The sequence below is a fragment of the Curcuma longa genome, chromosome 2 (genome assembly GCF_044706935.1).
Source record: "Curcuma longa cultivar G26 ecotype Majalengka, Jawa Barat chromosome 2, ITB_CL_G26_1.1, whole genome shotgun sequence".
NCBI classification, from domain to species: Eukaryota; Viridiplantae; Streptophyta; class Magnoliopsida; order Zingiberales; family Zingiberaceae; genus Curcuma; species Curcuma longa.
This window is the reverse complement of record NC_133862.1, coordinates 4,770,944-4,913,304: the sequence shown is the minus strand read 5'-3', so window position 1 is coordinate 4,913,304 and position 142,361 is coordinate 4,770,944. Positions and strand designations below refer to the sequence as shown.

The 142,361-nt window shown below is 36.6% G+C and overlaps 14 protein-coding genes, 2 long non-coding RNA genes and 2 pseudogenes across 20 annotated transcripts in view; 10 read left to right on the top strand and 8 right to left on the bottom strand.

The window, feature by feature from the left end:
• Positions 1–4,216, top strand: part of LOC141816051 (uncharacterized) — a 4,534-nt gene extending 318 nt beyond the window's left edge. Inside the window, exons 2-3 of the mRNA XM_074703886.1 lie at positions 2,946–3,056; positions 3,242–4,216. Coding sequence (XP_074559987.1) covers positions 2,946–3,056; positions 3,242–4,216 — 1,086 coding nt within the window. The remainder of the gene's footprint in view (positions 1–2,945; positions 3,057–3,241) is intronic.
• A 3,143-nt stretch (positions 4,217–7,359) lies between these two features.
• Positions 7,360–8,137, bottom strand: LOC141822331 (putative WRKY transcription factor 43). Its single transcript, XM_074709773.1, has 2 exons — positions 7,758–8,137; positions 7,360–7,659 (listed from the first exon to the last, which is right to left on the bottom strand). The coding sequence occupies exons 1-2, from the start codon at positions 8,135–8,137 to the stop codon at positions 7,482–7,484; spliced, it is 558 nt and encodes a 185-aa protein (XP_074565874.1). The 3' UTR covers positions 7,360–7,481.
• Positions 8,138–10,311: 2,174 nt separating this feature from the next.
• Positions 10,312–17,947, top strand: LOC141820280 (UBP1-associated protein 2C-like). The gene is made up of 2 exons (XM_074707574.1): positions 10,312–11,687; positions 17,534–17,947. The coding sequence occupies exon 1, from the start codon at positions 10,376–10,378 to the stop codon at positions 11,684–11,686; it is 1,311 nt and encodes a 436-aa protein (XP_074563675.1). The 5' UTR covers positions 10,312–10,375; the 3' UTR covers position 11,687; positions 17,534–17,947.
• Positions 17,948–19,775: 1,828 nt separating this feature from the next.
• Positions 19,776–20,696, bottom strand: LOC141820271 (jacalin-related lectin 19). The gene is made up of 3 exons (XM_074707563.1): positions 20,658–20,696; positions 20,277–20,498; positions 19,776–20,177 (listed from the first exon to the last, which is right to left on the bottom strand). Exons 1-3 carry the CDS (start codon positions 20,658–20,660, stop codon positions 19,830–19,832), a joined length of 573 nt encoding a protein of 190 aa, XP_074563664.1. The 5' UTR covers positions 20,661–20,696; the 3' UTR covers positions 19,776–19,829.
• Positions 20,697–22,141: 1,445 nt separating this feature from the next.
• On the bottom strand, positions 22,142–30,856 carry LOC141822186 (ELF3-like protein 2). Of its 3 annotated transcripts, none has more exons than XM_074709615.1 (5): positions 30,663–30,856; positions 30,205–30,514; positions 25,317–26,281; positions 23,472–23,523; positions 22,142–23,399 (listed from the first exon to the last, which is right to left on the bottom strand). In XM_074709615.1, exons 2-5 carry the CDS (start codon positions 30,424–30,426, stop codon positions 22,386–22,388), a joined length of 2,253 nt encoding a protein of 750 aa, XP_074565716.1. In that variant the 5' UTR covers positions 30,427–30,514; positions 30,663–30,856; the 3' UTR covers positions 22,142–22,385. The 3 variants fall into 3 exon arrangements, with proteins under 3 accessions (XP_074565716.1, XP_074565715.1, XP_074565717.1); XM_074709614.1 differs by having other exon boundaries at positions 30,205–30,486; XM_074709616.1 differs by having other exon boundaries at positions 30,205–30,445.
• A 1,315-nt stretch (positions 30,857–32,171) lies between these two features.
• On the bottom strand, positions 32,172–43,517 carry LOC141821765 (casein kinase 1-like protein 2). Of its 2 annotated transcripts, XM_074709124.1 has the most exons (15): positions 43,340–43,517; positions 43,137–43,240; positions 42,995–43,035; positions 41,357–41,426; positions 41,116–41,264; positions 40,685–40,780; positions 40,529–40,599; positions 36,632–36,693; positions 36,403–36,466; positions 36,240–36,324; positions 36,030–36,156; positions 35,806–35,888; positions 35,662–35,722; positions 34,440–34,585; positions 32,172–32,842 (listed from the first exon to the last, which is right to left on the bottom strand). In XM_074709124.1, exons 2-15 carry the CDS (start codon positions 43,210–43,212, stop codon positions 32,552–32,554), a joined length of 1,422 nt encoding a protein of 473 aa, XP_074565225.1. In that variant the 5' UTR covers positions 43,213–43,240; positions 43,340–43,517; the 3' UTR covers positions 32,172–32,551. The 2 variants fall into 2 exon arrangements, with proteins under 2 accessions (XP_074565225.1, XP_074565226.1); XM_074709125.1 differs by lacking the exon at positions 40,685–40,780.
• A 17,393-nt stretch (positions 43,518–60,910) lies between these two features.
• LOC141822370 (putative transcription factor bHLH041) lies at positions 60,911–62,819 on the top strand. The gene is made up of 4 exons (XM_074709814.1): positions 60,911–61,056; positions 61,189–61,695; positions 61,774–62,136; positions 62,605–62,819. Exons 1-4 carry the CDS (start codon positions 60,943–60,945, stop codon positions 62,695–62,697), a joined length of 1,077 nt encoding a protein of 358 aa, XP_074565915.1. The 5' UTR covers positions 60,911–60,942; the 3' UTR covers positions 62,698–62,819.
• A 6,453-nt stretch (positions 62,820–69,272) lies between these two features.
• On the top strand, positions 69,273–93,112 carry LOC141816732 (beta-galactosidase 8). The gene is given in 20 exon segments (XM_074704479.1): positions 69,273–69,436; positions 69,586–69,693; positions 70,144–70,339; positions 72,846–72,934; positions 73,277–73,357; positions 73,513–73,607; positions 76,890–76,960; positions 78,639–78,729; positions 78,816–78,933; positions 79,017–79,112; positions 79,182–79,230; positions 80,094–80,284; positions 80,398–80,469; positions 80,612–80,761; positions 84,930–84,980; positions 87,096–87,225; positions 90,571–90,716; positions 90,821–90,886; positions 92,781–92,864; positions 92,866–93,112. Coding segments are annotated over 20 exon segments (2,046 nt in total). The 5' UTR covers positions 69,273–69,295; the 3' UTR covers positions 92,887–93,112.
• A 248-nt stretch (positions 93,113–93,360) lies between these two features.
• LOC141821456 (protein PLASTID MOVEMENT IMPAIRED 1-RELATED 1-like) lies at positions 93,361–96,328 on the bottom strand (annotated as a pseudogene).
• Positions 96,329–100,419: 4,091 nt separating this feature from the next.
• LOC141815817 (uncharacterized) lies at positions 100,420–102,164 on the bottom strand. Its single transcript, XR_012600614.1, has 5 exons — positions 101,681–102,164; positions 101,518–101,604; positions 100,987–101,124; positions 100,743–100,870; positions 100,420–100,509 (listed from the first exon to the last, which is right to left on the bottom strand). It is a non-coding gene; the product is annotated as an uncharacterized LOC141815817 (long non-coding RNA).
• A 2,414-nt stretch (positions 102,165–104,578) lies between these two features.
• On the bottom strand, positions 104,579–106,298 carry LOC141821094 (putative WRKY transcription factor 72). The gene is made up of 3 exons (XM_074708460.1): positions 106,247–106,298; positions 105,565–105,916; positions 104,579–105,471 (listed from the first exon to the last, which is right to left on the bottom strand). Exons 2-3 carry the CDS (start codon positions 105,910–105,912, stop codon positions 104,617–104,619), a joined length of 1,203 nt encoding a protein of 400 aa, XP_074564561.1. The 5' UTR covers positions 105,913–105,916; positions 106,247–106,298; the 3' UTR covers positions 104,579–104,616.
• A 2,633-nt stretch (positions 106,299–108,931) lies between these two features.
• Positions 108,932–111,906, top strand: LOC141821455 (putative sulfate transporter 3.5). Its single transcript, XM_074708885.1, has 12 exons — positions 108,932–109,250; positions 109,327–109,534; positions 109,619–109,790; positions 109,919–109,984; positions 110,078–110,191; positions 110,260–110,376; positions 110,463–110,589; positions 110,656–110,942; positions 111,053–111,246; positions 111,320–111,405; positions 111,485–111,561; positions 111,748–111,906. Exons 1-12 carry the CDS (start codon positions 108,932–108,934, stop codon positions 111,904–111,906), a joined length of 1,926 nt encoding a protein of 641 aa, XP_074564986.1.
• A 1,740-nt stretch (positions 111,907–113,646) lies between these two features.
• LOC141821097 (GTP-binding nuclear protein Ran-3-like) lies at positions 113,647–115,419 on the top strand. Its single transcript, XM_074708463.1, has 8 exons — positions 113,647–113,725; positions 113,839–113,908; positions 114,242–114,298; positions 114,380–114,497; positions 114,596–114,685; positions 114,771–114,950; positions 115,039–115,116; positions 115,211–115,419. The coding sequence occupies exons 1-8, from the start codon at positions 113,723–113,725 to the stop codon at positions 115,275–115,277; spliced, it is 663 nt and encodes a 220-aa protein (XP_074564564.1). The 5' UTR covers positions 113,647–113,722; the 3' UTR covers positions 115,278–115,419.
• A 1,583-nt stretch (positions 115,420–117,002) lies between these two features.
• LOC141821096 (F-box/kelch-repeat protein At5g15710-like) lies at positions 117,003–118,668 on the top strand. The gene has a single exon (XM_074708462.1). It carries the CDS (start codon positions 117,112–117,114, stop codon positions 118,174–118,176), a length of 1,065 nt encoding a protein of 354 aa, XP_074564563.1. The 5' UTR covers positions 117,003–117,111; the 3' UTR covers positions 118,177–118,668.
• Positions 118,669–121,234: 2,566 nt separating this feature from the next.
• LOC141816724 (endoglucanase 10-like) lies at positions 121,235–123,801 on the top strand. Its single transcript, XM_074704471.1, has 6 exons — positions 121,235–121,654; positions 121,742–122,049; positions 122,119–122,577; positions 122,646–122,781; positions 122,858–123,030; positions 123,116–123,801. The coding sequence occupies exons 1-6, from the start codon at positions 121,270–121,272 to the stop codon at positions 123,512–123,514; spliced, it is 1,860 nt and encodes a 619-aa protein (XP_074560572.1). The 5' UTR covers positions 121,235–121,269; the 3' UTR covers positions 123,515–123,801.
• Positions 123,802–126,815: 3,014 nt separating this feature from the next.
• LOC141821968 (uncharacterized) lies at positions 126,816–130,484 on the top strand. Of its 2 annotated transcripts, XM_074709369.1 has the most exons (3): positions 126,816–127,294; positions 129,134–129,332; positions 130,109–130,484. In XM_074709369.1, the coding sequence occupies exons 1-2, from the start codon at positions 126,827–126,829 to the stop codon at positions 129,302–129,304; spliced, it is 639 nt and encodes a 212-aa protein (XP_074565470.1). In that variant the 5' UTR covers positions 126,816–126,826; the 3' UTR covers positions 129,305–129,332; positions 130,109–130,484. The 2 variants fall into 2 exon arrangements, with proteins under 2 accessions (XP_074565470.1, XP_074565469.1); XM_074709368.1 differs by lacking the exon at positions 130,109–130,484 and having other exon boundaries at positions 129,134–129,521.
• A 3,396-nt stretch (positions 130,485–133,880) lies between these two features.
• On the bottom strand, positions 133,881–135,102 carry LOC141822486 (uncharacterized). Its single transcript, XR_012601264.1, has 3 exons — positions 135,028–135,102; positions 134,352–134,484; positions 133,881–134,256 (listed from the first exon to the last, which is right to left on the bottom strand). It is a non-coding gene; the product is annotated as an uncharacterized LOC141822486 (long non-coding RNA).
• A 3,774-nt stretch (positions 135,103–138,876) lies between these two features.
• On the top strand, positions 138,877–139,786 carry LOC141821454 (uncharacterized; annotated as a pseudogene).
• Positions 139,787–142,361: the final 2,575 nt, after the last annotated feature.

Here is a 142,361-nt window from a genome sequence, read left to right as displayed (position 1 = left end):
TGCGTTAGTACTTATTTTGATTCCTTGTTTACCTTCGGTTTCTTGAACAATGGCGGGTGCAAATTTTTGATGAAATAATGTGTTTTTATGCTGCCTTTCTTTGACTGAGCGAATGGACGAGAACTTTCTTTTGATCAACTAACATGGCCCTAATTTCTGCACGATCATCTACAAGTACTACTGAGATTGGTCCAAATACGATTAATGAATGATTCACTCAATCTAAACATCCTTTTTTTTCTTCTTCTTTGTGATATCTCCTAAGTTGTTTCTTACAATGTAGTGGGGATCGTTTGCTCTTTCTATGCTAAAAGTTGCAACATAAACATAGTTCTGTCCAATAACAAAGATCCTCCTACGCCCCAACATAAGGTGGTTATCAGAAACTTAAACTTTTAAAAGGTGGCAAATTTTAAGCTATATATGAAAAACTAAATCTGCCTCAATTCAGTACGAGGTGTATATTCACACCTTTTGATGGTAAACATGATAATTGATAACAATAGGAACAATGTTTCTCAATTATTGTAATGGTTTTTGTTACGGCATATATCCACGATGACGTCAGCATGAGCTCGAGTCTGATCCGGGTCTAACTTAAATCTCGCCCAGAGACCTGATAAACCCTGTACAAATCTCCCTTGGTCTGATAAGCCTTGGCCGAATCCCCCTTCGGCCGAATCCATCGCCGAATCCCCATTCGGCCGAATCCATCGCCGAATCCCCATTCGGCCGTAGCCTTAGCCGAATCCTCACTCGGCCATACCCATCGCCGAGTCCTCATTCGGCCGTAGCATTAGCCGAATACCCATTCGGCCCTATCCCTAAGCCGAGTCCCTCATTCGGTTCTACCCTTTACCGAATCCTCATTCGGCCGTAGCATTAGCCGAATACCCATTCGGCCCTATCCCTAAGCCGAGTCCCTCATTCGGCTCTACCCTTTACCGAATCTTCATTCGGCCGTAGCATTAGCCGAATACCCATTCGGCCCTATCCCTAAGTCGAGTCCCTCATTCGGCTCTACCCTTTACCGAATCCTCATTCGGCCGTAGCATTAGCCGAATACCCATTCCCTAAGCCGAGTCCCTCATTCGGCTCTACCCTTTACCGAATCCTCGTTCGACCACACCCTTGCCGAATCGCCCTGCGACACCCGGGCCCACCTCATTATGACTTCTGACAAGCCCACGCCCCATCTAATTAATGCTGCCTGTGTATAAATATCGACAAGGTGATACTTTTACGGCGATGAGACAGAGAACTCAATTGTTCCTGATATCTCATTAATCATGATAAGACATTCCTTAATGATGACGTGACACGTGCGCACGCTCATCTCTTCCTTTAAAAGACCACTCCGTCGGACAGGTATCGCTCTCCGAACTCTCTTACTCTCTTTACACGCTCAAGTTCCACTGTTCATCTTCTTCTCCCTCTTTCACCACCGTCCCTGACTTGAGCGTCGGAGTGGTCGCGCCGGAGCCACCTCCGGCCGTCCTACTGACGTTTGCTGTGCCTGCAGGTCCTGTGGCCCTCGAGCTTCTTCTTCTCCTGCTCTTCTTCCCCATCGGTTCCACCTCACGGCGAGCTAGGTCTGGTGACGTGTCTCGACGCACTTCTCAACCGGAACAGTTTTATTTGCTCTATATTGTGTCGTATTGATTGTTAGTTCAGAGCAATAATGGTTAACATGCTGCCATTTCTTAATGTAATATTTGTTGATACGGATGGTCAAGGTGACGTGACTCTCCTGTAGGCTAGGGTCAGGAGTCTTCTGATGGTTAAAGTCCAGGTTGAAGTGTCCACGTGAGTCAACATGACCTTGACCTCTATCTCGGCCGACTCCATCTCGGCCACCTCTCGTCTCGGCCAACGACTGCTCTTAGTCTTGGCCGACCTCGTCTCGGCCGACTCGGTCTCGGCCACTTCTCGTCTCGGCCAACGACTGCCCTTAGTCTCGGCCGACCTCGTCTCGGCCGACTCCGTTTCGGCCACCTCTCGTCTCGGCCAACGACTGCTCTCAGTCTCGGCCGACCTCATCTCGGCCGACTCCGTCTCGACCACCTCTCGTCTCAGCTGACTCCATCTCGGCCGTCTCCTGTCTCAGCTACCTTCGTCTCAGTCAATCTCACCTCAACAGGTCTACTGTCTCAGCCACTCCACCTCACTCAGGCTTGTCCCTAGCCTTAGCTGTGAATCCCTGACACACTAGCCCTGTGCGCCGCCGCTTAAAGAAGGACTTGCCTGCAAGTAACACAAGTTTGGTTCCCTCTGACACTTCTCCTTTCTGCGTCACCGTACAAAGGGTGTATCAAGCCGTTAGACATGGCCTCCCGCTAGTCTCTTAGCCCTGCACATAATGCCAAAAGGGAGATATCGGTGTCAGACCTGATCTCTTCCAATGCTTTTTCCCTGCATATGCGGCCAAAAGGGAAGGGGACAGAGGGGAGTTGCTTTCTATAGCAGGCGACCGCATGTGAAGTGGTTGATGTCATCCTACCTTGCAAACAAAACTCTAATACAGATTATAAAAAGGTCAGCTCACTATCATGTTGGAGGTCCCATTTCTGAAACTCTTACTGCTCTTATTGCTACTTGCTTCTCGTTCTCCTCATCCTCACCAGAACCCTAACTCGAGCGTTGGAGTGGCTTGCCGGGACTCCCCGGCGTTAACCTAACATCTTTTCTTCAAGTGTGTTTCAGGTTCGATTCCGGTTCCGCTCTCCGGCCCGACCTCTTCTTCGCGTCCGGTCCAAGGATCGTCCTCATCAGATAGTTCGTTAACTGGTGGCTTGACCATCTGCAGTATTTAGTCGGAACATTTGTTATATTAACATTTGAAATGTTCATAGCTTCATATACTAACTTTTTAGCTCGGAGTCTTCCAAACAAATGTTTTTTTACCCCATCCAATGTATATGGATCTCATCAAGCTTTTTTTTCAGATTGACGATATAATTGTTCAAGTCATTGAGAATAAAGGAAAAGGCATCAAGGCAAACCAAGATCTTGATTCCTTTACGGATTTGTTATCAGATATGCATTCATCTCTGACGGTAATTAGTTTTTTAAGCTACTAAGCATCTCTGGTATTACATTCATTGGTATTTTCTTTTGGTTTCAGCAAATTAATGTTTTGATAATGCCCACTCCAGTCACATGTTTATGATTGGATTGAGCGGGAGCTACGCTTGAATTGTAACATATGGTTTTTTTTTTTTATGTGTATAATCTTATTCAGCCATGGCTTATGAGACTACAAGAATCCCTTGACACTACTCCAACATCTACTAAAAATCAGTTTACTCAAGCTAAAGATGGAGCTCCCGTCGAAATCAACAAAAATGAACCTAAACCAGGACCTGAATCTCAACTTGCTCTTTCACCTTCACCGCTAGTCTCTTGGCGCGCTGGCACCTGTATGGTTGATTATGGAAAACAACTATTTCTGCTCACTCCGCTACCCAAAATCCGACCGTGCTCCTCGAAGTGCCCAGGGCCATCCAAATCTGCAGTAAAAATGTTCATGGATAAAGCCCATCCAAATTCTCATGAACAACCTCCACCATCATCTACTCCTGCTAATGTTCAACATTATCTCAGAAGGGTGGAAGAAAATCCTATAGCAATAAGTCGTATGGAAGAAAAACCAGCACCAATTGACTTAGCAGAGTCTTGTTGTTTTGGAGAAACAAATGGTCTTCAGCTTTTAACTCCATGCTTACCGAGGAGGTCTGGATTTCTTAATCCGATTGTAGAGTCACATCCTGATGAAGAGATTTCTGAGCTTGCTGAGAGCCACAATGTCACTGAGTTTTCTAATGACCTTAATGATGAGGATTCAGACAAATCCACTATAAAGAACCCAGATCTATTTGGTGTGCAGCTTATTCCTGGATTTACTAATAGAAGAAAAGAAGTTTGTGAAACACTTGATTGGTTCTTGTCGCCCCCAAAGACTTGTAAATTGCTGGAACCATCAGATGAAAAGCGGCTTCCAACGACACCCAATAATCTGCTCTCGCTTTCCACTCCTTTCTGGAAGGATTTGGAGAGTAGCCAAAAAGGGAAATTACCTGGTGAAACCACACTGAAGAGAGAGCTGTGGACCAAATTTGAGGCTGCTTCCTCAAATCATCTACTTTTCAATGTTTCCATCTTTCGACACGCAGAAAAAGAAGGATTTCTCAACTTGCTCGATGAAGTTGCTAAATGACAACGCTGAATACAGGTACTTGAAAAGAATTTTTGGTTGGTTCTCAGTCTCGATTGATTTTGATTCCCTTTAGCATCATGCAAAACATCGTAGCTGATTAGAAAAATACCAAGTGCATTCAATAATGTAAAGAACAACCTTGAGAACATTATCCAATTCATAACTATGAGAATTGGCTTTGTAGAAGTTCAAGTCCTTAGATGAGTAAGAGTGATTTTTCAGCTGATTAATTAACTTTTCAGTGCCATTGACAGACATGAATCACGAATCATTGTATCAGTCTTATACTGACTCAAATGATGCGAGTGATTATAACTCAACTAATATGGTATATTGTATAATCTTTTTTTGTGGATATCATTGTTAAAGCTTGAATTTGATACTTATGGATTTGTTTTATTTCTGAATTATATTAATTCATTTAGTTATTTACAGGTTTAATTTGTTAATAAAATTGAAGGTATCAAGATATGATAAATTTTCATGTTTGGATCTAGTTTGGTGGCATGGGTACGAATAGAAAACTATCCATCACAAGAATTGGATGAATAATTTTCATAATAATAAAATAGTTTTATGTAAAACTTTATATTTTATTCGACTTATTCTACTTTTCAGTATATTTTTGGCATATAAAAAAATATAGTGCATATATTAACCTTAACTAGTTAAAACACTGATATCCACAAAACTAAATTATTAATATCCTTTTGTCAAAGAAATGCAAATACCCTAAAAAGTTTTTATTGAGTGCAAATTAGACTTTGATTTTAAAGCATTGAAGATTTAATATGGATTTGACAATTTAGAAATATTGAATATAAATCTTAAAAAACATGGAACTGTCAAAGTTGATTAATATAATTTACCTATGGGTAATAATGATTAAAAAGATTAATTAGGAATTATATATCCTGGCGCCTAAAATTATGTGCATAGATCAAAAGTTAAAATAAAACTCATATAACTTGCTTAAAGCATTATTCTATACTTCCTATCTTAATACCAAAACTTTTGTATAAATGCTAGAGTTGTCTTTTAAAATATAAAAATATATGAATTAGTTTCTTTCCTATATAATATATATAATATTTATTATAAATTTGTTCTATGTGATATCAATATCATAGTAAAAATTAATAATTTTTCCTTGTAGAAGTCTCAAGTTGCAGTAGAATTTCAGAACTCACCGTGATATCATTTTCCGTTCTCTGCGACTTCATCCAGCTGCCCCGAAATTGTCCTCGCTATGAGCAAGCAGCCATACGACCTTCGATGCTCACCGGAGCCTCCCACGGCACTCTCGGCGCCACCTTCCACCGGATCAAGATCATCTTCTCCGTCGACGGCTGCCATGGCCGGAAGATCCGGAGCCTGATCTCTTTAAACAGAATACTGCCGTACGTGAAACCTCAGCGCCACCACAGGGAAAGTACAAAGAAATTGTGGCCGGACTCCTCTCTTCCGGCCATTGGCACCTCCAACAGAGGGCCCTTCACTGTCCAGAACTGTCATCAGAGGAGCACATGACTTGTCATGTTGGCTTTTTCCCCTGCTCTTCGGCTTGGTCAAATTTGTACCCGTTGACTTTCAGTTTATAGTACCATTATCAATTATTTATTTACTTCAGTTACCAGCTATTCTCTTAATTTCTCAGCGTTCTTGTATTGAACTTCAGGTGAGGCGGTATGTGTATAACGATGTGGTTCGATTGGAAGACCTTGAGAAGCTAGCTCATAGACTCTCGCACGTCCAGGTGATTAATTCGGATTAATGACTGTTATGGTAGTAAAGAACGGATCACAGAGAATCAAATCTGAGTGTAGTGCGTTGGGTGAGACTTGGAACTCAGTAGCCTACCGCACCCGATCGCCCTACACTTTCAAACTCGATTCGACTCAGACGGCCCGAGCCGAATCCTCATGAGCATTCGAGCTGAATCCCCGTAAACACTCGAGTTGAATCCTCATAAACACTCGAGCCGAATCCCTGTGAGCATTTGAGCTGAATCCCCTCCGACGTTCGAACCAAATCCCCTCGGATACTCAAGCTGAATCCCCTGTCCATATCGAATCTGAGACTGAATCGAACCCCTTCGCAGACCGAGTTCGAAGTCCTCAGGGATGTCGGTTCCTAAACCCGAACTGAGTCCTCAGGAGGACCTGATTCCCCCAATCGGCTCGATCACGTTATTCTTCTATGGACTCAGCCTCGACCCGGTTCAGCCGACCTTCAACCCTTGTTGCTCTTTGTTGACCTGCTTCATTAAATACCACTCCTCCCATTATACGGCTATGAGTGATGCCCTTCTGACATTTTTGCAACACATCATGATTATATTCTGACAGACGTACACAAAATGACCCGTCAGCCGCAAGTCAATGATAAGACACATGCTCTGACTATCCCATTCCTCCTGACAAGATCTCTACCGATGATGGGACATCTACCTTACTTAGGATGTGACATAATGCTCATTTCACAGTTATATTAAGTTTGTCTTTCGGAGGAGAACGGTGTGCGCTCTCACATTTCTAATTTTCTACTTTCCTTTTGCTTCGTCTTCTTCCATCTTCACTTGCTGACTTAAGCATCGGAGTGGTCAAACCAAGATAACCTCTGGCCTTCTTTCTCACGGTTGCTGTGCTTGCAGACGTACTCCTCTAGCCTCGTGGTCGTCTTCTCATGCGATCTCATTCGATCCTGGTGCTGAGAAGCAAGGGCGGAGCCATGAGGGGGGCAGGTAGGGGCCACCACCCCCTCCACAACTTTTTGATTTTTGAAATAAATTATTAATATTTTAATATATTTATTTTAAATTTAATAATTAATTATTAAATATTTAATGACTTTGCTTATTCATGTCCAAATGAGTTGCTTAACTAGTGATCAGTCCTCGTGTTGGTAGGCGTACACCATTAACAGTGCCAAAGCAGTGTTTTTGAAGGCCACAGGCCTCAGCCTCGGCCTCGGCCTTTCAAGGGCTCAGGTAACTTTGCATGCATGCTTCACGTGAACTTAACTGTCGTAACCGTATATATACATTGATCTTGTCTTCCTCCCCATTAGCATGGATAGATCCTGCTAAAATCTATCCCAAGTAGGAGTAGCTAGCACGGGTAGTAGACGATAACTTTCACGGATGAAGGACATCTTTTTAATTTTTATCCTTTTCATCCAAAGAACACAGAGATTAATTCACTCTTATATATGATCTGCTATTTCTAAATGTTAATTATTGGGGATGCATGGCTAGCTAGCTATCTCAGAGGCCAGTAAGGAATTGTATCTGCTTGAGGAGAGGAGCAAAAGCCTCCATCAACTTCTCGCATGGATGGTTGTGTATTCCCTCGTACGTGGTCACGACGACGCTTGTGTCTTTGGATTGCCGCTGGACTTGTTTCTTCACGTTGCATGTGTGGTGAGTACATCGATAGTAGCTCCTTCATCATGCAATAAATATAATTAAACATATATAACAAAAATATATATTTAACTTGATTAATTTGTTAATTAATAGAGCATTAAACTAATTACGTACCTAGGATAAGGGCTGTTCTTGACAGCCTTCTGCCCATACTTGCGCCATCGATAGCCATCGTCGAGGATGTCAGTGCTGGGGCTCTTGGTCCTGAACGCAAACCTTGGACTCGTCACCTTCTTTCCCTTCGTCGTCGCCGACTTCTCCTTCGACCGGCCGCCGCCGCCGCCTCCATTACCTTCGCCTACTTCTCCCTCAGCCGCCGTCGTCAGTTGCTGTCCTGGCGCGTTCGGAAGGAGCAGCGAGGCCAACCCCACCTCCGACATGAGAAGCGCCGGCGCCAGAGAATTGTGATACATGCTCTGCTGCTGAGCTGTGAGACTGGGCGAGCAGCCGCCGGTTGGTGCTTCCGACATCCCTCCGGCCATTAGAGTCTCCATATCGATCGATCGATCGATCCGATGCGAAAACCGCATTTATATGGAGGGAATATGGAGACAGATTTGGGGGTTGGGGGAGGTTGGGAAGCGTCAACTGCATGTGAATTAAAAGGATGCAGAGAGAGAGAGAGAATTAAATTAAGAGAAGGGAAGGAAGACAACTAACCAACAACATCCCAACTAACTTATCGGCTCAACTGCCCTGCCAATCTCGCTACGCTGCATCAAGAGCTTCACAGTCACTACACTACCATTTTATATATATATATATATATATATATATATATATATATATATATATATATATATATATATATTTGTTTTTAGTTTTCGAAGCAAATTAACGATTATTCAGAAAATAATGAGTGAAAATACTGCATAAAGGGTTGCAATTTTATAATATATATGAGCCATTATATTGCATGTGCATGGCCAAAAATCCCAGGGTTGACGTTGAAGCTACCAGAAAAATATTGCTGAAGGCCGTCGACGTCTGATAATTTAACAAGATGTGATGTGTTTGTTATACAGGAAGCTCACACGTAACGATGAGCAAAGAGATTAATCAATTAATTGATCGACAGAAGACTTGATGGCACTTCATCATTATCCAAATTGATATTTGACTTAATTTACTCGGTCGATCATAACTTCAATCGACTTAATATGAATTCAATCGCTTGATTAATGTATTTCATATAAATTTAAAGTTTTAGTTCTATTTCATTTTGACCATTCATTAAAATCAAGTATTATAATTTGGTATTCTAATTCAGGTGACTATACCAATTTTTATATATACCTTCAAGAGAATTCATAAATATAAGGCAATTGCATTAACTGAGATTAATCATAAGCAAGTAAATGTGGGAAATAGAGGGAAGAAGGTTGCTACGAAGGTGTATAGAATATTATGTCTTATTTATTGTTCTGGTTCAAGATCGCCTCCAGATGAATCATTAGACACGACTGACTTTAAAGAGAAAGACGTCAGGATCTGACATGCCGTCAGCGTCAAATTGCAAGGGAGAAGGAAGAGAGTGAGGACGGAGAACAGGGATGCCCTACCTCAACCACTCCTACACTCAAGTTAGAGAATCACCTGAAGAAGGTTTAGGAAAGAAGAAAGGAGTATGTATTTGTATTCACATGTACTTGCATCGGTGTCCCAAAGAGTCATTATATAAGGTTACCAGGGAAGGAGATGTCTCATCTGTGATAAAGAGAATGTCACATTAGTAGAGATGTTCTATTAGAGGTAAGGAGAATATTCCATTGCCATTGTCGTAATGAAAGATCTTATCGCCCATGCCTGGTATGATATCAAACTCTGTCATCATAAATTATACTGTCTCCATGGGCAGAGATTATACCATAGTACGTGTCATTTTAGCAGCGGTCTAATAAGTTGAATGATGGAGTGACAGGAGCTAGCAGAGTCAGTCAGGCATTGAGTAGGTGGAGCTTAGGCGACAAAGAGAGTCCAGGCCGAAGCTACTCGAGATGCAAAGTCGAGACGAGGTCTGAGATGGAGTTCAAGGTCGAGTGGAGACTCGATCGGGGGGCTCGGACTTAGAAATTGGCACTGAACCCGAGTGAAGTAGTTGGGTGTTACATTTCGAGTCGAGTTGAAGAGTCAGAGTCAAGTTGATTGTTGAGTCGGAGAGTCAAAATCGAGCTAGTTGCCGAGTCAGAGCTCGACTACCTGACTAGACTAGGATAGGGAATGTCAATATAGAATTCAGATGTGGAGTCAGGATATGGGATTAAGCTAGTCAGTCTTAGATCGGTGTCAAACTTTCTATTCAACTTTTTGTTCGACGTGTTATCCCTAATCAGTAGATTTTGACTTTTTAGAACAAGTTATACCAATCCATAATATTTATCTTTATTTTAATGCACTTTTCCTAGTGTGGCTCTGGTAATTGGCATGATCAATCCTGAAGAACAACATGTAATATACGGTAGGTAGCCATTTTAGTGAGGCGTCCTCGCTGTTCAATCCGAACTTCTTAAAAAAAAAAAATCAAATTGAGATGTTACAATAATCGTAACTATAATATTTTTTTATTAAAATATAATCGACAAAGCTATTTTAATGATACATTATTTAAAGCATGAGTATATATATATAATACGCAACGTGGTAGGGCCCCGTGTGTACGCTCGTATTCCTTAACTCGGCCCTTCCTTCGAGCGCCGCTCCACTTTTCTAGGGTTTCGGATTTTGCGGCTCCCATGGATCCCGCCTCCAAGAAGCGGAAGGCCGACGAGAACGGCAACATCGCCACTTCCATTCCGGCGGCGGAACTCACTCCCGCCGACGGGCGCAAGATTATTGACGCCTTCTCCCTGGACCAGTTACGCGACATCGTCGCCGCGGCTATCTGCCGCGGTGAACCCGGGGTCCTCGCCGATGTCCGCTCCGTTGCCGATCTCGACCAGATCCAGCGAAAGCTTTTCATCCGCGGCCTCGGGATGGACACTACCACGGACGCTGTCCGTTCCCTCTTCTCCATCTACGGAGAGGTCGAGGAGGCTGCTGTTATTGTCGATAGGGTCACGGGGAAGAGCAGAGGCTATGGATTCATCACCTTCCGCCACGTCGACGGCGCTCTTCTCGCTCTTAAGGAGCCCTCGAAGAAGATTGATGGTCGAATGACCGTCACCCAGCTCGCTGCTGCCGGCTCCTCGGGAACTGGTGCTGGTCAATTCGTGGATGTCGCCCATCGCAAGATCTATGTGGCGAATGTCCCTGCTGAAATGCCTTCAGACCGCTTGCTCGCTCATTTTTCCTCGTATGGGGAGATTGAGGAGGGGCCTTTAGGATTTGACAAACAGACTGGGAAATTCCGTGGATTTGCACTTTTTGTCTACAAAACGGCTGAAGGGGCCAGGTATTCTCTTATGGAACCTAACAAAAACATCGATGGGTACAACTTGGTTTGCAAACTAGCCATTGAAGGAAAGAAGGGCAAGCCAGGTGCCCAGGTCCCAGGCGCTGCTCCTGTGGGAGGGATTCCAAGCCAACCTTTGGGTAATGGCGCTGATATGGGTCCTGATGGGCTTGGATTAGGTGTGCAGAGCTCTGTCTCAAGCCAGTATGGCGGACCAGGTGGCAGTTTCAGTTCGTATGGTGGGTACTCCGGTAATGCTCTCCCTACCGCTGCTGCTGGACTGAGTCACCATCCTAATATACGCTCATCCTTCCCGTCCTCAGTTGGTGCAGTCACTCCAGCTCTGTCAGTTGGTAGTCAAATGCCTTCAGGTGGAAGTTATGGTGTAGGTTCGGGTAGTTATGGTGCTGCTCTCGGGTCTTCTTCTCAGTATGGTGGCTCTCACTCCGGTGGATACGGAGGTTATGGTATGAGTTCATATGGAATGCCTCCGAACCCTGGTGGAATGCCTTCAGGTGGTTTTCATGACAGCGGGCATTATCCTCTATCTTCGTCTGTGTATCAAAATCAGCATCACCAGCCAGCGGGTTCCTCTCCTGGACAGAAGGCTCCAATTGGAGGTGTGTATCCGAATGTGCCACATTACTACTAAGGTAATAGATTGCCTCTAACAGTATCTTTTACTTTACTTGCCTCTTTTAATTTTACTTAGGTTTTAGCTTGTATTGTTTGCTCAATTTAGTAGTTTTTTTCTCTCAGGGTTTTCTCTTCTCTTATCACCCCTGGTATTTAGGTTTTCAAAATTGTTAATCTTCACTTATCACAAAACAGAAAACTAGGTAGTGTACAAAGATTCTATATCATATTGAAGGAGGTAGGTGTGATATTCAAAGGTTTGTTGGTTAAGTTGTTGGTAAGGCAGCGAGAAGGAATACAGGAAAGATGAAGTAAAGGGAAATGAAAGGTAAAAGTTTCCTTATATAATCTTGCTTTTGCCTGCGTCTCTGATGAGTTCTTGGAAATAAACATCACAAACTAGCAAAGACAATTCTATCCTTTACCTTCCAAACCTAATAGAGGTGATTAGGTTTAAGCATTTTGTTTTGTGTCCTATTTTCGATTCTTATGCATCATACTTGGACAGTAAGTTTAGTTTTTAAGTGAGACATACTGTTTCTTGATTATTAGTCTCGTGTTGGTTTGGTTGTTATTGTTTGCTGACCCAATTGTTGGGGCTTACAACTTATTGTTACAGTTCTGATTGACATTGTTGAATTTATAATAATTCTAATTTTAATTTTGCATAACTGTACCAATGTAATTTTATTTTATTCTATGATGTTTTTTGATTGTATAGTCACTGACTATGTTTGTGTTACATCCTTGGAAATGATTTCCTTTTGCTGGTTGCATAATTTAATTCAACTAAACGATATATTTAGTCCATTTTCTTCTTTGCTTTTCCAAATGTCACGACTTTATTCTTAATCAAGAACTGCTCTAATGCTTTTTAATTCTTGAATTAGTTTCATATAAGTAGACCAATACAATTCCTCTCACAAATGGTCTTGATGTATTGTATTTTCGTTTTGATTGTGACCTCACACATTTTTTTTAAATTAAAATTTTCTAGGTTCTTTTTTTGTTCTAATATTTGTTATTTGGATTCTATATCTGGTATGGTTATTGGACATGTATTTTTGGTGTATGTAGATTTCTTTCATGATGCTTAATTATAAACCTTTTTATAGTGGCTGAATTTTTTACATGTAGATGTCGCTCTTAAGTTTTCCATCCAAACTGAGAGTTTTGGCTATTAGAGGTTGAAATCTCAAGTTGACTATACAATATGTTTTGATTAGATTTGACTTATTTTCACCTTGGAACACTACTAGCTTTGAGCATAATGGGTTCGTTTTTAATTAACTCTTGGCCCTCAAATCCAAAATGATTATGCTGGCTATTAGAGTGGAATCACATGCACCATCATGATTTTTTTAGACGTGACCAATTTTAACCTTGAAATGTGTAGGCTTAAGTCTAGAAGCTTACTAGACATGGCAAGGATGGATACTGTTCTTATTCTTGAGACCCTGAACTAGCCCATGCTATTCTTTACTTCAAATCATACCACGGGAGATGCATTGCTTAAAGAGAACAAGGGTTGTTGTAATGAGGGACTCTTAAAACTTGAAGTTGCAACAATCATAAATGTTTAGGATGAAACTCATGACATTATTGCTAACAACAAATATCACTTTTCACATCCTGTCCCAATTGTATACTCGATCAACTCAAACCAATGCATGTGAAACTTCCATAGACCAAATCAACCAAGCTAAAACAACATATTCCTAGTTCCTACCTCTAAGGATCTTTATGATCCACTCTTGTGATATCATGCAACTTGTCCATGTTGCATAATATAATATAACTAATTAAGCTTTCACAAATTGAGTACGTAATAAAAATCAACTAGACTAAACAACCATATCCCTAGTTCCTGTCTCTATGGATCATTATGATCCACTCATGTGATACCATGCAATTTGTTCAAGTTGCACAATATAATATAACTAATCAATGCTTCAACAAGTCACAACAAATCAAAAATTAACCCACTTGGAATTTCCCATTAAGGACTTGTATGCTTACCATCTACCAACCCCATTTAATCCCTTATTGCCACTTGCTGCCCTCACCCTCCTCTCCTGAATTGGATGTTGACACTATTGGAAGGCTACTTCACATGACAACAATCTCCGCTTTTACCAAAGGGTGCACCTAGTTTTCGGAATTTTCCAAAGGGTGCACCACACCATGCAACTTTTCCTGCTCAAAGCACTATTCTAGTGGTATAGCAACCAAAAAAAAAGTGGAAGTTCTTGTTTCTACAAAAAAGACGATTTAGGGTTTACTCTACAGCTCGATGCAGATCATTACTTGACATATAATTTACGTTCTCATTTATTCTTTTCAAGGCTTTCTCATGTATGTTTTCTAACTTTTCTATGAGCCATAGTCAACGGTTTATTTATATTCTGAATGTATATTATGTTAAACTACAATGTATACCATTGTTGTTTCTATATTGTTAGAAATATTATTTGAAGATGATATTTAGCGATTATAATGTACATTTCGGAATATCTGATAATTTATATATATGGATTTAGGGTTTACTATCCATTGTTGCCTAGTTCTAGGGTTTAGAAATACAAGTTGATTGTGTATTGAACATTGAATATCTGATAACTGATACATGGAGTTAGTATTAGTGTCCAAAGAATTTAAGGTTCTTTTTATTCATTATATTGACATTGTAATTGCTATGTAATTCCCTAAAAGAATAAGAAATGGTCATTGCCCTATCAGAAAAAAATTATTATTTTAAAATGGTTTCTTCAACGTAGCACCATCGTGGTGCTGGTCTCTCCAATGTAGTTCTGCAGTGGTGTCCATCTCTCGAACACAGCACCACAATGGTGTCGGTCTCTCAAATGCAGCACCACAGTTGTGCTAGTATCCTTAACGCAACACCATCGTGGTGTTGCTTTCTCCAACACAACACCACCGTGGTACTGATTTTGTCAACACAACACCACTGTGTTCCTAGTTTTTCAACAATGTCAATCGTAAGTGTTTTTGCTTTGTTCGATGCAACTCCACCATTGTGCTATTTGAACAAAGCGTTATCGACACATATGTGTCAATTGGTACAAAGTCCTATCTTCATATAGGAGCCTCAGATCTACTCTTGCACGACAAGACTAACTTCCCTACACTCTCCTCTTCCTCTCCATTGCCAAGTTTCAGCACTCCTGAATGCCTAGGTTCATTAATGAGTTTTGGTCAAAATCCAATGATATCCCTAGGCATCTTTGATTGGACTCAATCCAAGTGCATTAGGTTTCTGCCTTTTCACTGTGTCACCAAGCCCTAAACCCACAACCTCATGGCCTTGTTTCTTATGAAGAACTTGTTTATTAAAAAATTAGCTTATGTGTCAATTGACACACAATCATATCTTCATCTAGGAGCCTTAGAACCATTCATGCACAACAACACTAGCTTCTCTACACTCCTCTCTTCCTCTTCATGCGCAAGTTTCATCAAACCTTAATGGTTAGGTCTATTAATGAGTTTTGGTCAAAACCCATTGATGGCCCTATGCATCTTTGATTGGACCCAATCCAAGCGCATTAGATTCCTGCCTTTCCACTGAGTTCACCAAGCCATAAACCCACAACCTAATGAACCTGGGCACTGCAGAGAACCTGGTTATCAAAAACCAATCTATGGAGAGACCAACACTATTATGATGCTGCATTGATGAGACCAGCACCACTATAGTGTTGTATTGGAGAGATTAACACTATTGTGGTGCTGCGTTGGAGAAACCAACACTACTATGATGCTACGTTGGAGAAATTAGTACCACGGTTATGCTGCGTTGAAGACAGCATCACGTTGGTGCTGTGTTAAAGAAAGCATAACCATGTTGGTGTTGTGCTGAAGAAACAAGCTCCATGGTGGTGCCGTGTTGAAGAAACCATTTTAAAATAATAGTTTTTTCTAATATTGGGTGGGCAGAGACCATTTCTCTCTTAGGGAATTACAGAGCAATTACAATGTTAATATAATGAATAAAAAGAACTCTAAATTCTTGGACAGTAATACTAACTCCTTGTATTAGTTATCAGATGTTCAATGTTTAATGATGTACATTATTATGGTTGTAAATACACAATTAACCTGTATTTCTAAACCCTATAACTAGACAACAATGGACAATAAACCCTAAATCCATATATTAGTTATTGAATATTTCAAGATCTACATTATAATCGCTAAAAACCATCCTAAAATAATATTTCTAAACAATATAGAAACAATGATGGTATACATTGTATTTTTTTATAATATACATTCAGAATATAAATAAATCGTAGACTGTGGCTTGTAGAAAAGTTAGAAAACACACATAGAAAGCCTTTAAGAGAATAAATGAGAAGAACGTAGATTATATGTCAAGTAACAATTTGCATCGAGATGTAGAGTAACCCCGAACAGTCTTCTTTGTAGAAACAATAGTCTTCCACTTTTTTTGTGTTGCTATATTGTCGGAACAATGCTTTGAGTGGTAAAAGTTGTGTAAAACAGGACTTGACAAGCACAAACCTCTAGGCCACGTTTGGGGCTTGGATAGTCTTCAGGTCGGATGCTTTGAAAGTTGGGTTGGAATTACAACTATTTGGGAGAGGGGTATTTTGGGAATTAAGTGCACCCTTGGGTAAAATCAAATTGTGGTGTGCTCTTTGGGAAATTCTGACCCGAAACTCTTTGGGAGAGGGGTATTGGATTCCTAAAGTGTGGTACGAGAACCCAAAACTATTACTTATTTGAGTTTTTTTATTCCTAAAATTGCTACATTTTTGAGGATTTTACAGGATTACGTCTATCTAGCATTGTCTAAAACTACTAGACGGTCCTCTAGGGCTTTAACAAGACTACACGTTCTTCAATGAACGTATACCTTAAAATTTAAACAAAGCATTCTAGATATTTAGCAAAATATTAAAACTTCTCATGAAAAAATAAAATTCTAAAACTAGAAACCATAAAAATGTCTGAGCATTATGTACCAATCTTTGATTGATTGTTCACCGTGTCAAAGTGATTTCCTTGCAGCTTGTCCACTTAGTCTTGTAGAGAGGCTGTGAGAATTTCATTGGACAGTGATGGGAAAGGAAAGAGATGAGCCAGAGAAATGTAATAATAAAAGGGAAGGTAAGCACGAGAGAAGGGCTACATATTGCAAGTTCAGTTGAAACGGTTGTTGGTTGACTTTCGGTTTGGGTTTTTTGGGCGGGCAAGTTAAGAGTGCAATGGTTTGAGCAAGCAGGTTCAAAGGGACATTTCCTCTGGCAGGTTAAAGCAAGTGGGTTGCCATTTCAAAATGGCATCTCTTTGACAATTTGGTAAAAAAGTGCGCCCAAATGATTTTTTTTCCTATGCCGATGCCTATCCGATATGACCCATACTTTTAGTTTTTTTAATTTCTAATTTGGATATTGATACTGTCACACATTGTTCAAATTTAACTTGTTTGTTTAGTTTGCGAATTGACTCATTTTGTTTTTGCATCACATTCTTCTTTAGTGATGCTTGCTTATTCAATATATCTAGTGGTTTTCCCCCTTGTATTTTAATACCACATGTTAACAGAAAAGGCCAATAAATTTGTTTGTGTATTGTTTACACGTGGCTTAGGTAGGATATTTAGTTGTTTTTGTAATTGTTGTATTCCTCACATTCTGTCATTAATTTGTACGATTAATATACATGCTGTGCTTTTATAATTATATCTCAATAATCGTGGTTTAGCATTTTGGTCATTTGTAGCGTTCTACAAAGCAAATAATTGTGCTACTTTATTTTAAGGAGGCAATTTGTTTTGTGATATTGTTTTGATATATTTTGATGGTTGTGTCGTCAGGTGTTTGGGAACATGGGAGCAATGATTTGAATGATTGTGCTGAATTCAGATTTGTTGTCTGCTTTATGAATGGTTTGCAAAGTTTTGTGGCTTCTCTGCTCTGGAATGCACTTTTCTTTCAGAATGTTAGCCGTAGAGATATAATTGATCTAAGGTTTTAGTACTTCAGTAACTCTCTGATTGTTGATGTTCAATAATTAACTTTGTATGCTGACTATGTTACCCTTAGAATGCAACTGGTTGCTCGTCTCTACTTGAATTGTTATCTTGTATGAGTTGCTTACCTTCTGTAGCTTTATGCTGGCAAATTGCTCAGGTGGATTACCATTAGAATTTCACGGTAAGACTGAGCAATAGTACAATTTGATTTGCTTGTTTAAATTTTATGAATGTTAAGATTTGCATGCTGCTCTCTATGCTTGATTTTGTTTTTAAATGTCCGTTGTTGTAGCCTCATCATATGGCATAGTCGTGACGTGTGTTTCTTGAAATTTTGTGGCTGTGTTGCATTTATTTTGTTTCTATTATTCAAATATTAAATATATTTGTTTTGTTCGGATTGTGGTTGTTCCTTCAATGGTTGGACTTGCATTATCAATTATGTGTTTTTTTTCATCTTAGCTACTCAATGTATTATTGAAATTCAATATTTTGCATGATTTAGTTTGTAATTTCAAATAATATATCATGGTTTTCACCTGATTGTTGGAGTGCAAAGTATCTCTCCTTTTAATTTGCTGTGGATTTTTCTTTATCAACTTTGCATATTCTGTGAATGAACAAAAACTGAATGCCACTGTGACTTTTGCTGATTGTTTTTTATTCTACTGATTGTAATGATCATCGTTAAAATTTGTAGTGCCTTGCAAGGCTGTTAGTGACCCTGGTAATGTGTTGCTAGTGAATGCATTTCTTTGACTGACAATGTGGTGTTTATGGTGAGAACGTTAACAGCATTTAGGTTTGGAGTTCAGGGATTCTGGAATGATCACGATTCTTCCAGTAATTTCTTTGACTAGAAGCATTCTCCTGGGGCAAGGTTGAGTTGACTGTTGGGGGTAGATATTACTATGAAGTTGAAAAAAATATTCATAGGGGTTAATTATAATTTTTTGATTTATTTCTTTATAGATGATCATGGGATCTATTGTGTGGGGCTATTGTATAATAAATTTCATTTTTTTTTTTACAATGAGTGCAAACTAAGATTTTTGGAGTAATGGTTTAGTGGTAGGGTGCTTTTTAAATTTCTTAGACATTCAAGTCTTAGCTTCCATAAATTAATGGATGAATTTTCTTTAATGGATGATTGATTTAAGAATGTTGGGTTGATGAATTATCCCTGGCAAGTGTTTTTCGATTTACCTTGATGTTTGATGAAAAATTTTCATAGAATCGATCACTTTTAGAATTAATCAGCGTAAGTTAGATATTTAATGTCAATTAAAAAAAATAAGTGCAAAATATGAAGGTACTAACTATTTTTATGTACGGTGATGATTGCCTTTTATTTTAGATGTGTTTTAGTTAGCTGTACAAAACCATTTTGAATCCAACTACAGAAAAAGTTAGAAAACTGATGGGCACATCTTCACGACGCCAACAACACATGGGACATACTGAAGCTGAGAAAAGATCAGCTCATGTCTGCACCACAACACCAGGCTCTGACATCTCTGCATGGTGTAGAAACACTCTAAATCTACAGCAATATCAGGTTTTTGAAGCAACTGTGCAGAAAAGAGATGCACTCATCAGACCCTAAGTGAGACTTCTTGATGCCAAGCACCTACAAACCATAAAAATTTGTAAGCCACAACTATCGCACGTTGAGTACTTGTCTAGCCTTGAAGATGCCAACTTCAACTCGCAGAACCATCTCCAGGTCTTGTAGTTTTTTGTCAATGTATTTTTTGTCACTTGTGTTCAGCTACAGTTATCGTAAGCAATTTTTGTTCCGAATACCCTTTTTTTTTGTCCTTGTTTGGATTTTTCGTAAGAAGTGACAAATTTGCAGTGCTCCATACGAAGTCAGCCCAGGTTCATGTAGAGCAACAGTGTGTCAGCCTATGTGCCAGGCTCAGCTCAAATCCAGGCAAATTAGGCAGAACTTATAGTTTGACCAATGTGTTGGGCATGATCGAGTGTGTGTGGCAGTTTAGGTCAATAGCTTTTCCATGTAAAATTTTCAATTTATCCCTTTTATATTAGAAAAACTACATAATACTACATATCCCTCATGCTATAAATAATTACTGCATCGCTCATATTTCAGAGGCATTTAAAGAACCATCCCTTATGCATTTATGTTTCGGGATTTAGCAGTGGCAAAGGGTTTGGTTGCCATGGTACCAAACTTTACGAGCTTCTGCTGCAATGTCTCGTACATCTTCGCACTGCGGGTTGCTGAGATGCGGCAGCCAATTGAATCGAGGTACCACCCACTTTTCCCGTTGAACCCGACGATCATTCCTCCAGTCGTCGGCAATGAAAATGGGGTTCCGTCTTCAACCCCAAACGGTCCAAAAGTCCTCAGATTGCTCTTGAATGCAAGTGACCTTATAACCGGAGAACCACCATATACAACTGGGCAGGAGTGCCCGCTCACTGTAGTCAGGTATTCATCAGGATACAAAAGCTTAATCTGTGCATGAAAAAGAAACATTCATTCGGTTAACAACTCGAAAGGAGTTTTAGTCACTGATATTGAAATTGTGCTAACTAATTCTAAATGCATGCTTACTTTTGTGGTGACGCTGCCACCAAGCCCTCCATGCTTTTCTCCCAGAAAAGGCTTTTCATTCTGATCATACTCGACCTGAATTGAATCTATGCATCGATCGTGGATCAGTGTGATCCCCCTGATTCCTGTATGGATTCCATCGTCCCATTCACTTCCACCATGGCCTCCCCAAGGGCCTACCTTCACAGTCTTGCTTGATCCAACCAACTTCTTTTGTACTTGCTACACATAATTATTGAGCCATAGATATCAGCCAGAAGCTACAAGATTATGTAAACTTTTAACACTGATTATGTAAATGTGATTCTATTGGTTTAAAATACTTGTTACAATTCTACAATTTAGAACTAATGCCAAAATTACAAAATAAAAAAAAAATACCATGATGGCTCCAGAGTCTTTGGTAGGAAAGGATAGAACTTCTATGAGAAACAGATTAAGGGCGAGAAGAAGAAGCATTATATAGTGCGATGAAAGTGCAATAGGAATCCAATACTTGCCCTTTTTTTTTTTGTTGGCGGCAGCATCCTTATTATTCGAATGTTGTCTTTTAAAATTGTATATAGAGTGTGAAAGAGAGGTGGAAATTCGTCTTCTTGTTCTTTTTTTCTTCTTCTATTGTTCAAGAACATGGACGTTGCTTATTAAACATCTGCTCGGTTTACTATTTTCTTTAAATAGGAACCTTTGCTTTTGGGAATTCTTATACGGACACAGCTAACGATTCTTGCTCCTTGAAAGGTTCCTTCCTCAGAGGACTTTTAAAATTTTAAACTAGTTATTCATTTCGACGACCGAAAAATTGTGTAATTTGTGATGATCACTGTTGATGCAGTCGCTAAATACTCATGATTTTTTTTGCAATGATAAATGACTGAAACCGAGCCGGCCAAATAGATATCTTACATATCTAATTATGAATGTATTTGCATATGGATACATACAACAAGAATAGAATCCAAATAGATGTTTTAATATCCCAAACTATCAATATAAATGTCCAATCTAGATCAAATATAACGCATATAACCAAAAGGCATCCGACTCATGACCGGACTCAATAGCAATCTATTTTAACGATTTTTGCCCGAATGATCACAAGGTTTTAGCATGACATTTCTCTCCAAGTTACAACCGTGATGGTTGCAAAGCACAAAGATCACATGTAAGAATATACATTCACTACACTAAGCTAGTATTTCGCGTTGGCCAAGGTGAAGTTTAAAACCACTACCAAAACATAAATCAAAGAACCCCTGACATACCTGTAGCTCAGTGACGATATGTTCCCATGTAATGGCAGAGAACAGCATACAAGGATGATTGTTCAAAATGTCAAAAGGAACAATGAAGAAGAGGGTGTAAAAGATAGAAAACTGTCCAATAACCACCATTTCTAGTTCACCTATAATAGAGTAACAGATGAATTCAGCCAGTGATACTTCTCTATAGTGGTAGGAGTACTGAACTTCTTGATTTGGAAAATTGAGTTGCATCTGATAAGAAAGAAGACATGCTTGAGATCTAGTGCACCAGTTAAACAAGAGTCCAAACAATGCCAATGCATAAGATTGAGGGACTACAAATCAAAGGAGAATCAATGTCCCACTACTATATCACTTTCACTACAAGGTGTTAGAAATTCACTGAGCCTCAGCCATACCATATATCACTAGGTAAAGTAAAAGAAGGATTGGATTCTCTGTTTATAATACTTTCACACAATTCCATGAGATTTAACTTGACATGAAAGTGCACGGCCGAGATATCTCCACCACTATAAAAGTTTAAATAGATGCGGCCAGGTCAAAATGAAACGGTTGAATTTCTATTAGACAAAATTTGACAGCATAACTATTGAGACAAATGCTTATATAGGAATTTTGTACTTTCTTACATGTACAAGCAATTCTACAACTATAATACCTATAAGATGAAAGCTAAAGATCATTACATTACAGATGTTATATTCATGCATAACTTTGGAAGTTTCTATATCATATTGCTAAAAAAAAGATCAAGAACATAACTAGGTGGTAGGAGAAAAATATTAGCAAGTTACCAGAGACATTCATGAAGAAATTGAACTCAGTTCAGCAAGTATATTAATCAAGAGTCATGGAGCTGCCTCTCTTGCTGTATCGATTGGAAAATCCTTGCAGCGGACTCTGTGGCAGACCTAGCATTGTGAGGCACAACCTTAATGACCCGAGTTTGGCTATCCCTTCCACTGGACTGTGATAGGCAATTAAGGCTGTTTGCTACTGGAGATGTAGGAAGAGGGATTTGCAATCTTCCATCTGGATGTGCCTCCGTGGGACTGCTTGCAGTACTTCCTTGCAATTCACTGTTCTTTGATACCTGAAACTTTCCAAGATTGCCAGAAAATGCTTCATTCCGTGGAGGATGGAACATGTTGCAAGAACCCCTGGAGTACTGAAGAGTTTGCCCATTGGCTTGTGAACCAGCTAGATTACTGACCTGTTCAACAGCAGAAATTGACATGATTTGGTTCGAAGGTCGGAGGCTGTAAGGCATAGAATAATAGTGGGGTGGGATTGCAGGCGGGCCAGACAAACCCATGTTTGGTGGCTGATGAGAAGCTGGAACACCATAGGCTGGGTTCACAAAGTCCCCAGGGAGAGGAGATACTCCAAGAGGAGTGCAGCCTCCATAAAGAGGGGCCATGAAGGCACCAGGTGGTGGACAAGGTCCAGAATATGGCTTGTAAACAAGCCCCTCTGATGGTGACATAACTGGAACTAACCATTGATTTGCCAAGGGAGGAAAACACCACCGACTTTCCTTGTCATCAGGTGCCATTGGCACTGTTGAAGGAATGACAGAGTTTTCCCCAACTTTTGGGATTGGAACTTGAGTACTCATTTTGGATCCATCCTTGCATGCAGGGAGAGCTGGGACTCCAGCAATGGCATCCTTTATTGGCTGCTCCAAATTATGTTTTGTCTTATGAAAATCATCTTGTCTCTTTAATTCCATTAGCTGAGAGTTAGTGTTGCACTGAGGTAATGTGGTATTCTTTGGAATCTTTACTGAAGGTTTGTTTAAATAAGTATTTCCTTCAATAAGAAAATGAGGTGATGCAGCTATCAACTTCTGGACCTGTTTCAGGTAGAATGTTATAGACACTGCAAGAAGACAAAGGGCTGAACATAACTATACGTGGAAACCAACCTTTATCAACCTGTGAAGCTCAAACACTTGCATTCCAAAAACCCTTTGCTGACTATAAAAATAGAACAAAACCATTACTTGAAAGCAATTCAAGAAGAAATCACCAAAACAATAAAAAAATACCATTAATACCACAATTGCAGTGTAATGACAGATGTAATATGTAAAAACAAAGTGGTTAACATTTTGTACAACATATGAGCACTTTCTATTGGGTAAAATAAGTCAAGGAGTTACTATTTGTGCACAACAAAAAGACTAACTTCCCTGATTTCACACAGTGAACCTCACCTAATGGAACAAGGTTGTGAAAGCTTGTGTAGAAAAAAGATACTAGGGTTCAGCTTAAACAACAAAAAGAATCAGTAGAGGAACGGGCTGTTGGAGTCAAATAAAGTTCCAAGAATGCTCAAAAGAAAAAAAGAAAGAGAGAAACAGAAGAAACTAAAAATGAGAAAGTAGTATATACCCTTTCAAGCTGCAACTAATAGAGCAAGCTAATAAAAGTTTGAGCGAGGTTAGGCTTGTAAACCCTTTCAAGTTGCAACTAGCTCAAAATGCCCAGTCAATTAATAACTAGTCACTAATCTTAAGCTAATAAACCCCCCTTTATTAGCTGTGACTAAATTGATGTGTCATGTTCTCTGCCACTTAAGGTGCCTTACTAACGCTGCCCTCTAGTTTGACATTATTTGCAGTCGGATGCTTACACTGTTGGGCTTCTTTCTGACTTTTTTTACTCTTAAATATGGCCTCACTCAACTCTGAGCCCTAGACATCATCTTACATATTGGCTTAGTTTATCTGGACTTTAGTATCATCTTGTAACCTGCAAACATGCTGCATGCAAAGGAATAGAGATGGCAAGGATCATAAATTGTTGCTAGTCTTTCCCCAGTCACCTATAAAGATAATAGTCTAATTCATATCCAATCACTCCTAATCCGCGACCTTCAAGATCTGATAGTGCCTTCACATTAGTTTAGAAGCTTAGGACTAACATATTTCTTTCAGATTAGCTAGGTGATAAAGAAGCAAGGTTTTCTAAATAGACAAACTAGTTGGATGCATTAACTTCTCCCCAAGTTCATGATCCAATTCCTATAATGAACTTATCAGAATGAATGAGCATTTTGCTGCAACGTCCTATGAATTAACCATCAATTGTTTAAAGACAATTCTACCATACTTGTCCATATATCAGAGATTTCGATCTTTGTTTATCCTTCATAGTAATAATATCTTTTGGTTTACAATGATAACTTGGTATATCCACTATACCACTATTAACTAAAATATGTCTATGGTTAATTAATTGCTTGACTCCAAGAATCCTCGAAGCTATACCCAATCGGAAAAGGATATTATTCAAAAGCATCAAAAGTAATTGTAGTAAAACCTGACCAGTTGACCCTTTGAATTTTCTAGCGATATGCACATAACTAAGTAATTGTCACACTGTCAAACCATAATGAAACCACAATTTTTTTTTCTTCTAGATGAATATGATTCCATAGTTGATAGCTCGGATATAGGCTCATAAACAGTGGTCTCTACAAAACCAGCAAATTGACAGGTTGGCTCACTTGCATTGGAAGAGTCAAATCCCTTCTTCAAGCCCTTTAAAATGGTGCCACAAATATGTTTCCTTGGTCGCACATACTATCGGATATATATAAGGACGAAAGAGATAGGTTTCCTAATATAAGATGATAAATAGAAATAATGCTTATTAGTCATTTAAGTGACTGCCGCCTAAGTCATAAGGAACAACATATATTGTTAAGATCATTCTCACGAATGTGTTTATAGGAAATAGTAATTCTACAAAAATTTTATACATACTTGATAATAGCTCTTCGGGCCTTCCAAAAGTGCTTGGTACCAATTACTCCAACAATATCATCTGGGGATATTTCTAAGCTTGATAGTGTCCCAGCCATTGAGGGCTCATAGGCATCATCTTTCCTCTCCGCATCACCAAATTCCAATGACCCATTTCTCTTTGCATCCTCCTTATAGAAGTCCCTAGACAAGGTTGTGTTTTTTGGACTTCTATGTGACAACTTGGAATATAGCACAGTTTGGGCCTTTAGAGATTTCCTAACATCAGAAATAGCAATATCATTTGAGGTATTAAAACCACTAGGATCACCGTTTTCTTGGCCTGACACTGTTTCTCCATTCGCTGACTCAGTTAAATGAAAGTTATTTGTATCAGTCTCAACTAAATCTTTTGAACAGTTTGGTTGTTTAGCAATATTGTTGGACAGAGACTTTTCTTTGTTTTCCTTGATCTTATCAATCTCTGAAATTTTTTTAAGATCTTCAATACGAGTTCTATCGGAATTTTGTAATCTAGTTTTTGCAATATCGGTTTCTTCTAAGGATTGCACATCTGAATTTGGGCGTTCAAATAAAGAATTAGCAGCAGTAAGCCTCTTCTGCATTTTTTGTGAAATGAAGGTAGATAACTGTGCTGCATTTGTCATATCTGTATCCTTTTGCAATGATGTAACCATTTCTGACTGATCAAAGGTGGGAACCACTATCTCATCTGCATCATCCAAAACCTTCTTGCTAGAATTTATCGCACTAGAGTTGTCTTGTCTCTTTAAGCTACATTCAGCAGCTGATCTTGCACCAAACAAATTTCCAGAACTAACTTGCTTTGTGGGTTTTCTCTCTAATTCTATCCTTCTGGTAACTGGATTCATACCATCAGTAGTTCTAGAGATTTCTGTTGAACGAACGGACACTTGACGGTTGATACAAAAAGGAGAAAATATCTTCCTCTGCTGACCGCATCCCTAAAACACAAATGCTTGTCAACTCCTAAAAGAAATAGTTGAGAGCCAAAATACATAATAAGGATCATCTTTTGATGCATTGATCATAAAAATAGGAATAAGAGTAATCTAAGTACATCATGGTTTTAATACCAGACTGGAAACCAAATGCACATTATGCAAAAATAAGTTGAATAGGAAAAAAGATATTAAATCAATAAAATTTTTGTTGACTGTATGATGCAAGATAATATGCATTTTGAATCTTCTTTGAGGATTCAATGTGCATATTTTGAACTCTATAGTTAAGCCCTAGTGTAGGTCCACATAATTTCATTCTTCAAATTGAAGTCTGTTATGGTTGATTTATTCTGCAAAAAATAAGTTTGACATCCAATATACCAAAATTAGCCATATTACTGTAAAATGACAATAAAGGTAATATATAAAGGTGGACGACATTATCTTAGGGAACAACCCTAAGTAATGATTTTCCTAATCCGAACATAGTATCAGAGTTAATCCATCTTTTTTCTTGGTTCTTTCCTGTTTGAATCATGCAATCTCCTCTGTTTCTTCATTGTAAACCTCAGATCCTGTTCTTGGTTCTTTCCCATTTGAATCATGCCCGATTGAATCATGCAATCTCCTAGCACATGGTATCTATCATGTTCATCTCAGTGCACACATTTTTTGATTCCCAAGCAGCGTCCAATCATGGTTTCTTCATTGTGAACCTCAGATCCTCATTTCCTCCTCTACAGATGCTGGAGAATTCTTGTTTCGGCAGCCTTTTCTGCAAAATTATTCATTCCAGCAAACTGTTCTCCACAGCTCATCTGACAGTTGGATTCTGTTTTCCAAAGTTTTGTTTGTTGATTCCTACTGTTATTTATGTCTGGAAAAATTGTTGTTTTCTTCTCTTGAACCTCATGACTTGTGCTGCATATATGGCCTCCTAGGCAAAATTTTAAAGGAAACACACAAAAGACGCATGGCATATGTGATCCATACGTGCAATTTAAAAATCTTATAAGGCTTATTTAAACTAACTTAAACTAAATTGGATCAGCTTAAAACCCTAAGGCACTTATTTGCTAGTTGTAACTTGTAAGTGTCAATGTAAATTATCATTTCAAGAGCTAAACAATTTAGGAGTTGAATATATCATGCTCTCCATATATTTATTTTCTATTTTACATTGTTGTGTTATTTTTATATGAGGTAGACGGCCTTCTCCCCTAGTTCGCCTACCGGGTAAATATGAAGCAATAGGATTTGAACACTGGTCCTCTTAGTTGTTCCTCTAAGTGTTTTATCACTGCACCACACTCGTGAGGGCACATTGTTGGTTAATATTGATTTATTCCTATGCGGAAGTATGAATTAGAGGGATTGATTAATATTCTTTAACATATGTATGAAGTTTTAAGACTTTATGCTCGACTACATATGCTAACCACTCACCCCCTCCTCCCCCAACCCAACATTAAAGGTGTCAAATAGATCGAACGACCCACAAGTTGACACGACATGACCCAACCCATATCTAAACAAGTCAGTTCATGTCAGGCCTGATAGCTTGCGAGGATCCTTGTTGATGGTGGTGTGCATCACAGCCCAAAATGTGATTATGCCGAGCAGAACACAAGCCCATGTTGGGCCAATCATGAGGCATGACCTATGTATTCATATAATTTCATATAATGCTTTACATATTACCCTTTTACTAAATTACTTTTAAAATATTTTTTTTTAATTGTGGCATAAATCCATCCTTGTTTTTAACATTCTAAAATTTTATTATTTTATTTTTTTTAATTTCCATTTTTATTCTTTTGGCCAAGTAGGTCAACCAAAGCACCAAATGACCCAGTCTGATCACATGCTGCTCTTCGAGCCAGGTTGTCACATGTCATGATCAACAAGGCTCATTTTGAGTTGTGTCTTGCCCCAACACAGTTTGAGACAAACCAGGTCATCCTGGGCCTGAGCAAGACCCATTCACATGCCTAGCTAGTATACCAAATATGTGTTATGCATTGGGTCGACCATATACTGCATACATATACTTTTTGAATCCCTACGATCTAACAACATGGATAGGATAATTTTTGGTATGAAGAAGCTAAAAAATGTACATAATTTAAGGTATGAAAGAGAAAACAATTATCCTATCTCATCCACGATCTAACAACATGGATAGGGGGTAGAGAGACGAAATGTGAAGGACGTGACACTAGTTATGGAAGGAGAAGAGATGCCTAGGTCCCATTCCAATCATTATTGATCATCTAAGATCATAATTTAAGGCATTCCTTTGGCCTTCAACAATGGGACCAAGATGCTAGGGAAAACTTTTTAATCACTTTTCTTCAAATTCTTTAGCCTCCTCAATTGGCATTCACCTATCTTACAAGGGGAAGGCCAACTACCTCAACACAAATTTCAAAGACCCTCAGACAATCATGAGGGAAGAGATTGGTCTCACAACCCACATCAGAGGAATATCAAAATTTCTCTTGGATAAGTGAAGTATCTCATTTAAGAAGGTGGAGGAACAGGTGTTTCAAGAGGCAAAATTTTGTGGTTGGATCCAAGGTTACTTCTGTACCATGTCATTCAAGATCAACTCCAATTAATTGTAATTCTATAATTCCTACCACTTACCTTACCTCTAATAAATCGTACAAAAAAAATATAAAGTCAATTAGGTGAAAAACTGAAAAAAAAATTAGAATAATCTTGACTAACAATTATACATTCCTAATACTAACTTAAGTATAATGAAAGCGTTGGTTCTTTTAGCATCCTACTAAGTGTAATCCAGTAAATTTTCAAGATCTATATAAAATAACGCTCCCGAGACATCTAATATTGTAATTAGTTTTTTTCATATGTCTACAAATATTTTTTCTTAACAGTTGGGAGTTGGACATGGCCAAACACATGAAGACTCAAACAAACATAGGTACAAGATAAATTCTAGCATCATTTCTCTTTGCTATTGATACTTCAGATAGAGCATCTCCTCTTCTCTTTCCAGTCTATTATTGTTTTCTCCTCCCGTGACCAACAAACTGAATCAAAGGATTGATAATGGGGAGTGAATCATCCTATTTTGGCCCGTATTATTTGTTAGCGCTTCTCCTCCTCCCCACCCATCCCCTCTTACTCTGTTAGCAAACAAAATCAAGGGATGAGATATGGAAAGAGAAAACAATTTTGAAAAGGATCAACTGATCCAGGTCCTATCTTGGTCAAGTACCATTGAAATAGCATGGCCCAGATGATATAGTGATATTTACTCGTACTCTCATGAACCTAAGCAAAACATTCAGATCTTGTCAATCAATATTGATCAATACTTGTTGCATGTTGATATTTGATAAGAGTGTTTATTGAGATGCAAAAGGGTGGAAGAGGAATTGAGGTAACAAAATTGAAAAAGTATATACAGAATCAACTCACCTAGGAAAGAGTTAATAAAATTCAGAAGCAAGAAGTGAGTAGCTAATCATGGAGAAGTCCAACTTTAGCAAAGCCCACTGTAGTTACACCAATTTATAAAGAGGATCAAGAGGGCATCTTAGTTGAACATGGCTTCTCATCTACCCTAGGGTAACATAAAAAGATGATGTTATTTCTGCCTATTGGAAGAAATGGTCCGAGTCTTGAGTTATGATAGCACATAATACACTGCTCTAAAATAACAATTAATCCATTGTAAATTGTGGTCTTGCCCATTACATCCGTTTTAATTTAAAGGGAAAGAAAATTGAATTAGTTTTCGGCATCAGAAAGATTGTCATGCCATCCCATATACAAATTGTTAGGAAAAATAAAAGATACTTCAGTGAAATACATTAGATGAATGATAACAGCAAGATAAGCAGTTCAACAAATTCAACCGAGCTAGAAAGTGGACAAAAGGCATCACCAACCTGACTCGACGAAAACGAAGGAACCAAATTGTTGGAGCCACGAGGAAGAAATGGCATGGCAGAGGAGGTCGAGTTGAACCTCTGCGAAGGGACGCTGAGCTGCTCGTACAACGCCATCTTGTTCCTCGGAGGCGCCCTCGGCCCCCCTTTATCGGTGTCATTCACGTGGAGCCTCGGAAAAAGAGGCCCCATGATCTTATCCTCCTCCCTCGCCCCTTTCATACCACTCGATTCCTCCGATCTGGAAACTCGACTCAACCGGGAAAAAACCTAATTAACCCACTGAAAAGAACACAATCTTCAACACAAACTGCAAACGAGAATGGATAAACACACAATCTCATCAAAGAAATCCTAATCAGTCTTGGACAACAACGACAACAATCGATCTGCCAATTTGGGTCAAAAAGATCCAAACTTTCCGGCAAAGTAAGTCAGGGAAGAACGGAAAACAGTACCTGGAGCACCAAATCCGGCATCAAACTTCCACCGCGGCAGCTGATCAGCAGTAATCTCGAGCCGGATCTCGTGACGAGGAAAATCTGTCAGCAGCAATTCACTAATTGGTGGAGAAGCAGCAGGAGCTACGATTCGGGATCGAACATACGAGACAGGGCCGGCGAAAGAGAGATTCGGGAAAGTGCAATCGAGAGTCGCTTTTGGATCCTCATCCCATTTCATCAATTTAAAGGTACCAACAATAAAATAAAATAACCGAATCGTGCCTCGTAACGTGGCGGTGACTGATTGGCCTCAAAAGCCCAGAGCGATCTATATAACTAAAAGTTAAAAAAGTATCCTTTGTTTTTATTATTATTAAAAAAACATTATATTTTTTAAAAATATCAACAAGATACTCTATAACTGCTAAAGATCTCTTAACGATAATAAAAATAAAAATTATGAGGGGCGGTTTAATTTTTACTATACCCTTTAGAGTTCTTTACAAAAAATAATTTTTGTCAATTTATTTTGTTAAATCTTTCCCCCTCCTCAAGATCTGACTGCAATCTAACTCTAAAAAGTATAAATTCTAATAATAGAAATGTAATGACCAACTAGAACATGTGGCCTAATGAGGCGTTTTGTTCGGGGACTCGATATCTAAACGCACGCATCGCACGTGTTTGAAGGATTGCGATTTGATTGCGTTTCTTTGCGATATTTGAGGGATTCTTTGAATTCTTAGAAGAATTTGTATTTAATAATTTTTTTGGTGGAGAAGAAAATGGTTTTCAACTTGGATGGCAACGTTTATACGGGTAGAAAATTATAAAATGAAAAATATAATCTTTATGTGATTTAATTCTCATGTGAAATCTTGATAATAAATGCGACTTAATGAGGCGTATCCAGGTAATAAATACGTGATCGAGTGAGACCCTTTGTTTGAGAATATTTAAACATGTACATGATCCATATTCTTTAAGGTCAAATAACAGGAAGCAGAGACAATATCCATATCCTGGATAATTCGTTATAATTTTTAATTTTTTAATTTATCTTCTCATAAATAATCATAAAATCATCGTATAAGATCACTGGATGATAAATTTCATTTTTTATTGAAGAAAAATGCAAACATGCCTCCGAAATATAATTGAGTTCATTACGATAGACAAATTTGTTGAAATGGACAAGAATCTTTTTCTTCATCGTGATGAACTGTAACTTTCTCAATTTATCTCATCGTAGATGATCGTGAGATTAATCATATGAAACCGCTCGAAGTGACATATTCCACCTTTATGCTGAAGAGGAAGGCCAAACAAAATTCAGACATTTGAATTATAGAAACAATAACAAGGCATTTATATCTAAATAATGCCAAGGTATTTATATAGAATAAAATATGAGTTCCTTAAAACTAGATTTACTTGTTGATTTCCAGGCTTCTATATAGAGTAGGAATTTGAGGGCCAGCACATTGCAATAATCTAGTTTGAATTTAATCATAACAGTTTCAGTTAATTGAGATATGATCGAGCAGTTAATTGTTGAAGCAACACAGTTGACCTCCTGTCCTAAAGAAATTACAGAAGCCACCATGAATATGTTCTTATCCAATAATACTGGAAGCCAACCGTTTACAGCAGATGCAAAACAAAGAAACAATACGATACAGTGTGCTAACGACAGTGACAAAGGCGAGGAGCAACGGCAAGTTCTGAATAAATTTACAATGCAACAGCTCCTCAAACCCACCATCAATCTACCGTCTGAAAGAAAATTTCTCAAATCCAAAGTTATATACCAACTCGTGGGGAGGGCGTGTATTCCTTGTCGTGCTCTAAAAAATTTACAGAGATAAGAGAAAGCAACACAAAGTATTGCTTTCTTGGCAAGGCTAATACTGAATCCTTTCCTCATCGTCAAAGCTAAGGCCCTCGATTCCTCTGAGAGTAGACTCGTAGTTCTTCAAATTTGGTTGGTTCCTTGCCTGGGAGGAGTGTCTAGGTTCTGCAGAACTAAGCAGGGAGTTTCTTTGGGAGCTTGAAATTTTACGAAAGGTCCCAGGACTGACTTCTGTAGTGCGAGTGCGTGTTTGATCGGCCTCAGAGATTATGTCTCGGCTGCTAGAAACAACAGCTCGCCTTGAAGATCCACTTGATTGGCCCAAAAAAGCTGAACTGGAAAACTACAAATGTGCTTTCAGTGTTAGAAGACATTGAATAGACATTAATAAATGCAGGATAACATGCCCTATGAACCACTCAGAAAATAGAGAATGTAATCTCTGATTAAAAAAAGAAGACAACCAAATGGTCTTAGAGGTTGTAAACTTTCCCATACAATGATAAACCAAGTAGAATGGTATAGACATACACATACAAGAACTTGAACAGGGAAAAACTCTAGCAAACTTACTATTGCAGCAGGACCAAAAATATTCACACAAGTCCAATTAGGCTTGTAATTTAAGGTTCTTGGAAACTATGGTCCAACAGAGCATTGGTTGTATTTGCTGAACAAAGTTCACTACCAGAAATTCCATGATACTAATAAAAAATCAAGGTCCGTTAAAAATTCACTAGTATGATGTCCAACTAAGTAGATGACATGACAAGACGTCCATTTAGAAATTGCAGGATAGGAAAGAGAAACGGAAGGACAAGCAGGAGCCTTTCCTAGCAACTTGTGTAACATACATATATGAACTTCAACAATGAGAAATATTCAACAATATGGTTTCACAAACATGTAGTTAAATAATCATGTCTCAACTAAAGAAACGTAAAGCCCTCAAATTTCTAAAAAGTCCAGGAATGAGGCAATTACTAAATGTCTCGCTATGTATATTCAAGATCCTATCAAAATTGCTGCTAGACGAGATGCAAAAAAGTAGTCTAGGAAGAGTAGTCATAAGAATCATGTGATTCAATAAATTATTAAAGTAGGGTGAATTACTAAGCAGGAAAACTTTAAAGATAATCACCACCATGCCCTCATTAATTTGCAAGACGTGTATATATACAAGAGACAATATATCTACATGACTTTTTTCACCACAGAAGATATAGGGTAAAACTCTAGAAACTTAAGGCAAATACAAATGAAACACAAAAACAAATAAGATATGTGTATAAACTTCATATCAATAGAGGACCATTCATATGGACAAAATTTCAAAAAGGATTTAAAAAAAAAACATAAGAGGGTTAGTAATTCATTCAAGGGAATAACAATAATTTTAAGCAACTCAAACATAGAAAAGTTGTAAATCTCGTCTCCTGAGTGGGTTTTGTGATGGAATGGGGTTCTGCCAAATTCTATTGAAGAAATCAAGCCATGTGATTCTTGTCAAATCCCATGTGTAGAACAGAAGACTCTTTTACCAAACAAGGCTTAAGTCAGAGATCAAGTGACCATGCATTGCAAAACACATCAAATCATATATTTATAGTTAAATCCAAAGGATGAAGATTTTTGTTAGATGTTATAATAGCCCAAACGTGATAAGTGAGACCTTTGCCTAGTCTAAGATTTAGCAACAAACTTCTAAGCATCCAACGGTGGCTTAGTTTGATGCATCTGAATTCATGTCTTTGTCAATGTTTAAATCAATAGACCACATTTATATCAAGTAACTAATTAATCTTAGTCCGTATTCAAAATAAATTATCACAACTATGAGATTCAACATTTATTAAGATGGCTTTTGAATATATATTCCAACAATCATAAATCCTTCTTGCTTCTTGCTACAGACAGGAAAAAAGAAGAATAAAACTCACAACAGCTTCTTTGTTTGAAGGTGAATCATGACCACTAGGAGCCTTCTGTTTGATCAAGCTCCCAGGATGTACAGCTGGAGGTGGAACTCTTGGGCGATAAGTGGGGTCCACTGTTGCCCAACCACTTGTCCTTCCATCATCACCACCTAATGGAAAAAAAAACTACGAATTACTAACAACCATTCATCAAATTAGGATAAATTGCTATAGGGATTTGGGCCACATAAGCACTAGTTTAGCAGGCTGTATCGTGAGTACTGGCCATTTGTCCAACCAATAAGCCCAAGCCAGTTGAAGTTGTGATCTGTAACCAGCTTCCACCAATTGGAACACGTATACTGTACTACTTTGAATGTTGCACCAACGAAAGAGCGTAAAGATTGATAGACTATCTGGTAACAAATTTATACGAAGATTCTTTTCTAAGTAATGATATTTCAAATGTTAGTGGAACTCTATAATTCTGAACTGGACTAGTCCTGTGTCCAGCCAATAAGCCCAAAGCTGGTTGGAGGAAGTTATTATATGTAACCTGCTTCCACCAATTGGAACACATATACTGCACTACTTTGAATGTTGTGTCAACTAAAAGAACATACAGATTCGGAGACTATCTGGCAAAAAAATTCATGTGAAGATTCTTTTCTATGTAATTATATTACAAGTATTAGTGAAACTCTATAATTCCAAACTGACTAGTTGTACTGATTTGCAACAGTGCAGAAGTTCTTGCTTATTATGCAACATCTCTGGGCAGATTATAAATTGGTAAAGGCATACCAGTAAAGTCTAAGAGACAAACCTACATATCTGTACTGAAATGCTAAAAGATCTAAATTACATGAAAATTAATCAGTTTTGCACAATATAATTAGACATGTAAGTGAAAGACCAGTAACTACTTTTAATGTAGTGTCAATTAGAAGCACATACGGCATAATAGACTATCTGGCAAACAAATTTATGTGGAGATTCTCTATAAGTAATGATATTTCAAATGTTAGTGAAACTCTAATTTGAACTTAGTTGTATTGATTCACAACAGTGCAGTTCTTGCTTATTGTGCACCATATCTGAGTAACTTCTAAGAGACCATCCAACATATCTGTACTTAAATCATGCTAAAAAAATCTAAATTGCATAAAAATCAGTAAGTTTTACACAATATAATTAGAATGCAAGCTAAAGACCAGTAACCATGGCACTAGGTGAACAGGAATACCAGGCTGTCTATCATTTATAGCAGCATGAGCCAAGCCAGAACTAGGTCCCACTCCTGATCCCTAAGAATTAAGAGATAACACATTTACTCATGGGAAATTATTTGAATTTATAACTTCATATGTTCTTCAAAGTTCAAACTAACAATAGCACGTGGAGGAGCATTAGCACTCTGTGACTGCTGATACTTCAAAATTGTCCAATCAAAAACATAATCAAACTGGAATCCTGCAACATATAGGAAGTGTTAAAAAGTGTTAAAACCATTAATATAAAATCAGAATGTCATCAGTTATCAGTTATGAGGTATTTGACACATGTTATATATATATATATATATATATATATATATATAAGAAGAAAATTAACCTTCTCGGATAAAGAGGTCCCTGAATAATCGCTTCAAGTATGCATAATCTGGCTTATCATCAAAACGTAGTGAACGGCAATAGTGGAAATATGATGCAAACTCTGAAGGATAACCCCGACATAAAGCCTGATTGTACCAAAGGCTCCCCATCCTCAAGTGAAAATGTTAAGGGATAAAGAATATCACTAGTGACAAGAATTAAAACTGACCTCAATGGATGTTGCAACTTTTCTTTCACTAATCTTTTCATACTTTTGTTTCTTGGTTCCAGCCTTTAGACCTTGCCATGGGAGGCTGAAATAAAAAATCAAGAAATTTACATTAGAACATTTAACAAACATAGGGAAAGAAGTTCAAGAAACCCAAGTGCACCTTCCCCTTAGGAAGTACATGAGAACATATCCAAGAGATTCCAAATCATCCCTCCTGCTTTGCTCTTTGCAGTCAAAACCAGAAACATAGAAGTCAGACTAAGGATTCATAATGAAGGGAAAAACTGAAAATAAATCAACCAAAGTTCAATTTAACAAGCATTTATAACAACAGATAGATCCAGATTAAACATATAAATATTAAGTGAAGTAAAAGTTAGGTTCCATACCTATGCCAAGATGTGTGTTAACACTTGCATACCTTGCTGTCCCAGTCAGGTTCTTATTCTCTCTGTGATGACAAGGGATGAACATGTGAAAAAGAGAATGAAGGACGAATATAAAGAGTCCACTAAAAACATCAAAAGAAACAATGTTAACAACTGAATCTACAAACTTAGTTGTCAAAAATTGGACAACCTCATTGCAACTATGGACCAATTGGTTAAGGACTTGAAGTAAACTAGCACCATCAAACTTTTTTTTTACTTGGAATATTTCTAAATGTCAAGATTCACATAATGTCGAATATGGATTTTGCCAACCAGTATTTGCTGCTATGGTGAACATCATACCATATGAAAGTAGAATGATCATTCCTGCTTTCATGTCATGTGTATCAAGCCAAGCATATGCCTCCTATAAACCAGCGAACTGGTCCTGCAGATCCTACAACTTTGTTCATATGTGGGAAACCTCATATTTATCATGATTCTAATAGAGGAAACGATAATTCTCCTTCTGATGAACAAAGTATATACTATAAATTCACATAATTAACCTCCTAAATTGTAAGTTCACTTAACTAAATTCGTTCTCACAGTGGGAAATATAATGTCAAGCAAAATTTTAAAGGACAGCAATCTTAATCCTTGCATATTGAGATTTTGGGATTATTAAAAGTATGAAGAGAAAACATTAGTTAAGAAGCTTTATAGGCCAAGTACATTCCTCAAATAGATTGATTGTAAAGCTGAGCTTTCTTGGAAGATTCATTTATAGTGTTCAGTTGCGATACATGTAAAATTTTTGGTCATAGAGATTGGTTAGATTGAATCATTCAAAAAATTATGCGGTAAATCTAATTATCTGGATTGGTTAAGTTAATTTTGTTATAAAAGATTAGAGTGCAAACTTAAATATTTAATTGCAGAAAGCACAGTATATATTTATCATACAATTAATTTAATTATTTTAATATGGACAACATATGCATATCATCATATGCTCTATGAAATGGCTCGGTGGCACCATGTATACAATTTAAAACTCAATCTGGATTGTTAATGTTCATTGAGAATGTTCCATTACCACATGTCCCTCCACCTCTTTCAATGTCACCTCCACAAGATATATCACCGATGTCTAAGATAGCATCTTCACCAGTGGAACTACTTCCACCATCGTTTCCTTTGCCTAAGGATCCTCCACCAAAGTCCACACCTAATAGACCTTCTAGTTTGGATCTTCTAGTTGCATTTTGCACAGATTGCCATAACTGTGTTTCCCTTTGTATCACATCATTTCTATCCAGCCACTCATCTTTTCAAGAGTTCACAATGTTTCTCACCTCAGTGTCCACAGCCATGATTCATCAACAACATCTGTTAGATCAGAGATAGAAACAAACAATGGACAGTGAAATGACTGCATTAATTGGCATACTTGGGACTTAGCCGCTGCAAGGGTAAGTCACCCATTTGCTTGTAAATGAGTTTAAGTACTTAAATTTAATCTCGATGATACAGTAAAAATTGGTGGCTAAAGGCTATGCCCAATTATCTGGCTTGGGTATCTTCAGAGCATTTTCATTGGCAACAAGATTCTTGGATGCAAATCAGACACTGTTATTGACTTGAATATTTCAAGATTGCAGAATTTAAGGATTGTGTTCAATATCAATGTGTGGTAGGAAAGTTCATTTGGCTTACTCTTAAAAGACCAACATCAGCAGAAAGTTGATAAGAATTGTTTGTTCCCTTAAAGGGACTCCTAGAAGATGGCTATTTCATAAACAGGCAAGAAATCTATGAACTGAAACCTATGCTAATGCAGACTATGTTGAATCTGTTAGTGATATATATATGGCTGTTACACTTTTGTTGGTAAAGACTTGGTTGCTTGGAAGATAAAAAGTGTTGTTACTTGCTCCAGTGATGAGGCTGACTACAGAATAATGGTTCATTGAGCCTGTAAATGTAAGATAATATGATAAAGGCTCTGATGGGAAAAAAAATTGGCATCAACTTTTTAGCCTATAATTCTGTATTGTGACAACAAAGCAATAACTTATACTGGTAGTAAGCTTGTCTTATATTAACCCACCAAACATACCAGGTCGATTCTCACTTTGTGTGAAACAATTTTTCCAAAGAGTGTGATTTCTCATATGTACTGAAAAGAAGTTGGCTAATAATTTTACTAAGCCTTTGAGTGTATCTCAAGTAATCAAGATGTAAAAAGATATATAATATTGTTATATATGATCTAGCTTGAGGGATTAGTTTTACCTCAATGTAAGAAAGGTCTTTTTGCTTAGAGCGCAGATATAAATCAGTAGAGAGGGGATTTGAAAGGGGAGTTGATTTACACAGTTTACTTTGAGCAGGATGGAAGGTGATGCATTTGGCAAGGGAACCCTTGGAATGATCTCATGCGTCCAATGCTTCCACACAAAATCATTTTTGCCTTTCTCATTTATCAAATTACAGCATTACACCATTACTATCCTGAGCTCCATCGTCATCTCCATTGATTTCAGTGTCACCGCCTCCAAAGTCTTTTTGTCTATTTCTTTTGATTCAATTATTTTCATCTTCACCACCTGCTTTGGATGATTCTGGCAGCTAAAACAAGGCCTTGTGTGATGACCACAGTGATGTCTTTGCCAATTGACATGGTTGTGGCCATGGTGGATGGCCGATGAGATATAAAGCCATTGTACCACCGACTAAGAGCTCTAATGGGGAGTGTGACAAGGGTGCTAAAAAAGCTCTAGCGACAAGCAAGGACCTCCTTCACACTGCCATCTTGATTGACTTAATCAAGCTCCACCACATACCCTCAAAGTGAGAGAGCTACAATGGTGGAACACACAAACAACAAGCAAACTTGGGTAGAGAAGTCAATGCCAATACTACTGGAGGAGGATGGCAGGTTCTTCGCCATTCTTCACCTCATTCTCTTCTCCTCCTTCCTCTCCCCCATATTCTCCTTCTTTAAGTGAATAAGATTTCACCACTCCTCTCCCGTCCCCTTTCTCCCCCTCTCCCTCCTCTCCTTTCTCTTCAACCTCTTTTCCAGCAAGTAAGCATAGTTTAAAGATAGGAAGGAATAGGCATTGTTCTATTTTGCATTTAAGGCCAAAATTAGCACTAGTATGGAAAGGCTACGACGAAGGGTTATCTGGGATTTTTCTCTAATGAAAAATATAAAGAACATGGGATTGGGGGGATTTTTCTCTAATGAAGAATATAAAGTAAATGGGATTGGGTGGAAATTTCTAAAGCCAAATTGTGCTAAAGTAAAAGGGAAATAACTGTTTATTGCAATAATAACTCTTGGTATGGCAAGAAACTAATTCTCCCATGATTTGGAAACACAAACCACAATTCTAATATCAACACCAAAGAAGCAGTCAAGGCATACACAGCTCATGCCAATTCAGATAGTGGGGACTGTCAAACTCAATTTTAACAGAGACAAGGGAGGATGCTTCTGTTAACATTCAGACGAAAGTACATAAGAACTAACAAAAAGAATACATCCAAGTTCCTACCTTCCATGATTGAGATTAGTTTCCAACAATTTCAACAAACTTGGTAGTTAACAAACACAATGCTAGCTAAAAATGTTAAGTTCAAATATTAACTCTGTCCTACCTTAAAAATGAAAACTCATAATAACGAAATACAGATTATTTGTTTTCAGAAACTGTTGTTGTAATAGCCTAAGGAATATACTCCGTGTCTTGAAGCACTAATTTCTGTAAGCCTTTACTTCAAGCTATACAAAGTACTTCACAATAGAACTATAGAAGTCTTGAATCTTCTAACATGTCAGATATCTGAAAATATTTGATGCAATAGTTTTGCACAGAACTACAAGAAAATGCCATAAAGCTTTACCTGTAAGGAATATGCTGATGAGTAGAACTATCTCTATACTTCTTGGCAAGTCCAAAATCAATAATATAAACCTAGATGAAAATTCAAAACAGCTTAACACAAAACATAATACACTTGTTCATTTTCTATAGCAGGAAGCTAAAGTCTCACTCTCACTTGATTAGCTCGTCTCCCAAGACCCATAAGAAAGTTATCTGGCTTGATATCTCGATGTAGAAAATATTTTGAATGAATAAACTCCACTCTATTTATCTGATAAAGCACAGATATAATGACTCAATTCTCTGGTAGCCATAATAGGGAAAATTAACCAGAAAGAAGTATTGAGGACTGGCATTTGCAAACTAAGATGTGGCTAGAAATGTAAGCCTAAAAATTTAGGATAAAAATTGCTATCAACTGCATTCCAAAGGGAGTTCCTAAGGTTGCAAGGAATAAAAAGTTTGGTTCAACGAGGATAAGACCTAAGTTGCAATATTGAATACTCTGCGAAAGATAAACAAGGTGACAGTCAAAATGACAGATATGGAGGGAAAATGGAAATTGTAGTCAATAATATATATATATATATATATGAATTTACATACCATCTGGTCTGCAAGCATTAACACTGTCTTTAATGAGAATTTTCTGTTGCAAAAGTTGAACAAGTCTTCAAGACTAGGTCCTAGTAAATCCATCACCAGAACATTGTAGTCACCCTCAACGCCATACCATCGAACATTTAGAATTCCAGCTGTCAGATCAAGGAAGGAAAAAAAGAATGAAGAAATGGCAAAAACATATTTCCAAAACTATCAAAAGCAAAAAAAAAAAACAATTTCATACTTCCTCCCTGTAGGATCTTGTATAGTTTTGATTCATATATCAACTGTGGATGCTTCGTCTTAACATTTTCCTACGAAAATAAATAGCAAGTGACCATCTTAGGGAAGGTAGGTAGTCCAAAACTTGCATTAACAGAAAGAAGCTCTTGTGATCCAAAGAAAAAAAAAAGCATATGTATTCTCTATGTAGCATGCTACATATACATTAGCAGAACATCAAATTACAGATAAGGTATTTGATTTTGAGGTATTTATTTCATTTAACTGGTGCATCCAACTGTAATAGTTATTTCGTGGACTATGGTTAATTTAAATTTTTATGTCTAAGTTATCGGCCAAAATGACATAAGAACAGAATATTAATAAGCAGTCTAGTTAGATTAACAAAAATATAATTAATAAGCAAATTTAATTAGTCTATAAAAATAGTCTCTATTATTATTACAAATGTTTCAAGACAATCATTGACTATTATGTTATAAATGCTTATATAATAAATATAATCATTAAATGCTCAATTCTAATATATTCTGTTAGTATTATGTTTTGAAAAAAAATATTGATTGAAAAGAAATCAAAACATCATTTATGTTTAAAGAAACTTTTTTATTATATAATCCAATCTAAATGGGTAATCATATTTATTCAGTAACTATTATTTGAATAAAAGTTTAAAATCTCAAATTGTGCCAGAATTTTAATTTATGACCAGAACAATATGATTTCGATACTCTATCATGTGTACAATTTTGATACTTGTTTAATTGAATTATTAATGATAATATTTTTCTTACTATAAATTGTAATTTTAACTATTATTTTATTATAATTAATTATTTAGTTAATAATTAATTAGATTGCTAATATATTTCAGGTTTTTTATTACTTTTTATTACTATTTTATTATAATTAATTATTAAAGTTGAATCAAAATAATATTTAAGTTTTCAGAGTCGATCAGAAGTCAATTTAGGGTTTGTTGGAGCTTATCAAGTAGACATAGTGATTAGGATCAGATGGATTCAAGCCAAGCTCCATTTAGTCTCATTTAAGTCAGTCTAATATTGAACCATGTTCATGGTTCAATCGTGCTACTGCATTTTCTCAAAAACAAGCACTCCAAAGCTAAGAGAGAACCTCCTCTCAGGGTGACTACACAAGGGTAAAAAACTGTAAGTCTGATTTTGTTTTCATATTTACAAATGAAAATTTAAAACCTTAATTTGAATAGTATGAACATTAACTAGCAATTATCTATTTAAATGGTGATTATAATAACAAAATATACTGACCACAAAAAATGAGCACGTCCAAGCAATTAATAAAATCAATAATAAAATATAATACTAACTACAAAAAAATGGGAATGTTCAAGAAATTAATAAAATCAATAACTTATCTTCAACAAAGTAACTTGAAGTAAGTGAAGATACAACAACCAAGTCCCAACCATTTTAAGTAAATAATATTACTAACAAATGAAAAAAAAAAAAACATTCTATTTCAGCTAACTGGTGTCATAGGCATCAAAGATACAGAAATAACCTGAACCCCATACTACTCAACACTCCAATTTTTTTTCACTTTTTGATTGATCGCTGAAGAAAGCAAACTGTCCTTGTTAAAAATCTGCACTTACAAGTTTAATGGCAACCTCTTCGTTCGTTTGGATATTTGTTCCTGTAGTCCAACAAGCGAAACCACCATAGAATCAGACTTCACAATTCCTTTCACAAAAAAATAGCAACAGATCTCGATTGCAAGTCCAATCAGAGACAAACCTAGATAAATCTCGCCAAAGGACCCGCTCCCTATCTTTCGACCAAGGCGGAATTTGTTTGCCACGCGAGGCTCCATCCGAGCGCGATCGGAAACAATATGTAACCTGGTTTCAAATCAGCCCCTAATTCAAACAACTGAACTGGAAAAAAAAAAAAGAAAAAAGGTACTGAACAACAATAGCGAAACCTCTGGTCCAACTTACCGCGGAAGAGGAACAAGAGAAATTTAGCAGCTCGACGGAGAAGAAGAACCGGAGAGATTAGATTGAGCGGAGACCTGTCTAGGTCAATTTGTCGCTCGCGAGCTAGAAAGGGGAAGAGCAGGCGGAAGTCGTGAAGCGGGGATCGATGGCGTATTCCCACCGGATTCTGAACGCCCGGTTCGAGCGAAGCGTAGGTTACTCGTTAGTTCACTGGACGCCGAGCGGATAAAACTTTGTCCGTACGCGTGCTCATTGATTATTTACGCGAAAATTATTTTTAAAATATTTAATTAATTTTATTACACATCTACTACAATTAAACAAAAATATATATGAAGTGCATATATTCTAATTAACTATTTGTTTATTTTTGAATATATTTGATAGTTATTTTCCAATTTGTGGGAAGATAATAAATACCATTTTTTTATTTGAATTTTTAAAAATAGAAAAAATATAACACAAAGTGTCGTTGAATTATCTAGTTCCTAATTCCTTTAACAGTGCATTTCGTTCATAGAAATATAGAATGGAGAAAAGGACACACATATATAAAAATAGCAAGGTCGAAGTTGCTTCATTGATTTAGCGATGAAAACAGTTGCATATATCAGAAGTTTTTATTAATGATAGTTGATCGGCTCAGTTCATTTGCCGCCCTTGTCGCCGTGATGGAGGCCCTGGAAGTAGCCTTGGGGGTTCCTCTCAAAGGCTTCCCTTGATATGTAGCCCTCTGCTCCTGGAGCTTTCATCGCCCCATCGCCTCCGATTGGCTTCACAGATGAAGGGGCTTCGCCTTGGCCCTTGGAAGAGTGACCTCCAGTGCTGCCGCCTCTTGCACCACCTTCAGCGGCGCCTGCAGGTTTGCCACCTTTGTGATCCATTCTAATAGAAGACAATTGTAGCTGATCGATCACCTTCTCTGACTGATTGTTGAGGTGAATGGCTTCTTCATTATATCTGGCACTGTATTTATAGAGCGATCAGTCTTCGCTCTACTGCGATAGTGTGGCTTTGGAAGTAGAAGGGTGTTAATGGCGGATTGGGAAGTGGAAGGGTCATGCATTGAGTAAACTTAAGCTTTGGTCAAAGTTCTGAGTTTTTCAAAGCATCCAACGACTACAATCTTTGAAAAACTCACACGTCGAAAAATAGCTGCTAAATTCTAAAGGAAAAGAAAAGGTATTGGAGCTATTTTCCTTGAGGAAAGAGTAAGTTTTTTTTAAGAGGCCTAATTGCAATTGCAAGATGATTCAAAGACTGGGTCAGAGTTTACTAATCACCACCGAGGCATGTTATAAATATAATTTAAAAAATAAATAAATTCTTTCACTGGTTTGATATTCGATGCTTTAATTGACTTTTTAACCTAGACAATCGATATATGCTTTAAGTAGGTGAGTAGCCCTAGGACATAACTGTGAAAGTTGTAGAAGAGAAAGATACTTAATCAGTAATAATAAATTAAAATTTTAATGGTTGTTGTTGTGACTCCTGAATTTGCACCCTTTGCAAGTGCAAGTGTAAGAGAAAAGTCTTATCTAATTACATTCATAATATTTTCAATTATGCAAAAGATGATTTTGCTAGTCTCAAGTGGTTCAGTATTGTCGGTCTCATAGCAAAATACAAATAGATGAAACCCTAAGGAATCGATCCTTATCCAATTCTACAAATTTACCTCATGTAAATCAACTACGCTTGAAACCTTGAGATCATGTTAAGTTGGTTATGATGTTGAGTTGGTTATGATAAAGTAGAGTTACAGAAGAGACCACGTTCATAATATTTTCAAATTGTCTTCTCGAGGAGGCTACAAAACTTGCGGCAACTTGCCCGTGAGAAGATCATCGCAAAACAATAGCTAGGAGCTAGCCACGAGCTCGTGACCAACAATCAATTGAAACCTAATTTTGATCTCTCAAAGCACCAACGACCCAATATTTTCTCGGCCCTTTATGAGGCTTTACATTTGTGCCAAAGTTTATCATTGTTCGTATTCCCACTTTTCCAAGTTGTTGCTGCCCCTGGATCAGTAATTACATTTTTAAAAATATCAAAAAAATACTCTTTAAATCTCATTTGGACAGTGAAAGAGTTACACTATGTTTTGATGGGATGAGAGAAAGTTCATTATTAACCAAAGAGAATAAAAGGAAAAAAAAAAAGAAAAGAAAAGTAAAATATTTATGTTTTTCTTATTTGAAAGGGATGGAAGGTTCATTAACGTAATATGTGTTACCTTGTTTATGAGGAAAGGAATGAGAGAATGAAGATTAAATATATAAAGTTACAAAAATACTTTCACTTTTTAAAAAAGATAACATATATAGAGGACGGATGGGAACTGTAAAATTCTGTCAATATTGCATATAAAAGTTAGGATATAGAAGGTCTTAAAATAAACAATGCATATTCTTTGGATAAGTCCCTGTCATTGGAGGAAAAGAAGAAGCATAATATTAGAGTTATATGTCTGTCTTTTTGATCTTTTTGAGAATGCAAGCGGTAGAGTGCAAGCACATTGGACAGTGCATTGTGTGAAGAGCAACGACGCAAAGATAAAATGTCTAAATAGATGAGTTAATTTGAGAATTAATATTTTAAAACAAAGATAAAATTAAAATAAAATATTTTTGTGTCTCTTTTCTTGCACTTCAAATTGGAATATAAATTTTTTTAACTATTCATGAACATAGAAAGTTAAAGTTTATCCTTCTCTTTCCTTTTCCTCCTTAACTCACTCAATTCCAAACAAAAATTAAATTCTCTTTCTCCTTATTTATTCTCCTCTAATTCGGTCGTTGAATACGTCGTTGTTTGGAAGTATCTTTGTAGTGGCACCATCAATTCCAAGGTAACAAAATCAATAAACAAACAATAATTTAAAATTTTTTTAGAGAGACTTACATTCACCATGAACTCTAGGAGATCTGGGTAATGTTTTTACATACATCTATTTTCATGAAGTAGGAAAGAATAAATGATCATAATTTACTAAAATAAGCAATTTGTTTATTTAGCTATCAAACAAAAATATTTTAACAAAGTACAACTAGTTGCCAAGCTTTGGGATATAAAAAATCTAATTACTAACCCCCGTGATAACATAAATGCAATAACCAAAACTATTCAATCAGCTAAGATGATTTCTCTTTTTCTCAATTCAACTTTCAGACATGTTGAAAATATGAAAAAGAAAACAAAAAAATTATAATCTATTTTAACCTGCCAACCTACAATCAAACCTTATTTCATGAGTTGAACAAAATCCAAATGCAAGAGAATTAAAAGATCAAATAAATGAATTCACCATATTTTTATCCAAAATATTTAATAGGAACAAAAAAAATAACGTGACTTACTTCCCTTGAAAAGTCTTAAAATTTGCTCAGTTTTCTCCTACCTTACAACATTTGGGTTGGTCTTGATTTGTTTAGACACCCATGTGATGCATATGTTATAGTTGTTATTAGATCTGAAAATTAACAAAGATTGAACTAAACTAGAAAATCATTAAAAATTATTTTTAAATGCTCACTCAAAGGTTAACAGTAGTTTAAAAATTACTCTGTAGTTGCATATACATATGCAATGAAGGACCACATTAATATCTTTTATGTCATCTAAATACTTGGTAATGCAGTTTAGGTTGTCCGCAATGTGATATAATAATATATGATCTAGGCAGACAAGGGACCATATGTGATTGAGTCATTAGATGAGTCCAAATTAAATTTCTTTGAATGAAATATAGACAAATAGGTATGATTTGATAAAACCAGCTTCATGCCTAATATATTGAAAAAATGAAGAGTAATACAATGATATATTTGGGTAGATAGTTTCTCTCTTATAAAGGATCCAAATTTGTGAAGCTTAAGGTTGTAGTTTGGTTATACATAATATTTATATGCATCTTGTTAATATTAGGTGTTAGATTAAAAATTGACTCATCCATAGAACATTAGTTTGAGCAATTTGATATCTTATAAGATGGATGTAATTATTTTTATTTATATAGATTTATTATGTTGAATCATTTGATATTGTTATGTGATAGATTTAAAGTTTTCTTATATATGAATTTCTTATTAATTATTTTTATATAAAATTATTGGTATCATTGTAAATTTAAAAATTTTCTAATATAGTGTTGTTTGCTTTTATCTATACAATTATTTTCATATATGGATTGTATATGTGTTATATAGTGATTCAACCACTCACTGTATGTGTTTTTTTTTATTTTTAATTAGATATTAAAAATAGAAAAAAATACTTTTATTTTTTTATTACTTTTCTTTTGTATTTTTAATTTTTTATCAAAATTTTAAAATTAAAATAAAAATGTATAAATTTAAAGAATTATTCTAAATTTAATTATTAATTTTTTTATAAAAAATAATTTTAGTATATTAAAGTTTAATAATATAATTAAATTTTTATGATTTTTTTAATCTTGATCAACACTACACTTAAAGAATTGAGAGAGAAAAGATAGACAGAACGTCAGTTTTTATAGTAAAATAAAAAAATTTGAAAAATGACTCAAAACATGAAACTTAAGTGCTCCGTAATGAAATTTTAAGTGCTCAATTTTTTAGGAAATCCTCTATTCCGTCATACACTTTTTTTCACACTCTTTTTTCTGCTAAAGAGTGAGAAAAGATAGAGGAAAACGAAGATACTTTGAAAAAAAAATATAGTAAGTCAGTTTTTATGGTAAAATAGAAAACTTTGAGAAATGAGTCAAAAGATGAAACTTAAGTGCTCCGTAATGAAACTTTAAGTGCTCAATTTTTTAAGAAATTCTTTATTCGACTGCACACTTTCTTTCACACACTCTTTTCTACTGAAGAATGAGAAAAGATAGAGGAGAACTAAGATACTTTGAAAAAATATATAATATGTAAATTTTTATGATAAAATAGAAAACTTTGGGAAATGACTCAAAAGATGAAATTTAAGTGCTCCGTAATGAAACTTTAAGTGCTCAATTTTTTAGGAAATCCTCTATTCGGCCGCACACTTTTTTTCACACTCTCTTTTCTGCTGAAAAGTGAGAAAAGATAGAGGAGAACGAAGATACTTTGAAAAAAATATATAATAGGTAAGTTTTTGTGGTAAAATAGAAAACTTTGGGAAATGACTCAAAAGATGAAACTTAAGTGCTTCGTAATGAAACTTTAAGTGCTCAGTTTTTTAGGAAATCCTCTATTCAGCCGCACACTTTTTTTTTACACTCTCTTTTCTGTTGAAGAGTGAGAAAAGATAGAGAAGAACGAAGATACTTTGAAAAAAATATATAATATGTCAATTTTTATGATAAAATATAAAACTTTAGAAAATGGCTCAAAAGATGAAACTTAAGTGCTCCGTAATGAAACTTTAAGTGCTCAGTTTTTTAGGAAATCCTCTATTCGATCACACACTTTTTTCACACTCTTTCCTGTCCCCCGTCCACCGTCCTGATGCTGAGACACCTCAGACTAGATTACGGACTCCAACTTCAGGATTACTCCCTCCGACTCCTACCCTCTCTTCTGACGCTAGTAGAATCATCTTTTCCTCAGGTAATCTCTTTCTGTACCGACGTTCCACTGCGTCCGTTGGCGCGATCGCCTCGCGAGGCCACTACCGCAGCCGATGGAGTGATTGCATCGAACAGCCACGCACGCAACCAACTCGTGCGACCGCTTGGCACGGCCGTGCGGCTCACGCAACCAACGCTACGAGCTTGGCACAACCGGTAGCACGACCATGTGCCTTGCACGTCTGTTCGCATGGTCATTTTTGTTAGCATTGAGTGTAATGTAGAATTTGGGATATGCTTGGAGATGATGCAATATGAAAGAGGATGATTCCCTTGCCAGAGTAAAGAAAACAAAACAAGAACAGGAGTGGGTGATGGCCTAAGTTGGAGAGGTGCGGTTTTTGTAGACTAATGCAAAATCTAGGAAGTTTTGTTGTTGCCCTTCAATAATTCATAACAAGAGGACAATAGCACAAGTATAGAAGCCAATCAAGTGGACTTGAGAACATTTTATTGGTAGACCAAATATAATCGCATACAAATTTAACAATAGAGAAGTGAAAGATGTGCAATCATGATTCTATCGCACACAGTTTTATATTACATTGTAAAAAACTATTTCCGCCACTCAAATCCTGACCACACGGTCACACGACAATAATTTTATTATTGCATCAAGGCTACCCTTTTAAAATAACTATAACTCTTGTCAATAAAAATTAACAAATGTTATAGTTGAAAGCAAAAAATCAAATAGTAAATGTTAAAATACAACTAATATTATTTTACCATTGTAGCATAACACAATTTTAGTTTTCAACAAAGATATGCATTAGATTAAATACCTTTATAACATCCCAATGACAAAAGGCTTTGTAAATTATAAATAAAAGCCACTAAGTAAATTTCTAAACAAATCTTTAGCAACAAAAGTTGTAGTCGCACCTACAACAAAAAAGAAAGTACAATAAAATGATAAATTAGGCAATAACCATATGAATACTAACAATAACTTGGTAACTTAGAATAAATATTGAGATTTCATCTAACAAAAAAATCAAAGAATACTTCCCATGCCACCAAAACTTATAATAGATTGCATGGGTAAATCATATACCTCAGTCAAGCCAATTACTCCCAATAGAATTAAACTTAAAGACAACAATTTATCAAATATCATCTATTTGTCTTCATGAACCTCCATCAAAGCATTTTTCAAGAAAAAATTAATTTTGCATCCGTAAAGAAACCAAATGATATAAAGCACAACTACTCCTCTCCATGATTGTGAAATATATTTTGTAATAACGATTGACAAAATCGCAATTGATACAATCAGAAGAATACCTTTGTATAGTAGCATGAAAAAAAATTACTAGAATATCTTTAAAGGAAAATGTATGAATTAAGAAGACATAATAAACTATGTTGATTTATTAAAATGACAATCAAAGAACCCTTTTGTCTACTTAATAGAATAAATCATACTTGCAACAATACTGAAAATAAATTTTTTTTTAGCACCAACACTCTTGAATTGTAAGCATATTCTGATAATCTAAACACATCTTTCTCATTCATTTAGTGGTGTTGTTTGTTCTCATTGATGTCTCTTAAGTTTATTAATCACCCAAAAAAATTGAATTCTTAACAAATTATAGGTTCGGTTGTGTTCCTTGTTAAAAAAACTAATTACTAACCCAATGATAACATAAATGTAATAGCCAAAATTATTCAATTGACTCATCCATAGAACATTAGTTTGAACAATTTGATATCTTACAGTATGGATGTAATTTTTTTGTTTATATAGATTTATTATGTTGAATCATTTGATATTGTTATGTGATAGATCTAAAGTTTTCTTATATATGAATTTTTGGTTAATTATTTTTATATAAAATTGTTGGTATAATTATAAATTTAAAATTTTTTAATATAGTGTTGTTTGCTTTTATCTATACAATTATTTTCTTATATGAATTGTATAAGTGTTATATAGTGATTCAACCATCAACCACTCACTGTATGTGTTGATTGGAGATCATAGAATGTCTATTAGATTTCCTCACTTCAACATAGATAGAATTGTTATATTTCTTCCTTTACATCATAGAATGTCTATGTTTAAAGTCCTGTTTGAAGCAGAAGTTATCCAGCAGGAGATCTAATTATAGTATCAAAATCTTGTCTAATTTCATTGAATACAACAAAAACATATCCAAACATTCAAAAATCTATCAAAAACAAACTAAATCTTCAAACGATTAAACAAATTCAGAAAGCACAGATCACAGTTACAATTCCAGATAACATAGATCACAGTTACAATTCTTTCAAGTTAGAGCACCATTCTGTTGCATAATCTCTATAGTTTCATCTTTCCTGAAATATGGACAAACTTATGGTGAATCGCACCTTCAATTTCAAGGTAACAAAATCAATAAACAAAAAATAATTCAAAATTTTTTTGGAGAGACTTACATTCATGATGAGCTCTGGGAGATCTGGGTAATGTTTTTACATACATCTATTTTTATGAAATAGGAAAGAATAAATAATGGTCACAATTTACCAAAATAAGCAAGGTGTTTGTTTAGCTATCAAACAAAAATATTTTAACAAAGTACAACTAGTCACTAAGCTTTGGGATATAAAAAAAATTAATTACTAAACTCAGTGATAACATAAATGCAATAACCAAAACTATTCAATCAGTTAAGATTGTTTTTCTTTTTTTTCAATTTAATTTTAAGCATGTTGCAAAATATGAAAAAGAAAATAAAAAAAATTGTAATCTATTTTAACATGACAACCTACAAAAAAAATGGCGTGACTTGCTTCCCTTGAAAAGTCTCAAAATTTACTAAGTTTTCTCCTAACTTGCAATATCTAGGTTGGTCTTGATTTGTTTATAGACACCCATGTGATGCATATGTTATAGTTGTTATTAGATCTGAAGATTAACAATAAGATTGAACTAAATCAGAAAATCATTGAAAATTATTTTTAAATGCTCACTCAAAGGGAAACAGTAATTTAAACATTACTTTGTGGTTACATAACGTATGTAATGAAGGACCACATTAATATCTTTTATGTCGTCTAAATACTTGGTAATGCAGTTTAGGTTGTCCGCAATGTGATATAATTATATATGATCTAGGCAGGCATTATGAGAGACCATATGTGATTGAGTCATTAGATGAGTCTAAATTAAATTTCTTTGAGTGAAATAGAGACAAATAGGTATTATTTGATAAAACCAGCTTCATGCCTAATATATTCAAAAAATGAAGAGTAAATATAATAATATATTTGGGTAGATAGTTTCTCTCTTATAAATGATCAATACTTGTGAGGCTTAAAGTTGTGGTTTGGTTATACATGATATTTATATGCATTTTGTTAATATTGGGTGTTAGATTAAAAATTGACTCATCCATAGATCATTAGTTTGAACAATTTGATATCTTATAGGACGGATGCAATTTTTTTTGTTTATATAGATTTATTATGTTGAATCATTTGATATTGTTATATGATAGATCTAAAGTTTTCTTATATATGAATTTCTTGTTCATTATTTTTATATAAAATTGTTGGTATAATTGTAAATTTAAAAATTTTCTAATATAGTATTGTTTGCTTTTATCTATATAATTATTTTCTTACATAGATTGTATATGTGTTATATAGTGATTTTATCACTCACTGTTATATGTGTTGATTGGAGTTCATAGAAAGTCTATTAGATTTTTTTAGTTCAACATAGATAGAATTGTCATATTTCTTCCTTTCCATCACATTTGACACATTACTTTGACTGACAAAAAAAATATATTAGAATCATATTTAATGATCTTGTCCCAAACAAGTTTTATCCCACTAAATGGAAGTGGCTATATAGATTCTACATCATTGGACGTTATTCCTTACTATATTATCATCTATATTTACATAAATTTTATTTATTATTGTTAATAAGCATTTTTAGTCTTTTTTTCCTTGTTTAATTTATATATTTCTCATAATTTTATATCGTTAACTAGAAGATTTATTAATCGTCAAAGTATAAGTACATGCACATACTATTTTAATTAAGGTGACGACTTCACCTTTTGTTGCAATGTATGTACCATTTTAAATGTGCCAAACAACCAACGACATTAAGCAGACACTAAATAAAAGACTACAAATATTATAACAAAATAAACTTTTCTTTCACAAAATAATATTATTGAAAATTTATAAAGCTAAAAAAGGTTTTGTCTGTTAATAATCTTATACCTTTTTAATGCATAATGTTATATGCAAAGGAAGCAAGAGCTTAAAACATGGAAACTTAAGAATCAACTTAAAATTAAAAATCAAACTCAATTAGAAATAGAAATTTTTTAGTGCTTAATGTTCTAGTATAATAATAATGAATTACTCACCTGATTTAAAAATAATGAGTTTAAAATTATGATAATGGATCCATTAGAATTGGCTGAGGATAAGGATATGCTAGTGATTCCCATTTTTATCACTTGACCTTTTGCTCTCCAAATCTGCATGTTCAAAAGCATTAATGATTAATATTTTGATTAATAAAGCAAATGTAAAAATTAAGAAATCTAAATACAAAAAGAAGATAAAAAACTTAATGTTATAGGATTTTATTAATTATTTTAAGATATATATATATATATAGTCAAGTTGAAAATGAAAAACCTAAAGACAATAAAAAACAGAGTTCAATGTATAAAACTTTCGCCAATGCGAGGTTCTAAGAAAGGGTTAGACTTACACTATGTCTATCATACACAATTTTTTCTTACATTGTAAAAATTTATTTTCGTGACTTAAACCACACGGTCACGTGATAATAATTTTCTTGTTGCATCAAGGTTACCCTTTTAAAATAACTATGACTCTATCAATAAAAATTAACAAATGTTATAGTTAAAAGAAGAAATCAAATAGTAAATGTTAAAATATAATAAATATTATTTTACCTTTGTAGCATAACACAATATTAGTTTTCAACAAAGATATGCATAGAATTAAATACCTTTATAACGTCTCCAATGTCAAAAGGCTTTGTAAATTGTAAATAAAAGCCAAAGAGTAAATTTCTAAATAAGTCTTTGGCAACAAAAGTTATAGCCGCACCTACAACAAAAAAGAAAATATAATAAAATGATAAATTAGGCAACAATGACCATATGAATACTAACAATAACTTGGTAATTTAGAATAAATATTGAGATTTCATCTAACAAAAAAAATCAAAGTATATCTCTCATTCCACCAAAAGTTATAATAAATCATATACCTTAGTCAAGCCTTATAACTCCCAATACGATTAAGCTTAAAGACAACAATTTATCAAAAACCATCGTATTGTTTTCGTGAACCTCCATGAAAGCCTTTTTTTTTAAAAAAAAAAGGGTTTTGCATCGGTAACGAAACCAAATGATATAAAGCACAATTGCTCATCTTTATGATTGTGAAATATATTTTGTAATAACGATTGACATAATTGTGGTTGATACAATCAGAAGAATATATATATCTGTATAGTAGCATGAAAAAAATCACTAGAATATCTTTAAAGGCAAATGTATGAATTAAAAAGATATAATAAATTGTACTAATTTATTAGAATGACAATCAAAGAACTTTTTTTATCTATTTAACAGGATAAATCATACTAGCAAAAATATTGGAATTAGAACCCTTTTTCTTATCACCAACTCTCTTTAATTGTAAGCATATTATCATTCATTTAGTGGTGTTGTTTATTCTCATTGATATCTCTTAAGTTTATTAATCACCAACAAAAATTGACTTCTTAACAAATTATAAGTTTTGTTGTGTTCCTTATTTTAAAAAAATGAATTACTAACCCCAGTGATAACATAAATGCAATAATCAAAACTATTCAATCAGTTAAGATTATTTTTCCTTTTCTCAATTCAACTTTCTGGCATGTTGCAAAATATGAAAAATAAAATTTAAAAAAACATTGTAATCTATTTTAACTCGACAACCTATAATCAAGCCTTGATTTTAAGAGTTGAACAAAATCCAAATGCAAGAGAATCAAAAGATCAAATCAATAAATTCACTATATTTTTATCCAAAATATTAATAGGAACAAAAAAATGACGTGACTTGCTTCCCTTAAAAAGTTTCAAAATTTGCTCAGTTTTCTCCTAACTTGCAACATCTAAGTTGGTCTTGATTTGTTTAGACACCCATGTAATGCATATGTTATAGTTGTTATTAGATCTGAAGATTAATAAAGATCATACTAAATCAAAAAAATCATTGAAAATTATTTTTAAATGCTCACTCAAAGGGAAGTAGTAGTTTAAAAATGACTCTGTGGTTGCATATACGTATGCAATGAAGAACCACACAGGGATGGATCCAGAAATTAGAAGTGGACTGTGCTGACTTTAGGTATGGAAAGGGTGAATTAAATATCAAAATACAATGAATAAAGAAAAAAATTCATTAATTTTTCTTTGATACCAAATGGTAGACTACAAATATCTATGTAATTTTTTTAAAGTTAGATTAGAGCCCAAAATAGCCCAACCTTATGTAATTTTTTAAAAATTAGATTAAAGTTGAAAATAACTTATATTATGTAATCTTCGTCACCAAGAGAACAAATAGAATGAGAGAGGCTCAAACCTATGCTGTCTGGAAACTTGGAGACGGGAAACAGGAAAAGCAGAAACGGAAACGGGAATAGTTGAAGTTTCTGGTTTTTTGAAACGTCGAAGACCTACAATGTCGAAGACCTAAAGTTAAATAGCTTTAACTTTAATTTAGGAGGGGTTAATTAAATAAACCTAGTGTGGATGGGGTTTGATCAATCAAATCCTAATTCATTTAGGGTTAAGAGGTTTAGTGGGGTTAATTGGCTAGTGGATGGATTAATGACTTAACGGTTTAAACCCAAACCCATTAAGGAATCAATAAAAGCTATAATAACCTAAATATTCGCCCGATTCTCGCAGCCAGCCTCCCCTGTTTCGCTGACGCCATATCTGCTTCCCTCTTCTCCTCTTCCTCATCTTCTGCCGCCGCTGTAAAATACCAGAAAACTAAGGGTTTAGTTAACCTTTATGTGAGGGAGTTTAATTAGAATTAAACTTAAGATTTATTTGGGTTATGGGTTAAACCTGTTAACCCGGTTGGGAATCCGGTATTAAACAGTAGCCGCGATTCCTCTTTTCTTCTCGAGTTCGCGATCGCCTCTCTTCTATTCGTTTTCTTCCGATTGGCAGATGCGACCTCTCCTTCGCCCGATCGCGCTCCGACTGCAAGCAAAGAGGAAAGGCCGAAGGTGAGTTGCCGGCGGTCAAGAGCTTCGGCCGACGCGCTTGTATCTTGCCGAGGTGGGCTAGAATCGATCGGGTGGCGGCGGCGATATCGCGACAAGGAAGCTTGCGATTGGAGGGGAAGATCGGTAAGTCGATTTCTAGATGGATTCCCGATTTCGTTAGGATTTCTTGGATCTGTGAGTTCTTCAGATTTCTGAAGTTAGATTGGGTTCTTACACCGATTTCATTAGGATTTCTTCAGATTTCTGTGAGTTCGCCGCGAGGTTGAAGTTTCCATCTGGTTTCCACGGATGGAAACGCTTCCCAATGTTTCAAAAACGGGGACGTCCGTCGTTTACACGTTTCCAGACAGCAGAGGCGCAAACTCTCGACCGCAGGATAACTCATCGAGCTATGAGACATACGCGCTAGCCAACTGCGCCACTACCCCGTTCAAAAATATTCAAAATAAGTTAATGATAAATTATTATAAGACTCATAGGACTGGGCTACAACCCAGGATAACCCCTACTTAAATCCGTCTCTGGCACCACATTGATATCTTTTATGTCATCTAAATACTTTGTAATGCAATTTAGGTTGTCCGCAATATGATATAAATAATATATGATCTAGGCAGGCATTATGAGTAGTCATATGTGATTGAGTCATTAGATGAGTCCAAATTAAATTTCTTTGAGTGAAATATAGACAAATAGGTATAATTTGATAAAACTAGCTTCATGCCTAATATATTAAAAAAATAAAGAGTAAATACAATGATATATTTGGGTAGATAGTTTCTCTCTTATAAATGTTCAATACTTGTGAAGTTTAAAGTTGTGGTTTGGTTATATATGATATTTATATGTGTCTTGTTATTATTAGTTGTTAGATTAAAAATTGACTCGTCCATAGAACATTAGTTTGAGCAATTTGATATCTTATAGGATGGATGTAATTATTTTTGTTTATATAGAGTTATTATGTTGAATCATTTGATATTGTTATGTGATAGATCGATCAAGTTTTCTTTTATATAAATTTTCTATTAATTATTTTTATATAAAATTATTGGTATAATTGTAAATTTAAAATTTTTTTAATATAGTGTTGTTTTCTTTTATCTATGCAATTATTTTCTTATATAGATTGTATATGTGTTATATAGTGATTCAACCACTCGTTGTATGTGTTGATTGAAGATTATATAATGTCTATTAGATTTTCTCACTTTAACATAGATAGAATTGTCATATTTCTTCATTTACATCACATTTAACATATTACTTTAATTGACAAAAAAATATTGGAATCCTATTTAATGATTTTGTCCCAACTATATTACAATAACAATTAAGTTTTATTCCACTAAGCCACATCATTGGTCATTATTCTTACTAGATTATCATTTATAATTAAATAAATTTTATTTTATTATTGTTAATAAAGTATATCTTTTGTCTTTCTTTTTGTTGTTTAATGTATTTATTTATCATAATTTTAATCGCTAACTAGAAAATTTATTGATCTTCTAAGTATAAATACATGTATATACCATTTTAGCTAAGGTAATGACTTTACATTTTGCTGCAATATATGTATCATTTTAAATGTGTCAAACAACCAATGACATTAAGTAGGCACTAAATAAAAGATTACAAATATTATAACAAAATAAACTTTACTTTCACAAAATAATATTATTGAAAATATATAAACCTAAAAAAGGTTTTGTCTGTTAATAATCTTATACCTTTTTAATGCATAATGCTATATGTAAGAGGAAGCAAGAGTTTAAAAATGGAAACTTAAGAATCAACTTAAAATTAAAAATCAAATTCAATTAGAAATAATGATTTTCTAGTGCTTAATGTTCTAGCATAGCAATAATGAATTACTCACTTGATTAAAAAATAATGAGTTTGAAATTATAACAATGGGCCCATTTGAAATGATAAGAATGTACTAGTGATTCCCATTTTCCTTTTATTTCTACTAGCCCAACATGTATGTTCAAAAGCATTAATCATTAACATTTTAATTGATAAAGCAAATGTGAAAATGAAGAAATATAAATACAAAAAGAAGATGAAAAAACTTAGTGGTTTAGGGTTTTATTAATTGTTTTAAGATATATATATATAGTCAAGCTGAAAATGAAAAACCTAAAGACAATAAAAACGACACAGTCCAATGTATAAAACTCTCATCAATGTGAGAGTTCGGAGAAAGGGTTAGACCACACTATGTCTATCATACATAATTTTATCTTACATTGTAAAAAATTATTTTTACAACTCAAATCCAGACCACACGATCAGACGATAACAATTTTATTGTTGCATCACAACTACCCTTTTAAAACAACTATGACTCTATCAATAAAAATTAACAAATATTATAATTGAAAGCAGAAATCAAATAGTAAATGTTAAAATACAACAAATATTATTTTACCATTGTAGCATAACACAATATTAGTTTTCAACAAAGATATACATAGAATTAAATACCTTTATAACATCTCCAATGTCAAAAGACTTTGTAAATTGTAAATAAAAGCCAAAAGTAAATTTCTAAACAAGTCTTTGACAATAAAAATTATAGCTGCACTTATAACAAAAAAAAGTACAATAAAATGATAAATTAGGCAACAATGATTATATGAATACTAATAATAACTTGGTAACTTAGAATAAATATTGAGATTTCATCTAACAAAAAAAATCAAAGTATACCTACCATGCCACCAAAGTTATAATAGATGACACTGGTAAATCATATACCTCAGCAAAGCCTATTACTCCCAATACAATTAAGATTAAAGACAATAATTTATCAAATATATCATCCATTTGTCTTCATGAATCTCCATCAAAGTCTTTTTAAAAAAAAATTGATTTTGCATCGATAAATAAACCAAATGATATAAAGCACAACTGCTTCTCTTCCATGATTGTGAAATATATTTTTTAATAGCTAGGGGTGAGCAAAAATTTGATTAAATCAAATAAACCGATCGAACCAATCAAATTTAAAAATTTGGTTCAGTTATTTCAAAATTTCAGTTATTTTTTCTAAAAAAATCGATTAATTCGATTCAATTTTGATTTTAAAATTTCTTATTCGGTTAAATCGAATAAACTAAATAAATCAAATTAATTAAAATAAAAAATAATTTATAAATTTTAAGTAAGTAAACTTATAAATCTCTAACTAATTGATAAATTTTTTATAATATTTAAAAAATTCAGTTATTTCGATTAATTCGATTGAAAACTAAATTAATCGATATTTTATCGATTCGATTTGTTTGATTTTTATTTAAAAATTTGATCGGTTCAGTTAATTAAAAAAAATCAGTTCGATTTAGGATTGAGTATTCAGTTAAAACCGAACCGAACCGAATTAACAAAATCGACCAAATTAAATTTTTTTGAACTAACCGAACCGACCGAATTTTCAAATAAAAATCGAATAAATCGAACTGATAAAATATCAATTAATTCAATTTTCAACCAAATTAACCAAATAACCAAATTTTTAAATATTAATTTATAATTTATTTATAAGTTTACTTACCTAGAATTTATTTATTTTTTTATTCAATTTAATCGAATAAGAAATTTTAAAATCTTAAATCGAACCGAATTAATCAATTTTTTAGAAAAAATAACTAAAAATTTAAAATAACCGAATTAAAATTTTAAATTTGGTTGGTTCGATCGATTTATTCAGTTTAACTGAATTTTTGCTCACCCCTACTCCTCTCTCTTTCTCTCCCTCCTCCTAGACAAAACGTTATGAATCTGCAATTGTCCTTGGGGCATAGCTGAGTTGGTTACGACGGAGCAGACTTGCTGAAGTGGATAATAATTCGAATCTCGACGAAGCCGAGGTAATGCCCTCCTCTGTCGTGGTCAACTGCAGCTTCTCGATTTACCTTCTCACAGATGATCATGAGATCAACCATGTGAAACTGCTAAAGTAATGGATTCCACCTTTTACTAAAATTACAGACTTAGTAATTGCCGAATTGGCTAAGGCCATGACCGCAGTCATTCAATAGACTAGCCAACAAAATGCCACCCATTAACACGAACACCACAAACTATTATGAGCAGCATCTTATAAATACTCGATATATATTTCAGTCGAGAATTAAATCGCGAGGCTCTCCAAAATCCATCAACAATCCTGCCATTAGAAACAATTAATTGTGCAAATATCAATTCATACTCCGAATTACTTGACGTTTCAAAACACACGAATGATTATTCAGTACGGAATATATATATCGCAGTTGAATTCTGTCCTTGCATTAACCAATAGAACGCCCGCAGTTATCTCGAACCACATGTTAGTAAGCTTGAATGGGTCCAATTTAGCCCACTCGCTCTGACAAACTATTCAAACGATCAGTCACGTACCAACACGGGCCATCCTCATTCATAGCAATAGATTTACATAAACTCTTTAAATATAACTAAATTTATTGTGATAATCGATTTTGACTGACTTACACATTACTGTTTTTTTTGTTCCCTTCGATGGAGTTGGTCAGTGGACGACTTTGTCTTCTCAATTTATTAATCGTCACAAAACAAAAGTGGGAAAAAAAAAGGTTAGTAAATTAATTATTCTGAGAACGATTACTTAAAACCAGCCAGAGCTGGAAGCCTTTGCTCCTGGCAGACAATATTTTACATCTCTAAATTGTATGCCTTGGTCGACCCTCCATGGATGGCTGGTGTCGCAATGTTGGCGGTGACCTCAGCTACTCCGCCAGTGCTCTTGGTTCATCTGCAGGACCATTCATCTACTCCCAAGAACCAGGGCAATTCATCTATCAGGCGAGTTCTTCAAATATTGCTTCTGATTAGATCTTATGAGAGAGATCTGTTGATACTCTTTACCATTTACAGTTGTGGATCTTGGTTACAGTTTGATGAATGATCAATTTTGTTTATCTGTTACTTCTGCAGATCTCACAGAAAATGGAGCACCCAGGCTGGGAGGGCATCTTCCCTTGCAAGCAGATGAAGAACCAGCAACAAGGCGTGAAATTTCCAGCCGACCGCGACGAGGCAGCGATCATGAAGGCCATGTTGGCCGTCATGTCTTCCACCACCACGACCCCGTCGTCGTCCGCCGTATCTTCGCCGTCGACGATGTCTCACCCGGCCGGAGAAGTTTTCGGCGAGCAGAACAATTCAAGTATGCGAGCGTTTACGCCTTACAACCCTGTTTTGGCTCCCAAGCTCGAACTCAAAGAGATTAGTTTGAGCGGGCAAAAGATGATAAAGGGCTCGATCTGCTTCCTGAGAAGAATAAAGTGTGATCGAGAGCGAGAAGAAGGGATGAAGACGACGACATGGCCAGCGCCGGCGACGAGCAACCAGTTGCACCATGTGATATCGGAACGGAGACGTCGTGAGAAGCTCAACGACAGCTTCCACAGGCTCAGCATGGTTCTTCCTCCGGATTCCAAGGTACGATTAATATTTATCTGGTAAAATATTGCGATTCCTTTTCCATGATCTTCACACTCGACATGCATCTTCTTACAGAGGGATAAAGCTTCAGTGCTGATCAGTGCGAGGAACTACATGAAGACCCTGAGAGCCCAAATTATGGATCTCCAGGAGAAGAACAGAAAACTGGAAGCACATCTACCAATGGATGAGATGATGGCAGAAGGCAATTTCCAAGTCGAAGTCATGAAATTAGGTTCAGACGAACCACGCTCGCAGTTGGAGCAGATCCACATCAAGATCACAGTGAGAGTGGAATGCGACATTGTGAATCTAATCCTGCATGTTCTGGAGTGTCTCAGAGGGATGAGGATCGTGAGCATAGTTTCAGTAGATGCTCGTGCATACTCCCCCCAGATGCGAATCTCTGCAAGAGCAAATCTGAAGCTACAGATCAAGGTACGTGTATGTAACTAGTTTTGAAATTTCTCACTTTTAAATTTCAGAAAGAAATGGTTGACCATGGAAGAAATGGACTGGGTCTTTAAGAAGGGCTGTAGGATTAGCTCAGCCATGGCAATTGGCAAGTAGTTTCCATGAAAGCAACCACCTTCTCTTTGGCTAGTTTATATTTTCCTCTCTGACGTCTGAATTATATTTTTGACTGAATCTTGTTGTCTGATAATTCGATCGAGTCAATGTCAAAAACTGCCAAATGCATGAACTATAGTACTGCAACTTGCATGGCTGATGTAATGGACCACTCAAGGCCAATTTGGACCTTCCAAGAAGCTGCAAATTTATATATATAATAAGACCAATTAACAGTGAAGTAAACGGCACATTTCTACGAATGAGCTTTTGGTAGTTTTCTTTGTTCTAAGAAAAACAACTGCTGATCAATATAATTGTCATTTGGTGGCGCAGAGTTGCGACTGGAACGAGGCATTATTCCAGGAAGCCATGAACAGGGCGATTAATGGCGTTGCACCACCTGCTGAAGTCCTTTTGGCAGTCTAGATTTGTAAGATTTGTTTGTTTTTAACTGGAATTTGGATTAGAAAGAGAGGAGGAGGTGAAGATCATGTACAATAAACGTAGAGTAGAAAGAAACAGAGCTTAAGCTTATGGTTACTGTAGTTCCTGGGATTACTTTTTATTTTTGTGTCGGAATATATATATATATATATATATAGGGTTGGGAGCTCGGATCACGTCTGAATGTCTCTGCATTAAGAACAGTATCATTTTATAATTTTATTATTTATTTACTTGTTTTTTATTTATGATTAAATCATTTAGAAATTAAACTTTAGAATATAATAGTTGAATTATAATATTAAATAAAAAAATTAAAATGAAATAAATTTAGTTACTTGGAATGGAATGTGCAAGATAAGAGTGTGAGATAACAATTTGATATATCCCGTGAGCATTTAAATTTTTTTTTTTTATACTTAAGACTGTAATCTCAAATCCCTAAATCTTAAAAGTAAAATCTTAAATAGTTTAATCGTAAGTAAAAAATAAATAAAAATTAAAAAATATTTATAAAATTATATTGTTTCTATTTAAATTCTAACGTACGTTTGAAATTGATCCGGGCTCTCAAAAACTTACAACATATTGAATATATATATATATATATATATATATATATATACATGATTGATATCATGCGCGATGAGTTTACGCGACTCTGTGCGCGATAACTGACGTGGCGAGGAGTTTCACTGTTCATCCTCCACCGTGGTCGAAACGAAATCCCGAAATAAAATCCCGCCTCTCCCAAAATCGCACGGCCGATTCTCAATTTGAGCTTCCGCTGTGGTTGAAAAGGAAGCAGAGAATGATGCGACTGCAGCGGAGGTGAAGAACGAGAAGGGTGGTCCGGTTATGGAGAAGGTCTCGTCCTTCATGGGGGAGAGCAACTTCTTGTCGGATCTCAAGGAATCCGAGAGGAAGGCGCTGGTGGAGCTCAGAGCCGCCGTCGAGGAGGTCATCCTCAAGAACAAGCTATTTAGAGACGAGTCAGATCCGTCGGAGGGGAAGGAGAAGGTCCATGGAGAAGGGGGAAAACTAGAGGTCGTCGCTGCGTTCAGGCTCGAGGTTAGGTTTTGCCTCCGCCATCACTTCTGCCGCCAGAGAGATCATCGAAGCACACCGCCTTCGAAGACCTCGATGGTGGTGGCTCCACGTTGGTGCTTCTGAAGGTATGACTCTCAGCCTTCTCACGGAGGAACATCAACCTGACAAAGCTGGAGGGGATCAGAAGTCAAAGGACATGGATTGTTAGCTACTCATGAGGTTCATGCAATGGATGAAGTTGACTATGTTGACAACCAAGAAATGAAGACCTTAATCACACAAATATTGGAGAAAGCAAGACAGGGAACACTTATTGTACAAGATGTTCAAAGAATGTTTTTTGACTTGAATGATTAAACTGAAAGAATGTTCCTGTACAGCTTGTTCTAATGTATTCTTAGTACAATTACCCTTTTGTGAGTAAATGTTAAATTGACATCAAACTTTTGAGTTCAAGTTTGGTTTATTTTCGATATTGTTCATTGAATGATCAACAAAAACCAATTCTTAAATTGGGTTAATCTCCACCTCACTTGCAGCATGCCCTTCACCTGCTTGTATAAATGCCTGAACCACATTCTCCCTGAGCACAAACCACTCCCAATGAGTTCCCTGCACTCCAGCATGAACTGCTCGATGTGAGTTCCAAATTTAATAATGTTAACACTTTAATGATAACAAAACAGTTGAAAAACACGAGATGAAAAATCTAATAATGGAAATATCTTTAGCACAACAGTTGAATGATCAAATCACAAACTATAAACATCATACCAGTAGGGGGTTAATTGGTAAGAAAATCTTAGAACAATCAAATTTGACAACAGAAATTAAATAAGAATAAATAAATCACAGTGTCCGAAGACACCAATGAGTTCCTTAGACTCCCTCACTCATGTGGATATAAATTTTTTATTTTTCTAATATCAATTAATTCATCAGCCGGTTTTGGATAAAATCGGCTGATGGACTTACACACCTCGGAATGACATGATTCAAAAACATTTTTTGCTCCTCTTGCACTCTATAATGCGTATGTAACCTCAGAATGTATTGCGATACATCGTGTTGGAAGTATGAATTTTTTTCGCTCATGCTCGGCATGTGGATTGAAGTGGAAATTTTATTTTTAATTATACATAGATGATACTTGGTGTTCAAAGACACCAATGAGTTCCTTGGACTCCCTCAATCATGTAGATATAAAATTTTGAATTTTTTATTATAGAAAAAGCCATCAGCCTGTTTTGTCCAAAAGTGGCTGATGGACTTTAAGACCTCTAATGCACATGATCCGAACACCTTTTTTGCTCCTCTTGCACTCTATAATGTGTACATCAACTCAGAATGCATTGCGATACATCGTGTTGGAAGCAGGAATTTTTTTCGCTCGTGCTCGGCATGTGGATTGGGGTGAAAATTTTATTTTTAATTCTACATATATGATTCTTGATGTCTAAAGACACCAATGAGTTCCTTGGACTCCCTCAATCATGTAGATATAAAATTTTGAATTTTTTATTATAAAAAAAGCCATCAGCCTGTTTTGTCCAAAAGTGGCTGATGGACTTTAAGACCTCTAATGCACATGATCCGAACACCTTTTTTGCTCCTCTTGCACTCTATAATGTGTATATCAACTCAGAATACATTGCGATACATCGTGTTGGAAGCAGGAATTTTTTTCGCTCGTGCTCGGCATGTGGATTGGGGTGGAAATTTTATTTTCAATTCTACATATATGATACTTGATGTCTAAAGACACCAATGAGTTCCTTGGACTCCCTCAATCATGTAGATATAAAATTTTGAATTTTTTATTATAAAAAAGTCATCAGCCGGTTTTGTCCAAAAGTGGCTGATGGACTTTTGGTGTCTTAAACCACTAATGCACATGATCTGAACAGCAAAAAAAATTTTGCTCCTCTTGCACTCTATAATGTGTAATGTAAATTTTTTACACATTATAGAGTGAAAGAGGAGCAAAAAAAATTGTTCGGATCATGTGCATTAGTGGTCTTAAAGTCCATCAGCCACTTTTGGACAAAACAGGCTGATGGCTTTTTTTATAATAAAAAATTTAAAATTTTATATCTACATGAATGAGGGAGTCCAAGGAACTCATTGGTGTCTTTAGACATCAAGTATCATCTATGTAGAATTAAAAATAAAATTTTCACCCCAATCCACATGCCGAGCACGAGCGAAAAAAATTCCTGCTTCCAACACGATGTATCGCAATGTATTCTGAGTTGATATACACATTATAGAGTGCAAGAGGAGCAAAAAAGGTGTTCGGATCATGTGCATTAGAGGTCTTAAAGTCCATCAGCCACTTTTGGACAAAACCGGCTGATGGCTTTTTTTATAATAAAAAATTCAAAATTTTATATCTACATGAATGAGGGAGTCCAAGGAACTCATTGGTGTCTTTAGACACCAAGTATCATCTATGTAGAATTAAAAATAAAATTTTCACCCCAATCCACATGCCGAGCACGAGCGAAAAAAATTCCTGCTTCCAACACGATGTATCGCAATGTATTCTGAGTTGATATACACATTATAGAGTGCAAGAGGAGCAAAAAAGGTGTTCGGATCATGTGCATTAGAGGTCTTAAAGTCCATCAGCCACTTTTGGACAAAACAGGCTGATGGCTTTTTTTATAATAAAAAATTCAAAATTTTATATCTACATGAATGAGGGAGTCCAAGGAACTCATTGGTGTCTTTAGACATCAAGTATCATCTATGTAGAATTGAAAATAAAATTTTCACCCCAATCCACATGCCGAGCACGAGCGAAAAAAATTCCTGCTTCCAACACGATGTATCGCAATGTATTCTGAGTTGATGTACACATTATAGAGTGCAAGAGGAGCAAAAAAGGTGTTCGGATCATGTGCATTAGAGGTCTTTAAGTCCATCAGCCACTTTTGGACAAAACCGGCTGATGGCTTTTTTGATAATAAAAAATTCAAAATTTTATATCTACATGATTGAGGGAGTCCAAGGAACTCATTGGTGTCTTTGAACACCAAGTATCATCTATGTATAATTAAAAATAAAATTTCCACTTCAATCCACATGCCGAGCACGAGCGAAAAAAATTCATGCTTCCAACACGATGTATCAAACCGGCTGATGGCTTAATTGATATTAGAAAAATAAAAAATTTATATCCACATGAGTGAGGGAGTCTAAGGAACTCATTGGTGTCTTCAGACACTATGATTTATTTATTCTTATTTAATTTCTGTTGTCAAATTTGATTGTTCTAAGATTTTCTTACCAATTAACCCCCTACTGGTATGATGTTTATAGTTTGTGATTTGATCATTCAACTGTTGTGCTAAAGATATTTCCATTATTAGATTTTTCATCTCGTGTTTTTCAACTGTTTTGTTATCATTAAAGTGCTAACATTATTAAATTTGGAACTCACATCGAGCAGTTCATGCTGGAGTGCAGGGAACTCATTGGGAGTGGTTTGTGCTCAGGGAGAATGTGGTTCAGGCATTTATACAAGCAGGTGAAGGGCATGCTGCAAGTGAGGTGGAGATTAACCCAATTTAAGAATTGGTTTTTGTTGGTCATTCAATGAACAATATCGAAAATAAACCAAACTTGAACTCAAAAGTTTGATGTCAATTTAACATTTACTCACAAAAGGGTAATTGTGCTAAGAATACATTAGAACAAGCTGTACAGGAACATTAAAGAATGGATTTAGCAAGTTGAAAAAATAAGTTAGATTGATGAGGATGGATGAGTCAAATAAAAAACTCAACCGTCAATCAATTTTTTCCTTCAGTTTAATCATTCAAGTCAAAAAACATTCTTTGAACATCTTGTACAATAAGTGTTCCCTGTCTTGCTTTCTCCAATATTTGTGTGATTAAGGTCTTCATTTCTTGGTTGTCAACATAGTCAACTTCATCCATTGCATGAACCTCATGAGTAGCTAACAATCCATGTCCTTTGACTTCTGATCCCCTCCAGCTTTGTCAGGTTGATGTTCCTCCGTGAGAAGGCTGAGAGTCGTACCTTCAGAAGCACCAACGTGGAGCCACCACCATCGAGGTCTTCGAAGGCGGTGTGCTTCGATGATCTCTCTGGCGGCGGAAGTGATGGCGGAGGCAAAACCTAACCTCGGGCCTGAACGCAGCGACGACCTCCAGTTTTCCCCCTTCTCCATGGACCTTCTCCTTCCCCTCCGACGGATCTGACTCGTCTCTAAATAGCTTGTTCTTGAGGATGACCTCCTCGACGGCGGCTCTGAGCTCCACCAGCGCCTTCCTCTCGGATTCCTTGAGATCCGACAAGAAGTTGCTCTCCCCCATGAAGGACGAGACCTTCTCCACAACCGGACCACCTTTCTCGTTCTTCACCTCCGCTGCAGTCGCATCCTCTCTGCTTCCTTTTCAACCACAGCGGAAGCTCAAATTGAGAATCGGCCGCGCGATTTTGGGAGAGGCGGGATTTTATTTCGGGATTTCGTTTCGACCACGGTGGAGGATGAACAGTGAAACTCCTCGCTACGTCAGCTATCGCGCACAGAGTCGCGTAAACTCATCGCGCAGGATATCAATCCTGTATATATATATATATATATATATATATATATATATATATATATATATATATATATATATATATATATATATATGAAAATAATAAAAAATATGTAAGCACACAGTTGTAATATCAAATATGAATTATATAGCTCTTGGGGCATAATTGAGTTGGTTTCGACGGAGTAGACTTGCAGAAGATGACAAGAGTTCGAATCTCAACGAAGTCAGATAATACCCTCTTCTGTCGTGATCAATTGTAATTTTTCGATTTATTTCCTTACAAATGGTAGTCATGGAGCCGCTAAAGTGACGTATTCCATATTTTACCGAAGAAAAGAATATGAATTATATAAAAAATGGATTAGATTAGAGTCAATTATTGTTCTGACTCTAATACAAATCTAAGATGTTGAGTTTAATTAATATTAATAGCTTTATCGTACATGGAGATATAAAAGGCGAATAATTATTAATGTATCATACAATTTTTTAACATAATAAATGTAAATTTTATATTTTTTTGGAAGCATTAAATTTAAATTCATAGTAAGATAAATAATTTTGTTTTTAAATTCACATCATTATTGTCAATCGTCAACAAATGTGATTGTCGATTAATATGCTGGATTTCCAATTAATTTTGTTCACTGATTTGGTCGCCCGTGAGGATTTTTTTTTTCAAACGCGACGCTGCGATTGACTGCAAATGTGGACTTTCACAATTTATCTCCTCAAGTCCTTTCCATTAAGACGGATTTTTTTTTTTACTAGAAAGTTTTGTTTCAAATTTAGATAATATTTTTATTTTTAATAAATAAATAAATTTATTTATTTATTTTCAAAGCAATTTGGGCAAATACAATTTTGCCTATTTATCGATATTAATTGTCGTTATATAATCGTGCCACTGTGAGTTGTCGAAGGGATCAGCACACAGCGGAGGCGTTAGGACGATGGTGGTGCCGAAGAGTAACATCGAGTTCCCACTCTTTATCTTCGTCGTCATCGTCACCGCCGGAATCGTCTCCTCCTCGTCCTCCTTCTCTGGCCTCTCCTCCTCCCATTGCGCTTCCCACAGTCGCTATGGCTCTTCGGTAACGCCTACCCTTAACTCTCTCATCTTGTTAGTATCAAAACCTCGGCGTAGGACTAGATCTTGACCCGGAACTGAAGCCCTAGTTCTACTTAGTTCATCTTAGCTTTTGAGGATGGTGAAAAGTGTGTTCTTCAATTGTTGGGGCAGGCAGCCTGCAATCGGAGGTTTTGGATTTCAGATGACATGTTTTGGAAGGATGACAGTCCTTTTAGGATCATAGGCGGCGATGTGCACTACTTCCGTATCCTGCCGCAGGTATTCCGTTGTGCATTTTTATCTTCTAACAAAAAAAACCTTTACTGTGCTATATTTTACTGGTTAAAATTAAAACACCCGACAGTGGTTGGCCGGCCATGCAAGAGAGTGCTTAATTTTGCCCGCGAAATGGAGTGGAAGTTGTTCAGATTAATTTCTGAGATCTAACTATTCCTGTCATAATCTGTTGGTTTAGTTCACAGTCCCTCCTTTTTCAAGCTTCCAAAACTAGATTGTGAATAATTGATTTATTTGATACGTTCATATATTTTTGTTTCCTTTGTTAAATGAAAAACAAGAAAAATATCTATAATTCTCAAAATTTATTGTTAGTAGCCAAATTGGAAGAATCATACTAGCTGTTTAAACATGCATTTTCTCAATCATGGCTGTGCAGCTTTGATATACAACAATTGTATTTTTAAGGCCTTGTGCAATGCGTTTATGCAGTATTGGAGAGATCGATTGTTGCGTGCTAAAGCCCTTGGCCTTAACACAATCCAGACTTATGTTCCGTGGAATTTGCATGAGCCAGAGCCAAAAAGATGGGTATTTGAAGGTATAGCAGACATTGAATCCTACTTGAAGCTTGCTCAGGAGCTAGGTTTTCTCGTTATGCTTCGACCTGGGCCATATATATGTGCAGGTAAGTGTCGTTAATTCATTAAAGTTTCTCAATCCATGCCGAGTTTGAGAAGAGGATGATGTTAACTGTCAAAATGATAGGTTTTATTTAACCTGAACTGTTTATTGTACAAGCTGGAATAAGTGAATGCATTGATAGTTCAGAATTTGCTTTGTTAGTATCAGGGCACAATATGTCTTTATTGTTGGAACATGGAACGGCGGGGAACAAAAATATAATTATTCTCCTATTCAGGTGGATAGTTGATTGAAGTTTTGCTTGACCACAGCATGAACTGGTGCCACTATATGCCTATTCAGAAATAAAATCTATACAAATATGTTGCTTTCTGGTTCAAGCCTTATTTTGTAGAACTTGGAGTTCACTTCATTTAAACAGTTATTTTTCATAAGTTTTGAAGGAATAAAAGTGTAATTCATTTGCTGCAAATAACATGCTAATCGTGAAGTCTACAAGATGACTCTTTAACTTTTCGCAGAGAAAAATGTTTTCTATATGAGAAAGGTAACATGCATTGAGTTTTTTCTGCCATTGTCCAATTAATTGCATGCATTTTCTTAGGTGTTTTAGACAAAGCACTGTATTGTTTATGTGATATGCTGCCTCTTTAGGTAGTTCAAATGCCTAGGTGGGCAATCTAGGTGCAAAAAATGGTTTAGTTCACCTGATGATCAATAATTTAATGAGGGAGTCTGGTGATGATTTTTCTCCACTAAAGAATAATTATTGTGAATGTGAAGAACTGAACTGCAGGGTTTTTTTTTATTTGGTAGCATGTAACTTATAAGTTTTAACACACACACACTTCTTTTGCAAGTAATAATACTTTAGATATTAATTATATTTTGTGTTTTAGATTATATGATTATCATGTTTTCTTTTTATATAGAATTGTGAATTGGATGCGTTGATTAGTATACCTTGTTGGATTATATTAATCATTTTATCAAAATAAATATTTTCAATGTTGACCTCATAATACCTCTTGCTTGCCTTGCATCGCATATGTGCTATGTAGTGTGTCAATTGCCCCTAAAATTGCTTTTAAAATCTTGAGAAATGATTCATGATTACTTTTATGTTTATGGAATTGCCAATATTTGTATTTGCCCTTTCAACTTATCCTAAAGATTAATGCAATTCAAAGGAATTAAAAAATGCCATATAAGTTACAAAACAAAGAAACTCATAGTTTGGTTATGCTGCATGAAAATTTTATGTCGATTAAGTTCTATAAATAAATTAAGAAAACCTTTCACTAAAGTGTTATGCACATAGATGAAATAGCTAAAAAACTAGCTACTTAGGGTTTATTTATTTTGCAGCAAATACATTTTTGGGAAATATATTTTGGGTTTTTCAAGGTTTGGAAGTTGGAATGTTGGAAAATCATAGTCAACAGATAAAGGTTGTGAGCATTTTGAGGAAAATGACTTCCACTCAATTGAGCAAAAGTTGTATCCCCGCCTATTAACAAGCCTTCCACCTTTTGCCTTGTCCCCAAACCCTCTTGGTTGTGAGCTCTCCTCTTTCTATTGATAGCGATGTCCTCTCTTCCCTTCATTATCAACCGTGATACCTCTATTCTCCCTTGTCAATCATGATCCTCCTTCGCCCTTCCATCCTCCACTGTTGACCACGATTCACCCGTTGCATTTTACATCAATTGTGAGCCCCCTCCTCTTTGCTATTGATAACGAGGCCACTTTTACGCTCTTTTGTTGATTTTGAGCCCGCCCATCCTCTACTGGCCCTCTTCCTCCTTTGCCATTAACTGTGAAATCCCTTGACCCTTTGGTCAATTGCAATTCTCTTCACCCTTTGCCCATTGATTGTGAGCAACCTTGCGTCATTGAGTGCAAGCCCCCTCCGCCTTTCACTCATTGACCTCAAGTTTTCCTTCGCCCATTCCTATGTGTCACCCTCCATCTTTCACTCATCGAATAGGAGTCACCTTATGCCCTCTGCCCTTTTGCCATTAATCACATGCCTCTTTTCATTGTCAAGTGTGAGCTTCCCTTCACTGAGAAGAGGTTGTGTTGGGGAAGAGGAAGTACATTCCCCCTTTGTGCATCAAACACAAATAATACCTTTCTCATAGTTTTGTTTTCTCTATAAAAACTTTCTTCGAAAATGTTTTACCCAAACAACAATTTATGCAAACCCCTTATTTGAACTTTATCTACTTCAACTATAGTATTTGTTTCTTATTTTGCCAACTAGCAGCTGAAAGTATTCTATTACGACTGTTAAGTCATCCTTCCTCAAATATTGGGTTACAAAAACACCTTAAATATGGTTGTTACCAGGAAGATTACGATAAAATAAATGCTATATTCCACCTGGCTAGAACCATATGGGTATTTTAAATACTAAATATCACCAAGAAGATACCACTCTAACAAATGCATTTTTTCTCATTCGAAATCATAAATTCTACTTCCAAATTTGTTCCTGTTTTCCTTGCTTGCATTATTCAAATTGTACCTCTACTTGTTGAATGCAGAGTGGGACTTTGGAGGTTTCCCTGCTTGGTTACTAGCAATAGAACCACCTCTTAAACTCAGATCATCAGATAAAACATTCCTTCACTATGTACGCCTTTTGTTTTAATTGTCTGTTATTCTAGTGGAAGTATTATATTTTTCGTTCTTGTTCATCTGCTGGAGAGAAAATTGTTTATTTGAGATGGATTTGCTAAAGTATGAAGAAACATCTATTTCAAGCAAGTTTCCAGAGAATTTATAGTGATATGGAACATGTAGAGTGTGTTGGTCTTCATTTCTAATTTCCTTCTGATGCTTCCAGAAATCATTCTGTTATTTAAATTTGTTTTAGTATAAGTTATAAGCATTCCATTAGTTCCAATTAGCTGACATTATTCTGTTATCTCTTCTCTTCTTTCTTTTTTCAGCATCTTTCATATTAATTTCTCAGGTACATAGATGGTGGGATGTTCTTTTTCCTAAAATAGCTCCCCTATTATATGAGAATGGAGGTCCCATCATTATGATTCAGGTATCCATTTGCTCCTACATGTTTAATAGATGACATTTGACAAATATATGGTGAGCGAGTTTATGCAAGAACATTTATGTAAAAGTTCATCTTGTTAAGGATATGAAATGAGAACCTCTGACACACTGCTGGTTTCATGCCTACAAATTTTCCAGATTGAAAACGAGTTTGGATCATACGGTTATGACAAGAAATATCTTCACTATTTAGTTGCTTTGGCTAGAAAGTACCTTGGGAATGAGACTATTCTGTATGTAGATTTTTTTTTTTTTTAAAATTCTTATGTTCATCTCCTTGATCACTTTTTTTAAATCTTATTCAGCAGTGTTACACCCAATTTTCTGTACTAGAACTGAAAATGGATTTTACTGTTTTTATTGGGTTGGTTTAAGTATCATAATTTAGTACAACTATCTTGTAAAATGCATTAGACTATTGGCCATAATTTTTCTCTTGATTCATAAAATCACTAGTCAATCCCTACATTGTTATTGCATCGGATACAGTATATTTTTAACTTTTTTCCTAATGCATACAGAATTTGCTAAACTTTCTAGGATTTTATATTAGAAAACAAGATCTAGAACTTGATTTCTTAAGCATATGCATTTTTGGTGAAAATGTGAATCCAAATTAAAGGGCTTCACTGATAAAAGACATCTTTGGTGAAAATAACTACATTTTTTCGTTGATCTTATCTGGTATATTTTGTAAATTCTTTTTCTGAGATTGCTTGCCAACTTATCTTGAAATAATGCAAGTATATAAACCATACTCAAACTCAGACTAGTGACTATACTGGATCAGATTGTGTAATGATCCTCTAATAAAAGAACTACTCTATTAACCTTGTCAGGTTCAATCATTTTCACCATCATGGCAGACATCATCTGCAACTAAAGCTTCATATTGTTCTACGTCTCCTTATCTACCATCATTGCCCCTGAAGCCACTTCAGAACTAATAGCAACTGGTTTATATGCAACTAGGGTATCCCTGCCTTTACTCCATTTCCTAGCTTAGTAGTAACCTATGCTAACTTATTTAAGAGTGATTCTAGTGAAGTTTACATTGGCTGCCTCTTTTCCTTTTCTCGTCCCTCTATGCTCATGGTCTTTCCACAAACAACACCAATTTGCTAAGTTCACAAAAGATACAAAAGTATGTTTGCCACCCAAGTGAGCTCAAACTTCAATCTGTGTTTGTCGATAGAATTCAAAATTGAGCTTGGCCGAGGTAAACCCAGGAGCCTCCTTGACTTTGACTTGGAGGGTGAACTATTGGATTAGATGACTCGAACAAAGCCGAGTGAATTGGATTGGATGGAAAGGGTTAAAGTGCGGAGAGCAAAGATGTGGTAGATTGATCCATGCTAGTGATAGTTGTTACCTAACAATCTTCTAGAGAACCACCCTTGTAACAATAATGTAGCAATTCAAGAGTGAAAATTCCCAACAATGTTGTACTTGTCTTTTCTATAAGCCTTTGAATTAGTGCTCATCCTCTAGGAGTAAGACATGACCCTCCACGTGGTGCTAACCTTTGGGTTCCATTGACTTTAACCATTCACCAACTTGAGTCAATATATGTTGTTTTCCCATTCATTGTTGATCACTCCTGTGAATTAAACTTTAAACCATTGGTAATTACTTATTTTGGCACGTTATCATCTTTACAACGGTTAAAATGAGTGACTAATTATATCCACATTATGTATACATTTGTAATGCACTGTTTCTTGGAAAATTTATGACAGAAAACTCTTACTCTCACAAATTGCCTACATGAGAATTGACGTATTAGCTTATTAGGTCAAACTACTAACCAAAAGCCTAGGCCATGTTAATATTCATAGATGCAAAATCAAGCAATCCCAACATAAATCGACCGAGTTAGAGTGGGATCATCTGATGCAAATTTGATTTCATCTCAGAAATCGGACACCCTTTGGAGACTAAATCTTTATTAATTATGGTCAAATTAATACTAAATTCGTCATTATTAATTGGTAATCGTTTGAGATTAGTGAAAAATCAACCGAATTAGAGTGATCTCTGGTCTATTGATTTCTCTAATTCCCACTTGGAAATCTTTATTGATAGATAAAGACGAAGTGGGGACGATCTGAAGTGTGTTTGAGGTCATTGTGTTGGTGATCTAAAGGATAGACGTAGATTTGGAGTAGCTTACTAGTTATATTGAGCATTTGAGAGAGAGATTTATCGGAATGATACGTTTTGACCATTTCGCTCAGCATGGTACGAGATCTTAAACCATGCATAACAAGGGTTATATATAAAGGTTCAAAGTAAGAATAAAATAAGAAGAACTCTACAAAAATGTATATCCCACTAAAACCAAAATGCAAATAATAAATGCACAACAAACTAACAGAAATCCAAAAATGTATTCAAATCTCGAACTCCACTCACCTCAAAATGACTTGGAAGGCAAGTATAAAGACATCTGCAAGAAAAATACTTCTAGAAGAGCCTTAAATATGAAATCGAAGTATAAGAAAAGGCAAATATCAAGTATGTTTGAATGCAATGTGTCAAACACAGTGATGTCTCAAGTTTACCCATTGTCTATCAGGATGCAGTGTTCTAAAATACTCAGCGTCATTTAACACGTATGACACAATGCAACTTTATGGCCATGTTTTCTATAGCAGAAGGAAAGTATGAGGGGGAAAATAAGTTTATGAGGAATGTGTAAGAAATTAATCCCTCATTTCTATTCCTTAGGGGGAAGGAAATTAGGTGGAAAACATCTTTCACACCATTTTCTTGTGAAATTGATTTTTAAAAACATGAAAAACATAAAATCAACTAAACAAAACTATTTAGTGGTCAAAATTGATGTCATTTTGGCTGAATTGGAGCTTCCCTCCTGATTTCCGCTGAAGCCAATTTGGCCAAAACTTTGAAAAATATTCCCTTGGCGCTTCCTCCTTTTCTATTTTTGCCCAGGAAATGAAGGAAAGGTTGGGTCCCACCACATGTTGCACCATTTGTTTCTTTCACCAAGTCTCACTGCTTGAAGAAGCTGGTCCATCTCTCGAAGTATGAGTATTTGGATATGTAACTCATTTTATATAAAATATACACACATGTACCCAAAACAACCTAAACGAACACTCCAACATAAGATCTAACTTGTATCTCCCACCAAAATTTACAAGGCATTACCAAAGAAAATTAATTTATTATCTCCTGCTAAAGGCCAATAGGGCATAGTAGTAACTTACTAAATCATATTTCTCAAGAATGACAACCCACAAATGCTACTTAGTCCCCATATTAGAGATATGCCCAAATGAACAACTTGAAGGACAACACAGCACATGACAGGTCACCTTATCGATTGGTCATTTAGATTAAATTTCAATTTTTTTCTATCAGTTTTACCCCTTAGTTAAACCAAATATTTCATCTATTTTGGTTTTTATGCCACTATAATACCAGCTAAAGGCTATTTATGGTGATACTTCAGACAACTATAACAATTTTACATCTGAACTTTCTTGTAGGTATACTACAGATGGTGGTTCTAGAGGCACTCTAGATAATGGAACAATCCCTGAGAAAGGTGTTTTTTCAGGTGAAGTTAGGAATAAAAGGACACATGCCTTCTCTCTCCACCAAACTCTTTTCTCTTAATGGAAATTTATATTCACAATCACATTGTCTAACTTTGATCTCTTTTGGAGACTCAGACTGCCATAAGATCATACTAATAGGTTGGTCTGATAGTGCCATCGGTGTTGCTATGGGAATTTTGTTTTATGTGGATCCATCTTTTATCTTGTGATGGAATATGTTATCTATCTTGATTATTCTTTAGAGAAGACTAAATAAGAATAAAATAAGATAAAACGAAATAAGAAAGAGCTTGTTGGAAATCCTATTCAAGGACATGTGAGCTGATTGGGGTTAAATTTCTTATAACTGAGGTATTTGAAGAGTCATAAACTTAAGATAAAGTCTTCTCTTCCTTTGAAATTTGTCAGCTATACACCGGTTGTCTTTGAGAAATCTTTGGCTCATAACCAGGTCCATGTGTGGGAGTTGGAGCAAGCCATGTAATTATAATCTCGCTCTTTTCTTTCCTCATCTACTAAAGAAATGGTAGAAAAATTCTTGAGATTTTCCTATTTTATTGAAGTAGATTGGCTACTGGAAAAGAAAAATTTTCTAGAACTGACTAAATGGTTGCTCTTATGGATGGAAATGGATTACCTAAGAACAAGCTGGGTCATCCCAACGAAGCACAATAATTATATTTTTTTTCTTTGTCCTTTAAGTGTAGGTTGAGTGTCTTGTAACTTGTCACTTTTGAGCTGCAAAAGGTTCTTGGCTTAGTTTCAACCAAATTCTGTCATTTCTTCTTGGAAGCCCATAAAGTCCACAGTCCAAAATACTATATTTTCAACATGCCAACCATAGAACTTGAACAATGGAGTAAGTTTGTCTTAAGGATGTTCATCTGCATAGAAATGTGACTAAGTGATGCAGGACGATCCAAAGATTTTTATTATTATTTTTGATAATTTTTATTTTTAGTAATTTTCAGAATTTTTAGTATTTAAAGTAGTTTTGGAAATTTTTATTTTTTTATATTTGAGGATTTTAAGTCCATTTAGAATTTTTAGGATTTCGAGTCTGTTAAGAATTTTTCCTTTCTATTAAGATTTCTTTCCTTTCTGTACAAGTTAGAGTTTTGGGTTTATATAAGCATTTTGTTAGTTGATGTTTAAGGAGAGGTTTTTAGTTTAATAATATTTTCTGCAGTGCCGTTTATTTCCCTATCTCCTAGTATTCTTTTGAATTAACAGGTTTTAGAAGATTGATTTTCAACATTCGTAGTCGATTAACAAAATCAATATTGCTCGCAGGATAATTGCTATCCCGTCCAGCGTCACTAAGCAAACTGAAAAAATAACCTGCCAGCAAAAATGATTTCAATTAAGATGATTGATTATATGAGATTCTTTGGATGAGAGGATAATCAATATTTATATCTTTTTCTTTAAACCTATTATACCTATCATCAGTTTGTAGCAGATTTTGTTAGTGATACAATTCCTTTCTTTTAGCCTTCAGTAGTGTTGGTCTAAGCATTAGCTTGATAATTAGTTTGCTTTAATAATTTTGCCTTGCTCTCTCCAGTGGCAATGTCAACGTGTGTGTATTAATGATAAAAACAATAAGTTTACGAAGTATAGCAAATACTTAATACCTTTTGTGTGTGTTAATATGATTTTCTTGGTTATGTGCAGCGGTCGATTTTTCAACTGGTGAGGATCCATGGCCTATATTTCAGTTGCAAAAGGAATATAATGCCCCTGGAAAATCACCTCCTCTCTCAGCGTTAGTATATGTTCAGTTGCTTACCTGTTTTTCCTCAAAATTATCCTGTTGTTTGGAGCTTTTTTTTTTTTTTTTTTTTTTTGCAGGGAATTCTATACAGGATGGCTCACCCACTGGGGAGAGAAGATTGCAGAAACCGATGCCAATTATACTGCTGCTGCTTTAGAGAAGATTTTATCTAGGAATGGTTCTGTTGTACTCTATGTATGTTTGCCGAAATTTCTGGATGAGCTAAACTAGCTTTCTCACACACTGCTCGAATAACATTGACTATCTCAATTTTTCAGATGGCTCATGGTGGAACCAATTTTGGATTTTACAATGGTGCAAACACTGGTCAGAATGAATCTGATTATAAGGCAGATCTTACGTCCTACGATTATGTATGTCAACTGGAAATTGCAACAATGTACTTGTATTCAGTTTGACTTAAATTTTTTTTGGTAATTCAGGATGCTCCAATCAAGGAGTCCGGTGACGTGGGCAATCCAAAATATCAAGGCATGTCCAGTTTATATAATCAATTGGTTATTGTTTCTTTGATGTTGCCTTGATTAGCAATTGGAATCACATTTATCATGTATTGGGACTTTTAGTTTATCTTCCAGTTAACTTTGCAGTCTACTTGGTGACATTATGCTCCTCAATGATGCGTGTAACTAAGTGTTGAAGAAGATGGGACTCAGTATTAAGTACTCTGTGAAATGGCTCTATTTTGACCTGTCAGGCTCTATTTTGACCTGTCAGACTTAGGGGTTTAGTTATCAAAACAGTGGTTTAATTATAGAAATAGTGCCTTTATTGTAGGGGGTAGTTCTCCATAACCTGCATCTTCTAGACTGTTCATATTCTATATTCTGTTACCTTTATTGTCCAAGCTCAGTTCTCCCTTCTAATTTTTGTTCAATCCTAGTCCATTTTATAAGAACTGGAAAATAGACTTGCTTATGTTTTTGTTCCTAGAGATAGGGATGGTCAAACGCCAGCCTAGAGATGGAAGGCAAGATTTGAACCCAAGGCCATCAACAAAATTCTAAGACCCTTACTAACTATGCTAGTTGCCACCTCTAACTATATTTTGAAAAGAAATGAAGGGATAAGTTAATTGGTAGCAGTTATAACTGTACATATTTTCTATAGTTGCCTGACAATCTAGTATAGTGTGCTTGTGAAAAAAGAAGGCAGCCCTTTTTCCAAGGTCTACAATCTCACTTGACTTCTGGTATATTGTTTCTGATGAATAAGTACATGTTCCACTATTATGAGATTTTCTTATTTATGAGTTTTCCCTTTTCCAAGTATAAGAATCACATTCCGTGGAACAATACATATGAAGTTTTAGGTTCAATGTTGTGTCATTGCAGCAATAAGGAGAGTTATTCAGAAGTACAGTGGAGTAGTTCTGCCTCGTGCCCCTCCTGATAATAAAAAATTAGGATATGGCCTAGTTGATCTCCGTAAGATTGCCTCTTTTAGTGAGGTCCTCAATGACATATATGATACAACCACAGTAGTCAAAAGTGAATATCCTTTGACGATGGAGACAGTTGGCCAGGTATGATCCACCTAAAATGTTGTTGCATATTTTGGTTTGTCCATTTGCTCTAGTTTTCAACTACTTTGAGTCAATATACCTTCTTAATTCTAATATTTTATTCTTGTCGTCAGATGTTTGGATTTCTGTTGTATGTGTCTAAATTACCTCCAAGGAAAAGAAGTAGCATCCTAAAAATTCAGAAGGTTGAAAACTCAAAATTTCTAGGTCTCATTTAGCTTCTTTATACTGCAGTTTTCATTCTAATCTATAATTTTTTTCCATTGTAAAATTCCAAACTTATCACTGCAAAATGAAGACATTTATATGCTGTAAAATTGCTGGCAGGTGCATGATAGAGCCCAAGTTTTTGTTTCATGTGGTTTGGACAAAGCTGGAGGCCATCCTATATACATTGGTGTAATTGAAAGATGGTCTAATAGGGAACTTCTGATTCCCAAAATCTCTTGTTCCTCAAATAGCAGCTTACTTATTCTGGTATGCATATCAGTCTTTGCTTCTAGGATGCACATTTTTACACCCTTAGCACACCATGCCAAAAGAACTTGAAACCTATATCTGTTTATAATGACACAAAGAACACTTCTTTTGACAATCTTATTAATTAAGAAAATGACTTCAAAAAGTTCTAATAAAAACACACACACAATCCAAAACTATACTAGTTTATATATATTTTTTCCCAGAACTTTTTTGGTGTCATAGCATCCACTATAAAATCAACATCAACTCTTAAAATGTTGTTTTGACATGCATACATGCATTACCTACTACTCTTACACTAGCACTCTCTTGAAAATATAAATGTTGCTAATGTCAACATGACACAACCACCACCGCCCTCCTTGATGATCACCTCTTGTACAATCCTCCTTGACAAGTAGCCCTCTTCATCAGGAGCCATCCACCAGAAGCAATTGGTGTCATCTTTATCACTCTTTCCATAACCACTTCTATCAGTAGATATTGTGTGTAGTAGATATTGCTACACGCAAGCTCCAGACCTTCATAAGTTGTGTCCCAAATTCCCAACACACATTTTCTCTGTTGACCACCACTTTTGCCTTAGCAAGGCACATCCTTATCACTCAGATAGCTTGAATGCTATTGGAAGATGACTCTAGCATTCTTTATTTTAAGCCAGATATCAAACTTATCCGCCCTTCTTTTTTATGCTGGAAACATGCCATGAATTGTGGATGCTATTTGAATAGGAAACCCTCCACAATTTCTCTTTCTCCCTTTCTGAGTTTTTCAAAGAAGCAGTCCTCTTGCAAGTGCCCAAATATGAAGCATCCTCATTCTTCCCCTAGTCATGGATAAGTATAAACCTCCCAGCTAGCCAATGCCATATCTCGTGTGCTTGAACTTACGTACTCTATATATCTTGATTGTACAAGACTAAGTCATCTCTTTATAAAACATCCCTGTCAATCAATTGCTCTCTTTTGATTCAGTCGGTTCAAGCCTTGTTTGATTTGGTAAAGACAAACTTGGCAAATTCTTGGCTCGAACCAAACCCTTGTTTCATAAGATCTGTATCACAATGTATCTCACACTCAAGCCTTGTTTAGATTATTTGCTTGAACCCTGCAGCTATTGAATAATGATTTCGCTCACAACTCAACATGATGACAAAACATAACTCAAAATTTCCACTGATCACCTAACTAATGTTACCATACCACTACACTGGCCTAGTTAATTCCTTGACTATTCAAACCTGCCTCAGTTCACTTGTTGATGCTTTGTTAGAGGAATGGAGCATCGATGATGTGCTAAGAAGAGATTTAAGGTTGTGCATTTGAGTTAGTTTATGGCTTTATGAATTTACCTAGTTGTCCGTCATTGAACATGGTGTGGTTGTGCCTTTGAGTTAGTTTATAGCTTTGTGAATTTATCTAGTGGTCCTTCATCAAACTTGGCGCTCAGCCAAACTTGTGCTCAACCAAATTGACCTAATCATTGGATGATCAGGTCTCCAAAAGTTGCAAGTTAATTTAGTATGGAATATGATTTCATATTGTCATGATCAATTCTTGTTATGTATGTACTCCGTATACTTCTAAATTCTAATGCTATGAAATGAACAATTAACTATCCCACGAAAAGGAGAAATGAGGTGATCTGATGGACATTTGATAACAAAAGAACAAGAATTCCCTTTGTGCAGCCAAGCAGCTGCAAAAATTAGTCATGAATATGTGAGAAATAGCCTTGTCTCTGGTTTGATATTATATTTCTTATTTCTTTGCACTTTCTTGCCTTCACATATTTCTCACTTTCACCGAGTAGAAACAGTTAGTTCTTATACCATGTTTTTTTTTTCAAAAAAAAAAAACTAGGTATACTTTAAATCTTCTCCCTCTCTCTCAATTTGATCCTCTTTCAATTGGAAAGAAATCAATTTCTCACTTCTCCTCTCTCAATTTGTAATGTACCAAGCAAAACATATGCAATGGGAGCATTTTGGCTATACCACTATATCTATATTTTCATGGTATTATTATCAATTGGTGTTGATAATGGTATGAGATTGTTGGGTCTTGTTAATGAAAACAGAAGTGGATACATGAATATTGAAAGGAGCATTTTGGCTATACCATTATATCTATATTTTCATGATATTATTATCAATTGGTGTTGATAATGGTTCTCTCTCACAACAGACATGTTTCTGTTACTTAAATAAGTTGATGATTTGGCTAAAGAACTTTGCCAGAGTTGAGAAAAAAAGTAGGATGATAATATTCCTTCATATGATATTTTGTGAGTTATACACCATGCAGAGAATCCAAATTTTATCGGAAATAGGAAGAATTCATCAAGTATCATTTTGTATGAGTATTGCTAGATGATAAGTGTTGATCATTTAATAAGATATATAGATCAAAACCTAGTGGACACACTGATCAAGACAGTCATCTAATGGTGGCTTTGCAATTTTAGCTGACCTTCATGTGTTATTGTTGAGAAGTTACCACACACTGTTAACTTACATAAACAAATATGAAAAGATGGTCCATAGTTTGAGAATCAATTTCCAAGTGGGAGGTTGCTACTGGATAATTAATACATCATGCAGGAGTTTGGGGGGCGAGTCTGTTAGTAGGTTTATGATTTTTTTGAACTGACTATATTTTTGCAAAACCAGCACCTATTGAACTTGGTTCTGGATGAATTGATTTGATCTTCATATGACCCAGTCTCCCTATGCTATGAATGTCTCAATTTTGGCATTCGATCTGGGACTAGGTGATCGAATCTTTATGATTTTGTTATGTATGTAAGCCTTAGAGTCCTTGTGCTATAACACAAAGCATTAACTATCTCATAGTAAAAGTCAAATCACGATGATATGATGTCAGCATAATAAAAAAATTGTCTTCATGTGATCATGGATATTGAAAAGCTTGCTAAAACATGTAAAAGGTTTCTCTCATATTTCTTATTTTGTGTTTTGTCCTCTTTTCATTGTCTGTTTTCCTTTTGCAACATTTCTTGCTTGCACAAATTGCAAATATAGTTATGTTTGTAGATCTTGATTTGAGAAGTCCTGTATTCCAGAAATTGGCATATAAATGGTACCATGATCCTAACAATGTCTTATCTATGACCCAAGTTGGCAGTGTGACTCAGCTTGACCCTACTGTCTTCTACTCATCTTAACTTTATTCAATTAAATCCTTCTTGATGTGAACTGACTAAATCTCCTTTGACTCCACTCAGTTCAATCCAAATCGTGAAGACAACATTGAATACGTATTTCATGCTAGCTTAGGGAGGGATCATAACTTTATATAAACTATTCTATTACATGGTCTATCATAAGAGGTTTATAGTAGACCAGCGTGTGCTTCTGAGCTTGTGAGACTTGATTTAGGTGCTCTACATAATTGTCTTTAATGACCAAGGTTTCGATGTTGTTTAAGTCTTTGATTGGAATGATACTGTTTCGATATTGTACTGATGTTTCAATACATGGTGTTAGTAATGGATGGTGCTAGTAATGGATTGGAGTTGAAGGAGCAATTATGCCGGGCCAAGCATGGTTTTAAATCTTGTAACATTGCTAGGTGAAATGGTCGAAACATATCATTCCGGTAAATTATCAAAATTTGATACCACTTAGCGTAGATAATGTTTCCTTTCTTTACTTCATCTCTTTCTTCAATCTCCAATTTGTTATCGACACCATGCATCAGATCGTCGACATGATACTCGAGCAATATTGTTCTATTCAAAGACCGAAAATATAGTATGACTCGGGATTTGAACCTTTGTACCGAGTAATATCGAGTTTCGGCGATTTACTAGAACAATATATTTCGATCATTTCACCTGACATGGTACGAGATTTGAAACTATGTTAATGGCATTTGCTGAATCATTGCTTTTCTGTGCATGCTGGAAGTGCTCTACAATATTCTCATCATTTCAGATGTATTTTGGCTTAATCTTTGGAATTCATACTTGTATGGTAACTAGAGTCTAGATTCACAGAGAAGTAGATATTCATGAAGTGGTCAAGCCAAACAAAAAGGAATTGCCACTTACATTAGTTGTCTTTGTTTCACATCTTGCAAGAGTTTGTTTAAATTGTGTTATTAATTATTTTAACTTTGAATTTTGATCTTAAATGCAGGTGGAAAACTTGGGTCGTCTAAATTATGGTCAATACATCTCTGATAAGAAGGTAATTCAATAAATAAAATACAGAATTTTGTTAAATATTGAACTTGCAAATTTTCAAGTTGTGTAATATGTGCATCTAAGTGCTGAAGATAGGCCTAAGAATCATTGCTTCGCATATCAACCTATGTGTTAGATGCTATTCTCTTAGGCCCTGACTTGAGCTGTTGCTATAAAAGCAAGTCTTGTTTTTGTTTGCATATGATTGGACTGTATATGCTCCTAGTTCTTTGAGCCCTACAGATTATATTTAGGCACGCTAGATATGCCTGCTGATGTTCTTGATTACATTATTTGTTTTTATTGGCTTTTGTCAATAATCATGCACAGTCCGTCAAACTCTAGAGAACTTGGCTGCACTAGCCAATAGACTAAATATTAGAGTAAAAAAAGATTGGCATCTAATCAAGTCACAAGGAGCAACCATCAAAGGGAACGAGAATATGGTGGCTAGTGGCCCTATTACCTTGACGAAGCAACACCCTTTTTCATGCTTCCTGTTATGGTTACCTACTGTCTTCTACCTCATGACAAAAGCAGATACAGGAAGGAAATGAAACAAACATGGTTCTTGCCCTTTCAAGGGATTTGGGAAATGTGTTTTAGATTAATTTATCATTCTATGAGCAGTATATGTAGCTGGCTCCAATTAGTGTGGACTGACATAGCTTGATGATAATGAACTATTCTCTTTAGCATTATTATAAATGTTATCGCTATATTGATCAAAATTAAATCAAGAATTCATACCAGTTGGAACGGAAGGATTGGAATCAAGATAACATGTGTGATTATTATTTAGTTTCATTTATCTAACTTGACTACCAAAAAAAATTTTAGTTATTGGGTGGTGCTCAATCTTAATATTTAATCACCTGTCATGTCCAATTGTTCTACAAAATTTATACAACTTGAATTATTTGAGTATCAATTTACAAATCCTTTAAAGAATTTATCCATCAATTTGAAGGTAAAGATGTGACTTGTGGCCATGGTTTAAAATTTCGTTCCGTGCTAGGCGAAACGGAGGAAATTTACTGTTCCCTCCGTTGCCCGACATTTACCCGACACCGGCACCGTGGGTTGCCACGGGAATTCCACGGGATTGAGGAGGCCACCATGACCTCTGAGAGTTGAGCGGGGATGCCCATGGGCTGCGCGGGTCAGGACGCCCACGAGCGAAGGTGGGATGCGCCCATTATTAAAACTTAGGTTAATAATTTCAATCAACTCTTATAACTCCTAACTATAGGATAATTTAAATAGATTTAATCAAATCTTAATAAAACTATCTCATTAATTTAATATATATAATTTATTTTAATTCTAAAAATATATAATAAATTATTTATTTATTTACCATATGGAGGTGCCACGATTCTATATTTTTTAATATTTAGATTAATTTTTTATTTTAAATTAATATATTTTATATTTAAAAAATATTGAAATCATATCGGCACGATACGATATTGAAACTATATCGTTCCAATCATAAATCGAAACTCCGATACAAGTCAAGATTTTAAACCATGCTCATGACAACATCTATAATTATTATTTGGTTTCCCTTATCCATCCTGGCTAGTAGAATAATGGGATCATGCTGAATCTTAATTACATATTTAATCACCTTGTCATTCTTTGGGTAATCTTTTAATAGTTTGAGTTAGATTATTTGAAATCTCTTGATTCATCTGCAATATTCTTCTACTGTAATCTAAATAATCTAGCCATCAGTTATCCATGTTGTTCCATGACACAGTTGGAATTTCTCTCTTCTGTTTTGCTTCTGTTGAAGTGCTGAGAATGCTTTCATTTATTTTTGGCATCCGTTGGTCAAATAGATTATCACTTTTCCCAATGGTCCCATATTTTCTTAATTTGGATATCAATATATTGTTGCAGTGACTAAAGGAAATGTTTTCACAAAAAATTTTCCTTCTTTTCATTCTTATGTAGTTAGTAATTGAAATGCTAATCTTTGAGATTGTGAACTGCTGCAGTATATGGAGTATTGCTTTTTTCAAAGTTAAGCTTTGTTGATTCATTGAGTTCTCATCATACTATAGGTCCAAATTCTTGAACGGAGATTTTAATTAACATCCTTTTGAATCAGGGAATACTGTCTAATGTTTTCATAGATGGCACTGCCCTTCATGGATGGCAGATGTCTCCAATTCCACTAGATAGATTTAGCAATTTTGCCACTCTCAACCTGATCAAGCAAGTTTCTGATTTGATGACAGGTAATATTTCTATTGAGAAGATTCAAATTGTTAGTCAAAAGCTATATAGCTATATCTAACCCACACACAAATTCTTATTTAACATTTCTATTACTTGCTTTTAATTATAAATGAAATACATTTGTTGATATTGAGATATCAATATTTACTAATATCAGATGACACTAATCCCCTGACACAAGTAACCATTGTTTAAAATTTTGAGCCATGTCGGAGTTTCGGTTTACATTCAGAATAGTACGGTTTTAGTACTATATCATTGTCATGCTGAAACGGTTTCGGTAATTTTTTAAATATAAAATATATTAATTTAAAAATATTTTTATTAGTATTTGATTGTTATAGACGTTTACTATTGAATTGTATTTGCGATGTTAAATGTTGAGTTTAAGTTTTGATATTATCTCTTTAAATGTTTGATGCTTATTGAGTAAAAGTCGATTTAGGATTAACTGAAGTCAACCAAGTGGACATTGCACAAGTAGGTTTAAACTAGATTTAATTTGGATTTATTTTGATCGATTTAAAATTAAATCAAATTTATATATAGAATAACTTATTTCATTAGGAGTAATATATTTTATAAAGTTAGAAATTATATTATATATATATTATCTTTCTTAATAATCTGTCTTCTATATCCTTAAATATTTTTTCTTTTTATGTTTATCCCGTGGATGTATGAAGAAGGGAAAAAGATAATTACCCTTAAAAGATTTTTTTCCCTTATGAAGCGATTAAGGAGAGGAAAAAAAACATTCTTAAAGAGGTTAAAGAGGTTTTTTTTTCTCTATGTTTACTTTTGCGGATCGACGGAGGGGGAAAAATTAATGAATAAAGGAGGGAAAAAATTAACCAAGAGGAAAATAAAATAGTGAATGAACAAGGGAAAGGAATTACCCTTTAAAAAATAAAATTTTTTATCTAAAATTAGAAAAGGAAATAATAAAAAAAACCACGAGGTTGCAATAGCCACTGCGATCTCGCGGAGGCGGCCTCGCTAGGTTGTGGTGTTGCAGAATGATAAATTTTACCTGTGCTAAACGACATAGGTCAATACTTAATCCATGCAAGTAACTAGTTGCTTTTAGTAACTTTAACACTCCACCTCAAGTAATCATTTATATCCAACTTGTCAAATCTACTTAAAATCATAGAGAGAGGATTTGAGTAAGAGTTGACTATGATGAAAAACAAATGAATACTCAATAATTGTTTGTAGGTGCTAATTCCTTCAACTTTAGATCAATGTGTCGATAGAGAGAGGATGGCTTGAGATTCATGTTTACTTGCTGGTGGAGGAGGAGAGGAGACGGTGGAGGGAGGGAGAGAGAGTAGTAGCTAGGTGGAGAAGGTGAAGGATTCTACATGTTATGTTTACCTATAGTGTGTTATCTTTGTCTTCTCCGAGCCCAATATCACTTATCGTTATATTTATCATTGCATCTGTTGCGTCTTGCTGCCGTGCATGTCGTAGCGTTTGTTGACCTTTGTCACTACGCTTGCTGTCATGTCCGTTGCGCTTTGCGCTCTTCGTCTCACGCCCAGGGTTGTGTTCTTTCGTTATGCTCGTCGATCCTCATGACTCACCAATTGTGACGCCCGTTGCTAGTTGCGTTTGCTGCATTCACTGTTGTGCCCAATGAGCTCCCTATCATGTCCACTATTGTCGTTGTTGGGTTTGTGCTCGACTTGGACATTATAACTTGCCTCACCTCTAAGTTACATGTTTGTCATTCGTCATTTGTTGTAGATTTAAAGTATAGTTTTTAGAATGTGGGATTCTATGGTCCACCTTGTTTAAGGTGGATGCCATTTTTAGGAAAAGTCACTCCATGGAGAAGGATTAGAACCTCATCTCTATTTGATTTTCATGCAAGTTGAGTAGTCTATGGAATCAGATGTTGAGCGTTTTGCTCACTGATCAGCACGAACACAAGGCTCAGAGCCGCGAGACGACAAAGGTGTGGCGGCCTCGCGGAGGCCTCTGTGAGGTCGCAAGGCTGCCTTAATCTCGCGGTGGTCTTGCCTAGCCATGAGGCTGACCAGTAACATCGATTTTTTTCTATCATTTTTTTCGTTCCTTTCCCCCCTTATTTTTATTGTTTTTACACTTAATTCCTTTCCCTCCTCTTCCTCTTCCTGTTAAATTTGTTTCCCCTCTTGTAAACACAGTAAGTACCTCTTCAAAGATGTAGGAGACAGATTGTTAAGAAAAATAGAAAAAAATTAATATATTTTATATTTAAAAAAGTATCAAAGTCTTATCGGTACAATATGATACTGTACGGAAATTGTATCACAAACTCTGGTATAACTCAGAATTTTAAACCTTGGTAGAGTCCTTGAAATCAAAGCTCTTCTTTGCTACCTTATGGATTAAACGACATCAATCAGCCTTTGTTTGCAGATCTTAAAATATTTTTTGAGTAGGATAAAAGTTTTCATAGAAATTAGTAGTTTTTATAAAAGTGCTATTAGATAATAAGTTTATAAGAAATTGTGGAACATAATGAACCTTGTCCAAGAATAATAAAGAAATATGTAAAGAACCTTGTCCTTTACTAGGGATATGAATCATTACTAATGGTCACAAATGGTATTAGAGAAGGATGAATAGTGACAAATAACCCATTTTTCTGTGGTATTAGACAACAAAATCAATCACCGCAGTAGTACCAGTGAAGAAAGTATGGCAATGAATAAGAATATTGATTATAATGAGATTAAAACTCACATTTAGTTGTGCTTCTCCATATGCAACAACAATTTGCAAATAACAGCCCTTGTCATTGTCAAACTGTGTTGATCATAGCTATCTGGAATTGGATGATATTAGCAAATAAAAATGTGAGCTAAATCCATTTTTTCTAACTAAAGTTTTGCAACAATAAATTTTTTATCAATTGATATTATATGCTTAATATGTTCACTGTTATAAACTTCTTGACAACTTCAGAAAGCAAGAAATTTCAAATAATGAAAAGTTTCTAGAAGGTATCTAAAACCTAGAAAAGAAAAACAAATCTGTAAAACATGAAGGGGTGATGAGATTTGACATTTCCTTTGTCTGCAAGCCGGTTCCTGATTTTTAAAAAATAGAATTCATTTAGTATTATTTGCTTCTCATAATCTTTTATTCTAAGTGAACTTTATGTTTCTTGATTATTCATCAAGGAAATCCAGAGTCATGACAATTCCGAGAATATAAACACTTTTCTATCATGTATTTAACGTAGCTGTTATATTATTGCAACATTAAGTGTGTTTTTCTCATTTGGGATTATCGTCATTTTAACTGCATAGGCATTTAGCTGATAGTGAGATGTTTATTTTTCTGCACAGAGAACATTTCCACTGGACCAGCAATTTATGAAGGCCATTTCACCATCAATTCAGTGAAACAAATCAAAGATACATTTATTTCTTTCCGTGGTTGGAACAAAGGAATTGCTTTTGTGAATGAATTCAATATTGGAAGATTCTGGCCTGTATGATGCTGAGCCTGAGACTGCTCACTCCTTTGTTCTTTTTCTGAAATGATATATTATAATTTCTTTCTCATACAACATTCAATGTGACAATATAAATGCAGTCACTTGGACCCCAATGCGCCCTTTATGTTCCTGCACCATTACTTCGAGAAGGAGAAAATGTTGTGGTACGTGCTACACTTCTATTCACAATTGGATTTGTTTATATGCACTTTCACCAATTTTTGTACTAAGATGAACAATTCTGCAATTGCCTCAAGCTTCTAATATACATAAACGTTCAAGTAAAAGTATTTGTAAACTTATAACCATAGCTGGAATGTGTAGTCTTGGATTAGACTGCATGGGCACATAACCTGTGCTTGCCAACGAGCCATGCCAAGTATGAGTTCATGCTGGGTTGCGTATGGATCCTAGTAAGCACAACCCACTTGCCTCCTCTATTTAAGAATGAGTGCAGAGACAAAGATGGGTTGCAGAGGTAGGGAGACCAATCACTACTTTAAATTCACCTCTCCACATGGATGTAAAGTTGTTAGGATCAAGATCCTCCCTAGGAATCACAAGAAGTTTATAGATTTGGATTGTAAGACCCTACAATTTAATTGCAATATTTTAGAACTTCTTTTTTCATTTATAATTTTTTTAGATTTGTTAACTTTTAGCATCTAGTATTATAGTAAATATTTTACAACATTCTAATATAATGAAGCTTTATATAAAATTATTCATATAGTAAATAGATGAAATATATGAAGCAATTCATATAGTGTTCCATAGTGTTTCTTTTCCTAGCAAGTAGTAAATTTTGGATAATTACAAGATGGATAAATAATGATAAAAATTTAAAAAAGAATCTTATACAATTAATTTTTTCTCAAATGATACAACTGTTTCTCGAATAGCATAGAAGCTTCGCTTTTACATAAATTTTTTCTTTTCATAGGGTGACTCATACTGAGCTAGATGATAGCAAATTATACTTCCTTTGGTCCTAGTTTACTATTATTTTATTTAAGAGGGAATTCTTCTGTTGCAGTGGAAGGTAGTCCTGACCAAGGGGCCATACATATTGTTGGGTATACTAAGTAATGAAAGCAGAGTTGATTTCAATCATTTTAATGGCCTAAAGCTTCTTACTAATTAGCTGTTAACTGCTAGATTGTATTTGGTATGCATGAATGGAATAAAATGAAATCAGAATGAGATTATAAATGAAATGTAATAGAACTTAGATTAGAATGACCTATTGCTTTCTTTATTTAGCTATAATTTAATGATATAACTAATGGAATTTATTTTTGACATTTTTATTCATTTAATTTTTCAATCAATTTTACTGACTCATCTTATTTATTTTGGAGTGACAAATCTATCTCATTAGTTCAAGACACTTAATTTGGTCGATCTACACAATTCAACTTGGTTGGTTTAGTCAACACCTGTAGCACATTGGATTCACTTACTCTATTTTACCTTATCAGTTCGATTGATTTGACTAACCTATCCACCTAGCTTGTCATGTTTAACCAACACAACTGGTCCACTAAGCATGACTAGCCTGATTGTCTGCTTGGCCTGCCGAGCCCGATGGATCGCTCAGCTAGTTTCTGATCTACTAGACCTCAGCCTGACCAACCCTAATGACTTGCCTCAACTAACTGTTTCTCTTGGCCCGACCAGATCACTTGCCTGCTTGATGCGTTCAGTTTGGTAGATTTGAGTTGTTCGCTTGGCCTAATCAGCCTGTCCAGCCTAGTTAACTCTATTTCAATTTTAGTTCAAATTGTTAATTTGCTAATAGAGGTGGGGGAATGAAACTTTCTCCCACTTAAAGGGTGGAATGGATTGAGTGGAATTAAATATTTTTTGGAAAAGATCATAGCACTTTAAACTGTTCATCCAAACATTAGAATGAAATTGTAAGGTGAATGAACCTTACAATCTTATCCCATTCATATATAACATTTTGTCCAAAGAAACGTTCTCAACCCGACAATGTTTTTTCCAATTATTTATGTATTTGCAAGGAATAAACATGGATTTTGACACCAAGTGCAGGTCATATTGGAGTTGCATGCACCAAATCCCAATCTCACGATCAACTTGGTGAAGAAGCCAGACTTCACTTGTGGAACCAAGAGTAAGAAGGAATGATAATGATTGAGAATAAGATTTGCCACTGAATGTACATACATTCTAGTTTCGTTTTATTAAACATTTACTTATTATGCATTGATTCTCAGGATAGCCCCCAACAGTTTGTACTCTTTTTCTCCTAATTGTTGTTGTATCTATCTAGTGATCCTAATAGTTGGTCTCTTTAATGGCTCGCATTCATGATAAATTTATGGACATCCAAAAAGTTCTTAGATTTAGTTATCAATACCTTCTACCAAAAATAATTTCAATTATTTCTGCTGTGATACAAAGGATGCATGATCGGAATTTAGATCATGCATGATCATGATATGAAGTGCTAGTATTCTTATGCATATAACCATTTTTACTTTATGCCCTTCATCGCTGGTTTCTTTACTGATGCTGGCTAGAAAGGGAAGAAATGGATAACCGGCACATCCACAATATTTCAAGATGAACCCCAAACAAGCTCAAGGTACGTTAAACATATTTCATGCACTTAAACACAGCTTACTATAACATTTGGGTTCCTTGTGTGACGCTGCACAGATGCTAACCCTTTCCTTCTGGCAGCATTGCCATGAACTCGTGAAGAAATGCTCCAAAGGACATCTCCCGGCTGCGACATGGCCGCCTCCTTTCCTCGACGAGGCTCTGCCACTGCCTTTGGCTCCATCGATGGATGCTTTCTGGCTTTACCCGTTCCAGTAGCAAGCATCCATCTACAACCAGACTGTTGTTGCTTGGGATCGCCCCAGATGGTTGCTTTGCCAGGTTCAGTAGATAGACCAGCAACGTGCACCTCAGCGACCTTAAACCGAGGGACTGTCACCTCTCCATCATGCTTCTCCTTGGCCGATTGCATGGCTTCGCCTTCTTGTTCATTGCTTCCTTTCTCAGAGACATTCTGATAGACTTTTGGCTTTGGGGGAAGCAAAACACGCTCAACTTGGATTAGAGCGAGCATCGGCGTGCCGACTGGCTCGAAGTTTCGTAAGGGATCTCGGAGTTGCACCATCGATGCTACAGTGAAATCATTCCCCAGAAACTTTGAGACTCGATCACCGGCCTGATCTTCCTCATCAATTGTGCTCGAGTTGAGTTTCATCCACTCATCGAGAGATAGAGACGAGCCCATCAAACCATCATCCAAACCTAGTGACTCTCCGTCTTCCATTGTCGAAACATCGGCAATAGATTGAGCGCTAATGCTTGAAGGTGCCTCTTCATCTGACGTGCCTGTTTGTATCCTCAATCCCTCAATTGACAGTGCTTCGATCTTATCCATTGTCATTGGAGCGAGATCCTCAAGAGCAACATATTCCGAGACCATTTCCCTGCCATTGGAAGAGCTCCGAGACAGACTGTTACTTTTCTTCCTCCTCACAGAAACATTCGGAGCAGTATTCGGATTATGATTTTTGACATGGCTGTCCAAACTAACAGAGAAGATTTTTAGACAACGGTTTCAGGGAGAAACTAAACTAAAAATAATCAGAGAATACTTCTCAAACCTCTCACAGGAGTCCAGAGCAGTGACAGAATCCCAAGCAATCTGTCGCATGGTCTTCCCTGTTATATCTTCCAAAGGCATTAGTTTGCTTGCCTGCCTCGACAGTTTTTCAATGCCTCCTGAAGCTAATCTCTGCAGTATTTCCATAATCCCAGAACCCATTTCAGCAGGAAGCACAACAGGTCTAGACGCCTGCATTATCAACTTTTCCTTATTCTTTGCATTTGTGAAATGAAAAGGACTCATGGATCGCAAAAAGCCTCCATCTTTGGTTTGAACAATTGGACCCAACCCCTCACCAAGTGCTGGCAACTCCAAATGGCTCCTCGGTTGGCAGGTCAATAGGACTACCAAATGCACCGCTGCTCATTGCCATATCCATCTCCTTAAGCTCTTTCTCTGCTTCATAGACCATTAGTGAAAGGTCAAGATCATCATAGAAATCGCCACAGTGACAGAGCTGTTCGATTCCATCACCAGGACCAAAGAAATAGCCTCCTGAAGCCAAGGATTCTTTTTCAAATTGCTTCCACAACTTCTCCCTGGGCGATTCTGGTTCACTGTCTGCACTCAATCCCAAAGGGCTGTGTTCTATGCCTAGCACGCTTAAGAACTCATTGGCAACAGACTCTGTGACGGCATCTAAGCTACGTGACCTGCTCAAGCTTGCTATCTCGCAACTAGAACGATCAGTGTCACCATGACTTAGTTGCTTCTTTGGCTTATAGTCACAATTTGGGGAATCAAATTCCTCTCGCTTAAGAGCTGACATGCTTTGAAAGATAGAGTCAACCACTTCTTCCTGCGAAGTCATTGGCAGATTAAGGTCGTCCTGAAGTGCAGCCTCACCGTCTGGTTTATCGAGCTTCACACCTGGTCCTTCCCTATTGTCCATGCATGTTTGATGGTCTGATGCAGTCTCTACACCGTGTTCAATCATCATACAATCAGGATCGCTGCATTCCCGTTCATCACTTCCTTTGACAGCCTCTGGCAACGTACAAGGCTTAAGCATATCCGTAGAAGCATCAAGATTCATTGTGGAGCTTGTCGGCACCTCATGGAGTACCTTCACATCCTCTAACGGCCTACTCTGCGAATTGAGCAAATCGACCTTTCTGTCTCCCTTGTCCCACTCCAAAGGGCCAGTCCCATCCGAAGGCTCATTCCTGACAAGCGAGAACCCGAAGCTAACGTTAAGATATGCGCCCCTCGCCTTCCCTGATAGGCGATAGCTCGTGCTCCAGCTTCCGAATGCTTTGTCGTCCTCAAGCTCCTCCAGAGTGGCCGGAAGCACGCAGGTGGCATCCACCAGGTGGCGACCGAGGTCCAGCTCAGGGGCGCTACCTGCGAGGGAGGAATAGATCAAGAAATGCCGAGCCTCGTACTTAGCAGTCCCTCCGGGGCCGGTGCGGGCGCCCTGCACGGCGCACCGGTAGGTCAGCGTCTCCTCGAACTGGACGACTCCGGAGACGACGCGGGCGGGGCTGGTGGCAGTAGAATTCGAGGCAGGATCCGCGGCGCGACGCCAGTGCACGACGAGCGGAATGCCGGAAAGGGCAGCGGGGAGGCCCTCGATGGAGTGGACGTGAAGGGAGAAGCAGCAGTCGAAGCGGCGCTGGCCCGTGATCTGGGAAAGCGCCTTCTTTATCGGGTTCCATCCCCACAAAGACGCAGCTTTCTTCTTCTCCTTGCGCTTCGAGGACGACGAAGAGGACGACACGGAGGAGGCAGGCGAGGAGGGTTTGGGTTGGGAACGTCCGCCAGAGATAGAGCGACGTTCGTCGGAGGAGGCAAGTGGAGGGAGGCTTCGACGTCGCTGTCTGGCCGGGTCGAGGGAGCGGCCTTCGATCTCGTGGAGAAATCCAAGGTGCTGACAGTCGCCGGCGGCGACGGGAACGCCACCAGGGTGAGATTGGCCGTTGCCATCGTCGGAGGCATACCTCCCTATCATGGGGACGAGGAGGAGGAGGAGAGAGTGGAGGAGCTAAGACCGATAAGTTTTTCTCATCTTCGTCAACTACTACTATTTTTAGGAGGAAGAAGGTGGATTTCCTGCTCATCTTTTTTTTTTTTTTTTGGGAGTATTCCGTTTGAAATGAATTATTTGAATGGGATGAAATCCTGGAGATGAAAGATCAGTATAACAATTTAGAAGAGCAATATAATTTAGGAAGGAATTTATCTTTATTTAATTTTATTTGTTTTTCATGCTATAACTTGATGTATATTGTCATGACCAATATGGGCGTCCAAAAGAAATTTAATTCTTCCTATATTAAACATATTATTATATTTTTAAACAAATACATATACTTGACAATTAATTCATCATGATAATTTAATTAGCCATTATATATATAATTTACTCAAATTTGACTTGACGAAGCTTTCAACTTTCAAGCATACAATTTGATTTACATTTTTAACAATGTCTGTAAATTAAACTTGCTCTTTATTAATCCTAAGCTTAGTGTGATTTTTGTGAAAATAGGTCTTCTAAGTGGTTTAGTGAAGTTATCAATTTTTTATTCATTGGTCCTATAATATTCAACATGAATAATATTTTCATTCACAAGCTCCCTTCTTGCACATGCTTGGTAGATAGTGCAATAGTATATTGCTTTTTTGAACACCATGCTATTTCTCCACTTCCAAGATAAAAAACATAACCTGAGGTACTTTTATTATCATCAATACTTCCTACTAAGTCATTGTCAATATAGATAACAAGATTAACATGACATATTTGCTTGATAGAAGAATGAATTTTGCTTGTGGATTGAATAAATAAGCAACTCTCTCAAACATCTTTAAATGTTGAACATCAAACTTTCTTCTATACCACACCTCATGTGGTGTGCAAATTTTCAAACTTTTTGTTAGAGAACGATTAATAAGATAACTTACACAAGAAATAACTTTTGCCCGAAATTCATTTAGTAAATTTTTTTCTTTTGAGCATGCATCTCATACATTCAAGAATAGTTCTATTTTTTTCATTTATTTCTTTTTGTTGTGGTATAAAATGAGTTGTCAACTCATATCTTATGTCATGTTCTCTAAAATATTTCTCAACTTCATTTGAAATATATTCGCCACCACAATCATTTCCCAAAGTTTTAATACAAAGACTAGTATAATTTTTAACTTCAACTTTAAAATCTTTAAAAGCTTAAAGTGTTTATGATTTTTCTTTAAGAAATTTAATCCATACCTTTCTTCGGAAGTCATCAATGAAAGTATTGAAGAACTTGCTCTTATCAAATGATTCTGTTGGCATATTATTTTCACATAGGTCAGAATGAACAGGCTTCAATGACCTTTTTGCTCTCCAAGATGCTTATTGTGGGAATGGATCTCAGTGTTACTTTCTAACTTTAATTTCTAAGTAGACATGCTTCACAAAATTCTTTAATTTGATGGATCTTTGGTAATTCTATAACCATCTCTTTTATTGATAACAACTTTAAGCTTTCATAATTTAAGTGTCCAAACCTATCACATCATAGCTTTTAAAATCTTTTTTTTATCAACATTAATAAAATAAGATAAATTTATGATTTTAAGCTAGAAAATAAGTTGTTAGAGGTTACACTAATTTTTATAATAATTTGATTGCCTTTGATATAATACAAATATTATGATGTATATGCAAATCATACCCTTTCTTCATAAGATACCAACACACTAGCACGTTGCCTTTTAAATCAGGAACAACATAAACATTAGATATTTTCTCAATATATCTAAATTTTGTTTTAAATAGATCTCATCAATTGCTTCAATTTTGTGAGTACTAGTATCACTAATAATTACTTCACCATTTTCAATTTTAGATAAATTAAAAAATAAATTTTTGTTACCTATCATGTGTTTGCTAGCCCCACTATCAGGTACCACATTTTATTGGGATCGTTGACATCGTTAAAAGGGGGTGAATAATGATTCGCTTCGCTCGATCATTCTAATGTGCTTGTTTATAATTTGTTAGTACGCAGCAAAAATAAATATAGGAAATAAAAACACAAGCACAAGAAATATGAGATTTTGTGGTTCGAAACCTTCAATTCCTACTCCATGGCTTAATCACAACGGTACTCCACTAACTTTTCTTTGTCAGAAACCTTTCAGAAATAGAGAAACATTGTACAACTTGTTCTTTAGAAACAAGTACAAAGCAAAGACAAATATACAAAAATGATATCAAAAGAAACCATAATAAAATAATTTACACTAAGAAACTTTACTTTGATCGTTGTTTGTAGCTCTTAGATTGTCTTTTGAGGTTTGGAAATACATTAACACTTGTCTTCAAAATCCTCAAGAACCAACTCTGAAAATATCCTCAAAATTCTTCTTTTATAGTCTTCAAGTCGAGACTAATTTCTGCCTATTAGTAGATTGTTTATCACCATCAATTGATTGCTTCATTAAATTAGACCCTTGCACTGCAGAATGACTCTTACCAATTCTGATTTAACCTTGAACAGTTAATTGCTACTGTTCTTTAGTCGATTGATATCCAAAAGGTCGAGTGTTGCAGCCGATTCAAAAATCTTTTATTTGTTGCAATAGCGCCAATAGTTGAATTAGTTGAGTTCTAAATTTTCTATTTACTGCTATTGTGTCATTAGTCGACTATTATTATTCATCAATTAACTGAACCTAATTAGTTGACTTGATTAGCTAAGCATCAAATTTTCTGTTAGTTGTTACAGTGTCATTAGTTGATTGTTACTGTTGTTCAATTGATCATTATTGTAACAAAACACTATAGCAAAATACTATAGCAGTAACACTATTCACAATCGATTAATACTGTTCACAATTGACCGATGCATTGTTCCACTGAAAAAAAATACTATTTACTGTACTAAAAATATTATTCACATCAAATTCTCTTATGCCAAGGGACCCTCATGTCTCCCTAACTTTCTTGTATAATTAATACCAATTAATCCTGATTTATTTGGGTCTCATCCTTGTCTAGTATCTAATTGACTTCAACCTACTAAGACTTTATCTGCAACATCCAATCAATCTTGACATGCCAAGAATTCTCGTCTTATGTTTAAAATTTGGTCAACTTTGACCTGTAGGATTTCCTCATTACTAAGTGTCTGATTAATTTTGACTCATTTGGACTTCACATTTACCACTACAAGAATTCAGGTATTTATTTCGTCGCTAATCTAATAATTTCGTTGCTAACATATCTTAGCGACGATAATATATCGTCGCTATTTTTGTCGCTATAAGCTTGTCGCAAATTAACATTAGCGACGAAATTTTGACAATTCGTCGCTAACATTAGCGACGAAATAAAAATCGTCACTAATCCACGAACATTCGTCGCTAACGTTAGCGACGATATTATAAAATTTCGTCGCTAACGTTAGCGACGAATTATCAAAATTTCGTCGCTAACATTAGCGACGAATTTTTATAATATCGTCGCTAACATCTCGAAATAGGTCACTGGAGAATCTCGAAGGTTAGCGACGAATTTAACCAAATTCGTCGCTAACTAGTAGATTTGCTATGTTTCCGTGGCTAACTAGCAGATTTTCTACTCCCGTTTCTCTTTTTTCCCTTATATCTTGTAATACATGCATATCACAATAAAGCCTAATACATACACATCACAAAATAACATTCAATAACATATTCACACACAACAAACACAAAGTTTAACACAAATTTTATCACATAAATTTATCACATCTCAAAGTTTAACACAATGTTTAACACAAAGTTTATCACATCACAACAAATACAAAGTTTAACACAAAGTTTCACAATACAAATATTATTCCAAGAACTATGTCAAACAAGCTCCCTCGATAATTATATGGAAGTTCGAAGCCTACAATGGAATAATAAAATGTTAATTTGATTAACAAGCTGACAGGAATATCAAGATGCTGAAATAGTATTAAACATTGTGTAAGAAGCAAAACTGAAGTGTTGTTATTACTAAATATGAGTTGTCAAGGGGAAAAACCAAAAAAGAAACCTCTTGGGAAATAGAAGAAAAACTACCTTGTGGGTTTTGTCACCGAAAAAGTGGATATCTTGGAATTCATCAAGGTATTTCAAACAAAAAGTCTTGTCCCAATCTCTTAGGAAAACCTACAGAAACAACTGAAAATCATGATTAATCTTGTTCTTTAGGTCATATAATAGATCAATATGTGTTAGTGTTAAAGACTACATGTTGAGAAAATTGTTAGATGTCTTCAAAACTAAACCAAAGAATTTTGAAGTTCACATAACAGATTATTGATAATTAAAAACTCCCATGCTGATTATCAAGTCAATAAATTGTATCTAAAATGCAAAAAATATAACGAGATGTGGTTTACCAACTTGTCGCTCCAACCAAGTATAAGGATTTTTTATCTCTTGGCAAATGTAAGCCAACTCTTTCATCCTGGCAAAGCATTTCTTTTCCTGCTGCCTCTGGATCTCAATTGCTTATTGCAATTCGGGACTAACCAATAAAGGAAATCATCAGAGCAGCAGATTCAAGTTCTCAACTGTAAGTAATTTCAAAGGATATTACATAACAGAGCCATAGAGGAAAAATCATTGAAATAAAAAGAGCACCTGTTCTTCACCATTAGTTACTTTTGTCTTCAAGAACTCTAACGAGCTGTTTACTTGTTGCAGTTGCTTTGATATAGTTTGCTTTTCAGAAAGAAGTGAACTATGGGTTTGCTTCATCTTCACACTATCTGAAACTAGCTTGCATATATAAAAAGAGTCATATAAAGATACCAAATTTCTACTTGTTGGGGATAGAACAACAAATCTTCCAACTGCTAAAATGGTATTGGTTAGCCACTGTTTCTTACTAGAGACTAAAAATCACATGCACATAGCATAACCACCTTAATCTACATATGATAAAAAACCAGAAGACAATCTAATCTGTAAGTGAATTTTGTATGCTTATGCTGCTTTAGAGTACTAATAGTTAATGTTGTGTAATGCATACCAGACAACATTTATAACTCTGATAATAACGAAAGGCCTTTTTTGATATTTGAGAAGTCACAGCATTGAATAATAAAAAAAAGTTTAATGCATATCGACAACTTTTTGCAATAGAAAAACTCTATATAACAGTGGAAAAACCTTGATATTGTAGGCATCTCTATCAGCCACTAGTTGAAGCAAATGCTGGTTCTGTGTTTGCATGTCTTCATATGCTTGGCCAATTGTCTATTAGGAAAATAGTAGAAAACGAAGAATGTTTAGTATACACACATAAACAAATTAAAGAGCAAATTTTACAAACCATGAGGATTGCATGTCCTCTATTTCAGAAATATAAGCTTCGCCTTCAGCTTCTTTTATTCTTATGGTCTCTTGAAGCTCTAAGACGTCTCTGGACAAAAAATACAAGTCAAACCACTGCAATATTCGCATTTTACTTTTAGGGCTCGATAGACAAGCTTGTCAACAACATATGCCGACTCCTCAAAGACAAGGTCTTGAACTAGCAATTTACCCATGGCCTCCTCAACTGGTAGTCCTGTCAACTCAGCCGGGGAGAGCCTGGAGGCGGGAGATGGCTCGGACGGCAAGCTTCTGGGACTGGACGGCTCCGGTAATGGAGAGGGCTGGGTCCTCGGCGCGGGCAAGCTCGAGGTCCAACACGATGCCGACGTCGATGCGGTGGAGGATGGCGTAGAAGGGTTTGCGGGAGGTGCGAGAGTGGATCCAGAGCGAGTTGAGGAGGGCGATCTCGCGGGCAGCAGCGGCGCGCTCGAGGAAGGCCGCAGCGGAGGGGGTGAAGAGGGAGCAGTGCAGGCGGCGGAGGAGCTGTGGCGCGCTCGAGGAAGGCCGCAAGGAAAATGGGGGCCGGGTGGGGTTTTTAGCGAAGGTTAGCGACGAATTATAACCTTTCGGCTAAACCTGTTTATTAGCGAGGAATTTAATAAGTATCGTCGCTAATGGTTAGCGACGAAAGTTAATAATTCGCCGTAAAAATTTATTAGCGACGAATTATTAAGTTTTGTCGTTAATTTTTAGCGACGAAACAATTATTTCGTCGCAAAAAATCGAACGGAAGCGGGATTAACGGAAGCGGGATTAGGATTTAGGCGAATATTAACGACGAAATTAATATTTCGTCGCAAAAACTAAAGTTAGCGACGAAATTTGATATTTCGTCGCTAACGGTTAGCGACGAAATTAATATTTCGTCGCAAAAACTGAAGTTAGCGACGAAATTTGATATTTCGTCGCTAACACTTATATTAGCGACGAAAATGAAAATCGTCGCTAATAATTCGTCGCTATTTTTATGATCTCTTGTAGTGTACCAAGTGTCTGGTCTTTTATGATCCACTTGGATTTCACCTTTGTCAACTTCCTATTGGACTTTCAACCACTAAGTGTTTATTCTACTTCGATCCACTTAGATTTTTCACTGTTAAGTATTCGGTTAATCTTGATCTACTTGACTTTTTGCTCAAACATCCACATTCACATCAATTTTAGCCATCTAGCTAGACCCAAGGTCTATTGCATCGATAATTTTCCTCTCTATCAAGCTTTCTTTCTATACTTGTCATCTCACTCTCGTCAACAAACATCAAAATTTAAAATGAGTCAACTTGAGCTTAATCAACCTTAATTAGAGATCGATTGCACCAATACAACTTTGTTGCCATGAGAAGCAAACAACAAAGTTTCTTCATTCTTACTTTGATGAATGTAGCCACTTTCAATTTTCTTGTCATCTTCTTGCTTAAACGAACAATCTACAGCTTACTGTTTAGGCTTGTGGCAGTAGCTACACTTAATGTAATTATTTTTTTGTCATATATTTGTTTATGTCAATAATTTATAGCTTTATGTCTTGATTTATGACAATAACTACATTTAATATAATCACATCCTCGACCTCTTTATAATCACTATCTCCTCTTCCTCTTTGAAACTTGAATCCTTGACTTTCATTATTGACATTTTGATAGAATTGTTGATTATTTCTTCTTCTTTTGTGAGAGCTTGATCACCATTCCCTTTGGAATTTTTTCCCTTGCCATGATAGGATGAACTATGACCTCCAATAGAAACTTTGATTTGAAAGCTTGATCAGATTGTTGTGATGGGGAAACAATAAATTAATTTTTGCTTCATGAGCTTTCAAAATTCCTTGTAGATCCTTTAAAATTATGATCTTTAAATTTCTTGTCTGCTTAATAACAGTAACAAGACTAACATATTTTTTAGAAAGAGAATGAAATATCTTTTATACAATCCTTACATCATCAAAAGTATCACCATTTGAAGCCATTTAATTCACAATAGAATTAACTTTTGTGAAATATTCCGCAACATTATCATTTTCTTTCCTCTCTAATTTTGATATCAAAATTGAAGTCCAATATTCTTCACTTGTTCATTATCTTTATAAGTTTTTTTATAAAATTTTTCAAGTTTGCTTTGATATTTTTAATTTGCTTTTCAAATTTTCTTGTACACCACTCTGTCTATTGCGCGATTGATTTGATTCAGAACATGAGTATTCTTTCAATTATCCACCAAAACTTTCTCCTCAGCATCACTCAAGATTTCTTCATCTTCAGATTCAATAAACTCTTTATTAATTATATTCCACAAGTCGAATGCTTTTACCCAAACTTCAAATCTGCTACTCTATCTAATAATCATAATCTTCTCCATTGAAAGAATGTTGAAATGGAGTAATAATATTTTTGTCAATCATTTTTCTTGAACCTCACCTTGTTATGATATCAATTGAAGGGGATCAAAATATAATATAGGGGATGAAAGAGAAGTATAACAATTTAAAAGAGCAATATAATTAAGAAAGAAATTTATCTTATACCCATGACAAAAAAAGCCATTCAAAAACAATTCCATTTTGAGTTCTAAACAATGCAATTTGATTTACACTTCCAAACATATATACGATATGTTGAAACCATATCAAGATAATTCAATCAACATATAATCGATTTTAACCAAGTTTTAAGATTGCAGAACCAACAAATGAGTGACAAAAGCAAGGTAACTTTTCATGAAATCGCAGCTTTAAGAAGAATGTAAATGTTATAATTTGAAACATTCAATTCATAACTCGTTTATATATCCATTACATTATCCTTCCAAATGCATGGCATCCGACTTATATACACAATTACACATGATGAATCAACCTCCATCACCCCAACCATCATCGATCTTAATTTGCTATTGCTAATTATGGTTTAGGTTTAAAGAGTTCAATATTGTCGAGTACATTGGTACCGTTTGCGTTTGAGGCATCTTCATCTTCTCTTCTTGCCGCCCATGAATACTATCGTAGCTCAATCCTTCCTTCACCAAACCATGAGCAGCCTCATGCTCTCGCCCAATGTATGATGTTATGGCGGTCGCCAAAGCAGATTGGAAGCTCGGGTGCGATGTGATTGCCCCTGCGATCATGTCTGTCAGTGCATGTTGGCTCTGCACAACCTGAGCTGATTCAGTACTCTTCAATTTAGCCAAGTATGGAAGGTCATGTATTGCCTCCTTCGGCAGCTGCCTCGCAAGGCTCAGTGACGGCGCTGCAATCTCACCGCGCTTGCTGTAATCGATCTGGAGAGGGCCGTTAGTATTCCAGGGGCTGGAGAAGTTGAAACTCGACGATGAAGAATGCCAGCTCGAGATGGAGGAGGAATGAGGGAACCTGAACTGTGGCGTCGAGGATGGAGCAGTGAGGTCCAACGTGATGGTGGGGTGGGAAGGAGAGGGGAATTGCATGGAGAGGCTTGGAGGGACGACGAATTGGCTCTGCATCAAGTTGTAAGTAGAGGAGGTCGACGAGCCGGACATGAGCATGCTCGCCGCCGCAGAGGTGGTGGAGGCGACGGCCGTGGCAGAGAGGGGAAGTGGGTGGTTGTGAGTTCCTTCGTAGGTGGTGATCAAAATGGACAAGTCCTCGGCACACCTTTGCACCTGCTTCCGTACAAGGCATCCTGGTGCGATACTGCAACGATAATATGCCCGCGGGCATGGATTTCCTTTGGAAATCTTCTGCCCGTATTTCCTCCACTGGCATCCATCGTTCATCTGAAGTAGATAATTATTAAAATACATTAATTAAGCTTGTTTAACAACAGTATTTATTATATATTCACGAAGAATAGTCAAATCTAGACTTACAGTTGGGGCATCACATCTTGCTCGTACTGAAACCCTAGCTCTCTTCACGTTGGTTTGCTGATCTGCATCATCCTTTGACTCTTTCAAGCTGCTGCTTCCTGCGTTATCTGCGCTCAGAGCTTTGCCGAATTCGCGGTTCGGAGCTCGTTTCAACTCCAAACCAAGCGAGAGATCATGGACTTCTTCATTGAGGTCTTGATCGAGTATAGTACTGCACAGATTAGGGTTCCTAGCTTTGTCTTCTTTTTCTGTCTGAGTTTTAGAGTTTAGGGTTCCAAGGCAGAGAACGAGATCAGATTCTTCACCATCCTCTTCTTGCTTGGCTATCAATCCCAAGTGATCTTTCATTTGGCTAGATCATGCAGAAATTTAAAAAATAAATAAATCTTTCTTCAGATTTACCAATATTTGACTAATAATTTGAATTAAACACAGAATTTTACTTCTTAAGCAGATAGATAGATAGATTATGAATTTCTTTTGGTTTCACAAATCAAAACAAAACTATATATAAGAGTTCTTTTTGAATATATAAAAACTTGAAGCAGATCTATGGCCTAATCAGAAACACTTTTGGTTTGAAAGAAAAAAAGGATCTAAGAAGATGAATATTAGAAGGCAAACAAATTTAGGAGAGATCTATCTAGCTAGCTAGTTTATCAAAGAACAGCTTGAATCATACCTTACAAAGAATATCTGAAACTGGGAAATTAAACAAAGTACTCCTTTCTTCTTTCCCCCGGCCCTTTCATTAGAGGGCTCCACCACATATAGATATATAGGAAGAGGTTAAGCCTACTGTTTTTGACTTGTAAATAAATTATAAACTATAAACATTGTGTGGTGCTCATCTCTTTTGATTGAAGTTAAATGTCAACGGCCCCAGAAGAAGCAAAATTTAACAAGGCATTCAAGTTCAACGTGCGTCCAGGTCGTCGCAGGTAGAGTTGGGCTACGTCATGCATGCATGGCTCTCCGCGCAATGCACACGCAGTCTTATTAGGTACCTAATACTAAGTCGACTCTAGGTTTGACCTTTGAGATCCCATGGCCATGCCAACTTAATTATATTGTCAACTCTAATACTAAGTCAATCTTCGCGTTGGCCTGCGTTCAAACTTTAGACTCATCACTTGTATGATATAAAAGCCAACACCGACGCTAACTTTTTTAAAAGAAAAACAATAAATCATATATGCAACACCAAGTGAATCTATTAAGTATATGCAAACCGAATCGGGGGATCGCTCAACCAATTTGACTTGTCCCATGAGTTTGCTCCTTAACCTACTCAATTTAATGAGTTTGCTCAAGCCATTACTTGCTCAATATCCGACTAATCTCGTAATTGGATAATTCAACTTTCTTTACTTTTACAAGTCATATTTCAAATTTTTGTTTAGAGTTAAATGATTAGAAACAATATACTAATTAATACTATCAAAATTCATAGGAAGATCTTTTAACAAATTTCTGAAAAGGAAGAGGATGCTACAAGCTTTGACTTCATTTTCTTGATAAGGATGTTAAAACTTCTTAGGTGTGCTATAAATTCTTGACTAAGATATTTATTTTTTTGTCAAAGAGTATAATTTTCATTATGTACACATAGGATATCTTTGTCAACGAAAATGAAATTAAATTGAAAATAAGAAGGAAAAAAGATGAAATTAACTTGGGTATGGTTTGAAAAATTCTATGGTTGTCCAACTTGCAAGAAAGAATAAAATGTGTATGGTTGAAATTTTCCAAGGTGATTTAGCTTGCAAGACTTAACCGATCGAAGACGAGTTTTCACTCGTGAGGACTTTTTCATACAATGTAGTGAGGGTTTTTCAACGTCGATTAAAATTGGTGCTCTTTTTTTCTAACTTTGCAAGTGTAACGTAGCTGTCAAAAGTTCAAAAAATATCTTCAAGTGTATTAATAATCACCAATTTAGCTCTTAAATTTTATGTTTTAGCAAATTAAATCTCACCCGAAGGGGACTTGTGACTAAAGAAATGATAATTATCTAACCTACTCTTGACTAATACATTGAATTATGATGGATTATAAATTAATTAAATCAAGTACATCTCGAATATAATAGCTTTGTGAATACAATTTGATATCACTGTCGACATCAATATAAAAAAATATTATAAAGTTTCGATCGAGCCAATTTTGTCATGAAACTAAAATATCTTCACATACCTCTAAGATTTATTAAAATCACTGAAATATTAGATTTAGCAATTATCTGTGAGATATTGGAGATTTTCAGAAATTATAATTACTAATGAACAAGTAAAAAAATTAGACAACTTTAAAGCATTTATATATACAATGTAATTTTAAAATTTTCTCTGTTTTTTCATGTATTTTTAATATTTAATTATTTCAATAATTTTTAATCCAAATGGATAGTAAATGGATCGAATATTCTAAATAATATATAATATACTCAAAAAGTAAATAAATAAATAAAGCATTCTTTTAAACACAAGCTTGTTTAGTCTTCTTGTTCAATAAAATCAAATTGAACATATTTTGACTCAATCTTAGTCAAATTTTGTGTTTATCTCTAACCAACAAATAAATTTATACGGAGCAAGTTGAAAAATAATTGATAGAAAAAAAATTCCTTATGTTTATCATCGTAAGTGGTCAATGCATGTTATGGAGTTGATTTCTTCATAAAAAAGTCAATAATTCCTTATTCAATGCTTGAACCGGTTCCATGTTCAGATAGTATTTCTTATATAATTCCAAAAATTCTTTCATTCCAATTAAATTTAATAGCATTTGAAATTATATATTATTTTTTAAAAAATACAATTAAACTTTATAAAAAATTTATAATATTATTTAATAGTGCTTACTAATACATTTAACTAAAATAATATTTTAGAATTAAAATATATTTTAAGTTTTTGTGCAGATGGAAAGAAAACTACTTTTTTTTCATATTAGATGAACTGTAGTCTTATCCTATTGTTCTTTTTGTTTGTTTCTTTTTGACCAAATGCAATATTTTAAAACCAAATATAAAAAAATTAATTTTTTAGAAGATTAGTAAAGCACTTTGACTTTCTACAATTGACTCTCCATATTTATTTATTTATTTATTATCCCTACATTTCCGAAGATTATATTTTGTTCTTTATAATTAATTATTGATCAGGAGGAAAAAGCGAGTTCCTCCTAAATTTAGCCAGTCAAACGGATCACACGCGTCAGCAAATGTCAAAGTCAGCGCACCCGCCGCCGCCAAATCTGCAGTCCCTTATATGCTCGATCGTCGCCGATCGACCGCCTTCGCTCTCGCCTTCAATTTAGATTTTGGATTGAGTTGGCGAATCTATCTGCATGCATGCATGGAATAATGGAAGCGTTTGAAGGAGCCGTGCAGCGCAATGCGGTGAATTTTTCCGGCGGCCGGACGTTCCTCTCCTCCTTCAAATCCGACCTCAAGGAGACTCTGCTTCCGGACGACCCGTTCCGGCACCTCAAGGGGCGGCCGGCGGGCGCCGTCGCCGTGGGCTTGCTCAGGTACTTCGTGCCGATACTTGAGTGGGCGCCCAAGTACAGTCTTGCCAAGTTCCGGTACGACCTCCTCGCCGGCGTCACCATCGCCAGCCTCGCCATCCCTCAAGGCATCAGCTACGCCCGCCTCGCCAACCTCCCGCCCATCGTTGGCCTCTGTAAGAACGTAGCATCAGCTCACACCTCCGCTATCTACTCAGAAACGAACGATTGATTATATATATATTGTGGCAGATTCGAGTTTCGTTCCACCATTGGTCTATGCGCTGTTCGGTAGTTCCACCAGTTTGGCGGTGGGGACGGTGGCAGGAGCCTCGCTGTTCCTGGCCTCGATCATCGGACATGTAGCGTCGGCCACCGAAGACCCGCAGTTGTATTCCAACCTCTTCTTCACGGCCGCTTTCTTCACTGGGGTCATCGAAGCAGCATTAGGGATTCTCAGGTTGATCTAATCATCAGCTTCACACATTCCGATTGCTTTTTAATTGGATGGCATACGTAATATATATTGCATGGACGCATGCAGATTAGGGATATTGGTGGATTTCTTGTCGAGATCGACCATTACTGGCTTCATGGCTGGCACAGCCTGCATTGTGATCTTCCAGCAGTTGAAAGGCTTCGTTGGACTGCAGCATTTCACTACCAGGACTGATGTGGTTTCAACTTTGCATTCGCTTTTCACCCAGACAGACCAGGTTAACTTTTATACTGATCCAATTTTGATCACAGTGAATCCCAAATTTCAGCAGCTATGTTTGACATAATCATAATCTTGAACCCTTCTTTAACCTAAAAGGCTTGAATCATAATCTTGGTGATACAGTGGAGATGGGAGAGTGTAGTGCTTGGAGTTTTCTTCTTTGGATTTTTGCTCATAACTAAGCTTATAGTGAGTGTGGATTAGCATTAATTATATCTTATGTTACAGTGCTTCCTCATCTTGGTTCTTAATATTAATGTTTACAAAATATATAAATGGCAGAGAAACAAAATCCCTAGACTATTTTGGTTGCCAGTGATTGCTCCACTGATTGTGGTCGTAGTTGGATGTGTTTTCGCATATCTTGTGCATGGGGAGGATCATGGAATCCATATAGTAAGTAATGCTTACAATACTACTGCAACTTGATACACATATTTCCTTGACAAAGTTTATCTTCTCAGGTTGGTCCTTTGAAGAAAGGACTCAATCCAGTCAGCATATATGATTTAAATTTTGAATCTAAGTACCTTAGTACCGTCTTGAACGCCTCTCTAATGGCGGCTTTCCTAGCACTTTCGGTAGAGTAATTTCAGTCTCTTTCAAACCTTTTCAGTAGTTACTGAACGTGTCTCTGTAAAATATAACATATCACTGTTTAATCCAGGAAGGAATTGCAGTTGGTAGGAGCTTGGGAATGCTGAAAAATGAGCAAACTGATGGGAACAAAGAGATGATAGCTTTTGGGTTCATGAACATTGTTGGCTCCTTTTTCTCATGCTACTTAACAACCGGTAATTAAACGTTGCGATATCCTAAAAAAACATGGTTTATCAGCTACTGATACATGGCAAAAACAGGTCCATTTTCAAGGTCAGCAGTAAACTATGATGCAGGGTGTAAGACTCAAATGTCTAATGTGTTTATGGCTATTTGTATCATGCTGGTGTTGCTGTTCTTGGCACCTGTTTTCGAATATACACCTCTAGTAGCTCTATCTGCCATAATTTCTGTTGCAATGATCGGTCTCATCGACTACCAAGAGGCTTACCACCTCTTCAAGGTGGATAAGTATGATTTTTGCATTTGCATGTCTGCTTTCTTTGGAGTTGTATTCTTCAGCATGACTATTGGACTACTAGTTTCTGTGAGTACACCAAACAAATTAAGTTTTTCAGCATAAGGAACTATATATTCTTAGTCTTCTAATTGATCATATTGTTGATCAAGTCTTTCTATTAACACATACTTAAATAGGTCATGTTGTCAATACTGCGTGCACTATTGTATGTGGCTAGGCCAACTAGTTGCAAGCTAGGGAATATAGCAGGAACCGAATTGTATCGTGATGTACTGTTATATCCGAACTCGAAACCACTTCTCTCAGACACTCTGATCATAGAATTGGGTTCTCCTATTTACTTTGCTGCTGCTGGATATCTCAAAGAAAGGTTGGAATAAACATTATATAATTTACTTTATTGTTTCACATACAAAGTTTAGAACTTTTGCATTGTATTTTAGGATTCTAAGATGGGTAGAAGAGGAAGAGATCAACAATATTGCTGACAAGGATGGACATTTGAAGCATGTTATTCTAGACATGGGAGGTACTTGATAAGTTGAGGCATATATCTATCTGTTCTTTCTTGTTAGTCGACTTTACTTGTTTGGTTTGCGATCAAATAGGTGTGACTGCCATCGACAACACCGGCATTGGAATGTTATTTGATGTTCACAGAAATTTGCAAAACAGAGAGATCAAGGTAAAAACATTACACATCTGTTATGGTTTTCATTCAAGTACAAGGTAGAAATGATCATTGTGAAACAGACAGACACTAACAAAAGAAAGTGATAAAACACTTGAAGATCAATGAAGGTTAAGTTGAAAAATCTATATGACTTGAGGGGAACATGGAACTCATAAAAGTATATATTTAAATATACAGATTTCTTTGGTGAATCCTAGAGAAGGAGTCGTAGAGAAATTGGTATTGTCTCGCTACATCGAAACAATTGGTGGCAAAGAAAGCGTATTTCTTTCGATTAAGGAGGCAATTGCATTGACTCACTTCTCTCTTGAATGTAATGGCCATTCATCACAATGATGCACCATTGAAGTGTAATTGTTGCTCATTTTATTTTATTAATTTTTTGATAGTGTGTGTAACATTATCACTCGTTTTTCTAGAATCTATTGTTAAGCATTATTTATCATAAATTGGCAAAGAAAATTTTCAAGTTATTATTGTGCTTAGCATGTTTTCTACAAAGTGTACTATTAGACAAAAACACCTCAACATGAGCTTAGCATAAGTATTTCAGTGTTAATTAATTTAATTTTTAATAAAATCACAATCTTAATTATGTGATTGTTTCTGGCTGGATGTCGTGGATGGTCAAGCCATCAGTCAAGAATATGTCACCTCAATCGTCGCCGACCTCGTTGGTTCCAGGACCTGAGAAAAGAAACTGAATGAGCGGATTAGCTGGGTGCCCAAGATTCCCGACATGTCACTCCGACGCTCAAGTCAGCAAATGGAATGAAGAAGAAGAATGAGAATATGTGAAGTAGCTAGAGTCCAGAGAGGGTTTTTCATACTTATGGGGGAGTTTATATACTCACCAAAGGGAACATTCCTGCTGACTCGAGGCAGACTGTTGTTGTGTCTGAGGAGACAGATTTTGTGAACCGCTGACAAATGAGCCGATAATTATAGCATCTGGGGAACCAAGTCTGCAAACCTTGTAACCACCCTATGACTTGGCCATGCGGATTGTTCTTGTCTTTTAGTCATAGGTGGGGGCATAAAAGAATATAGGGAACCAGGCCTGATAACCTAATAACCGCCCTTGATTCTTTGGCAGAGTTTGCACGCTTGATTGTCTTCTAGTGCTAAAGATGGCCGAGAGGAGTCGAGCCCGAGCCAGAGTCGGGTAGAGTAGTTGGGCTTACTGGGGTGGAGAGATTGAGACTGAGTGGTCGAGCTGACGGCCGAGTGGCTGAGACAATTGAAGTTGTAGACGAGGGGTCGAGCCGATCGAAAGCAAAGCCAAGTGGCCGAGTGTGAAGTCGGATGTTGAGCTATGCTGTTAGCATGGGCAACTGGTGGCCGAGAAGGTGGGGTGGGCAAGCCGGCTGAGGGAACTTCGGGCTGGATTGAGTGAAGCTGAAGACAGACTGAGTAATGGAGGTCGGGCCGGATGTCATTGCGGTTAACCTCAAATTGATTTGACTTTAACCTCTTGACTTATCATGTCAGATTGACTTTTGATCTTTTTTACCACATAAGACCACTCAGGATCCGCCACATCAGTGATAAAAAAATCACGTCCACATTTTTTATATGTTGCCGGACTTAGTTTCAATATAATGATTATAATTATAGCAACATTTTCACTAGATACATCATCTAATAATACTATATTAAAGACAATCACAAGTAATAAAGTATGATGTTATACTACAAAAACTCTGTTGTGAAAAAGTTTCAAAATGTTTTCATTTTAACTTAATTATCATCCAATCATGTACTACGAACCTGAAAATATGTAATTAAATAAATCTTAATATAACTCATTTTAAGATTAAAGAGGAAAATATTCGTGATATTGGATTGTCAGTTAAAATTTATTTATATTTTTTTAAATTTATTAGTGGATGCGGATTGAATATCCGAATTTAAAAGAAGGTGATTTGAAAAATCGAAAATTAAGTAACATCGCGGGCCGCGCCGTGGAATGGACGCGATGGGGAGAAAATCGAACGGCTGTAAACGTCGCGTTCAAACGAAGCCGAAGGGAGAAGCAGAGGATAGGAAACGTTATCGAGATACGGTGCCATCGAAATATATACACCCACCCGCTCGCTCTGTGAACTGCGCTTCTTCCTCTCTCGTCGTCTCTTTGCCAGCGATTGATCTTATGGTAGGGCTTTCCATCCGCTCCCTGTTGATCGGGAATCCTCTTCATGGATTCACGTATCCGCCTCGTTCTCGTTGCAGTGTTTTTTACTTGCTGCTGTCTGACTTTCTTTGTAGGCGTTGCCGAATCAGCAGACCGTTGATTACCCGAGCTTTAAACTCGTTCTCGTCGGTGATGGAGGGACCGGTGAGTTTCCGTCCTGTTTTTCTTCTTTTGGTGTTTTATGGAGATTGTTGACATGAAACTGACAAAAGATCATTTTTATCGAGGTTCTTCGAATTTATGGCTAGTAAATTTAATTCATTATTTATTGACTGTGTTCTATCTTGGTATATCTCCCTAAATTCTTGTTTATGCTTTTCTATTGAATGCCAATTGAGTTTACACATACAAGGCTCTGTAGATGTGATAAAAGATTCTGCTTAGGATTTGCTTAAATTTAATTTCTTAAGAATCGTCTGTTCTTTTTGAGGGTCTACTTCTGCACTTCTACCCTTCATCTCCAATGCCATGTTTCAGGAAAAACTACCTTTGTGAAGAGGCATCTTGCTGGTGAATTTGAGAAGAAGTATGAACGTAAGTGTTATGAAACTGATAATAATTGCTCAGTTTCTACCTCTTGGCGAAAGTAAAATAGTAACATTTGGATAATTCCAGCTACTATTGGGGTTGAGGTTCATCCATTGGATTTCTCTACAAATTGCGGGAAGATCCGGTTTTATTGCTGGGACACAGCTGGTCAAGAGACGTTTGGTGGTCTTAGGGATGGATATTAGTAAGCCATTGTTTGATCATTCTTTGGTTTTGTATTTCCATCTGTAAGTGTCCTGCTTGTTTTAAACCGACTTAATTGTTCCTGTCGTTTGTTGACAGCATCCATGGCCAGTGTGCCATAATCATGTTTGATGTCACTGCCATGTTAACCTACAAAAACGTTCCAACATGGTATCGAGATCTGTGCAGGTAATTTGCCAAGATTCTCCAAAGCTGTACAACTTTTAATCTTCACGTCTGACCTTTGATTGACCTTTCTGTTGAGTTACACCAGAGTCTGTGAAAATATTCCAATTGTTCTCTGCGGCAACAAGGTTGATGTGAAGAACAGGCAGGTCAAGCCAAAACAAGTTACATTCCACAGAAAGAACAACCTCCAATACTATGAGATTTCTGCAAAGAGTAACTACAACTTTGAGAAGCCCTTCCTTTATCTTGCTAGGAAACTAGCAGGGTAAGATGAACACGAATTGTAGATTTAAGATATTATTTTTCTTATCTTCACGAGATTTTTTTTTTATCTAATAATTGTGTTCTCACAGGGATCCAAATCTTCACTTTGTTGCATCACCTGCTCTTGCACCTCCAGAAGTCCAAATTGATTTGGTTGCACAGCAACAGTAAGCTAATCTTAACTTTCTTTTCACTTGTTCCTCTATTAAACTTATTGGTGCTGTCTACAATCACATGACCTTGGGATTTTTCACGTTTCAGGTATGAATCAGAGTTAGCTCAAGCTGCTGCTGAACCTCTTCCAGACGACGACGATGATGTTTTTTGATGAAATTGTCTCTGTTCAAGTCGATATTCTGCGAGATGTTGAAAAGTGTCGTGTGTTTCTCTTCCATGATGTCTTGTATTATCGGACGACTTCAGTTCGTTAATCTCCCTCGGAGTTGAAATTATCGATACTGTTTTAGAAATGGATATACATACTTCCTCATTTCCTAGCAACGGCGTCCTCTTAATCATAAAAGTATTAATTAAAAATAATTTATTTTAATAATATAACAATCACATCTTAGTAATATTTTTTTTATCAAGTTGAATTAATTTAATGCGGTAAAGATTTTTTAAAAAAAATATGTTGGATGTTATTTTAACTTTTTTAAAAATAATTTTTTAATAATTAGAGGTGTTATTTTTTATTTTTGCCCTTTAAAATTTAGTATTATTTGGACGTTTAAATCTGAATAAAGAATAAAGGAGAATTTAATAAAATCTATAAAAACAAATTTTTATTAAAAAATTTAAATATCTAAATTATAAAAAAAATTGGGAAAAAAAAAACAAAGCCGTAGCATTCCTCAATTATTTATCTGCGGAATCAATCATTTCAATGGTGGCACAATCAACTATACACACATTTCTCCGCAACTTTCCGTTGCTGGACACGCGGCAAGCCAGCGGGCTCCACAGGACGGAAGCAAGTGATTGGGCGCAATGATGTGCCTGGACACCGAGCACCGACCCAAGGAGGAGGGAAGAGAAGGACGACGACGAAGCAGCGATTCCCATTCGCCGTCCGTACGGACTTCACTTTGATCCGACGGTTCTCCTTCGTCGCGTGCCTCCTTGGGCTGCTTATCTTGCCTCTTTGCGTAAGCGCAGTCGCCTGATTCGCTTGGCTGGCCAATGAGTCGGGCCCCACACAGCTTGGCCCTTGATTCTCCAATGAAACGAAAGAAAAGGCAACTTTTTCTTATATTAGATTTTCGACTTCAATCGAGTAGAACAAATTAGGGGATTCCATTCGATCAAAAATAGTTATGATAATTTTGATTATATTTAGTAACTTTGATAACAAAAATACTTTTTATATAAATATTTTTTAATTTAAATTTATTTTACAAAAGAGTGTAAGGTAAATATTCTGTTCATGCCTGCTTTTGAGTAGGTTTAAATTATAGTTTAAAATAATATTGAATTTTGTACGCTGGGATTTGAAAATTGTTGGGACTTTTTCATCGTGCGTTTATTTATTTTTCCAGTTTGGAGTATTTAGAAGTTCAGACTACTGATTGCTTTCCCTGCCCATTGATTATTTCTGCACGATCGGTATTTGGGATTCGTGGAAATTTTCCATCGGTCATTTCCGCCGCTGCCGCTTCGCCGTCCGGCTACCGCCGGCTGCCGGACCGAGCCCGATCGACACGCCACTCGTCGGCACACCGACAGGTGCGTTCTCTATTGTGGTCGGAAGAAAATTCGGTCGGAAACTGCCGAATTAGCGTGCCACTGGGGATCGAATCGCAGGTGATTTCCGGCTAAATCGTGGCCGGAGACCAGCCGATACGGACCACGGCTGACCGGATCGAATCACAGGAATACCTGGCGCGCCAACGAGTGGCGCGTATCCTATCGCGGCACGGTGACATTATCGGCAAGGCGGCAGCGGCTGGAACAGCGGCGGATCAGGCGCAGAGAGCAATGTGCATTCCGACTTTTAGACGGGCTGATTTGTCATAAATAAATATAGAAGGTTCAACCTGGCACTACTGATTGCTTTCCCTGCACAGGAGGACTGTCGTTGTAGATGAGATAACAGAAAAATTCTTCAGCCCTCCACCTCTCTGTTTCCATCGTCGCATCGCCGGCGGCAGTAAAATTCCGGGATGGGTCTGTGGGAGCTCCTCCCTCTGGATCTCCTCGCCCGCGTCTTCTCCTTCCTCCCTCCTGATTCCGTCGCCCGAGCCATGGCCGCCTGCAAGCACTGGCTCGCCTGCGCCCGGTCCCGGGCCGCCGCGCCACGCCACGCTCCGTGGCTCATCGTCCTTCCCGTGCGCGGCGGCCCTGCCTGCTTCGCCCACGACCCCGCCCTCGATCGCTGGCACGCCCTCCCCCTCGACTTCCTCCCTTGCCCCCTCCGCCTCGTCGCCCCCGTCGGCCGTTCCCTCCTCTGCCGCCTCGCCGCCGCTTCTGACCTCCGCCTCGTCCTGCTCAACCCCTTCACCCGCCAGTTCCGCCACCTCCCTGATCTCGCGGCGCGGCGGCGCAACCCCGCCGTGGGGGTAATCGATTCCTCCCCATTCTCCGTGATCGTCGCCGGCGGCGCGTCAGGGTCCGGCTACGAGCCGACGGTGGAGAGGTACGAAGCAGGGGGCGTCGACAGGTGGGAGGCGTTGGGTCCGATGCCGGTGGAGTTCGCGGTGCGGCTGACGGTGTGGACGCCCAACGAGAGCGTGCACGCGGGCGACGGGGCCATGTACTGGATGACCTCCGCGCGGGCATACAGCGTGATGGGATTCGACCTCCGGCGGAGGACGTGGCGGGAGGTGAAGGCGCCGATGGCGGACCTGCTCGAGTGGGCGGCGCTGGTGCGGCGGCCCAACAGGAAGCTGGGGCTAGTGGGCGGCGCAGTCGGCGGACAGGGAACGGTGTGGGAGCTGACTGACAAGGATGATTGGGCAGCGGTGGCGGAGGTCCCGGCAAAGCTGGGACAGCGGATCTGGGGGTGCCGCAAGGCGGCGGCGGCGGCTGTGGGGGGCGCCGTCCGGTGCGTCGGCGGTGAGAAGACCGTGTACTTGTTCAAGGACATCGGGTCGGAGATGCTAGTGTGGGAGGAGGAAGGGGGATGGCGTCTGATGGAAGGGCGTCGGCGCGTGTCCAGCACCCCCATCAAGGCCGCGCTGCTTCATCCGACGCTCTCCGTCGCCGCAATATTCCACGCCTCCGTGTAGACGCCATCCGTCCAAGTCCGTCCGACGCCGCTCCCGGCCGCCAGTACGCGGGTCCCACACCCTCGGCCAATGACGGAGACGGGCGGTGGGCCACGCCGCCTTGCTCGAGGAGACCTGACAACGTAGAGCGGGCCCCGCCAGCCGCTGCTAGTTTTCGGTCCGCACGCCAATCGCCATGATTGGGAGGTCTTGTGGGCCCCAACACCATGGGAGGCGAGATCCGTCCAACTCAGTGTCTGACGTGTATCGCATGTGGATGCTGCACGCTACGCCGTGCTGTGCAGCGCATCACATGCGCATTCCGAATATTTTACAGGGCAGCCTTTTCGTCGTCGTCACCCTACGAGTTCGGGTCACGTGCGAAGCACGATCCAATGCAGTAAGTGAGACCCTTACTAATGGGCCATACCTATCCATCAAAAAGCCCACTACCTTGTTCTTGGCCCAGATATAATTTTCTATTTTGAAGAATATTATCAAGAAATGGAATTATGAAAGCAATTAAATACTCATTTGAGGGTTTACAAAACTACAGCTCTCAGAATCAAACAACTGCAAGCTTTCCCATCATAAGCCTCTCTCTACTACTATGAATGACAACCAAGTTCATGTCTAAAGCCAGAGATGAACTATCATAAGGAACAGAAAGATTTCTCTGGGGAATGGCAATGGATCAAGACCACCATAGTCGATGGGGCTCGGAGGTGGTTGGCTTATAAGTGATTTCCCGCCGGAACTGCACTTTGAAATGGATGCCATTAGTACAAGGCGATACGATGAAATGGATCGACAAACTTACCTTCCAGTGAAGATGCAGGAGCCATGGCCTGCAATGGCAAAACATCAAGTGACAGTGACATTGTTCATGAAGAGGATTCTGAAAGTTCCTAATGTAACAGTTAACTGATCAGAGAAACAAAAAGAACAAAGAGTCGAAGTGACCGAGCTGAACTTACTAGGGTCAGTAGTAGTGATGATGGCTGAATTATCGAAGCTACAAGTTCCACTGTTCCCTCTCGCTTTCTGATAGTAGTCATTGTAGGCATAAGATGCCAAGGCAATCAAGTTTCCTTGTTCATAGCAAGGTTGACCAGGTTGTATGGCAGTGCAGTTTGCTAAGCCAGGTCCACATGCCCAGTCCAAACCTTTCTTCACAGCAATTGGGTCAGCTCTGGAGTTTGCTACACAAAACACCAGATCAGATGAGCTCTTCATCGCGGTCGATAGATTTGCGCCTTCGTAAGGCATAATCCTCTCAGAAAGCTTCTCTTTGCCATACACCTGAGCTGCATTGACAAAAGAGCACACTGTGAGTTTGTAGAAAACTACAAACAAAGAAATTTCTTAGGCCATAAAGAGAGTCTTTGGGATCATTGTGAACATATTTGGAAGAAAAGGCTACAGTTGAGAGTAATCCTTATCATAAAGATTGGCATTCTGAATAGGTTATACAGTAACACAATTTCTAATCTGACAAAGTCCATTGCAAAGTAAAACTGGTACCTGATATCATTGATAGAATAAATATCAGCAGCAGCATGCATCTTTTCCATAATTCTGGCATCTTTTCCAATGAAGAGGTTCACAAATAGACTCAGATATTGCCTGTTAAAACTTAAAGTAAGCATGAAAGTGCCAAAAACCAACATAAAAGACTAGAAATCGCACCTCTGTTCCTCAGTTGCCAAAGTCCAAAATGCTGCAAAAGTTTTAAAGATCAAAGAAAGAATTCTGTTGCGGAGGTTTCGAGGCAGCACTTGTTCTTCCCACGCGGGAAGTGCATCAAAGGCTTATACTGCCAAAATAACTTGTGTGCTACACTCCGTAACGTCTAACAAAACGAAGAGATTATGCTAGTAATTAATTGCTATTTGTTGCATTCCAATTAATGTTTTCTTCTGATTTCGTATTTCTTTAGGAGAAAGTAATTAAATGTATTTAAGCATTTGTTCATGACCTCGAACGGCTCCTACTACATAAATAGGAAATTTGGAGAAGGATGTTACTACAACAGTGGTGATCAAATTTATAACCGATAAGCATTGGTCAGTGCTTTCCCTTGTAGATTTGGTAGGGGTGTAAACGAGCCAAACTGTTTATGAGCTATTCGAGTCATCGGAACCGGTTCTTTTTGTTCATTTCAATGCCTGAATGGATGATCGTCCTAACAATCAAGCCATGAGAAAACAAAAGAGGTGGTTGCTCCATTGCGAAAAAGAAAAGAAAAAAGAAAGCCTATCCAGGTCCACTCATATGGGTCACTCACTGAGTGATTACTCCTTTGTTTTCTCTCAATCTCTCCGGCCGGCCAATAATTAATCAGTTAGGTGGCATGGCAGGGCAGCCCAAACGTCCGCCGACAGCAGTCCACCGACACCTCCTTGTAATTCACAATTCATTCATGCATCGTCAGAACAATAATTGAGTCGATCCAATTCATTCGAATCACACACGTAGCTGTTAAATATATAATAATCGACCGAATTCCTCTCCCACCAACTTGATCTTTGATGGAGAGTGCAAACACGAGGGAATCAATGTATGGAGTTAAATTCGCCATATTCAGGGTTTTACAGTGGTTTCTCTGTAAATAAGGACCAGTAAAAAGAAAATATTCCTTACAGCCACTGCAGGGCATAGCGTCTCAGTGCTAGAGTCCATGGAGTAAGTCAAGTGCCGGTGTTTACTCGGCGTCCTTTCCATTACTTCAATATGGCAATTAATTAATTCAGTAGGCAGTAGGTGGAAGATTCAGCAGAAATACACTGAAAAATCTCTAAATTCTTGCCTTTTCTGATCAGGAAGATTAAAATTGGGTGATGAAGCAACGCTCAAGCGTGAGGCAGAGATCAGATTCACTGGTAGGTAGTGGTAAAAGAATGCGGATCGATAGCAAGATCTTTTCCTTTTTCACCTTCCGCAGATGTTCCACATGCCCATGTTGGTGAGCTCTCAGCGTTGGAAGAAAGCAACACGCCACCGACTGCTACGCTCCAAAACGGTCGCCATTATCATCCAATATTCCGCTTCATATCGTTGCTCCACCTCAAGTAGAGAGAGAGAGAGAATTGGGAGAAAGGAGAGGAGAGGAAGATGTTCGGGAGGGATCCGTGGGGCGGTCCGCTGGAGATCTCCAATGCGGACTCGGCGACGGACGACGACCGGAGCCGGAATCTGCAGGAGTACGACCGGGCGGCGCTGTCGCGGCAGCTGGACGAGACGCAGCAGAGCTGGCTGCTGGCAGCACCCGGCGACCCCGCCGGCAAGAAGAAGAAGCGCTACGTCGACCTCGGGTGCGTCGTCGTCAGCCGCAAGCTCTTCCTCTGGACTGTCGGTTCCGTCCTCGGCGTCGGCCTCCTCATCGGCCTCATCATGCTTATCGTCAAGACCGTGCCCCACCGACACCGTCCCCCGCCGCCGCCCGACGAGTACACCCAGGCCCTCCACAAGGCCCTCATGTTCTTCAACGCCCAGCGCTGTAAGCATCATCACATATTATTTCCGGCGATCATGTTTATTTGATCTGGTTTGTTCGATCAATCCTAATTTAATCATATTCCCTCAGCTGGGCCTCTGCCGAAGCACAACAACGTGAGCTGGAGGGGGAATTCCGGCATGAAGGACGGGCTCTCCGACAACACGGTGAAGAGGAGTTTGGTGGGGGGTTACTATGACGCCGGAGACGCCATCAAGTTCAACTTCCCCATGTCCTTCGCCATGACCATGCTCAGCTGGAGCGTGATCGAGTACAGCGCCAAGTACGAGGCCGCCGGCGAGCTCGATCACGTCAAGAGCATCATCAAGTGGGGCACCGACTACCTCCTCAAGACCTTCAACTCCTCCGCCGACACCATCGACCGCATCGTCGCTCAGGTAAATCCTTAAGATCATGCTTCAGTTGCTAAATTTAGATCCAGAACTGATGCTCAAGTAGCAAAACAGATCGGAGAAGGAGACACATCGAAGGGACCTAATCCTAACGACCACTACTGCTGGATGAGGCCCGAAGACATCGACTACCCTCGGCCGGTGTACGAGTGCCACGGCTGCTCCGACCTCGCGAGCGAAATGGCTGCGACGCTGGCCGCCGCTTCCATCGTGTTCAAAGACAGCAAGAGCTACTCCGACAAGCTTGTCCATGGCGCCAAGACTCTGTTCAAGTACGGAAGGCAAGAGAGGGGCAGATACAGCTCCGGAGGCACTGATCCTGCGATCTTCTACAACTCCACCAGTTACTGGGACGAGTTTCTGTGGGGTGGATCATGGCTCTACTTTGCGACTGGGAATTCCTCCTATCTCCAGCTTGCTACTGCTCCGGGCTTGGCCAAGCACGCAGGTGCTTTCTGGGGAGGACCAGATTACGGAGTCTTCAGTTGGGACAGCAAGCTCACTGGATCTCAAGTATGTGTTTGCCTGCTCCCCTTGATGTCGATTAAGCGCATTATGCTGATCTCTAAACCGCATTTCAGGTTCTTCTCAGTAGACTGAGACTGTTCTTGAGTCCCGGCTATCCCTACGAGGAAATACTGAGTACATTCCACAACCAGACAGGCAATGTTATGTGCACATACTTGCCATACTTCAATTCATTTAATCGAACCAAAGGTTTGATAAGATCCTCTGCTCCAAATCTACTTCCAGTTTTTTTTTTCTTTGGTTGGTTATATCTGCAACCATGCAGGTGGTCTGATACAACTAAACCATGGAAGACCTCAACCCCTCCAATACGTTGTCAATGCTGCTTTCCTAGCTTCACTGTTCAGTGACTACCTTGATGCTTCAGATACTCCAGGATGGTACTGTGGACCTAATTTCTACTCTACAGACGTTCTACGAGGATTCGCCAAGACCCAGGTATGGATTTAGAGAGTTCGAAATATATATATGTGAAATTAAGATCATGAATCTAATGGTGCAAGCCATTGCTTGATGCTGGCAGATTGATTACATTCTGGGCAACAATCCTCAGAAGATGAGCTACCTTGTCGGATACGGCAAGCGATTCCCGAAGCGTGTTCATCACCGCGGCGCATCGATCCCGAAGAACGGGAACAAGTACGGTTGCAAAGGAGGGTACAAGTGGAGGGACTCCAAGAAGCCCAATCCGAACACCATCGTCGGCGCCATGGTTGCTGGTCCCGACAAGCACGACGGGTTCAAAGACGTCCGGACCAACTACAACTACACGGAGCCGACTCTCGCCGGGAACGCCGGCCTCGTGGCTGCGCTGATCTCTCTGTCCGGAGTGAAGACTGGCATCGATAAGAACACCATCTTCTCTGCAATCCCTCCGATGTTTCCTACTCCCCCACCGCCGCCGTCAGCTTGGAAGCCGTAAGTTGGTTCGAGTTTAGGGAACTGCTTTAAGCTTCGTAGAGTGTTATGCAGAGCTGAGGGATGATGATAGCTTGAGAAGTGAACTCGAAGAGGAGAAGACTGAAGACTGAGGGACAGGAAAGCAGTAACTAGCAAGAGCAGCTGCAAGACTCAGAACCTCATCTCATCATCTGATTTGTCGAACGTGGTTATTATTATTTTACTTATCATGTTTTTAAATTTTGCATGTTACTTCATGGTCAGAAGATTGTTTGTGTATAATGCATAAAAATTGAGATATAACATTCAGCAGACAAGAAGGTATCTTTTATTAACCGCATCAAAAGATACATAGTTAATTATGAGGCGGTCGGACCCGACCCGCAAAGATCTGTCTAAACCCGAGACAAGTTGGACGGAAGGTTGACTTGATCTTATGTCTAGACTCTGTATTTGATCTCCAAGTCCAGTCGAGACCCAAACCCCTGATTCTGCTCGAGAGTCTGACTCCCAACTTGGTCACTCGCCTATGGCCAGACTACTTTGCCCAAACTCCTGCTCGACCGCTCACACATCTATGGTCTCTTCCCGGGGTCTTCTGGAGGTCACTCGCCAGTACCAAGAGCAACTCAGGTCAGGGTCCAGCACTCGACCCGATCTGAAATACACCCACTTGAGAACGCACGGTTGGTCTCTTCCCAGGGTCTACATTTACACTGAGGTCAAGCTCCAACTCCGAGACTCCACTCAGCCGTAGTCCGGCCCGATCCCCTGCTCATCCTGACTCAAGCTCAACTTCTCCACCGGCTAGTCCCGCTCTGCCTAACACTATACCGATTCCCCTTCTTGTCATTAGTCAATTAGTCAAATCATCGCCGAGAAATTATGAATATATGTAACATGATAATCTACCCCTACTTGTGCTACCTGCTATTACAGTATGGTGCTCACTGATGCGATTTAATTAATGCTATTATGATAATGATAAGATATTTTTCTCACTCTGATGGAACATACAAATTTTCGCATACGGATATTCTCCTTAATTAACGATAAGACAATTTTGTATGACTCTCTCACTCTCGCCTATATAATCTCCTTTCTATGGAGATGTAGGTATGCATACATACATCTTCATCACGCTTTGCCAATTAAATTTTCTCTTCTCCTTCCTATAATTGACTTGAGCATCGGAGTTGTCGAATCAGGACCCCTGCCCTTCCCTCTCATTGTGCTGGTGATTGCAGGGTCCCGGAGCTCATCGTTTCTTTCCTCCTCGCAAAGTCAACTTCGGTACGGCATGATTGGTGATGTGTCCCAGAGGTGATTTTAACAGAAACAATAGTAGTAGTTGATTAACATAAGAAGTCAATTAAATTCTAAAACAAAATCTATTGATCCCCTTTAATATACCAGTGTTATAACACTAATTGATATTTATAATCAAAATGAATGAGTGTATATGAACGAGTGTTATAATATATGCACAATGTTCAATTCCTTAAACGTAGTTAATTAATAGATTTTAAATAATAAATATATTTTAAAATAATAATATTATAGAATTATAAATATAAATTATTTAATATAAAATAAAAATAAATATGAACGAGTAGCCAGTAGGACCCATCAATACTAAATATTAATATTAATATTAAAATAAATATGTGTTAACATTTAAACTAGAGATGCGTCGAATTGATCTACTCGGTCAAACAATTTAAGTAAATTGGATTAAAATTTTATCAATTTATTTTAAGATAGATTCAAGTGAGCCAACCCATCTTGGACTGCGATCCCGTATGAGTCAGCTTATGACGGATTTGGGTTGACCCACGAGTTAAGAAAATTTATTTTCTCCTTCAAAATTTAAAATTAAAATAGCAAACTCAATGAACTAGTAAGCTTGACCCGTCTAAACGACCATCCAAATTTAAAATTTTCAACTAAATCGTATAAATTATAATCTAAATTTAAAATTTTTTATTTATTCACAAACCTATAGGTTGATCAGCCTAATCCATAATTCATCTTAAATTCAGTTAGATTGGAAATTTTTTAATTCACTAAGTTGGTGAGACAATCCATTCTACCTTTGTCCTATGATGAATTTCTAACGAGTTGATAGTTCAAATTCAAATTAATGCAGATGTATATTAATAAAAACGAGATGTTAATATAATAAATACGTGACATGTATGATATATATTAATGTTCAAATGAATACGGATGCTATGAGAAACCAAATAATAAGTTGTCATTCAACCCCTAGTAAATTAAAATAAATTAATTTTAATTTAATTTGTGTTTCACCATTAAATTTATACACACAATAAATTTATTAATGAATACTTTGGCAGAAACATTTTTACCCTTTTTTATTTCTAAAATATTTCTTTTTGCTCCACCGACCTAGTTTGCATAAAACAATATTAATTTGGAATTAGTGTACAAAGCAGCATCAAATTTTTTTATATATAATTTAGATCTTCAAACTTCACTAAAATAACATTATCTTTTAAGCTGTCTTAGAGCAATTTTAATTTAATTTTTTAAAATAACACCCTCTCCAAGTTGATTGCAAAAAGTATAAGTAAAATGATATTTAAATAATTTTAAAAAAGAAATGTCCTTTTGAGAATATAGATAAATAAGAGCATTTATTTTATTTTTTGCTTAATAGATTTATATTTATTAAAAATTATAAAAGCATGAGAAATTTATAGTGGAATAAAAATAATATATAATTAACTCTCAATCTCCCATTTGTTTTATGGTAATATATCCTTATCCCTCGGGTCATGGTGTCGCAGTAGGATATTTAGGTTGTCAGTAGGTATCTGCGGTTCGATCTACTACGACGTATTTGAAGAATTTTTCTTCAAATGGAGGTCTATAAAGGATGCTGAGCATCTGGATTGGGCGCTGCGTGCGCTTTCATTTTTATGGCCGATGGGAAATTTCCGTGGGATCGGACTGATCATCCAGTTGAGTCAATGAGACTAAGATTATATTTTTTATGGTAATATATCCTTTAAATGCCTCGAACAAGAGAAATTATTGAAAAATTGTACAATGTAATATAATTTTAAAGCTTTATTAATGTCTATCTAAAATTAAACAGCTATTTATACCTTTTAATCATTATCTAAATTACACGCTTATAAAAGACAAATTATTTTAACAATAATATTAAAAATTTTAAACGTTTTAAAATTAATAAAATATGTTTAGAAATATTAATAGATTTAAGATATTTTCGAAAAATTATTAAACCCTGGGTGGTATTTATAAAATTAGCCCCTCGATCGGCGGTGGGTTGAGGGTGAAGGAGATGGAGCCGAACACGACGGCGAGGAGCGGCGGAACGATCGGCGCTGGTCCAAGGCCATCGCCTCCTCTCTTGTGCTGGAGGTGGAAGTGGCCATGGGATCCCAATCCGCCAAACCTCTCTCCTTGCGGCAACCTAGAAGCTCCCTGGCTCTTCAAGTCCCTCCAAACCCTCGCCTCACTCGCCCAAAATCTCATTCACCAAACTCAAACCTCCTTGCCCTCACCGATAGCTCCTATTCCTGTAAGATCTGCAGCCTCTCGCGCCTGGAATGGGCAAGGGGAGGCCGAGCACCGTGCCTTGGCCTCGGCGCTGGCGAGTGGGAAGGAAGCGATCGTGCTCGAATTCTACTCCCCAAAGTGCCGCCTTTGCAACTCCCTGCTCGATCTCGTACTCCGGATTGAAGAGAAGAACTCAGACTGGGTGAGCTTTGTCCTCGCCGACGCGGAGAACGAGATGTGGCTCCCTGAGGTTTCAAAATTTCTTCCATTTTCTTGGATGTTTTGTAGATTATTTGCATATGATTTTTATTGACTTGGAAAAAATTGTTGTTGTTTAGGATTTAGAGAAGCAAATATATCTTGTAGAATGCTGAAAATTGACATATATGATAATGTAGTCTCTATTACTAAGGCTATGGGGTCGTGATAAATTATTTTTCCATTATTGTAGCTTAACATCAAGAGTTAGTTTTAAGTTCCTATCTTTTCACGGTTGTTTAGATGAAATTATCAATCATATTGAAAATAAGCGACTTAGTTATTTGTATATGATATTGTGTTGAAAGCTTGAATTGATTAGAAATTAAAGATTTTGAGTTGATGAGAACTAAAAATGAAAATATTAAATGTAGTTTCAATAAAAAGAACTAATATTAAATATACAAAAATTAAATATCCTTTCTTATTTGGATATGGTATTGTGTTGAAAGCTTTAATTTGTAGGGAATTGTTATAGAAATTAAAGATTTTGAGTTAACAAGAACTAAAACTGGAAATATGAAATGTAGTTTCAATCAAAAGAACTAAACTGAATAGCTAAGATGGATAGATGTAAAATTCCTATAAGTAAAATGTTTGAGATTATACACATGCTCAAAGTACAATAGATTATATAATTATATGAGTTGGATCAATCAGATTTGAGTGTGAGAGGCAGAGGAAGACCGAGGTAAACTCTAGCTAATGTGCTAAAAAAAGATTTCATTGATTTGAATGGTACTAGTGATAACTCATTCTAATTATGATGGCATTTATAAGTCCAGAGAGATTGCCATTAAGAACAATCAAGCTATTTAAAAATAGCAGCATGAATATGTAAGATTCAAGTTGTATATTGATGAAATGGGTAAAAATAGGATTGTCATTGTATTTTTTTTTTCATTTTGGTAAGAGATTCTTTGGATGTCAGATTCAGTTATATACATATTCTAAACTATCATCACAATTAATAAAACCCGTGAATATTACAGAGAATGATGACATGATGCAATGCTCAGGTTGGCAGTCCTACTTTGTTACATTTCCTTCGCAAATGCTCCATATAATCCCACATTGTTTTCGGGTTTACGTTGATTGAGCTATACATAAATTTCATGATCTGGGTTTTGAAGTTTGCTTTGATGATTTAAGGGTTTTGTTATGCTGCCACAATATATCCCCCCAAAACCTGTATTTCAGAAGAAATTTCCAATCCAAGATGCCCTTAGAATTTCTTTTACCCTAACCTACTTTCATCCCAAGTCAATGAAAGCCAACTTCAATATAACAAGAATGCATAATTGTTAGTCACAAATAATAGCTCTGTAACACCTATTATCTGGTTATAGTAAATGGATTATTCACAAATATGCTGATATGATTATATCCATGTTTTGCACTTTACACAATCCCAACGCTTGACTGGTTGCAATTTCAAGTTGTGATGAAACTTTAATTTTTAAAACTGAAGTGCTATGGGTTCATTTTGCTCCTGATTTAGTTTTCTATTTCTACCTCAAATGTGATTGTTTAATTTATTTGCATTGCCCTGTGCTTTTCTGCATTACATTCATTTAAACAGGAAATTATTATCAGGATGAATTGTATCTATTCTTTCTACCAAAAATTTAACCAACATATCTTTCCTATGAATTGCTTCTGGTTTCTAATCCAGTTTGTTCAGTCATCCTAATCTAACTGGCACATATTTAGTTTGTCCTTTAACATATGCAAGTGAATAAATACATTTGTTTGGCCTCATATGCAAATATATGATTAGGATAGTGATGCTACACTTTGGTTTGTTACTTGATTGACTTTTTTTGTGCAGCTCCTACATTATGACATCAAATATGTTCCTTGCTTTGTTCTCCTGGATAAGCATGGAAGAGCATTAGCTAAGACAGGAGTTCCTGCCAGCCGATTACATGTCATTGCAGGTCTTTCACATCTCTTAAAGATGAAGCAGCCAAACAGAGAGAACGAAAAGAAGACAGCTTAAAAATTTCTGAAGCACTTTTCTTAATAGAGTATGCTACCAGACATCATCTTTTGTTCCTTTTTATGTTAGTTTTATTCATAGTGGTGTATGAACTGTTATTTTTAAAAAAATATTTTGGATGCCAATAATCTTTGTTTTTCTTTTGTAGTTTAAGTCATGTTTAATGACGATACCATCAGTGAACTTCCCAATGAACTTTTTGTCTACATTATACTACCAATGGTTATTGGGTATGGTAGATTTAAATCAGTCCAAGTGTTTTTTTTTTCTGGTTCATTATTGTTTATTTTTAGGAGTTAATTACGGGGATACTTCACTAAAATGTAGTCACATTTGGAGTGGCTGAGTTTCTAGATTGCACATTGGATATGCTATTGGTTTTGCTATCTCTTTTATATGTCAACGAGATAGAAAACAGGAAAGGTGTAGGTGTAAAGAAACAAATTTTCACATAAAATAATTTGGCCAAATCTGTCAAAAGGCTACATTATTTGTAGACATATGTTGTTGCCAAGGCAACAATAACAATGTTAACATGTTGGATAATTCCCATTTAATATGCTTTGAGTGAGCATCAACATAGTGGTTTAGGGTTTGATGAGTCCGATTTCAGGAATCAATCCCAAGTGGCGTTGTGTCCTTAGTTCTGAGTTTATTGTTGAGATTAGTATGGAAGCACTATGCACATTTTTGTCACCAAGGAAGTCAAGTATATCATGTATTTACTTTTTTTTAAGAAAAGAAAATGTTTGGAGTGGTAGACAATACAAATGCCATTCTTTTTTTCTTTTCTTTTCCTAACAGGATGTCTGAAGGAAGCAGAAGATTAGCTGCAGAATAACTCTTATGGAGCTGAGGAATGGGATTCAGTTGTTTGAATGACCAAAAATAGCCTGGCAGAAAGAGTAGCTGCATGACTCTCGTGGAGATCAGAATCCAGAGTCAGGTGCTGAATCCATGATATTGGTCAAATTAAAGGGGAGCCTAATCTCAATCACGTCTGAAGCTCAACTATAGTTAGTGCTTATCTTATAGTACGTATATCGTTGTCAACACTACTTCTTGGTGGCTATTATTGGAAGATAGGCTTCATGGGAGACAATATATAGTTTGCACAGAAAATAAATGAGTTTGAAGCATAATAAACATGATTCTTCTGAAGGTAGTGGAGGCTGTGATCTAGGATTTAGGGAAAAGAATAATTTAGGATTTAATAAAAAAGAACTTGGCCTTGAATTTTGTAAATTAAAATTGAATTAATTCTCAAATTGTTAGTGCTAATTAGGTGGTAAACAAATTGAATCTTTCGGCTCTAAAAATATTTGATTTGTATTTAAAATTATCGAATTTATTTGAATTTGAATATGCTCGATATTTTTTTTGAACAAAATTTGAATTCATAATATTTTGTTTGACGTGTCAGTCATAAATCAAATTCAAATCAAACTATATTTATTTTTATATAATTTTAATTTAAATATATTTAAATTAAAGTTTGAATAATTTGAATTTAATTTATTTTGAATTATAGTTTGATTCTGCTTTAATTATGAACTGAATTAAAGTTTAAATTTTATTTTGAATTGAGTTCGAGTCATAGTTATTTATATTTTTGAGTTTCAAATTAAATTTAAAATTTAAATATCAATATTTTTATATTATTTAATTTGATTCGATTCATTTGCATCCATAATTCTAGTACATGGGATCCTACATCTATTTATTTTGACAAACTTTTTAAATAAAATTAAATGGACTTATTAAAACAATAAACTATCTTTAAAAAATAATAAAGAGTTGTATGTTATTATATTTTTCTACAATATCGAATAATTCAATAATTTCATTAATGTTCATAAACATAAATTATGATGTAATGTGTCGTTGGCATTTTTTTGATTTATTTTAATAATGGATGAAAAATTTTTATGGAGTCAAATCATTATTTCTAGGATTAATCAATTAGAAAAACTCAATACTGAATTATAAAAAAATAACATAAATTGTGATTCATCAAAAAAAAAATATCTTAAATATATATATATATATATATATATTATGAATTATTTATAAACAATGTCCACAAACAAAACTTATAAATCATGTTCATGAAAAAGTTCTTATCAAATTTATAAATAAACAAAAATACTTTCAAAGAACAAACGAGCTTTAAATATTAACCTTGCTAACCAATCAAGTTTTGGAATGTAAATTTCTAAAAATCAAATAAGCTCAAATTAGGAACTTAATAACATATAAACAATCAAAGCTCAAGTTTGTAAAAGAAAAATCAAGCGAAATTTGAACAATCGTTTCAATAATTTTAGTTTATTTTAAATTTGACTTAACTTGATTAAATTATCTTATCAAATAAGTTTGAAAAAAAAAGTTTGGCTCAGTAGGACTCTTTTACAATCTTAAATAGGAGGATATATATTTCAGTATTTCTTGAGTTTTGACCATTACAATTATTTCTCCCTTCTTTTCTATCGTAGCCTAATCTGGCACACTAGTCGTGCAAGACAAGCTTGATATGCAGACTAAGCCGATCGAGCTCAATTGGATATGGCATATTTTTGTTTCTTTAACACGTACGGATACAACCCAAACTGAGTTAGATCATTTGCCATCGAACCCAATTTCATTTACATCGGTATCTTTCTATGTGGCGGTGCGATCTTTTTCTTTTGTACTAGAACAATATTGAAGTATGGCCCATTAGACTACAAAAAAAGCATGCACTTTTATTCAAGGGAAACAATTAGTTTTTATCTTAATCATAATTAATAAACTCACACCACTTCAATAATTATAATTGTGACTTAAACATGCAAACATACAAATATATATATCAAAATAATACGTACTACTGACTTTGACATAAACATACTTCGATTTTTATCTTAATCTTTCTTTTTTTTTTTTTTGCCTTAGTAGAGTCTTTCAGTGACATATTTCGATTCTCTTCCCCATTACTTAGAAAAAATAAGCCATCGATTCAGGTACAAGATACCATCATTGTCATATGAACAATTAGATATCCAACTTTAATAACTTTTTATTCAATTTCTCGTGGAATCAAATTCTCATCAGTACGAGTAAAGAGAATGGCTCCTTAACCCTTGATTTCCATATAAAAAACACGATGAGTATATGTTGGAAATATGAATGGAAACAATAAAATGGAAGGATGAAGAAAACCCTTATATGGAGGAGTTTAGTTCCACATTTGTAGTTGAGGGGCAACTTGGTTGGTTTATATTGTATCATAAGCATGGATGTTGTGAACAAATGCAAGGGGAGCTAGAGGCTCTCTCTCACGTGTGGGTGCGCATGGGGGGGGGTGCAAATCCAAGGCCCGGATTGCACTGCTCGCAAGGTAACTTGTGTGCGAGCGCGACTTGCGCGCGTCGAATGTCGGACCGGTCAGGGCAGAATTTGCCCAAGCGGATCAATCAACATTTTGCATCCCGTTCCATTTTTGTAACGGATGAGTTAATGACTTGACGTTGAAACGGCCGAGTATTATTACTGACGTTTCAAATCATGCCATTAATTCATTAATTATATCATTAATCGTACCATTAATCCCCAATTAATTGGAGATATGCTGCGAGATTATAAAAAAAGGCAGCGATGGGAGAATAGAAGAAGAACTTTCTCGATCCCTCTCTACTCTTTCCTCTGTTTTCCCCTGTGATAGCCTACGGGTGTAATCAGTTCGCCGGGAACGATCTGTGCTTGATCGCTTCTCCGGTTCGGTCGTTGTATCCCGGGAAACAGACGTCCGTCGTGACTTCTAAGCACCGACAGAGGGGACGAATCTGTTTTAAGGAAACTGCGTTAAACGCAGGCCTCGACCATTCGGCAACTCGGCTCGGCCACTCTGCTCTACGATTTGGCTCGGCCACTCTGCTCAGCACTCGGCTCGGCCACTCTGCTCGGCACACGACGGTTCTGCCATTCGGCTCGGCCACTCTGCTCAGCACTCGGCTCGGCCACTCTGCTCGGCACTCGGCGGTTCGACCACTCGGCTCAGCCACTTGGCTCGACACTTTGCGATTCGGCTACTCGGCACTTGGCGATTCGACCACTCGGCTCGGCCGTATCAGAAGGAAAATTTTTCCAACAGTATAAAGATTCTCTTTAATCTCTATGTTATTAACAATTCATTTTTTTATCTCAATGTAGTTTTTTGAGCGGCATGTTTCGATTCTCTTCCCCATTACTTAGAAAATGTGAGCCACCGGTTCAGATACAAGATACCATCATTACTGCCTGAACAATTGGACATCTAACCTTAGTAGCTTTTTGTTCAATTTCTCGTTGAGTCAAATTCTCATTAGTACGAGTGAAGGGAATGACTCCTTAGCCCTTAATTTCCATATAAAAGACACGACGAATATAAAAGCCCCTCTTTAACTTCTATTCTGATTGATTGAATATCTCTCATAAGGAACCAAAGGACGATGTGGTGATTTATTCAAGGAAATCTCCAAATAAAATACACACTCTTCCCTCTTTTCTATGGTCATAACCGCTACTACATTCTATAAAATAGTGCACCATAAATAGGAGCTAATGAACAAACATGTGATCCCATAGAAAGACATCACAACCCCTTGAAGAAAAATAAATAATTTGCTGAGATGGAAATACAGAGATCAAATTATCTTGAAAGTTCCAACCACTAACCACAAAGAATCCTAGTAAACCTAAAAAGAAAAAAAAATACAAGGCCAACAAAAATTACTTATTTTTCGAGATTCCATTATAAGTTCTATCCATCACCAATTCATAGTATACTGCATTGTTTTTTACTGGACTCCATTGTTTTTTCACTGTGATTGAGAATTACCTTAGGATTATCAAAGACTTGATCAGCTGTTGGTATCTTAGGGAACTCGGAGCCTCTTGCATCTCCCCTCTCCAGATCATTGGCCATAACTCCACTAAAAATTATAAATAAAAAAATCACTTCATGCATAAATTTAATGTGTTAAAAATAAAGTTTTAATATTTATTTTATTGGTAACTTCACCATTACCGGCTCCGCCATTGACTATTGTTACTATGCTCCATTGGTTTTTCACTATGATGAGAGAATTTCTGTACGCTGGTCACCGAATTCGGGAATTGGCATCCTAGGATTTTTAGCTTGTATGCGCCGCATTGCCGTCCTTCAATAAAACATTCATAAATAACTTAGACAAAAATTTTATTTATATTCATTAAATATAAATAAAATTAATTAATTAAATAAATTTAAATAATTTATTAAACTAAATAAATTAATTTATGATATATATTCAACTCATTAATATTGATAAATAAATTAAATTTATGAATCATATTCATCAATAAAATTTTCATCAAATAAATAAATAAATTTATATTATCAAATTTAATAATCAATTAAAAAATTTAAAAATATAAAATTTTCAAACAAATTCAAATAATATGATTAAACTTAAATCAAGTTTAAAATCAAACTCAAATTTGTAGAAAAGAAATCAAGATAAACTTAAATGATCATTTTAAAAATTTAATTTATTTTAAATTTAATTTGACTTATCTAAATTATTTTATCAAATAAATTTGAATATTATAAAATTTAACTTTTTGTTTTATGGTCATAAAAATATATATAGTCACTTTATTAATAAATTTTAATGGTTAAAATCAATTTTAAATATTTATTTTATTTCTAACTTATTCATTACCCGTGAATGATGTTAGTTACGCCTGCAATTGACTTGATCGCATCGCCGGCTTCATTTTCTAACTCCATTCTAAGCTTCTCATTCATATTGGATCAAAGTAACCCAACACCATCACCATACCATCTGTCTCGTCAGACCATGTGTCGATGTCACCCGTTTCTTCAATACATCAAGTTGCCAAATGCCAAAGCATATATATAGAGAGAGAGCGAGGTCTTAATTAATTAAATGTCCATTGCATGATTTATCTTTTGAGCATTAAGCTAAGGGATCAGTCATATATATATATATACCTCGAAGCTTTGCTAAGACACCTTTTATCTTTTCCAAACAGATTTCTGAAGGTTCTGCAGCCTCAACTTTCAGTACTCTCTTCCACCGCCGCTGCTCCAAGAAAATATAATAATTAAAAGACGTAGTAGCTAGCTAGGGTTAATTAATTATCATGAACCTAGCTTATTTAAACATAAACAAAACTCGATCGTCGATCGCTACTGTCAAATAACAGCTAAACAAACTAACTGATAGAGTACTGTCAATCTCCGAAACAACTAAGTGCATGCAGATCTATACGGATTCCTTAATTAACGCACAAGCCTACAATATATACATCAAATACGCACGCAGCTACATGCATGATTTCAGAAAGTCGGAGAGAATTCTAATTTAAGACGAGAAATTAAAGAACTCTTCACCTTACCTTCTCATCTCGTTACTAGTTGGCACAACGGGCTCTGAAGACGACTGAGAATCACCCACCTTCTCCATTTCGTTAGTCGATGGATTAGAGGAAAGGGAGTGTCCGATCCCCTTATTTTATAGAATCATATATAATCTTAGAGGAGGAATTCAACTTCTACTTAATTAGAGGAGGAAAGGGAGTGCCACACAATTAGGAGGGAAGAGAGTAGATCAGAAAATAAAAGTTAATCCTCATGTAGGAGGATATTTGCACGATTTCATATAATTGTGACTTTGACACCCAGACATACAAATATATAAAATCGACATGCTGTTTCGGATATAACTGAGTTAGTTACGACAGAACATAATTATAAAATCGCCATGCTTTTTCTAATATTTAGGATGACAGATTTTTTTTTTTTAAGAAATAAAACCGACATGCTCAAGCCATATTTTCTAATATCATTTTAAGCTATTGAGTCTCAAAGTGGATCATTGTCATTCCTGTCCCATCTCTGCATGTGCTGTGAATGCTCTCAATTGGGTCTGTAATTAATTTGATCACATGGCCGATCTCCCATCCGTCTCTGCACACCATGTATTATCGTCCCCACGGGAGTGTCCAATTAATACAGGATGTGGATGTCACACTTATTATAATCTCGTAATTTACCTATTTCCAGACTATAAATTAATCTTGGAATTTATCCCCTTTTATATAATTTAAAGATGAATTATGCCCCTGGGGCATAGTTGAGTTGGTTACGATGTAGCAGAGTTACAGAAAAGGATAAGAGTTCGAATCCTGGCGAAGCCAGACAACACCCTCCTGCGTCGTGATCAACTGCAGTTTCTCGATTTACCTCCTCACAAATGATCGGGGGGCCGATCGTGTGGGGCCGCTAAGGTGGCGGATTCCACCTTTTACAGAAAAAGATGAATTATGGATATAGAATAAGGTAAAAGTTCGAATCTCAGTAAAATTAAAATTAATAATACACTCTTCCGTTATGATCAATTACAATTTCTTAATTTACTTCCTTATAGATAATCATGGAACCGATCGTGTGGAGCCATTAAGATGATAAATTTTACCTTTTACAAAAAAAGATGTATTATAAGACCCTCAAAACATAGCTGAGTTGGTTACGACGGAACAAAATTATAAAAATGGACAAGAGTTTGAATCTCGATAAAGCTGAGATAATATCTTCCTCTATCGTGGTCAACTATAATTTCTTAATTTATTTTCTTATAGATAATCGTAGGATCGATCGTATAAAATCGCTAGAGTGATGAATTTGATCTTTTATGGAAAAAAAAGAATTATGAGACTTTTGAAATAAATATAATTAGCTTTTGCTACAACCTACTGCTCAAGTAGATTGTAGCAAAAGGTTAAAAAAAATTATTTTTTTTGGTGATTTCACCTTTTGGCTACGATCTACCCATCATCTGTCGATGTCACCCGCATTTAGTAGTGCAAAACGGTGAGCCTATGTCACCCGCTTCTGCAATACATCAAGTTGCCGAAGAATAGAGGTGTTAACTAAATATCCACTGCATTTTACAAAAGGAACTCTTAATTTTTTAAATTTCTTAAAAGATTCAGACTTTCAACTCTAAATTAAAATAAAAAATTTTTTAAAAATTTTATTTAAATCAAATCAAACTGAATCAAATTAAATAAATAAAAAATTAATTATTTTATTTAAAAAATTCATATAATTTTTTTTTAAACTTATTTTTTTTAAAAAATATTGATTAATTTTAAAAATATTGATTCATAAATTTGATGATGCAGACAATGTGGACGACTAGATAGGATTCTATAAATTAGAATCGACTTCCTAAACTTTCAGAAGATACGACCAACTTCGGTCACAAGTTTCGTAACCCTCATCGTTTGTCAATATGGATGGTGTCGCTTGCCTGGTCCTTGTGTGATCTCATGACATGAGATTTTGAAATCCATTAGGCCATCTACAACACGCGTTCATTGCGCGTTCAACGGCATCTCTTGGGTGACATGGAGGAGAGAGCCACATGAACGCGTTCAATGTTTTGAACGCGTTCATGTGGCAGTGGACCCACCACATGTTTTTTTTTTAATTTTTTTAGTGTTATTAACGCGCTAACGTTGCAGATGCCCTTAGGCCATCTGCAATGCGCGTTCATCGCGCGTTCAACGGCATCTCTTGGGTGACGTGGAGGAGAGAGCCACATGAACACGTTCAATATTGTTTTGAACACGTTCATGTGACAGTGGACCCACCACATGCATTTTTTTTATTTTTTTAATGTTATTAACGCGCTAACGTTGCAGATGCCCTTAGTGATTGGACACTGGTGACTCATCCGATAACCAACAACACAAGCGACCATCTTCACCTCCAGTCCATCAAAAGATGTTATTTTTCAAAATGGTGCTATCACTACAAAAATATAGCCCTTTTACGATAAATTTTGTGACAAAAATATAAAAAATTTTCGTCGCAAAACTATTTTCCGACGAAAATTTTTTCGTTGCAAAGAGTCCGTCGCAACCCTCGGCGACGAAAAATTAAAAATTCGTTGCAAATATGATGACAAAATTATGTTTCATCGCCATATTCGTCGCCAAATTTAACGACGAAAACGCAATTTCATCACCAAGGTGGACAAGCCCTAAAGCCTGTCAGATAAACCCTAAAATCTTAAACCGTAAACCCTAAAACCCTAAAACCCTAGCTAAACCATAAACCCCTAAATCCCTAAAACCATAAACCCTAAATCACTAAACTCTTAACCTTAAACCCTAAACTCTAAACCCTAAACCCTAAACCCTAAAATCTTAAACCGTAAACCCTAAAACCCTAAACCATAAACCCCTAAACCCCTAAATCCCTAAAACCGTAAACCATAAATCACTAAACCCTTAACCTTAATTGGGTAAATCGTAAACCCTAAAATCTTAAACAGTAAACCCTAAAACCCTAAAACCCTAACCCCTAAACCCCTAAACCCCTAAGCCCTAAAACCCTAAATCCTACACCCGTAAACCCTAAAACCTAAACTCTAAAAACCTAAACTTTAAACCATAAACCCTTTCTTTAAACTTCTAAATTCTAATACTGTAATTAATGATGAATTATTAATATGTTGGAAATTGTGGATTCAGAAAAAATGCAGAAAACACGAAGTTGGATGTATAACAAGAATTTACCTGAACGTCGAGGATTAACCGATGAATTTATTGCGAGATTAGAACAATTTATTGAGTTTGCAACAAATCAGGTCAATTTTATGGATGGAGATAAGATAAGATGTCCATGCAGAAAGTGTCACAATGGCAAATTTTTACCAAGTAATAAAGTACAAGAACATCTTTGTAGATTTGGTTTCACACCCAATTACTATAATTGGACTTCTCACGGTGAACCGTTCATATCAGATGAAGATTATGGACAAAATATACAATACTCAGGCATGGGAGATCAGAGTTATTATATAGATCAATTAAATCCATATCAGAGGATGGTAAGTGATGCTGGGGGTCAGAATTTATTTCCTGAATCAAGCGGTCCAAGTTCAAGTTTTCCTCCAATGGAATCTCAAATGTTTACTTCTTATGCTTATGCAACACCGTTGAATCAGACACAAATACCAGGAGTTGAAGAAAATTTGAATAATGAAACATATCTGAAATGGCAGGAAATGTTGAGTGCTGCAGATGAACCATTGTGGCCTGGTTGTGACAATCACAGTAAATTATCTGTTACAGCAAGATTGTTGAATGTCAAAGCAGAACATAATGTGTCTGAAGATTGCTTTAATGATTTTGTTCAAGTTATGGGGGAGGCACTGCCACGTGATCACATAATGCCCAATGATTATTATGATATGAAAAAACTCGTCAAAGACTTAGGTCTTCCAGTTGAAAGAATTGATGTTTGCAGAGAGGGTTGTATGTTATATTGGGGTGATGATGAAAATGCAGAAATTTGTAAATTCTATAATCAAGATCGATACAAACCTACCAGAAGGAGTCAACAACGACGTAAAGCATACACTCAGTTGTTTTATTTGCCTTTGACGCCTAGGCTACAAAGACTTTATGCATCAAAAGTCACTGCTGAACACATGACCTGGCATGCAACTCATCAAACAGAAGAGGGTTTAATGTGTCATCCATCAGATGGACTTCAGTGGAAAAATTTTGATAGAACACATCCTGAATTTGCAAAGGAAATACGAAACATTCGGTTAGGTCTTTGTGTTGATGGATTTGCTCCATTTGGTAAATCAGGAAGAAATTATTCTTGTTGGCCAATTATTGTAACTCCGTATAATCTTCCACCTGGAATGTGCATGAAAACACCACATATGTTTTTAACATTGGTTGTGCCTGGTCCAAAAAATCCGAAGAAGTTAATAGATGTTTATATGCAACCATTGATTTCAGAGCTGAAACAATTATGGGATCAAGGTTGCCCTACTTATGATGTGCATACTGGTAAGATGTTTACAATGAAGGCTGTACTTCTTTGGACCATAAATGATTTTCCTGCTTATGGTATGCTATCAGGATGGAGTACCGCTGGCCTTTTAGGATGTCCAATATACTTTGGAAATCATTATTTCCTCTAAATAAGCAATCTGCTGCTTTGCCCTTTCTTTGATCATGCAGAATTAATTGGTTCAAATCTTCTTCTAACTCTTTTTCAAGTTCATCTTCTGGCCCTTTCCTTAGGATGTCTAATTCTGTCTGCAATCTCTGAACATATTGTAAGTAAGAAATATAATTAAGCAATTCTGGGATTAATGATTTACCATCAAACCTCACTGGTGGTGGTGCTTCCACTTTAACTTCCAATCCCAAATAGTAGTCTGCACAAGGTGTACAAACTGTTAATAAGCATACCTGGTAATGTCCTCTAGCTCTTTGGCTAGTATTAGATCCACAGAATCTGCATCGGATATGTTGAACACTGATTTCAGTATTGATTACCCATGTATGCTCGCATTTATATTGCTCTTCAGGAATATCCACTTGTACTTGCCATCCAGTCTCTTTGCCCAATAGAACAAATAATGTTTCTGGCAGAATATTGGTAGCAGAAATACAATGCTGTTCTGTTGCTGTTTCTCCTTCCGAAACACTGCATATAACATCAGAGTCACTTTCTTCTGGATCAACAGAGACTACATCAAACTCTTCTGGTAAGTTCTAACTCTTCAAGCATTGCTATTCTTTCTTTGTTTCCTACTTTGTTTCTGCATTCCCTTGCAAAGTGACCTTCTTCACCACATATGAAACATTTGCACTTCCGCACCCTTGTTCTGTCATTTTGATATTTCTTCTTGATTACCCTAACATGGGTCTTATGTGGTTTGCCTTTATAGGTTTGGGCCTTTCTAAGCCCAAATCGCCTTTTTCTGGATTATGCATAAGGCCTGGTAGGGGACTTGAGAGCAGAATTGGTAGTCCTTCGCACTTCTCTGCAAAACAACTTGCTTGCACATTTCCAGCATTTCTTGATTTGCATGATAAATTCTAGGAAGAATACCAATTGTATTTCCTTTGTGTCTTTCTTGAAATCTCTTCTCTAAATATTCTCTGATTAAAGGCGGCATCTTCTTGTAAAACTTTGTTGACAACTCTTCATTCATAAAGGCTCTTCCAGTCTTGGCTGCAAGCTCTTTATACATGTTCATATAGGTATTTAAATCTCTTGTATTATGACATACCAACCTTTCTAAATCAAGGTAGGCCTGATTTTGCTCCGCCGTTGATCCTGAAGCGGGATCTTCAAGAGTAAACATCCTCCTTATTTGAGAGAGAACATTCTGCGTTTCATTTGCTGAGTTGACCAATTTATCATACTGGTCAGGAAACATCATTCGCCATTGAATAAAATACTTTTTCTCTGTTTCTCCAAGAAGGTTTTCTATAAACTGGACTTTGGTTCTTTTATCAGTCCAAATCTTTGAGTCCACCACATTTGTTGTTATGGATTCCCACCTGGAAATCACATCATTATACAAACTTATATTTGTGGGCAACACAAGCATCGCACTTGTTTGCTGTTGTGCTGATGGAAGTGTCCACTGTTCCGAATTATATGCTCCTCGTATTTTTCCCAGCTTCGCCCCCATATAATTCATGTTCCCATAAGGATTAGAGGTGGCTGATTTTTCAGTGGTTGGAGCATATTGAGGAGGGCCCATCATAACATCCTCTGGTGGATTGTATGCTGCGGATGATGCAGTTGAAGCTAGAACCTTTTGCACCATTTGAACTGGATAATCCGTCGTGAGATCCAGCTCGAGATGAGCTATTTGAATTTCCTCATCCTGTTGTAAATTAGTTTCAGCAGAAAAATAAGAATCAGAATCAGAGTCATACCCACCACCTTCCGTGGAGAATGGGTTGACCCATTCTTCTTCTGTATCATAAACAAGATCTTCGCCATTTAGAAAGGCCACTGTTTCATCATCTTCACTAATCCAACCATAACAAGGCTGGCGTTGGTTCTGAACATTAGAAGTTCCTTCACCATCTTCATCGTCCCAGCTTGGTTTTGTTGCTGGTACAAAATCAATATATTCAGGAGGGTTATATTTCACCATATAATCATACTTGCCACTAGGTTGTCCCAAGGTATCCC

What these genes read in the sequence shown, in the direction of transcription:
- LOC141822331 (XM_074709773.1), bottom strand. Translation starts at nt 8,137, where the DNA reads ATGGAGACTCTAATGGCCGGAGGGATGTCGGAAGCACCAACCGGCGGC. An exon ending in AAGAACAGCCCTTATCCTAG is followed by an intron (nt 7,660 to 7,757) that starts GTACGTAATTAG and finishes TGCATGATGAAG; the next exon opens with GAGCTACTATCGATGTACTC.
- LOC141820280 (XM_074707574.1), top strand. Translation starts at nt 10,376, where the DNA reads ATGGATCCCGCCTCCAAGAAGCGGAAGGCCGACGAGAACGGCAACATC.
- LOC141820271 (XM_074707563.1), bottom strand. An exon ending in GTGGCAGCGTCACCACAAAA is followed by an intron (nt 20,178 to 20,276) that starts GTAAGCATGCAT and finishes TTTCATGCACAG; the next exon opens with ATTAAGCTTTTGTATCCTGA.
- LOC141822186 (XM_074709615.1), bottom strand. Translation starts at nt 30,426, where the DNA reads ATGAAAGGGGCGAGGGAGGAGGATAAGATCATGGGGCCTCTTTTTCCG. An exon ending in GCCCGAAGAGCTATTATCAA is followed by an intron (nt 23,524 to 25,316) that starts GTATGTATAAAA and finishes CTATTTTTATAG; the next exon opens with TCAGCAAAGGGTTTTTGGAA. An exon ending in AGCTTCACAGGTTGATAAAG is followed by an intron (nt 23,400 to 23,471) that starts GTTGGTTTCCAC and finishes TACCTGAAACAG; the next exon opens with GTCCAGAAGTTGATAGCTGC.
- LOC141821765 (XM_074709124.1), bottom strand. Translation starts at nt 43,212, where the DNA reads ATGGAGCCTCGCGTGGCAAACAAATTCCGCCTTGGTCGAAAGATAGGG. An exon ending in CTTTGGCGAGATTTATCTAG is followed by an intron (nt 43,036 to 43,136) that starts GTTTGTCTCTGA and finishes GTTGGACTACAG; the next exon opens with GAACAAATATCCAAACGAAC. An exon ending in CATCAGCATATTCCTTACAG is followed by an intron (nt 36,694 to 40,528) that starts GTAAAGCTTTAT and finishes TTGTCATCACAG; the next exon opens with AGAGAATAAGAACCTGACTG.
- LOC141822370 (XM_074709814.1), top strand. Translation starts at nt 60,943, where the DNA reads ATGGATGGCTGGTGTCGCAATGTTGGCGGTGACCTCAGCTACTCCGCC. An exon ending in CAGGGCAATTCATCTATCAG is followed by an intron (nt 61,057 to 61,188) that starts GCGAGTTCTTCA and finishes TTACTTCTGCAG; the next exon opens with ATCTCACAGAAAATGGAGCA. An exon ending in TTCTTCCTCCGGATTCCAAG is followed by an intron (nt 61,696 to 61,773) that starts GTACGATTAATA and finishes ATCTTCTTACAG; the next exon opens with AGGGATAAAGCTTCAGTGCT.
- LOC141821094 (XM_074708460.1), bottom strand. Translation starts at nt 105,912, where the DNA reads ATGAAAGATCACTTGGGATTGATAGCCAAGCAAGAAGAGGATGGTGAA. An exon ending in CAAGATGTGATGCCCCAACT is followed by an intron (nt 105,472 to 105,564) that starts GTAAGTCTAGAT and finishes TATCTACTTCAG; the next exon opens with ATGAACGATGGATGCCAGTG.
- LOC141821455 (XM_074708885.1), top strand. Translation starts at nt 108,932, where the DNA reads ATGGAAGCGTTTGAAGGAGCCGTGCAGCGCAATGCGGTGAATTTTTCC. An exon ending in CTATTGGACTACTAGTTTCT is followed by an intron (nt 110,943 to 111,052) that starts GTGAGTACACCA and finishes ATACTTAAATAG; the next exon opens with GTCATGTTGTCAATACTGCG. An exon ending in TGCAAAACAGAGAGATCAAG is followed by an intron (nt 111,562 to 111,747) that starts GTAAAAACATTA and finishes TTAAATATACAG; the next exon opens with ATTTCTTTGGTGAATCCTAG.
- LOC141821097 (XM_074708463.1), top strand. An exon ending in TGGTATCGAGATCTGTGCAG is followed by an intron (nt 114,686 to 114,770) that starts GTAATTTGCCAA and finishes GAGTTACACCAG; the next exon opens with AGTCTGTGAAAATATTCCAA. An exon ending in CTTGCTAGGAAACTAGCAGG is followed by an intron (nt 114,951 to 115,038) that starts GTAAGATGAACA and finishes GTGTTCTCACAG; the next exon opens with GGATCCAAATCTTCACTTTG.
- LOC141821096 (XM_074708462.1), top strand. Translation starts at nt 117,112, where the DNA reads ATGGGTCTGTGGGAGCTCCTCCCTCTGGATCTCCTCGCCCGCGTCTTC.
- LOC141816724 (XM_074704471.1), top strand. Translation starts at nt 121,270, where the DNA reads ATGTTCGGGAGGGATCCGTGGGGCGGTCCGCTGGAGATCTCCAATGCG. An exon ending in TCGACCGCATCGTCGCTCAG is followed by an intron (nt 122,050 to 122,118) that starts GTAAATCCTTAA and finishes GTAGCAAAACAG; the next exon opens with ATCGGAGAAGGAGACACATC. An exon ending in TTCATTTAATCGAACCAAAG is followed by an intron (nt 122,782 to 122,857) that starts GTTTGATAAGAT and finishes GCAACCATGCAG; the next exon opens with GTGGTCTGATACAACTAAAC.
- LOC141821968 (XM_074709369.1), top strand. Translation starts at nt 126,827, where the DNA reads ATGGAGCCGAACACGACGGCGAGGAGCGGCGGAACGATCGGCGCTGGT. An exon ending in ACGAGATGTGGCTCCCTGAG is followed by an intron (nt 127,295 to 129,133) that starts GTTTCAAAATTT and finishes TTTTTTGTGCAG; the next exon opens with CTCCTACATTATGACATCAA.